At 41.3% G+C, this 144,179-nt stretch overlaps 5 protein-coding genes, 1 long non-coding RNA gene and 1 other non-coding gene across 11 annotated transcripts; 4 read left to right on the forward strand and 3 right to left on the reverse strand.

Annotated features, from left to right (window-relative positions):
* Positions 1-22,242: 22,242 nt before the first annotated feature.
* LOC122010189 (malignant T-cell-amplified sequence 1-like) lies at positions 22,243-31,217 on the forward strand. 2 transcript variants are annotated; one of them, XM_042566629.1, is made up of 8 exons: positions 22,243-22,371; positions 25,261-25,342; positions 25,431-25,498; positions 26,440-26,537; positions 27,397-27,533; positions 29,531-29,598; positions 30,588-30,651; positions 30,931-31,217. In XM_042566629.1, exons 1-8 carry the CDS (start codon positions 22,244-22,246, stop codon positions 30,946-30,948), a joined length of 663 nt encoding a protein of 220 aa, XP_042422563.1. In that variant the 5' UTR covers position 22,243; the 3' UTR covers positions 30,949-31,217. The 2 variants fall into 2 exon arrangements, with proteins under 2 accessions (XP_042422563.1, XP_042422565.1); XM_042566631.1 differs by having other exon boundaries at positions 22,275-22,391.
* Positions 22,400-23,435, forward strand: LOC122010190. The gene is made up of 2 exons (XR_006119805.1): positions 22,400-22,785; positions 22,871-23,435. It is a non-coding gene; the product is annotated as an uncharacterized LOC122010190 (long non-coding RNA).
* A 1,024-nt stretch (positions 31,218-32,241) lies between the features above and the next one.
* Positions 32,242-32,827, forward strand: LOC122012815 (flowering-promoting factor 1-like protein 1). The gene has a single exon (XM_042569462.1). It carries the CDS (start codon positions 32,308-32,310, stop codon positions 32,629-32,631), a length of 324 nt encoding a protein of 107 aa, XP_042425396.1. The 5' UTR covers positions 32,242-32,307; the 3' UTR covers positions 32,632-32,827.
* A 27,318-nt stretch (positions 32,828-60,145) lies between these two features.
* LOC122010191 (ribonuclease III domain-containing protein RNC1, chloroplastic-like) lies at positions 60,146-64,941 on the forward strand. 2 transcript variants are annotated; one of them, XM_042566632.1, is made up of 5 exons: positions 60,146-61,058; positions 62,357-62,561; positions 62,698-62,898; positions 64,056-64,142; positions 64,287-64,941. In XM_042566632.1, the coding sequence occupies exons 1-5, from the start codon at positions 60,268-60,270 to the stop codon at positions 64,602-64,604; spliced, it is 1,602 nt and encodes a 533-aa protein (XP_042422566.1). In that variant the 5' UTR covers positions 60,146-60,267; the 3' UTR covers positions 64,605-64,941. The 2 variants fall into 2 exon arrangements, with proteins under 2 accessions (XP_042422566.1, XP_042422567.1); XM_042566633.1 differs by lacking the exon at positions 60,146-61,058 and having other exon boundaries at positions 62,362-62,571.
* A 2,669-nt stretch (positions 64,942-67,610) lies between these two features.
* On the reverse strand, positions 67,611-68,387 carry LOC122012816 (acyl carrier protein 1, mitochondrial-like). Its single transcript, XM_042569464.1, has 2 exons — positions 68,035-68,387; positions 67,611-67,957 (listed from the first exon to the last, which is right to left on the reverse strand). Exons 1-2 carry the CDS (start codon positions 68,233-68,235, stop codon positions 67,781-67,783), a joined length of 378 nt encoding a protein of 125 aa, XP_042425398.1. The 5' UTR covers positions 68,236-68,387; the 3' UTR covers positions 67,611-67,780.
* Positions 68,388-69,549: 1,162 nt separating this feature from the next.
* On the reverse strand, positions 69,550-100,208 carry LOC122010192. Of its 3 annotated transcripts, none has more exons than XM_042566634.1 (11): positions 100,041-100,208; positions 99,713-99,799; positions 99,047-99,181; positions 76,056-77,039; positions 75,245-75,875; positions 74,900-75,166; positions 74,504-74,799; positions 73,592-73,698; positions 72,548-72,698; positions 71,148-71,300; positions 69,550-69,966 (listed from the first exon to the last, which is right to left on the reverse strand). In XM_042566634.1, the coding sequence occupies exons 1-11, from the start codon at positions 100,077-100,079 to the stop codon at positions 69,841-69,843; spliced, it is 2,976 nt and encodes a 991-aa protein (XP_042422568.1). In that variant the 5' UTR covers positions 100,080-100,208; the 3' UTR covers positions 69,550-69,840. The 3 variants fall into 3 exon arrangements, with proteins under 3 accessions (XP_042422568.1, XP_042422570.1, XP_042422569.1); XM_042566635.1 differs by having other exon boundaries at positions 69,838-69,966; positions 71,125-71,300; XM_042566636.1 differs by lacking the exons at positions 99,047-99,181; positions 99,713-99,799; positions 100,041-100,208 and adding an exon at positions 79,479-79,601.
* On the reverse strand, positions 79,818-79,923 carry LOC122013130. The gene has a single exon (XR_006120470.1). It is a non-coding gene; the product is annotated as a small nucleolar RNA R71 (small nucleolar RNA).
* Positions 100,209-144,179: the final 43,971 nt, after the last annotated feature.

The following is a 144,179-nucleotide window of genomic DNA, read 5'->3' on the forward strand; positions in this document are numbered from 1 at the left end:
ATCAGTATAAATTCTCTTAAATTCAGTATATTAAATTAGAATCTAGTATATTTTATATCAAATTAAGTATACTTCTTTTTTCACCTCAAAATATACTCAATTTTAATTTAATGTGCTGAATTTAATAGAAATTATACTCATTTTTAGACTATTGTATCGAAAAATATGAGGGTTAATTTCGATAGAAAATATACTAGATCCTAGTATAGAATACTAGATTATAGTGTAAAGTGCTGAATTTAATAAGAATTATACTTATTTTTAGACTTTTTTACCTAAAAATAAGAGAGATAATTTTGATAGAAAATATACTCGATTTTTAATATAAAGTACTGACTTTAAGAAGAATTATACTTGTTTTTGGACTTTTTATACTCAATTTTGGACTTTTTGTACCTAAAAAATCTGAGGGGCAATTTAGGTATCAATATTTATATGAGGGAGTTGAAACAAGCAATACTTTACATGCAGGGAATGGAAACAAAATTTTTTGGCCATGAGGATTGCATGCAAAGTTAATATTATGGTTGGGGATTTTTCTCTAATTTATCGTTTTTATTTTTCCCAATAAATTAATATCTACCGCGTTGAATCCTAATCTGCCTTTATTATATACAATAATTTCTTCTATTAGTATTATAATTATACTTTTAACTTAGACAATAAAAAATTGGAGATATTCATTTTATAAGAATTTTCCTATCGCAATTGTTTTTAGGAAGTTCAAATATATTTTAGGTAAAATAATTATCAAAAACAATGCATTTTTTATTATTATACAATAGTGTTAAACATTTTTCTTATTTTTAAAATTATTTTCTGAAAATAAAAATTTAGAAATTTCCACCCTCCAACTACTCACAAGGTCTCTTTGTGCCTGGGCTAAGTTAAAAATGAACCCGATCTAATTAGGAAGGGCAATTTCTTTGAATTAAATGGGAAATCTGATATCCGATCTAAATAGAGGTGTATTGAAAAAAATTTAGGGCCTGGATTGTACTGAATCAAGTTGACTCGTGTGCGAGCGCAACCTGCGCACATGAATGTCGGATCGATCAGGGCAAAATTTGCCCAAGTTGAACCATTGATCCGAGCTCCTATATAAGGAGGTTCCGATCATAGGTAGAGAACACACAGCAAGCAAAGGCTCTCCTTTTTCCTTCCTCCTCCTCTGTCGTGTATCTCCTGCTCAGTAAAGTGCCCGTGGTAGCATTTGGGAACCACTTAGTTCGCCTTGACCACCAGTGCTTGGTTGGATTCACAGTCGATCGTTGTATCTTGGAAAACAGACGACCCTTGTAAACCTTGAAGCACAACCGGAGGTGGGCGAATCTGTTTCAAGGAAACTATGACTCGTAGGCCTCGATCAGCTCGCCCGGTCGGTCTCTTTGTCAGACCGACAGACTTCTCTGCCCGCTCGGGATCTTCGCCCGGTCGGCCAGTCTTTCTGATAGCCCGGGCTGTCTGCTCGACCCGGCCAACCTTTCTGACAGCCCGACCTGTCTGCTTCGACTGATCTATCTACTTGACCTGGGCGACCTCTCTGACAGCCCGACCTGTTTGCTTTGATCGGCCTGTCGACTCGACCTGGTCGACCTGTCTGCTTCGACCGGTTTGTCGGCTCGAACTGGGCGACCTCTCTAACAGCCTGACCTGTATGCTGCCCGGTCTGTCTGCTCGACCCGACTGACCTCTCTTGCTCGACCTGTCTGCCTCGTCCGACCGGCCTCTCCTGTTAGGCCTGTCTGCCTCGTCCAACCGGCCTCTTTGCTCGGACGCTCTGCTCACTCAATCACTCTGAGGTTGACACTTGGATAAAAATCATCCCCTACTGGTAGCCTGAAATCATTTGCTCAGGTCAGCTCAATTGTAAGTTAAATTTAAATTCTGTGTAATTTTTTAAGTTCAGCTAAGTCTCCTAAAAATCTCCGACAACAGATTGTTTGTATTCCAACATTTTTAAGTTCGGGTATAAAGACGGATGTGATAAAATTCTACACGGGTATAAGCCTTATTTTTTTGTTAGGAAAGAAAAAATTTTAGCCCGCTTTTCATCTTGGAAAAAATCTTAGTTTGCTTCTTCACCTGATCATTAACACGTATCTTATCTTTCTTTCTACTAGAAATCCTCACCCGATCAAAGAACACGAAGGATACCTGAATTTAATAAATATTCATAAATTCATTGAAATAATTTATTTATTTTTAAAAAAGAATTGAATGTAGTAATAGGATGATGGGTAGAGTATAAATATTGTTATGACCAAACGAATTAAGATATCTCTATAATAGTATGATATTATCTACCTTGGGCCTAAGCTCTCATAATTTTATTTTTGGACTCTATCCAAAATGTCTCATACCAATAGAAATATTTTTTCCTTATAAGTATATGATCCTTTCCATGTGTTTCCAATGTGGAACTTTGTGTTGGTGCGGTTAGCACTGACGATCTAACTCAGGTTTTGATGAATGATAAAGTAGGTTAAGTTAGTTTCGTTGTGATCTAACACTTTGACGAAGTGTGCAAGAGAAGCCCAGCTTGGTTGACGGGCCAATCGGATCACTGGTACGAAGCCCAACTAAGTCAATGGGCTGACCGAATAGCTGGCACGAAGCCCAGCTAGGTCGACGGGTTGACCTGATAGCTGACACAAAGTCCAGACTGGTCGACGGGCTGACCGGATGAATGACACGAAGTCCAGAGTGGTCGACGGGCTAATCAGATATCTAGCAAAAAGTCCAGCTAGGTCGATGGGCTAACCAGGTAGCTGGCACGAAGTCCAGATGGGTCGACGGGCTAACCGAACGTCTGGCAGGTAAGTTAAGGTAAGTCACTGGAGGAGAGTGACTTGGTGAGGACGCGTTCCCAAGTAGGGAACTTAAGCATCGATCCAACTTAGAACCATTTCAGAAATCTAAGTTGAGATCATAACTAGATTCCGGTCTCGGGGAGATGGAATCTAATTACTACTCTATTTGATATAAATTGTGCTAACTTTTGTTTTGCATGATAGTTTAACTTTTATTTTACCTCAGACTAACATTTTCTTACAGGAAAAGGAGTTTCTGGAAAATGGTGGTTCGGACGCCTGGAAGGGATCCGAGCGCCCAAAAGACAAAACTCATCTCGTCGTAGATATAGAGCGGGCTGATTGGCCGGACTTACGTCACAGTCCGAGCGCCCGGAAGAGATCCGAGCGCCCGGAAGGGATCCGGGCACCCGGAGCATGCCTATAAAAGAAGGCCTCCACGAAGTATCAACACAACAACTGCTTCTTACGACTGCTCTATTGCACTCTGTACCTATGACGCGATGACACTTCTCCGACAACCTGTGACTCAAGTTCTTTTTATTGTTGTTAGTATTTTCCTTTTAATAGTTCCTGTACTTACCATTGTAATCCTATTTGCGAACTATTAGTAATTGTCCAACGCAAGCACTCGACGAGTGTGGGCCTTGGAGTAGGAGTCGACGAAGGCTCCAAACCAAGTAAAACTCATTTGTGTTAGCGTTGTGATTTTTATTTTACGCTGCATACTCGCTTCAAATTTTCGATCGCTATTCACCCCATCCCCCCCCCTCCTCTAGCGACTTCTACGATCCAACACTTTGTTTGCAACCATTACAACCCGACAATCCCTTCCTCAAATGAAGGACCACCCCCTCAAGCCTATTTGCTTGATGTCATCTGATCCTTGACCTACCAAGAACTTTTTTGCCCCTTGGTCCAATTGACCTACTAGGACTTACTTGCCCTTCAGTCCACCCGACGTACTAGGACTTTGTTGCCTAGCCGCAATTAGGATTTCTCTGCCTAGTGTCTGGTCATCTTGATCTAGACATGAGAGTTCTTACTTCCTTCATTTGAGGTTAATATTCCACCCATATAGTTCGATTGGACCATGACTCTTGTGCACAGTCGGTGGTTGGTTCTTCTAGCAGTTCAAGCTCTGATATCAATTATTAGATCGTAAGCATATGAATGGGGTGAAGGTGTGTGTGTGACAACTCCTACTCTAAGACCTAAGTCATTTGAACCTTTCTGATTGGTAATCCACTAATATCAATCAAGTAATTATAATAAGATAGAATTAAAGTACAAAATACAAATATATCAATAGCCAAAAGTATAATCTTGAACGTTAGTTGTCGGAGTAGCCTTTCAGTGTCATAGGAGTCTTCTCGGAGCAACGTGCAAGTACAAAAGTCAGAGTGCATGAATATAATAAAGCTTCTAGTCGAAGTCATTTTTATAGGCCTTTTCCAGGTGCTCAGACTAGCCCCGGGCACCTCCAATGAGGCCTATCCGATCCTGGGGCTTCGTTGCCTTATCCATGTTTGGGCACCTGGACTCGGTCCAGGAGCTCGAATTGCTGATGTGTCCGCGCCTTGTCGAAGCTCTATCTCTGAAACTTCATCCATCTCGGGGCACCTCGATCGGTCCGAGCGCCTGGACCCTAACGTGTGACAACTTATCAGAGTCTACCACTTCAGCTCCGCTAGTCACCTGTTCGGCCTCTTTCCGGGCCCCTAGACCACTTTTGGACGCTTGGACTGTGTTCGGGCGCCTAGAGCCCTTTTTTCAGCCAACTTGTAAAAATTTTGATTTCTTGCAAAGCACGCCCACTTCAGCTCAGCTAGTCACCTATTCGGCCTCTTTTCGGGCCCCTAGACCACTTTTGGACGTCTGGACTATGTTCGGGCGCCTAGAGCCCTTTTTTCAGCTAACTTATAAAAATTTTGATTTCTTGCAAAGCACGTCAGGGTTTGGGTGCCTGGACCCTGACATGTGACAACTTATCAGAGTTTGTCACTTCAGCTCAGCTAGTCACTTGTTCGGCCACTTTTCGAGCCCCTAGACCACTTTCAGACGCCTGGACTGTGTTCGGGCGCCTAGAGCCCTTTTTTTTAGCCAACTTGTAAAAATTTTAATTTCTTGCAAAACACGTTAGTCTAAGTAACAAAAATTACCTTGCAAAACATAGTTAGCACATTAGAAAAATCTATCAATTTATGACTTAGATCCTATCTTTCTAAGACTAAAATCTAGTCATGGTCTCAGCTTAGACATCTAAAATGACTTTAAGCTTGACTGCACCTATTGTCCCACTGAGACTCATCTTCATCGCCCCGCTGACGTGTCCGCACCTCGTCGAAGCTCTATCTCTGAAACTTCATCCATCTCTGGGCTCCCTGACCGGTCTAGGCGCCTGGACCCTAACGTGTGACAACTTATCAGAGTCTGTCACTTCAACTTAGCTAGTCGCCTGTTCGACATCTTTCCAGGCCCTTAGACCACTTTCGGACGCTTGGGCTATGTTTGAGTGCCTAGAACCCTTTTTTCAACTTGCAAAAATTTTGATTTTCTGCAAAAACACGTTAGTCTAAGTAACAAAAATTACCTAGCAAAACATAGTTAGCACATTAGAAAAATATATCATTTTATGACTTAGATCCTGTTTTTCCAAGACTAAAATCTAGTTATGGTCTTAGTTTATACATCTAAAATGACTCTAACCTTGATCGCACCTATAGTCCCACTGAGACTTATCCTCATCGGATCTTTTTTTCTTCAGTGACTTATTTTCACTTACCATTTGCAGTCACTTGACTTGCCTCTTGACCCAACAAGTCTTTCTACCAGTTGTCAGGTCCGCAGACCCAACTAGACTTCGGCTAGCTGTCAGGTCCCACAAACCTAACTAGACTTCCTACCATATATCAGGTTGACAGCTCCCGCATACCCAGTTGTACTTCTTTTCATATATTAGGTCACTCTTTGACCTATTTAGACTTCGTACGAGTTATTAAGTCCTTAAACCTAACTAGACTTAAGTATGATATTAGGTCCTCTAGACCCGTCAATTCTTGCATACTCGGTAAAGAGGTTACACAAACATAATACCTAACTGTAATCCATTTGTTATTTATCAAAATCTGAGTTTGACCATTGGTATTTGTAGGGGATTGGTGACTGGCTTGAAGGGGGGGTTGGATAGCTAGGTCACCCCCAAATCGATTGCTTATCCTACAAAGTTAGTGCATAAGCGGAAATACAACTAACTAATGAAAACAATAAAGAAAGAATACTAAATCGCTAATAAGCTCGATGTAACGTGGTTCGGAGATTGCTTGCTCCTACTCCACGACGTGTCCTTGAGGTGGACGAACCCTTGATCCTTCGGTGAATCAGTCCCTGGCAATCTCTGGCTAGAGATTTCTCCTTCTCGATGGAGCAAACCTCTCACAAAGGATCTCTTCCTCTTTACAATGATGAAATTTAGGTTTGGGAGGAAGAGAGTAGACTTGTAAGCTTTGGGCAAAGACTATGAGTTTTCAATAAGCATGAGTGACCTCCTTCAAGCCCCAAAGCTTCCCTTAAATAACAGGAGAGAGTTGATCATCATATCAACTCATCTCAACACAGTCGACTGGCAAAATCATCAGTTGACTGGTGCTACCGTTGGAGGTAGCCAACAGCTACTTCACAACACCAACGGTTTGCCGACAATCATTTATCAGTCAACTGGTAGCTGTTGGATGAGCGAACTTAATGCTTCTGTTCACTCCCAGTCAACTGCACCAGTCAACTGCACCAGTCGACTGCACCAGCCGATTGCACCAGTCGACTGGTCCATACATACTCACACTCATCCTCTTCAGAGTTGCCCTTGAAGTCCTCTTCCTTTAGCCTTCGTCCCCTCAAATGCACTCGAGACCGCGGCTCCTCTCCGTGCCATCTTTCACGTTGCCTTGAAGTCCGCTTCCCTCGGCTCCACTCCGTTGCTCCTCGTCCGACGGTCCCTCGGATGTCTTCCACATCATCCTTCACCGACTCAAGGATCTGAGCCCTAGGATGAGCTTCCCAAGCTTAGCTGCACCAAGCTCCTCATGTGTGTTTCACCAAGTCCTGCAAGACTCAAACACATATGAAAGCCTAACTTAAATTCTTTGATACACATATCAAAACCATGACCGTACCGATCAAACTTGGGTCGATTACACCTACAATCTCTCCCTTTTTGATGTGTGACAATATGTTTAAATTAGGCACAAATAATAACATTAAAAATTACAAGCAATATGTAAATATGAGGCATAAAACCCAAGCCCCCCCTTAACATATGCTCTCATCCTTAATTTTCAAGTTTTACACATAATAACTTAAACTTTCTCATTTCTCCCCCTTTAACACTATAAAAAATTGTACCAAACAAGTACATATACCAAGGTATCAAAGTGGGCATAAAAATATCCAAAATCAACTCTTGATAATGCTTGAAAATAGCTATCAGTCGACTGTTAACTGTCACAGTCGACTGGCACAAACCCAAATCAATTTTCAGCATTTTGAAGCCAACTTCAGAAATGCATAAAAAATTCTAGAAAATTCAAAAAATTCATGAAATTTTGAACACATATTTCTTATAATGTTCTTTAACAAGAAAAAAAATGTTTTCATGAAAATTCATCATATTTTTAAAGTTTTGATAAAAACTCAAACACCTTGAAAATATGTAATTATGTATCAATTTGAAACTAGTTTTGCAATCATATGTTTCAACATAACTGTACCACAGTAAATAAAATATAAAATTATTTTCAAAAAATTTGAAATGTTCAACTATGATCTATGGATAAGATGCTCATTAATTAAACATTTGCTTTCTCCATAGTTGGCTTATGATCATTAAGAATTGATATATTTCATAATTCATCAAAATGCCATAAGTATAAGTGAATTATTTGTATCATCCTATCATCTCACATCTATGTTTAGAAAATAATGAAAGTCATTGTGAGATGAAATAAGGTAACCTCTACTTAGCCTTCTTTATCATGAATTTCTATCAAGGCTAAGTGCTCCTCCTTAAGGTCTCAAATCAACCATTTTTTAAAGATTTGAATTATGATTTTAATGGTTGACTAACCCAAAAATCCTCTAACTCTTGAGGATTGACTTTGGCACCCAATAGAAATTCTTTCTAATTGGGTTAACCAAATATTCCTTAGGGATCCATTTTCTATCTATAGTTTTAGTTTTTGATTGCCCCTAGCAAGTAGACAATGATAGGTCTCTTCATTGTTGGGCTCATTGTATCCTAATCCATTTTTCTTAAAACTTATCTTTTGGCTCCCAATAATCATATTTAGGGTTTTAGAGTTAATTTCAAATTTTCTAAGGGCATTGGTAAGGTATTCTACCTTTTCCCTTAATTTTCTATTTTTTTCTTCTAAACATGAATCATTCGAATTAGTAGAAGAAGCATGCATATCATTATCCCTAATAGGAATGGATTCTAATTTTTCTTTAAACATGCAAATATCATTTTTCAAAGATTTGTTCTATCTTTTTGCCTTAAACAAATCATCATTTGCACTTGAAATAATTTTAATTAAAACATGGGGAGGAAGATTATGTACCTCACTTACTGAGAAGTTCGAATCCGATGTTTGACCACCCCCTTCACTCGAGCTCTCTTCTTCATCTTCACTTGAGCTCCTTCCATCTTCTTGTTCGGATGAGGTGGAGGCTACATCATTAATTCCCATTAGAGCAAAATGGGACACATGATGCTCTTCTTCCTCTGATGTCGATGGATCATCGCATGTTACTTTTAGATTGTGAGATTTCTTCCCTTTTTCTTTTGTCTTCTTCTCCTCCTTCTTTCCTTCCTTCTTCTTCAAGAGGGGGCAATCATCTTTTATGTGTCCTTCTCTTTGGCAATTGTAGCAAATGATCTTCCTTTTCCTACTTTTGCTTCTTGAACTTTTCCTAGCATGGGATTTGTTAGATGAAATTTTTTTAAATGCTCTTCTCATTTTTCTTACCATGTATGCCTCTTGTTCGCTATCCATTGAGGCGCTTGATTCTTCGGAGTTGGAGGATGGTGGGGATGAAGACTTATTTTTCTTACCCTTCCTCTTGTTTGCCACAAGAGCTACTCCTCTTGATCTATGGGTTTCTCTATCTAGCCCTTCAACTCTAGTTTCATGGAGCTCCATTGTTGAGAAAAATTCATCTAGAAAAGATTTCTCTAGATCCTTTGAAATGTAGAATGAATCTACAATTGAGCTCCATGTTGAGGTTCTTGGGAAAGCATTGATGACTTTCATTATGATGTCTCGATTTGTAAGTGTCTCACATACAATTGTTAGTCCATTTAAAATTTCCTTAATTTTAGAATGTAAAATTGATATTTTTTCTCTTTTTTCAAGTTTGATATTGGTGAGTTGAGTTAGAAGGAGGTCTCTTCTTGCTAATTTTGCTTCTGATGCCCCTTCATAAAGCTCCACTAGCTTTTCCCACAAGTCTTTGGTGCTTATGTAGTTTCCAATCCTAGTCACCTCTTTTGGGGAATAACACTTGGGGGTGATGCATTGCTCTTGAGTTTGCTACATGTTCTTCCCTTTGCTTCTTGCTCCACCTTACTTTCTCAATTAACTTATTGTCTTGGTCCCTAGGCATCTCAAAATCATTTTCTATAATTAGCATTATATCAAAATCGGTTTCGAAGAATAGCTCCATCTTCTTCTTCCACCAAGATAAGTCTCCTTCGAATTTGGATGGATGAATGCTTGAGCCGACCATTTTGATAAGTACTCTTCTCGGTGATTAGTCTATTGAAGGGCACCCTCGCTCTAATACCACTTGTAGGGGATCGGTGGCCGGCTTGAAGGGGGGTTGGATAGCTAGGTCACCCCCAAATTGATTGCTTCTCCTACAAAGTTAGTGCACAAGCGGAAATACAACTAACTAATGAAAACAATAAAGAAAGAATACCAAATCGCTAACAAGCTCGATGTAACGTGGTTCGGAGATTGTTTGCTCCTACTCCATTACGTGTCCTTGAGGTGGATGAACCCTTGATCCTTCAGCGGTTAATCCCCGACAATCTCCGGCTAGAGCTTTCTCCTTCTCGGTGGAGCAAACCTCTCACAAAGGGTCTCTTCCTCTTTACAATGATGAAGTTTAGGTTTGGGAGGAAGAGAGTAGACTTGGAAGATTTGGGCAAAGACTAGGAGTTATTCAATAAGCATGATGACCTCCTTCAAACCCCAAAGCTTCCCTTAAATAAGAGGAGAGAGTTGATCATCATATCAACTCATCTCGGCACCAGTCGACTGGCAAAACCATCAATCGACAGTTGTTAAATAAGAGGAGAGAGTGTATACTAAAAGCCTAGCTTTTGGTATAAACATTTATCTAGAAATAAGAATCACATTGGTCAAATGTCTACATTTATGATAAATGTAGTTGTTCAATTCATTTATATTGTAGATAACATGGTGTGTGGTGTCACACACAGAGGATCATGTTATCAGTATCTTATAAATTATAAACAGTAGCTCACGACCATAATGGAAAGGAACAAACCATTGGAAGGTCGTAGTGTAATTAGGTATCAGTTTATCTTGACTGTATAATTACACTAGTACACTCAGAGTGTATTGAGTAGGACCATTTGAGGTCGTTTCTTTTATACTGACTTTATAAAGAAACAAAGACCTCGGTTATTATGGAAGTGTGTGCTCTTAATCCTAATATAATAACAAGCACATATATTTGATATTTATTTCTTTAATTTATCAATGGGTGAGATTTAGTTCGATAAATCAATAAGCCCGATAAGTTGGGAAATGGTATCACTTATAGTGTGTGTTGTTGATTGTAAAAGGAAACTGTGTCCTAGAGATACTAGGTTGATAATGTCCTCAAGAGGAGCTCATAAGGATTGTCATGTTAAACCCTGCAGGTGGACTTAGTCCGACATGATAATAAGATTGAGTGGTACTACTCTTGGACTAAGATATTAATTAAATGAGTTGTCAGTAACTCACTTAATTAGTGGACATTCTGTAAGACCGTTAGATTCGATAGAGGGGGGGTGAATATCGATTCGAAAATCTCGAGTTAAGACGCAGCGGAAAAGTAAAGAAGTAAAGAGATGAACACTGTTGATTTTTACTTCGTTCGGAGCCTGTGACGACTCCTACTCGAAGGCCCGTACTCCTTGAGTACTTTCGTTGGGCAATTCACTAGCAATTCGGATAATTACAATTTACGTACAAATATTGCTAATGAAAAGAAAGAAAACAAAGTTAACCGACAAACAATGAATTAAAAGGAGAGCCGGAGTGAGTCGTCAGAGCTTTGTGAACGTCGTTGGAGCGCAGAGCAGCAGAGTGATTGGACTCAGAGTTCTCAGAAGACTGATATATTGAAGCTCCTGCCTGGGGCTTCTTTTATATGCTGCTCCGGGCGCATGGATCCCTTCCGGGCGCCTGGAATGTGACGTAACACTCCCAACCAGCATGCTCCAAGTGTCAACGTCGTCCTGGGGATAAAATTTACCTCCGGGCGCCTGGACCCCTCTTCCCGGGCCCTCACTGTTCCCTACCGCAAAACAGTGTTAGTCCGAGGCAAATAAACCTGCAGCACAGTTTGTTGGCACATTTTTACAGATACGCTAAGTAAAAATTAGCATCAAGAGTATGACTTAGATTCCGTCTTTCCGGGGCCGGAATCTAGTCACGATCTCGACTTAGATATCCGAAATGGATCTAAGCGGATCGACGCCTAATGTTCCCTTCCCGGGAACGCGTCCTCATGATCACTCCCCTCCAGTGACTTACCTTACTTGCCAGACGTCCGGTCAGCCCGTCGACCGCTTGGACTTCTAACTATCCGGTCGGCCCGTCGACCTAGTGGACTTCTCGCCAGGTCAGCCCGTCGACCGCTTGGACTTCTCGCCACTATCCGGTCGACCGTCGACCTAGCTCTCCCGCACACTCGATCAAAGTGTCGGACAACACAACTAACTTAACCCATTTGTCATTTATCAAAACACAGGTTCTGTTAGTGCTACCCGCACCAACAATCTCCCTTTTGATGGAATGACAACCCTGGTTAAGTTAGTGAAAGCATATGTACGAAACAACATGCATTTGTGTGGTTTTAAAGTTAGTTTGTGTTTTCAAATTGGTTTAGCTAACTTAACCACCTAACCCTTCTCCCCCTTTGGCATTCATCAAAAAAACAAGGGTAAACAATCATAGTGTAGAGTTACTGAAAATAATAACACCTAATCTTGAAAAATAACTGAGTTTGGTTCAGGATTCAAGGACAAAAGTACAATTTTTAAATTTAAGAAAAGATCAAGTTGACTGGGGGGAGTATAAAGATTTGAAAACTTTTAAGTTTAATTTTCAAACATAAGTGTATAAGGTCAAAATTTTAAGATTAAATTTTCAAAATAAGTTTCAACTTTGAAACGCTTTTCAAACATAAGTTTTCAACACCAAATTTCCAAAACTAAGTTTGAGAAAATATATTTTTCAAAACTGATTTATTTTTCAACACTAAGTTTGTAAAGGATTCAATTTTCAAAATCAAGGAAAATGATTTTGAGAGATTTAGTTTATAAACTAATTTTTTGTAAAATTTAACCTTCAAATCAAATTGTAAAAATTAAGTAAAATCAAATTTTTAGGACTAGATTCAGAATAATTTTTCAAAGTAAAGTTAAATTAAATTTAAGTCTTTACTTTTAGTTTTCAAAGGAGTTTGGTAAAAGTAAGATCATATTTGTAGAATGTTTTTTTTTGTAAAATTTATTTTCCAAAACCAAATTTACAAAGTTTAAAAGTACTAGATTTAAAACCATGGTTTAAAATACTTGAAAAGTTCAGTTTTCAAAAGACTAGGTAAAAAGGATAAAAGTTTGTGAATTTCACAATTTCAAACAAGTTGCTTTTAACCTTTGATTTTCAAAATTAAGTTTGAAATTCAATTTGGAAAACTAAAGTAGTTTTATTTCTCCCCCTGAATTTGATACTTAACTCTAACCAGCTGTCTAACCAATTAGGTACTAACTAACTATCAGAATATAGTAGCTTTCACTTGGTTAGTCAGATAAAATTAATTATAATCAGTCAGTGTTTGACTTGACTGATGAACTTTAATCTGATTAATATCTGAATTGTATTTAAGGTCCAGACTTATGCTGATGCACTGAAATAAGCATCTTAAGTCTAGACAGTTGGCCTATGCATCTCACCCCTTTCTATGTTTGTCAAACACAAGCAAGGTAACCCTAGGGTGTTGGTGAGATGCTCAAAAACTAGTCCTATGGGTACATGCTTTCTAAGGATGTAAAACTAGTCTAAGGCCAAAACTGTTTTTGAAAGTCTAAAAATGGAAAGTTTGAAAAACAACCAAGTTTAGCCTATAAGTTGATAAAATCATTTTTGAAAGTATTTTTGAAAGATCCTAGTCTATTAAGATAGAACATATGCAATGTAAGTTTGAAGTGCCACTAGATAAATCCAAAATATTTTACAAGTAGTGTAGCTACAGAAGTAGGTCATCACTAAAGCTACTGAGATGATGAAGGGGGTGGTCCAGATCCCAAGGATCGAAGAAGTGCTATCAGCTCAGTGTGTCGGGTGTCCCCGGCAGCTCGTAACTCGGCAACCTCTCGCAGTATGTCCCGATGAAAATCGGAGTTCTCCTGCTGGAGACTCGCCATGGCTCTCTCTAGTCCGGTCATACGGTCGGCTAGAGTGCGGGGAGCGTGTCGTGGTGCTCGAGCTGGGGGTGGTGGTGGAGCCGGTGCGGCTTCCTCCGGAAATAGTGCGAGCATGAACTTGTCCATCTGCGCGTCTAGATCGGGCTGGTGCTGTGCCCCCCTCCGCCAAGACATAGTCCCGTCATCTCTATCTATGTGGATGTCGGCTAGGGAAAAGTTCCGAGAGGATATAACATCGAACTCAGTCATATGGGCAACGTCTCCTCTAGTGACATCAATGTGCAACGAGGACATATAGGCTGTCAAAATGTGACCAAATGGTATATGGACTCGACTGTCAGTCACGAATCCGGCTGAGTAAATGATGGTGGAGAAGATATGTAGGCTAATGTCAATCTCTAACCTATGAATCAGGGCATAAAGTAAGAATGAATGGAATTGGCGCATCACAGCGATGTCCCGAGTAGTCAGTGGTAAAATGCAAAGAACTACAACCCTATAAAGAGCGTAGTCCTGGACTCTAAGTTCTACTGATCTAAACTGTGTCACAGTGGGATCTCTCTCTCCCTCAAAAAAATACGAATACATCGTATCGAGAGTAATATGTGAGTAGGGATCGTCGAACGGAAGATCCCTCGGAGGATAGCACAAAAAGGAGCAAGTAGATGGACGCAACTCTAAAAACTCTCGGATAGTCGTAGGGGAAAATACGATATCAGTGCCTGCTGCCCTAGTGGTATAGGTGAAATCGTCTACTTTTACTAGGTTATTGCAAAATTCGGCACATAGACTTATGTTTATTGGACTGGTACATTCGACAAGGTTCCTTAAGTTATAGTGGCATATAACCTCTAAAGCAGAGGGACATGACCTAAGGAAGAACTCTCTATCTATGCAGGTAGTCCTAATGGCCTTATAAATGGTGGACTCAAATTTAATCCTAAGTTCGTCTGTGGGAAACCTAGGGTCTGTACTAGCATTGGAGGGTCCAACACCAGTATTTGTTCGTTTCCTACTGTATATAAAGAATATTAAAAAAAATTTAGAAGACAAAAAAAATTTTAGAGAGGGGAAGAATGTTTTACCGAGGAGCCATCGAAAAAATAATATAGATTTGACGGCCTCGGTTGAATCGCAACAGCGTCTTCACCGCAAGAAAATTTTGATTTAGAGTACTTTCGCACTGAGGTTCAAAGTGAACCTTGGCAAAAGTGAGAATGAGTGGGGCAGAGGTTGGGGGCGCCTGCTGCCCCTTATTTATAGGGGACTCCGGGCGCCCGGGGTTGCTGGGGCGGGGCGCCCGGAACCCCTTCCGGGCGCCCCCGATGAGAATACCAGGGGCGCCCGCCCCTGGTTTTTTTTTTTTTTTTTTTTAATGTTTGAAGTTAAGTTTTAAGTTTAAATTAATTTAAGTTTTAAAATTTTGAAATTAATTTAAGTTTTAAAATTAAAGTTTTGAAATTAAGTTTTAAAATTTTGAAATTAATAAATTTTTTTTTTAAGTTAAAATTTTGAAAATAATTTTTAAGTTTAAAATTTTGAAATTTTGAAATTAATTTTTAAGTTAAAATTTTGAAATTAATTTTTAAGTTAAAATTTTGAAAATAATTTTTAAGTTTAAAATTAAAATTAATTTTTAAGTTAAAATTTTGAAATTTTGAAATTAATTTTTAAGTTAAAATTTTGAAATTTTGAAATTAATTTTTAAGTTAAAATTTTGAAAATAATTTTTAAGTTTAAAATTAAAATTTTGAAATTAATTTTTAAGCCTTATTCATCTCACCCGATCTATATTATCAATCAGGGAATCCTATGATTTTGTGAGATGAAATTAGATTTTTTAATTATGGAGTTTTGGTTTAACGTGTGTTAGATTCAGATTTAGTTTTGGTTTCCACAAATAGGCATTCTTCGGATAAATTTCTAAGCTTGGTGAGTCACATGGACATCATTAGAAGTAACCAACCTTTCGAAGTTTTGCGAATAGTCCTATCCACGGAACTTAGTACTAAATCTTGGTCTAACTGGTTAGGATTCGTTTAAGGGTAGCTTCGGTCAGTTCCACTTGGCCAAATGCACCATATCGAAGCCATATCTTTCTAGACATGCGATGCCCAAGCTTCCCTAACGTACTATAATCCAAAAACTTCACCAGTACCATGAGTCAAGTTAAACTTGGTCTCTCTTTAACTAATCCTAATTACCCTGCCGGGTTAGTTGTTATGGGTTACCCTGTCGGGTAGGTTAGTTTTGGAGGTGCTGGAGCCTCCCCCTGAATTATTGGCCATTAATTTAGATTTTGGGTTTGTGTCGATTCTTTTTATAGTTATAATCAACTTGGTGATAATCTAAATTTTGTTGAGTTTTGAATTTTGATTTTAATTTAGATTTATATTTTAGTTTTTGATCTGATTTATTCAAGTTTATATAATGTATTTTATCTTTAGGTATATAGAATTGATTAAGTCCTACTTGCGTGGTTAAGCACGCTTTCGAGACCCAAGCTTGTTTAGTTGCTTTGTGTTGGGTTAATAATGATTTAAAGGTTTTGTTTGAGTTTGACTTATATCCAAGTCCGGTTTTATTATAGCATGCCTTTTGGTTATTTAGAATTAAATCTAAATTTTTAGATCTTGTTGTGAATTTTTCCAACAATTCTTTTAACTTATTAATTTCATTTTTTAATGATAAATTCTCCTCCTCAAGTGTTCGATCTTGAGTTGGATTCGAATTTTTTAATTGTTCCTTGAGGTTTTGATTTTCCTCAAGAAGCGATTTATTTTTATTTTCCAATTTAACTAATTTTTTATTTAAACACGAGATAATTCTAAAGAATTTACGATTTAAGTTTAGGTATACCTCTTCGGAACCTTCGGAAACGAGTGCGGACTCGTGGCTCGATTCGGGTTCGGACCCGTCTTCCGATTCCTCTGATTCGTCTTCCGTTTCAGCTTCGCGAGCCATCAGCGCGAGGTGACTTTGGTGCTTTTGCCTTTCTCCCTCCGATTCGTCTGAGGAGGAATCATCCCATGTTGCTTTGAGGGCTTTCTTCTTTGTTGACTTTGGTTTGTCAAGTTCCAATCTTGGGCATTCGTTCTTGTAGTGCCCCTTTTTGTTACATCCGAAACATGTGACATTTCTTGAGTCGGCTGGCGAACTGATCTTCTGAAGATCCTGTTTGCTGAAGCTTCTCTTTTTCCTGGTGAACATTTTCCTTACCAGGTTCACCAGGTGTTCTTCGTTCTCAGAGTCTTGATCGGAATCTTCTTCAGATTCGGGCTTGTTCTTCTTTTCTTTAGAGGAACCTGCAAATAAAGCTACACCTTTCTCGACCCCGGCGTTAGTTTGCTCATGAAGTTCTAATTCACAAAAGAGTTCATCCAATTTTAATTTAGATAAATTTTTTGAAATTTTGTAGGCATCTATGATTTATGCCCACAAATTGTTTCGCGGAAAAGCATTTAACGCGTACCTGATTAAGTCTCGGTTCTCCATTTGGTGGCCTATCGCGTGGAGATCGTTGAGGATATCTTTGACCCTCGCGTGGAGCTGACTTGCCGTTTCTCCTTCCTGCATTTTTATATTAAAAATTTTATTTAACAGCAAATCTCTTTTTGTTACCTTCGCGTCGCTTGTTCCTTCGTGCAGCTCGATCAGTTTATCCCAAAGCTCCTTAGCGTTTTGATGCGGTCCGACTCGATTCAGTTCTTCTCGTGTTAGTCCGCAGTGTAGAGTATTGATGGCTTTGTTTTCAATTGATGTCTTTTTCTTTATATCATTTGTCCAGTCTTCAGGGTCTACTATGTTCCCGGAGTTGTCTACTGGAATTTTGTAAGCCCTTGTGACGCTCATCCATTGGTCGTAGTCTGTCTTCATGTAGACCTCCATTCTCCTCTTCCAGTACGAAAAGTCATCCCCGTTGAATAGGGGAGGACGTACTGTGCTGAAGCCTTCTTGTTGAGACATCTTATCCTGCACACACTAAATTAACTGGAAAAAAAATCCCAAGACTTCGTCTTGGATTAGCAGTGCGGGAGAAATAGAAACTCTAAGTTGGTGTTGTACCAATTTAGATTTTAAATGCAACGAGAAAAAAATCTTCCAAAAAGATAATAATATCAGTTTGGAATTGTTAAAAAAAATGATTTCACCCCCTGTCTGATTGGTGGTTGCACCAAATCAGAGCGGTACCTGCTCTGATACCACTTGTAAGACCGTTAGATTCGATAGAGGGGGGGTGAATATCGATTCGAAAATCTCGAGTTAAGACGCAGCGGAAAAGTAAAGAAGTAAAGAGATGAACACTGTTGATTTTTACTTCGTTCGGAGCCTGTGACGACTCCTACTCGAAGGCCCGTACTCCTTGAGTACTTTCGTTGGGCAATTCACTAGCAATTCGGATAATTACAATTTACGTACAAATATTGCTAATGAAAAGAAAGAAAACAAAGCTAACCGACAAACAATGAATTAAAAGGAGAGCCGGAGTGAGTCGTCGGAGCTTTGTGAACGTCGTTGGAGCGCAGAGCCGCAGAGCAACGAGATCGCAGCCCCGACGCCTATACAGTATCTACTAGGCACGGGATCCCTTACGACGGCAAGGCGACGACTTACTCCAAACTCTTAACGAGACTCCAAGCAACGTCGTCACGGGATAAAACCAGTGCTCGGAGAAATCAAGGACCTTCAACAGGCGCCGGAGCAGGGGACGTCGAGCACACTCATTCCTTGACGGATCGGGAGGAGAAACCCTGCAGCACAGTTTGTTGGCACATTTTTACAAATACGCTAAGTAAAAATTAGCATCAAGAGTATGACTTAGATTCCGTCTTTCCGAGACCGGAATCTAGTCACGATCTCGACTTAGATATCCGAAATGGATCTAAGCCGGATCGACGCCTAATGTTCCCTTCCCGGGAACGCGTCCTCGCAGTCACTCCCCTCCAGTGACTTACCTTACTTACCTGCCAGACGTCCGGTCAGCCCGTCGACCCGTCTGGACTTCTTGCCAAGCGTCCGGTCAGCCCGTCGACCCGCTTGGACTTCTCGCCAGCTATCCGGTCAGCCCGTCGACCTAGCTGGACTTCTCGCCAAGCGTCCGGTCAGCCCGTCGACCCGCTTGGACTTCTCGCCAGCTATCCGGTCAGCCCGTCGACCTAGCTGGACTTCTCCTGCACACTCGATCAAAGTGTCAGACAACAACACAACTAACTTAACCCATTTGTCATTCATCAAAACCTGGGTTAGACCGTTAGTGCTACCCGCACCAACACATTCGATATCTTAAACACAGGGAGACTAACACACTCATAATAAGAAGGAGCCCAAAAATGTAATTTGGGATTGGTGCGGTAGTTCAATAATAATTCTCTAGTGGAATGAATTATTATTGATAAAATTAAGTTGTGTGTTCGGGGCGAACACGGGATGCTTAATTTTATCGGGAGACCAAAACCAATTCCTCCTCTCGGTCCCTATCGTAGCCTCTTATTTATAGAGTACTATACCCACCTTCATACCCATGAGAAAGGGACCGGCCAAGCTAGCTTGTGGTTCAAGCTAGGGCCGCCCAAGCCTTGGTTCATGGGTTGAACCCAAGCTTAGGTGGTCGGCCCCCATTAAATTAAAAAGAATTTTAATTTTAATTTTTATTATGTGGAAGATATAATTTATTACAGAGAATTAAAATTAAAATATCTCTCTTTAAAAAGATCTACAAAAAGATTAAAAGAAAGAGATTAGATCTCTTTCCTTATTTGTAGATTGGAAAGATATTTTATTTTTTCTCTCTGAAAAATTATTCACATGTTGAAAATTAAAATTATAGAAATTTCTTTTTATCAACCATGAAGGGATTTTAAAAGGAAATTTTATTTTTTAAAATTTCCAAAGACAAAAAAGGAAGTTTTAATTGTTGATTAAAATTATCCTATTTGCTCTACATGAGGTGGCCGGCCACATACAATTAATTAGGAAAATTTATTTAATTTTTTTTTAATTAATTGTTGTCAAGGAAAGTTAAGGAAATTTTATTATAAATAAATTTCCTTATTTTCCAAAGCCAAGGAATATAAAAGAAGGGGTAGGGGTGCCTTCATGGAGAACAACCTCTATTATTTTTCTCCCTCTTTTCCTTGGTGTGGTGGCCGACCCTTCCCTTTCTCTCTTCTCCTCTTGTTGGCCGAAACCTATCTTCTTGGTGGAGCTTTTGTTTGTGGCCGGATCAAGGAAGGAGAAGAAGGAGAGAAAGCAAGTCTCATCTCTAGCATCCCTTGGAGCATTGGTGGTGGCCGAAATTATTCATCCTTGAAGAAAATTATTGTGGTCGGCCATCCTCTTCCTTTCTTCCTCTTTTGTGGTGGCCGAAACTTATCTCTTGCTTGGAGTTTTTGTGGTGGCCGGATACTACTTGGAGAAGAAGAAGAAGAAGGAGAGAAAGCTTGTATCCCTTGGAGCTTGGTTGATGTTTTGTTCTTCGTCCTTGGTGAAGCTTTTTGTGGCCGAACCTAGCTAGGAGAAGAAGAAGGTGCTTGGTGGTTTCTCATCTCGGAAGATCGTTGCCCACACAACATCCGAGGTTAGAAGAGGAATACGGTAGAAGATCAAGAGGTTTTTCTACAAGGTATAACTAGTAATTTTTCTTTCCGCATCATACTAGTTATTTATGGAAATAATACCAAATACAAGAGGCTTACGATTCTAGAATTTCGAATATGTTTTTCGATGTTGTGTTCTTTTGTTTTTTCTTTTCCTTGTGATTTGATTGTTCTTTTCGGTTAACCTAAAGTTATTTTAGGAAATTAAATATTAGCTTTCTATAAAAGGTTTTGTCTAGTCGGTGGTGGTTGCTCCCATATCCAAGAAGGTCATGTGCCTCGCCACGTCAGTACTGGGAACCAATTATGGAAATTAATATTTAATGGAATTAATAACTTAAGGTGATTTGGGTCGAACGTGTTAAGTTCCGCAGGAGATCCAAGTCAAAACCTAAAAGAACAAATAGATTAAGTTTTGGATCAAACGTGTTAAGTTCCGCAGGCGATCCAAAATTTAATTTAAAAGAACACATGGTAGCTAGGAAAAGGTTCAGACCTTTGTACAAAATTTTTGTACAGTGGAACCTCTAGGTTTTCCGAGTAGCAACCAACAGACTGTTAGCTGTTGGCTGAGCGAACAGAATGCTTCTGTTCGCTCCGAGTCAACTGCACCAGTCGACTGGTCCATACACACTCATCCTCTCCGGAGTCACCCTTGAAGCCCTCTTCCTTTGGCCTTCGTCCCTCATATGCGCCTGAGCCCGCGACTCCTCTCCGTGCCATCCTTCACGTTGCCTTGAAGTCTGCTTCCCTCGGCTCCACTCTGTTGCTCCTCATCCGGCGGTCCCTCAGATGTCTTTCACATCATTCTTCACCGACTCAAGGATTCGAGCCCTAGGATGAGCTTCCCAAGCTTAGCTGCACCAAGCTCCTCATGCGTGTTTCACCAAGTCCTGCAAGACTCAAACACACCTATCAAACACATATGAAAGCCTAACTCTTTGACATACACATCAAAACCATGATCGTACCGATCAAATTTGGGTCGATTGCACCAACAATATTTACTGTACCAACAGATGCCTGATCCTCCGATGGGTATGGGGATGAGGATGAAAGTTAAATATATGATGGTATGAAGATGAATATGAGAATGGATTTAATAAATTGGAATGAGTACGGAGAATATGAAATCCGATCAAAATCCTACTTATTATCATCTCTAGATCTAATGATCCAATCAAGTCGACCAAAAAAATTAGGTTCGGATCAGAAGTTTTTAGATTCAGGTCAAATTTGGATTAGAGGATTTTGAGGTTAGAGATTTTCAGGTCGAATTCAAGTTGATCCAGATTGACCTGAATATAGTGTTAGTAGGTTATTTTAGGATTAAATGAAATTTTATTTTAAAAATTAAAATATTTGTATTTATATCAATATCAATGTTGGTATATAATAAAAATAAAATATTGAAATAAAAATGGAGAATTATAAAAAAAATAGTAAAATAAATCATTTTAATCACATTATTTGAATTATTTGGATAGGTTTAGGTTGATGAAATCCGAATTTAAGGATTTTAGGTTGAATTCAAATTTAAATCGAATTTAGATTAGAATTTTATATAATTTTTTTTAAAATTTAATCTGAATTCGATCTCATTTATCCAAATTGTTCCCAGGGTGTAGTGCGTAAATGGTGGGTGCATAGAATCTCTGGCATAACGGTCAGGGATCGATTCTCAAGAATTAACGATCTGAGGTTTACACTGTCATACGTCTATGACCTGTATGTTTACATGAACCTTTCTCCATATCTATAAAACCGATACTAAGAGGACCGTTACGATAACGAATCTACCTTTCAACAATAACCAACATTTATGATTCGAGCCTAAGTGGAATGAAAAATCTGGAATATCGCTCTCATGTGTATGGTGCAGTAGTTAAGGTTTAGTAGAGCTAAAGGCACGTGCTGACGTTAAATTTTGTAGAAAAACTTGAACTAGACTATCGTGAGCCGAAGTACCCATAGGCAAAAAAAATCCATGAGTTTGCTTGGATGGTCTTACAGGGCGGTGAAGACCGCGGGATCCACCTCGTGACTGATAGTTGATTGAAAACTTTTTATGGGACCGGATTTTCTATAATAAATAAATAAATAATAAAAACATGGTGGCTCGACCCACTTCTTCTCGACGCCATCCGCATCTCGTTCCAGCTTCTGTCTGTCTCCGCTTCTACCTTTTCTATTGCCGGATCGCGCTTGCCCTCGCTCTCTCCTCCAACATGTTCAAGAAGTGAGTTCGCTCTCCATACCGTACGCGTTTCAGTTTAATCTGATCTCGTCTCTCGCTATTTTTTTCTTCTTGTCCGTCGAATCGCGCATCTGAGTTTTGAATCACGCCTCCTTCATTTGTCCGTCGGAAGTGCCGATGACAGTTTTGTGGATTCCTCTTGTTCCATACGTTCCCTTATGCTTTAGGGTTTTCTCACCCACTTTTTGCCTACTGCTTAATTATTGTGCACGATTTCTGCTTACCAAATTAGATTCGTACTTTATGATGTTTATCACCATGGTGAACTTGAAATCAGTGTTTTTAGGTTCAAAGTTCAGATGCTAACTTGTATTTTTCAAGCGTTCGGGGAGCAGTTTGCTTGGCAAAATATGATATACTTCGTGGAAACTCTCTTATACTAAAGTTATGACATATGTCAGTTTTTTTTTCCCCTTTGTTCGGATTTTATCATTTTTTATGTCATTGGGTCATATGTTTTGGTTTATAATTGATTTTGCAGTTATAAAAGTTGAATCAATTAAAGTGGAAGGTCTAAGAGGTAGGGATGGATCAAAGAAAACTTTTGTTAATATAATAAAATGATGTAACTGATTTGACTTACTGGTGATAAGCCTGACATGGAGCTGATTGGATGATAATATCCATATAGATTCTAAATAGTTGGGACAAATTCACGATGCTGATATACTATAGTTCACTCTTTTAATTTAGAGGCAATTTTGATGGGCAAACTAGAGATGGATTTATTGAGATTCATTGTTTTTAGGAGATGGTGTTGGAAGTAATCCATTTTTATCTTACTATATTTGTCGAAGCAGAAGGTTGTTTCTCCTCAATAAAAAGGTGTCACATAAATAGGATTAGGAGAATGAAGTTAAGGTTAACGACCCATCTATTAGTCTCCTTTTACATAGATCAGAAGGTATGGATGAACACGTTGATTCCTTAAAAGCAGGCACTACATTATCTTCCTTCCACCTGTTTTTTTTTTTTTTTAAAAAAAAATTGGATGGAACTAAAAGGAAAATTGTTTGTTAAAGCCTACACTGCACCCCAATTTGGGCCAAAAATAAATCTTGGTTTTGGAAGAAAATTCTTCCTCTCTTATCTTTTCCAATCATTTTTTATTGAGGACCACTGAAGACCATGTGACTTCTCTATCTAGGAAAATAATAGCTCCTATCTGTTTTGGAAACTTGAGAACATAGCATCAGCGAGAAGAAAGGCAAGAAGAAGTACAAAATCACAATGGAAAAGGGAGGCGCAGCAATTCATGGTTTGTCAAGAGTTCCTACGCCCATTAGGCACTTTAGAAAGTTTCTAGAATGAATTGCACCATGGAAAAAAAGCTATCTCTTCATTATCTAATCCTCTCAGTTATGCATAAGAATATAACTTGAGTTTGTTATTCGTGTATGATCTACTAGAATATGAAAGAGAGAATTTGTCAAATTTAGTCCCCAATTCAATGTTTCTAAAAATAAAATTTAGTGTTGAATGATTAGGTTTGCTTCTAGTTTTTGTTAATGAAAAAAGTCACTTCCCCTTGCTTTTCCAACTCTTATCGAAATATTTGAGTAAAAAAATTGTGGAAAAAAGATCAAGGACTTGAATTGAACTATTCCTTAAGGAATATATCTGTAGGGGTGGTTTTTTTGGAGGCAGTGGGTTGAGTTGATCCCAGAACACCATGTTTGAGTCCATTTTTAGTGCTTTTTGAGTTGTTTTTTTAATTGTTGACTGAGTTGGCAATCATTTATTGATTATGTTGTTTTTTTCTTTTGTTAGTTGAAATTCTTGGTTGATGTTGACATCGTGGACATGCAATTTGCAGTTCTGCACCTTGTTTTGGTTGTTTAAGGTCATTAAAAAAATACACTTATAAAATTGTTTATTATTGTTAACTTTGATGGGATGAACATTTAAAGCTTAGCTATTATTCTATAGTAATTTTTCATCACTAGGAAAAGGGTTCAATCTACTCTAAATTGATAAGAATTATCTGGGAAGGAGAAAATGTAGTCAATAATGTATGAAATCGTAATAAATCAAAAACATATAATAAGGATGAATCTTTAAAAATGTCTCAGCTACTTAATCACCTAATGTTTTATCCTCACTTCCCATGGGCATGTTTTGACTTCAATTGTGAAATCTACAATAATCCAACTGCATCATTTTCTGAAGATTCTGTCCTAATTTTGCTCCACTATACTAAAACCTCTTCCCAAAAAAAACATGATTTTGGTGAATGCAAGGAATTTTCCAACAAGTTTGGATAAAAAATGTAGCATTGATGTTATGATCTTAAAAGACTATGCTTCCTTTCATTGTTCTAGCAATTAACCTGGTTACCTTAACGCCATTAACTAAATACATTATGAGTATCATAATCAAAAGAAATAGGAGAGATCTACAAATGAATTGTTTGATTCCAATGAATGGTGCATATATGAGACATGTCTTAAAGAAGAATCCAGAATCAGGTAAAAAAATAGAAGGTGATGCAAGGAATGACATTGATTGTATTTCATCTCTCTGCATGTTTCTCTCACTAAGTCTATAGTTTGATGATCACTGAATGTTTAATCTTCCTGTATCAATTTTGCTTTTTCATATAAACTTGAAAGCTTGACTATGCGAAAAGGGAATTAGATAAAAGCTTTAAAAAAATTATGGTAATTTTGAAAATATACCTTTCACTTAAAGGTTGTATTCAACAAATTCCATGTGTCATATATTTCATATTTCCTTAACTTGAAAAGCTTTATATGTACTAGTATTCCATTAGTTAGAAACATAACTAGTTACAAATTCAATTTACTTTTAAGAATATGAATTGTGAGTCCTATAGGCTTGAAATGCTAATTTTTTTCATATCACTTGAAGATTCTCTTTTGAAGATGTATCTGCACAAAACCAAGTAAAGGCATCTGTACAACGGAAGATTCGCCAAAGCATAGCTGATGAGGTCTTTTTCTTTCTATTGTGGTTAATACTAACCTATCGTTGCATCACGATAGTATGCTTTTATATCTGATATAATAACTTAACTACAGTATCCTGGTCTGGAACCTTTGTTGGACGACATGCTTCCTAAAAAGGTGCCTCTCATTGTTGCAAAATGGTTGGTACATCCTTTCTTTTGTGCATAGCTTTTAAGCTTTCACTTGGATACGATATTTAGATTTTAATCAAGTTAACTTGTAGGCTCTTTTAGATTTTCTTTTTAATGTTTTTAAACGATTCAATTGATTGGATATTCTACCCATATATCAATCATCTTGAGAAGCATGACTGTATTAAGAGAATTACATTGTTATAAGGTTAATTTTTATAATTAGATATTTCTTATAATATTACTTGATTATACTATATAATTAGTTGCATACAGGGCAAAATTTATTTTCTAGGAATCGAAAATTAGTATAATTGAAGAAAAGACTAGAGTTTTCTAGTAGATTTAACCCATGATCTAGTTTGAAGAAGGGGGAAAAGGTGTTGATGCTATGCGATATATTTTGATGTCCTTTTCAATTCCAAAGGGTTACAAGCTTGAGTTGCTAGCTGGTTCTTAAACACGTCTCTTGATGTTTTCTTGTGATGTATTTATATTTTATTACAAATTTATTATAATAATCCTCGTTCTATATTCATGGCGAGTCTCTTTTTGTCAATTTTGGTGCTTCCTCTAATAGGAACAATAACCTTGTTCCTTTTGAATGAGGGGCTATCTTTTTTTTTTTAAATAATCTTGGGCTATACTGTGATGGTTTATTTTTCTGTCATTCTTTATTCAATTTTAGTAGCTTGATAAAAAGAATTTGTTCTAGTGGGGCTTTTAGAATAAATGCATTTGGCCATTTATATTTCTACTTTACTTTTTGTTAGCATTTTGTCACTGCCTTATGCATAGCTCTCTAACTTGAAAAGTTGTATTGGGACTTGAATTTATGGACCATATAGATACTAAGAAATTATAACATGTGCCTACTATTAATGTGTTTAATTTGAGTGATGAAATCACAATAGAATTAGCTCTCTAATTAATATTTCTCCTTTATCTAGTCAAAATCATTTGAATCTTGTGGTGGTGAACAATGTGCCACTATTTTTCAACATTCGTGATGGACCTTACATGCCAACATTGAGGCTTCTTCATCAATGTAATGTATCACATCTATCATTTATTGTTTTACTATTAAGTTCAACTTTTGGATGTATAATTTAAAGATGATCTGTATATCCTATGTATGGTTACCCCTTATTCATTGAGTTAATTTGGTCTACCAAGATTCCTTAGTATCCTTTTCATTATCAAATATAATTGCATTGTCGTTCTTCTTGGTAGTATTCTTTTGTGTAATAGATATTGCTATTATGTACTCAGCTTAGACAATCTTCATAATCTAGATTGGTTTATCATAGTGTAAGATATGTAAGACCTTTAATTTGTAAATGTTTCACATAGTTAAGTCTTTTAGACACCTACTAGTCACAAACACATTTTTATATTGCATCTAGATTTTTAAACTGAAGAGGAGCTTTGACACAATGGTAAAATTGCTGTTGTGCGTCCAATATGGTCTGACCCTTCCCTGGACTTGCATTGGTGGGAGTTTCGTGTACTGGGCTGCCCTTTTATCTAAATTTTTAAACTAAATCTCAATAATTACTCCTATTATTAGTTGTTATTTATAAACAAATGCTTGTTATAACTTAAATATACCTTATATTATAAAAGTCATCTTGATTAAAGTACAATATACTTGCAGCTATTTTTTTGTATCATATCTATGAAAACTCATATGACCTTAGCAACTTAGTGCAATGCATTCTCTTCGAGGAAATGGACTTGACTTTATCAAGTCTGAAAATTCTTTTCATGTTGCATGACATCCTCAACAATATGAAACAATGAAGAATGATGGTTCTTGTGTTTTGTTTACTGAATCTCATATATTGTGGCTGCATATATTTCCCTTAATGTTCTTTATTCTCTTAACTTTACTCTTCCTCTTTCAGATCCAGATATAATGAAGAAATTTCAGGTAGACAGAGGTGCTATTAAATTTGTCCTATCAGGTGCAAACATAATGTGTCCTGGACTCACGTCCCCTGGCGGAGCTCTGGATGAAGAAGTATTGGAGGAAACTCCTGTGGTACATGTTCATTTACATATAAAAATATTTGGAAGCATAATCAAATTCTTTATTCTTGAAACATGGACAAGACACATTGACCGAGCAATAGAACTAAGGCTTAATTGTATGTGCCCCTTGGAGTTGGGGGAATTCATACCGTGCTCACTCTTCAAGCACCATGCTAGTTACTTCATCTCATAGTATCATGTGATAAATTTAAATACATTGATAAAAATTAGTTTTAGAAAAATCGTAATTACTTGCTTATTGATAAGAAAACAAATGTACTTTATTTTTTTAGCCAAGAGAGTTTAAACGTGCACAATAATTTGTTGATTTTCATAGTTTCCCTTTCAAATTTGATTTTTGCATACATAAAATGCTAAAAATTCCAATACTGTCCAAACACGGGCATATACCTAAATAAATTTCCTCTAATATCTCAAATTTTTATTATTTATTTTTTTTGAAAAGTTTAGCCATTTTGAGAATCATTTTGTTATCATCGACTCTTGAATTCATTCAACAATGATTTATATAAAAATCTGAAGATAACAATGCAAGAAAATTCATCTTGGATGAGAAATTATGCAAAAAAATTTGCATGTGAAGAGAATGAGGCATGCCAACATTTATTTTTCTGTTGAACAATGAAAATTTTATGAATAATTATTATAGAAACATAGTCAATGTCTACTTTGTGTTTGCTTTTTTATTTATTGAACATGTACTTCTATATTCTCGTGTTTGAAAGCTTTTTAGGTACTAATTATTTACTTAACTTTGGGATTAGAAACTCCATAATTTGTCCAAGACTTGCGAGCTAGCTAGGGCCATATTAAATATGAAAGCACTAGAATAATATCATGTTAGACCTATTTTTGACAACTTGTTGACACCACCTGCTCAAAAAATTGACAACAGAAAATTGACACAAGTGGTACTCATAGTGATATGTGAGAGTGTATATTTACTTAACTAACTGTTATAAAGGAATAAAAAGTTACTAGACATATGTGAGACGAATGAATAAATTATACAATCATGAATTTCATATCTATAAATTTAAAAATTTTATGAGGTTTGAATGGATGAGTTACCGTCATTTGTGAATGCATCTAACTTAACTTTGACATTGGGCATTTGCCTAAATACTATATTTTGTGGTGATTGCACCAGTCCATGCTAGTGCAAAAGATACAACATCCATCTATTTGCATACATTGATTTTTCCGTATGATCTGCCAGCATATAGATAGTAATTGACTTAATGACCCAGTCATTCCTTCATAACCTGTCACTTTGATTACTCTGGATAGGAGATGTTTAACTCAATTAGTATGAGATTTCTTAGGAAATACTAGCATTTTATCCCATTTTTCTTCAAATCTGGACTATGATTTTCACACATTTTTATATTCTAAAGATAACATTCCCCAAATTGTATTCTCATTGAAGTTACAAACATCATTTGTTATAGCCCTTCGACAGGAGGATTTGAGTCAGACATCCTCAAGCTTTCAAGTTTTAGTTCTACCATGCAACCCCTCCCCGGATTGAAGCTTCATGGACACTGGGGGAATGTGAAATCCTTGAATCTATTTCAGCAATAAATCCCATGTTTACGATACCCAACGAAGTGAAAACTTTGATTTAGTTTGAAGCTTGAAGAATTTTTTGACCTCATACACTATAGTAACTTTTTCTAAGTCTGGATAGAAAAGAAAGTACTCTTCGCCTTATATGTCATAAAATTCTTGTATTCCAGTTAACATATAAACCCATCCTTGGTCCTTGATTATGTGATGGTTACTTTTTTAACAGTTGGTCCTTGATTATGAGATGGTTACTTTTTTAACAGTTGGTTTGTTTAGTCTATTAAACATGCAAGGTTTCCAATTTTTTCATAATGCGCCTGTTATTTGTGGATAAATGTTTGCTTGAGCCTATGAAAGTATGTTGGATTTCAAATCTTTGATGTCGTTAAGTTGAACTGTTTCAAAATTTTCTTGTAGGCCATAATGGCAGAGGGAAAACAACACGCTTTGGCTATTGGATTTACAAAAATTTCAGCAAAAGATATGTGAGTTAGCGTTTTATTAATATAAAGTCCAATTAATGTTAACGTCTACATTTCAATGTGCTTACATATGGTTGGGATAGAAAATATTGATGCATTTTAGTCACCTAGCATTCAAACAATATTTGGTAAGTTCATTATGATATACAGCTAGAGTAGTCAGTACGAGTGGTTATGGTCATTCAAATCTACATCCAAGAACTTGTGTATAAGATTGTATCTGGAGTTCAATTTCCAGTAATGATTAAGAACCTTTCAGAGTACAAAGGTTAAAACCCGCCAATTTTGAAAGTATGATGCATGTTTATTCCAGCTATTTGGGTCGGCTAGATGAATCTAAGCACATATAAACTTTAGGCTAGGCTGTATGACTAGCAAAATTTCTGTTTATTAAACCAATTTTTATTAAATCTACTATAGTTCTCTATGGTCTCCATCCACTCCTTTCTATCTCTAATAAATTTAGCTCAACTATCAAATCTAATGGTTGCCTCTTAAACATTTGGTATCATCTCCATCTTCTCAATTTATCATATAGTCGAATGACACTTGATTACTCTTGGATATATGTATTTTCTTATTTTATTGTTTCTAGTAACTGTCTCCATCCATGTTAATCTCTGATCCAGAAAGTATGACACATTATTTTTTTTTCTGTATAGGTCTCTAATTACTCAAACTCTGATCCAGAAAGTATGGTGGATTGTAGTATTATAATATTCCTTTTAGCCTAAAGAGCACACTGACACTGATCACAAAATTTCAATATCTTAATTAGTTAATTTTATTTCAACCAATCTCTGTTTATTATTAAGATCTTCATCCATACAGTAAATTCATCAATTTACTAAATAGATGCAGGATATTCTCTATGGGTTTTATCATATTGATAGTTGCAGCATATGCACATTTTATCGCACATCTATCTCCATCTATATTATGCTGTATGTTGAATTATCACGCAATGAACATTTGTTTTTTATTCGGTGCAGAAAATCTATCAACAAAGGAATTGCAGTTGACAACATGCACTATCTGAATGATGGCCTTTGGAAGGTAGTTTTTTTTTTAAATGTTTCAACTTAATAGGTCGATGTTTGTTCTGCTTTACACGATATCATTCACTTTCATGAAAATTGTTCCCTATTTATTGCTTAATGGTACAAACTTCATGTACTAAGAAGCTAAACAAACGAATCGACCAAGAAATGGCGCTAATATGGACTAATGATTTTTAGTAGTTGGCGAATTGTATGTGTTTGGCACGAGAAGTTCGTTCTGTATCACAGTTAATTTGATTAAGAATCTTCATGCTTGAATTGCTTTTATTTACAGATGGAACGGTTCGAATGAACTCGCCTGTTCTCCTAGAAGCAGCTGCAGCTGCTGCTGCTGCTGCTGCTGCTGAAGAGGCCGTTGGAACGTTTATCCACCTTCGATTTGGGAGGGAATGCCCAAAGCATTCCAAACCAGTTATGCAAATGCAACATTTGTTAATTCTGTCATTGTTTACTTCAACTGACCTGTTATTACACCTTACTTTTGTACTGTTCTTAGTTGAATGTTCCATATGACAGACTCTAAAAACTGGCCCGTAGGTTAAAAAAAAGGGCCTTCTATCACTCCACCTTCTTCAGCCTGCTTGCCGACACCGTGCTCGGGCAGTGTACCTGTCGGCTAACAGCAGCCTCCGAATTCTTCCCGTTCTCAGTTCTATGCAACTCAAAACACTCCCACGCAAAGTTCGCGTGCATTTTGAGTGGATGCTCCTTTCCGTGCAAAGGAAACTCCCACGTGAAATTCACATGCTCCGGATTGCAACCAGTAGATTCTTAATTTAATGGGATGGAATAAATACTCTACTAAAACAATCGCGATCCACAGTTTTGAAGGAATTCACACTCACCATTCTCCACGCACTTTATATATTCTCTCCTAATTATGTTTTTGACTTGTTTATCAAACAAGATTTGGTTTTGGTTGAACATTATGTCTTAAACAGGTTAATTAACCAAGCTAATACTTTGATTAATTAGTTTAACTATGAATATATGTGTACATCGATAACTATGATCACCATTTAACAGATAAAGAGAGTAAAGAACGTGAATACGAGAATATATACATATGCCCAACTAATGAGATGAGATCTTCCTCAAGAAAAGGACACTGCTAGTTAGAATGGTCCAAAGAAAAAAAAAACTTTAACCAATACCTTTACAAAATGATTATACACTAATTTCATTCGAATTGAATCTCGAGTTCCAAATTATAATTTTTCTACCAAAGTAATTTGATCGAGAACTTACGGTGTGAAACTTGATCGAAACACTGATCGGAGGTCTTCGCGTGGAGTTTAGCCGGATAAATGTCGATGAGAAGGTGAATACACGGACTAAGATCTTTACTTGTGAATGAAGCCTATCACTTGACTGTATGTCGAAGAATATAAATTTTAGTTTAAAGGCTATGAATGGAAAATGTGGTAGTTTGGATGAGGAAAACGACCTTCGTCAAATCCAAAAAGAAAGTCTTTGTTTTTAAAGTTTAGATTCTGCCTTCAAATTTGACTACAAATGCCATGCAATTCCTCATATCATATCTTCATCCAACATATCAAAGCTCTGGCTATAAATACGCTTCCAATGAGCTACAACTTCCTCCATCGCAACCACATCAACAATTAACCTCTCTAGCTAGCTCCCTAATCTCATGGCCGGCGTTTGGGTGTTCAAGAATGGTGTGGTGCGGCTGGTTGAGAACACATCCGGCACCGAGCAGCCATCAACGGCGAGGCGCAAGGTCCTCGTCTTCACCCCCACCAATGAGGTGATAGGCTCTTATGCCTCCCTTGAACATAGGCTGATGGCTTTGGGTTGGGAGCGCTATTACGAGGACCCGGACCTCCTCCAGTTCCACAAGCGCTCCTCGCTCGACCTCATCTCCCTCCCGATTGACTTTGCCCGTTTCAAGTCCATCCATATGTACGACATCGTTGTCAAGAATCGTGACTCTTTCAGAGTCATTGACATGTAGCAATACTTTCGAGTGTTCTACTATCTGAGCAATAAAAGCGACCGCCCGAAGAAATATGAAAGACTGCCTATATGTATGTGTGACAATGTTTTGATGCTGTGAAACCTATCAATGTAACTGTTTTTGCTTATCTATCCAAGTTAATGAAAGATGATGTGCAACCATGGATTAGTTTGAAGTCCTTATCGAAGGCGGGAAAAAGTTCATTCAAATTTGTCATATGATGTAGGTGTAGCTTGATATGTATTATCTTCTTATCGTGCGATGGTCGTGCTTGATCACGAGACGCGCGGATTCCTCAAACAAGTCCAAAGAAAAGGATTTATGCCAAAATGACACTTATGTTTCACATGAATGAGCACAAGATGCTTTTATAAGTAGATAACACAATTTTGCATGCCATCCATTGAGGGTTAGCAAATTTGTTTATATTTGTAGGATAAATATGATTTGAAAGATTAATGATCGGTCAATTGAAAAATATATTTATTCCCTCGTCAATTCGATCCAAACTTTGGATTGTTCAAAATTATTTGGTAAGATAATTGAGTAAAATTTTTTAGCTTGAGCCTTGCTTAAGCTTGGCTTAGATATTATTAAGCCCTTAATTTGAGATTATTTGATTGTTTGAAGTTTTTGTAAAATTTATTTAATTGGTTAACGAATTTGACGTTACAATATTATTTATTTATTTATGAGTTTATTTGCAAGCTTAACAAGCTTTGATGGAGTTCATGAAACCATTCATAATATTTGTCCATAAATATATTAATTTATTCATTCAATTTAATGCACGTTGAAATTCTAACTGAGTCGAACACTTAAACTAAACTTACCAATGAACGTTTGATTCATTTGCCTCTCTTTGGATTTCATAATATTGGAGATAAAAAAAGAGAGATCCATATAATAGCCGTCTTGAACTATAACTCAATCCAATTTAAGAGGTTCAATTATACTTCTTTATACTATTTCCATATAATTTTTTTTATTTAACTCATTAAAATTATCTCTTCCGTAAAAAAAATAATTAATTAGGCTGGATAACATTGAGCATGGAGTGACCGTCCCGGTCCTACGGAAGTTTTCCACCGGCCATCAGGGTAAATCGGAAAGCGCTCGTAGCGGGCAGCCCAGAAGCCTAACAATCTTTAGTTGCGTGTCCCATTTGGAGGAAAAATTCCTATAAATTTACTATAACTGAGATTTGAACCGTAAATATCTGGATAATAATCTGAATATTCTACCACTGTACCATAGCTCCGGAGGCAAAATTATCTCTTTCGTATTCAAAGTACAACTCACTCCTAATTTCCCCTCTCTTATGCGGATGGAAGGTGCCAAAGAGGGAGAATAGCATGTGTGGTGGAGTAGGGAATCGAAATCCCACTCCAAATCTCCTTTTGGATGAAAAAAAGAAAATTAGAAGGATAATGATTCCAACAGAATCGATTCTGGGCCGTAATGACTGTACAGAGAAAAAGACCGATCCAGTCTTGTTCCAACGTGTTTGTGACCGGAACGGAGAATCAATCAACCTTCCATTTCCCATGTTTTTTTTTAATATCGATTAATTTTAGAGTGATCTTTGAAAATAGTCTCTCGGAAATTTCATACACCGAGTTGTCCTTTTAATTTTAGATTTTAGAAAGATCGATTTGATCCAACAAACATTGCTATCCATTAATAAAAATTCATCAGTTAATTTATTAAAATTGAAATTTAATCTTTAAATATCTAACAAATTGAGAAAACGCTGCACAGCTCGGGACTATTCCAACGTGTTTGTAACTGGAAAGGAGAATCAATCAGGCTTCGATTTCCCATGTTTTACACAAACAATTAAATGCATTAATCTTTACGTAAAGAAAATCATCGAACATATTCAGACATTGCTGCTCGTTTCCCTGTGGCTATATTCTGACTTTTCGCTCGGTCCTAGATAAGTCTGTTGTTACACAACACCCTAAGAACGTCCAATAAAATTATATCGTTTCTTTTAAAAAATTATCTTTATTTTCAATTATTTTAAACAATAATTACTATAATGCTCGATAACAATTAATACAATATATTATAGTAGCTCTCAGAATTACATATCAATTAACTAAGTAGATACTACAATTATATATATCTAACAATTAGTAGGTAGCTGTTATAATTAATCAATTTAAAAAATGATGAAATTTAAATAATTTTAAATAAATTGGAGAAAATTCCTAAATATAATTTTAACTTTGTATACCGTCCCCATCTTTAAAAAAAAAATTGATTTCCACTTTTTGCATGTAAAATTTTATTTGCTTCAACTTCCTCGTGTAAATATCGTTATCTAATTGCATTTCATATTTTTTTTAGATAAAAAAGTTCAAAAATGAGTATACTTCCTCTTAAATTCAACACTTTAAATTAGAATTGAGTGTATTTTCTATCAAATTGAGCATGATTTTTTTTCGTTTAATATAATTTCTCTTAAATTCAGTACTATTTAAAAAGAATCTAGTATATTTTCATCTAATTAAATATCATTTAAAGAGAATCTAGTATATTTTTTATCGAGGTGGAAAAAGAGTCATGCTCAATTTGATAGAAAATATACTAGATTCTAATTTAATGTGCTAAATTTAAGAGGAATTATACTCATTTTTGGACTTTTTATACCTAAAAGATATAAGAGACAATTAAGTAAATTAATATCCATTATATTTGGTAGGGAGTGGAAAATTGAACACTTTTTTTTTCCGTTTAATGTAATTCCTCCTAAATTAAGCACCATTTAAAAAGGCTCTAGTATATTTTACATCTAACTAAGCATTATTTAAAGAGAATCTAATATATTTTTCATTCAATTGAGGTGGAAAAAGAGTAGCGCTCAATTTAATAAAAAATATACTAGATTTTAATGATGGATTTAAAAGAAATTATATTTATTTTTGGATTGTTTTATTTATGATTGGGGATTGTATGTAAATTTTTCCTTAATTCATTGTTATAGTAGTTATTGTTATAAATTTTGAAAAATAATTTTATTGAAGTGATTTTATTAAATTGATAAAGAATATTTTGGTACTGACGTGGGGGGAATGGTAGAGTCTCCAAGTGAATTTTTTGTAAGTCAAGATATATATCTATCTACGCGGATAGAAAAGTTAAAGACAGACCGACTAAACCTATCGATTTGGAGGAGGTTTGCCAATCAATCGAGACGAAGATTACTTAGCCAACCGAGCAGATGATCGGACATGCTCAACCAGCTGACCGGGACGAAGATTGCTTAACCGATTGAGAAAGTAATCGGATAGGTTCACCCTACCGACTGGGACAAGGATCACTTAACCGTCTTACTATCTTAGATGTTCATTCATGATTACTAGGGGTGAGCAGTTAACCTGCCAAACCGACCAATCCGTTTATACCGATCCGAACCGAAAAAAAAATTCCCCGGATATAGAGCCGGATGTAGAGTCCTGATATTACATTATCCGATCTAGTAGGGTCGGATAGTTTTTTATCCCAATAACCGAAGCAACCCAATAAGCGAACACCTCTACTTATAGCAACTACTATCGATAAATTGCTACACGTTATAATATCTACTGCGGATAAGCTGCTACACGTTGTACTAGCTACTGCCGATAAGTTGCTATACGTTGTAGCAGCTATTGACAATTATCTACTACAACGTATAATGAGTAATGTCTATTATCATTTTAAAATATTTTATTTTTTTATTATTTTATATTTATATTTTATATTTCATTGGATATGGGTCGGATATCCAAATAACTGACAACCCGTCGGATATCTGATACATAATAACCGCCGGATATAGGGTCGGATGTAGATCCTAATATTGTATTATCTGATCTAGTAGGGCCGGATAATTTTTTATCCTAATAACTGAACCAATCCGATCCGCGATCACCACTAATGATTACTCCCGAGTGGCTCTGTCCAAGACCTCCTCGACCGATGATATCCAGATTCTCTCTAGCCATTATGGTTTTGATGTGAACAATTCCATTAGGCTGAAAATCTATTAGCATGCGATAGCATTCAATAGGTCGAAGATGAAGGGTTAGAAGTATTAATGATTATCCTTAATATGTTCACTAAATGATAATAATTAATGATCATTTATAGCATGCCCATTAATGATCACCCTTAACACGCCGATTAATCATCACCCTTAATTCGTCGTTAAAATCGATAAAAGAAATAAATGTTCACAAATGCAGGGAAGGCGAGAAGTCATGGAAAAAATGTGGAAGTTCCACATCAACGGCTCCTCTAGAGACGGATCCATAGATATAGAGGGAGGTAAATGCAAGTACATAGTTGAAAGTGCATGGCCAAGATACTAATCTCGGTTAATGACACCCCGAGAATCAAATCTTGGACCTTTTGACCACGAAACAATATGCTCCTAACTGTGCTACGCCCTGGGGACAAGTCATGAAAGGAAACATAGAAAGGGGAGCAAGCAGGAAACAACCAGGTTTTTTTTAAGTCAGTCTAAACTATTCATTAGCTCACTTTGCTCCTCATTTCTGAATTGGCCAGTGATGGAGTGACAACGTTGAGGTATCCCAGTGACATTCTAACTCTTGTCTTCATTTGTCATTCTCTAAGTTTTCTGAAGGTGATGGTTCCTCTCTTCATTCTTCCTCTTCTAGTGGTTCTAAGCAGCAACAGTCAATATATTCGTCGTGTTACCGATAGATCTCTTCGGGAGTCTTGGAACATGATCAAGTATAATAATATTTTATTTATAATATGATCCCGTCCGGAAGCTGAGTCGGATGAAGGCGGGCCGCATTGTCGCTGGTGTTGACGGAAAGTCGCTGCGAAGCCAGGTCGATCTGGCACCCTCCGAAAGGGCTTACACAGGCGGATGGGGGGGGGGGGGGTTGATGACGAAGACGATGAAGCAAGGGCTCTGTGCACACTCAGACAAGCCCACGAGTCATTAGAGACCAGAAACCAGGGAAAAGGTCCCCGGGTCAGGCCCTCCGACGCTCAAGTTAGGTACTTTTTCCCTAGAAACATATAAAAAGGACGAAAAGTAAAAGATGAGTCTAAAACGACGAGTGAGCATACCTGCGTAAGGACGAAGCCTCCCTTTTTATACTGCTGTGGACGCTTCTGGAGTCTGGCGAGTGTCAGGGAATGCCGGGTGTCAGGCTTTGTCTGGCGGTGATTTTCACGGGGCATTCTCTGATAGGTCGAAAGAGGAATCTGGAGGTTACGAGCCCTAGACCGTTAGCATATTCCCTAACACGCTGTGATTATACTCTGACGGGTGGTTACGATTCCCTGGCTTGCTTGTCAGGTAGTGTATGCTCGCCTCGACCTGTTAACCCTAGACTGGGCCTTCGCACCTACCAACCCCGACCTATGGGCACCGACTTGTAGCTAACTTGTACTTGCCGTATCGCGAATCCCGATCTGCACATTCAACCATGCCCTATACGCCTTGTCTTGTGAATGACCGACCTGCTTTGTGAATTGCTTACCCGTCTTACTTTGTATAGTGACCGGTACGCCTTAGTCTAGTTCCGATTATCCTGCCTTCAGACCTGTGCGCCTCAATCCGATTCCACTTATCTGGATTCCCGACCTGTATGCCCCAGTCTGTGTTTTCTGACCTGTGATCTTGGCCAGTATTCCTAGATTTGCATATTCCGACCTGTGCGCTTTGATCCATGTGCTCTATGCCACAAGGTTGTAAGTCCTGACCTGTATCCTTGGTTGGTATATCTCGACTTGTACGCTCTAATCCAGGTATCGCAAAGTTATAAATCCTGGCCTGTGATCCTGGCCTATTGCACATCCCGACCTGTACTCTTTGTCTTCCATGTGTCCTGTGCCGCAAGACTATAAGTCCTGACCCGTGTCCTTGGTTAGTATATCCCGATCTGTACGCTCTAATCCAGGTATCACAAAGCTATAAATCCTAGCCTGTGTCCTTGGTTAGCACATCTCGATCTGTACGCTTTGCCTTCCATGTGTCCTGTGCCACAAGGTCATAAGTCCTGACCTATATCCTTGGGTGACACATCCCGACCTGTACGCTTTGCCTTGCATGTGTCATGTGTCGCAAGACTATAAGTCCTGACCTATATCCTTGGGTGGCACATGCCGACCTGTACGCTTTGCCTTCCATGTTTCCTGTGCCGCAAGGCTATAAGTCCTGACATGCATCCTTAGGTGGCACATCCCGACCTGTACGCTTTTCCCTATATTCTGTGTCGCAAGACCATAAGTCCTGACCTATGTCCTCAGTTAGCACCTCCCGATCTGCACGCTTTGCCTTCCATGTGTTCTGTGCCACAAGGTCATAAGTCCTGACCTGTATCCTTGGGTGGCACATCCCGACCTGTATGCTCTAATCCAGGTATCGCAAAGCTATAAATCCTGGTCTGAGATCCTGGCCTCCTAGTTCTTACTAAACACGTAGATCTAGTTCTGAAATGTCATTCGCGCCTAACCCAACCCATCTTGTAACTGGGTCCCTAGAATTACACGTAGACCGGATCCTTGACCTTCGCGTAGGCCAGTCTTTTGACCCCCACGTAGGCCTGACTTCTGATCGCCACGTAAGCTTGACTTCTGACTGCCACGTAAGCTTGACTTCTGACTGCCATGCAAGCTTGACTTCTGACCGCCATGAGAGCTTGACTTTTGACCATACCGCGGTCTCGACTTCCAACCACGTCATCTCTCCGACCCCATGATCACGCACCATATCACAAGCCTCCCCCTCAAGTCTAGTTGAAGGAGGATCTAGTCCGACTGACTAGACCCAAGTCCTGTAGTTTCCTAACTTAGTCTTCACACCTGACCTGGCCTTTACATCTCTCTACTTACAGACCCTTCTCCTGATATCCCATTCGGCATTCATTGCCTTCGCTAAAAGATAGGCGGGATTTTATGGTGTGTATTGATTCTTCTATTCTTGATCATGTTATTTTCTCATAAATGTCGTACGGCTTCCCAAGTGTCATTCCATGTTTCGAGGTAATCCCTTCACCTTCTCGTCCCTTATAAGAGGGTTGTGCATACTTCCACTGTCACGCACACTGCCACCTTTCTTTTTTCCAGCTATTCCTCTCTGGCTCATTGAGCACGACGAGCTATCTTCTTTACGTCACCAGCTTGCTCTTAAAGAAAAAGCCTTGCGTGAGATGACATTAAACAGGGATCTTCAGACTTCTCTCCGTAGGGAGATGGAAGAGCTCTGGCAGGCGACCAAGTACAGAACTCGGGCCGAGGTAGCTCTCAAGATGAAGGCTCATGCGGACTTCCAGGCTCATATCCATCATATCATTTATCTGAAGAGAAACACGAAGACGAGGTGACCTTCCTGAAAGAGAAGAGTCGGCTAAAGGATGAGACCATTGGCTAACTGTAAAACTCCCTCAAACTAGTTGAGGATGAACTGGCTAAAGCAAGGACTCATTTAGAGAGTAGAGGTCAGGCTTCTGGATCTGGTAGCAATGTAAACCCCTGAAAAATGTTCATCTTTTAATGAAATAAAACATGTTTCTTGGATTCCGTTTATTATGGTGTAGATCCATGTCCCTTTGCTCTTGTATCATTGTGTTTCTATAAACACCTGCGTTTCTCTAACATTTCTAGCAAAAATAATAAGGATAGTTTGCTTACCCAGCCTTCTTCTTACCTCTCACCAGAAGATCAAAAGGCTTGATGCTTGAGAATATGCCTGCTAGTTTTCATATTTTGCAGCAGAAATAAAGGAAATATGGCTTACCGACCAGTTGAGCACGAGAATATGTTTTATTATATTTTGCCCAGGCGAATGTAGAGGGTACCGACCGAGAGAGTCATTGAGCGTGAGAGCATAACTCACTTATAACTCGCATTGGGGCGAGAGTCTGGGACCCGACCTGGACAGTTGTTGGGCGTGAGAGCATCCTCACTTATAACTCGCACTGGGGCAAGAGTCTAGAACACCGACCTAGACGGTCGTTGGGCGTGAGAGTATGCTCACTTATAACTCGCACTGGGGTGAGAGTCTGGGACACCGACCTGGACGGTCGTTGGGCGTGAGACCATAGCTCACTTATAACTCGCACTGGGGCGAGAGTCTGGGACACCGACCTAGACGGTCGTTAGGCGTGAGAGCATACCTCACTTATAACTCTCACTGGGGCGAAAGTCTGGGACACCGACCTAGACGGCTGTTGGGCGTGAGAGCATGCTCACTTATAACTCGCACTGGGGCGAGAGTCTGGATCCCGACCTGGACGGTCGTTGGGCCTGAGATCATAGCTCACTTATAACTCACTCTGGGGCAAGAGTCTGGGACACCGACCTGGACGGTTGTTGGGCGTGAGAGCATAGCTCACTTATAACTCGCACTGAGGCGAGAGTCTGGGATACCAACCTGGACGGTCGTTGGGCGTGAGAGCATGCTCACTTATAACTCGCTCTGGGGCGAGAGTCTGGAACACCGACCTGGACGGTCGTTGGGCGTGAGAGCATACCTCACTTATAACTTGCACTAGAGCGAGAGTCTAGGACATCGACTTGGACGGTTGTTGGGCGTGAGAGCATATCTCACTTATAACTCGCACTAGGGCGAGAGTGTGGGACACCGACCTGGACGGTCGTTAGGCGTGAGAGCATACCTCACTTATAACTCGCACTGGGGCGAGAGTCTGGGACACCGACCTAGACGGTCATTGGGCGTGAGAGCATGCTCACTTATAACTCACATTGGGGCGAGAGTCTGGGACCCGACCTGGACGATCGTTGGGCGTGAGAGCATAGCTCACTTATAACTCGCACTGGGGCGAGAGTCTGGGGCACCGACCTGAACGGTCGTTGGGCGTGAGAACATGCTCACTTATAACTCACACTGGGGCGAGAGTCTGGGACACCGACCTGGACGGTCGTTGGGCGTGAGAACATGCTTACTTATAACTCACACTGGGGCGAGAGTCTGGGACACCGACCTGGACGGTCGTTGGGCGTGAGAGCATAACTCACTTATAACTCACACTGGGGTGAGAGTCTGGGACACCGACCTTGATGGTCGTTGGGCGTGAGAGCATAGCTCACTTATAACTTGCATTGGGGCGAGAGTCTAGAACCCGACCTGGACAGTCGTTGGGTGTGAGAGCATAGCTCACTTATAACTTGCACTAGGGAAAGAGTCTGGAACCTGACCTGGACGGTTGTTGGGCGTGAGAGCATAACTCACTTATAACTCGCACTCGGGCGAGAGTCTGGGACACCGACCTGGATGGTCATTGGGCGTGAGAGCATGCTCACTTATAACTCGCACTGGGGTGAGTGTCTGGAATACCGACCTGGACGGTCGTTGGGCGTGAGAGCATAACTCACTTATAACTCGCACTGGGGCGAGAGTCTGGGACACCGACCTGGACGTCGCAAGAACTTCTCTCGTCTAATCCAGGCATCATATTAATAATTGCAGACTGGCCTAGAGATCATTCCTGAAATTCCCGCCCGGGTGAGGTACTGTAGCTGTCTGGCTTGCTGCGTGCAACTTGCGATATTCCCTGCAAATTTCTCAAGAAAATTGTGATTAGAACAACTTTTGTTTATGTTTTATCTCAAGAAGCGTCAACTGTAATTTCTTGTGTCCCTTCATTTTCCTCCCTCTTTCCCGAGGTGATGTTATAATCATGACGCATGGTCTTGTTTTTCCCTAGGTAACCGTAGGGTTACCTTTCTTGCTGACGTATGGTCGTCGCGCGCCGAAATAAAGCCGTACAAAAATCTTATTTCATGATTTCCTTGTCACTTCCATCATTAAGACCTTTTTAATGTATTTCCTCGAGAGGTGACGCGTGTCCCACTACCTTACACCGCCACTGTAGCTGATCAGAGCCTTTTAGCACGCAACCCTAGATCCGACGACTCAAGTTACTGTGCTTTCCTTGCTCCTTTAGATGTTTCCGAGGGGCTTCTCTTTATAAACCCTAAAGGTCGTCCGCCGTCACCTAGAGCGGTCAAACGGGCCAACCCATGGCGGGGCGGGGCGGGCCGACCCGTCAACTTGGCGCGTTGGGAAATTTCCAACCCAACCCAATCTAAGGCGGGTTGTGGATTTGGCGGGCCAACCCGTGGGCCTATCATTTTTTTAAAAAAAATAAAAAATATTTTATATTTTCAATGTTTTACTTCGGAAATATTTCATCAACCAAATGTATCCATAAACATGTATTTTACATATAAATGAACACAAATGAGTAGTTATGTGAGATAAAAAGTATTATTTTTATTTCAAAATTATAAAAAGAAAGATAATAAATTGGCAAAAAAACTTAGCTTACATGTGTTTCTCAACCCGCGGGCCAACCCAAGCCCATCGTGGGCCGACCCGCGCGAGTCGCGGGCCTAGGCGGGTCGGCTCGTGGCGGGCTTGGGTTGATAAAATTCCAACCCAACCTGCTTAAATTGTTTGGCGGGGCGGGCCAACCCGACGGGCCCAACCCAAATTGACGGCTCTACCGTCACCTTCCTATCTTGCTGTCGTTCTTCGGCTCTGTCACTTCTTGCTCTGTCTCTTAAGTTCTTCCCTGATTGTTACTTGGAAGCGCTTCTCCTCTTCGTCTTTGTCCTCCTTCTTATTCTACTTTCCAATGGCGAAAGGTAACATAGCACCCTTTATGGCGAAAGGTAGCATCTCATCGAAATTCCTTACGGGATTTCTGATGAGGTCTCTGAAGAACTCTCCCTCAGTCAGCCCATGAGAGAAGGCGCTCATGAGTATCTCTGATGTGGCCGAGGGAACGTCCTGAGCCACTTGATTGAAGCGCTTGATATAGCTTCTCAATGGCTCGACAGACCCCAGCTTGAGAGTGAACAAGCAGTGGTCGGTCTTCTGATATTTCCTACTGCTAGCAAAGTGGCGTAGGAATGCTATCTTGAAGTCGGAAAAATAGGTGATGGATCCATGCGGCAATCCATCGAACCATTTTTGGGCAAAACCCGACAGAGTGTTCAGGAACACGCGACATTTAACGGCGTCGCTGTACTGGAGTAATAGGGCCGCGTTCCTGAACTTGCAGAGATGGTCTCCAGGATCTTTACTGTCATCGTATTCCCCGATAGTAGGGGGTCGGTACCCTTTCGGTAGCTTTTCTTCCAAGATTTTGGAAAAGAAGGGCACTTTCTCCTCCGGTTCCGACCGGTGTTCGTCGCGCGGAATGATAGTCTTCCCCTTCTTTGAATCTTTGGATAACGAACTTTCAGCCACAGAAACTTGGGGTTGCTCCTTGTGGCTGTAATATCCAGGCTCGGGTTGATAGTAACTGATCCTGTCCGAGTCGCTGAATCGACGGACGCTGGGCACGTGGAGCTCTCCTCTATCTCCGACCAGCTGCACCGACCTCCGGCGAACCTGCACAGAAGTCGGGCCGGGGAGGGGTCCCCGGCGACGACCCTCCGACGCTCAAGTCAGGCAAGCAGACAGCAGATATGAGGCTCTAACATGCGAGAGAGCGTACCTCCGGCGAAGGGTAAGGACCCTTATATAGGGCTGTGAAGAGGCATGTGCACTCATACCGAGGTGCACACGTGTTCTGTGCCATATCTTAGTATGGGCTTGTCAGATGGGCTTGCCTGACCCCTTACTGCTACAGTCGAGCACGTCTCTGATGGGACAGTGAGCCTATGCCCTAAGATCCTGCGTATCACCTGCTGTCAGAAGATGTTTCTGTCCTTGTCTCCATGCCAAGCGTCCGACCGGTCGGCGGTTTCCTCACGTCCGACCGGTCGGATGTGCTGATCCGCTCGGGAGCTTCCTGGTCGCGTGCTCGGGACTGTTCGCAGTGTTGATATTTTATTCCTTCGGCCGAGCGGGCCATCCGCTCGGCACTACTATACTGTTCATCATGAGCGTCGGAACCTCGACTCCCCGCCGGGGTGTATCGCTTCCGCTCGGAAGCTTCAGCCGGTTGTCACCATCACAATCAGCTCGGCCAAGCTTCTGGTTGGCCTTTTACCTTTCGACCTCCACGTGGCGTTGACTCTGCTAAATGGGGTCCCCCATTCTTACTGCTGGATCACTTGCCTCCCCTTCAAGTCTAGTCGAAGGAGGCGATTAAGTCCGACTGACTGGACTGTGTGTCCGAGCGGGTGCTCGTCGCCTTTTGTTTTACAAGTAATCCACAGGCCACTCGGCGTGTGCGCCGAATTCAGCCGTTCGGCGCTCGCTCAGATGTGACTCATGAGGCCTGCCGTCGTTGCCGCCTGTCCGAATCCCCTCGGGAACGGCGACAATCTATCCCATTAAGGCTGCGCGTGCGTGGTATGGTGCACATTGAATGCACCGAATCACTAAGTGCCACGTGTCGACCATTGCATGGCAGCAGCGTTACTTATGATGGGACGCCACCGTTTGAAATGGACGGCCCGATGGCGTCCTTGTTTCTCGCGACCTGGATCGGATGGTGGAGGCCTATCGGCCTCGGCCGTATAAAGCCTCAGTCGCCCTCCTCAGTCGCACGTCTGTTCGTGCTTTGTCCTCCTGACTCTTCTGCTGCTGCGGCCTCCGGCGATCCAGTTCCTGTTTCTCGGCGGCTACCATCTCACCGGTGATCTCTTCCGTCCGTCTCCTTCTCAGTGAGCCTTCTCCCTTCCTTTTGTTCGGCCTTTCCCTTTCGCGGGGAACTCCTTTCGTCCCCTTGCTTGCGAACCTTTATCTGTCCTCCGTTTCCGAGTTTCTTTCGGCTTCCTTCTTTCTTTTTCTGGGTACTTTAGTCATGGCGAGCACTTCCGTACCCGCTGTTGATGTTCATGGTCCCTAGTATATGACCATGGAGAGTAAATTTGACGAGGAGGGCGCTCGGCGTCTTGTTCGGACGTACGGGATCCCGGACGACCATGAAATAGTTGTAGCCGACCCGACCGACCGACCCCATAACCCGCCGATCGGTACCATTTGTTTTTTTCTGGACCAATTCCAGGGCGGCCTTAGATTTCCTACCCATCGTTTTGTTTTGGAAGTTTGTAATTATTTTCGCATCCCGCTCGGCCAACTTGTGCCGAATTCCTTTAGGCTGCTGAGCGGGGTGGTCGTCCTCTTTAAGTTGCACAGTATCCCACTCGACCCCAAAATATTCCACTACTTCTTCTACCCCAAACAATCCGAGTTGGGTACTTTTATTTTCCAAAGTAGAATAGACTTCAAATTTTTTGATAATATGCCGACCTCCAACAAGCACTGGAAGGAGTTTTTCTTCTATATACGACTTCCCGAGCGGCCAGCATTCCGAACCAAATGGCAGACCGCCGTGCCGACCCAGCCGGAGCTCGGCAAGTTCAGAAGCAATCCGGCCTACCTTCATGCGGCGAACTGGTTGTCCGGTCAGCGGTACAAAATCGACCAGTTGCTTCTCAAGGGGGTGTTGTACATTTTTGGATTATCTCCCGTTCGGGCCAATCTCCCCTACCGCATGGGTAAGGACTCTTTACTTTCTTCGCTTTTTTTGTCTAACTGATTTTAATTTCTTCCATTGCAGCTGAAGTCATGTGGCGCTCCAAGGCTACCGATCATCTGAAATTGAAGGCCGTGGAGATTGAGGCGGCGACCAAAAAAGAACTCGCCGCGCGGGGTCTTATCCCCAGCCGCCCGGCAGATGCAGGAGAGGGGGGGACGCAGTCCGCCCCTGAAACAGAAGTTACCCAATCCGCTTCTACGGAGGTTGAGGCGGATCATATTTCCTCTGCTCCAGCCGAGCTGGGAGTCCCCCAGGCCGGGGATTCACCACTGGAAGTTCGGCGAAAACGTCGAAGAGACCCCAGCCTTCCGCCGACCCAACAGGGCGAACCACAGGCGCCGATCGACATCGCTTCGCCAGATCGCACGCCGTCGCAGATCGGGACCCCAGTGGCCTCGCCCACCGCACAGCCCTCTGCCTCTCCTCCACGGACTCGTCGTCGCTTACGACGGTTGGGCGAAACTTCAACCATAGGGGAGTCTTCGGGCCAGGCGACTGCGGCTGAGGAAGTGCCGGTCGGCCACCCGACCATCAAGACTACCCTTCGATTCCCATAGGAGGAATATTTATTGTCTGTCGATCGGCCATCAAGCCCCGTTCATGAAATAACCTTGACGGGTCCGATCGCCAAACTTTTCGAGGACGCCCAGATTCGGGTGGCCCTCATGACACCCAAGCAGCTCGGCGATAACCACATGCAGCAGGCCACTCAGGTAGGTTCATTTTTCTTCCTGTGCCATGCTTCTGTTTGGTTCCTGATTTTATTATTTCCCTTACAGCATTGGGCCGAGCAAATCGCCACTAGCCATCGGCTAGCCGAGCTGGAGGATCTCATGGAAAAACTCCAAGTCTCGGGGGGTCCATCGGCCGAGCGGGGGAAACAAGCCCTCGAGGCCGAACAGAAGAAGGCTGCCGACTTGGCTACAGAGGTGGCCCGACTTGAAGACTTGGTGAAGAAGCGTGACGGAGACGTGAAGCGCGCCAGTAGCCGGAAGAAGCGGGCGATTGCTGATCTGGATAAGATGAAAGTTGAAGTCTGAGCCCTAGATCAGCAATCTAAGAAGCTAGAAGCCCAACTAGCTGCCGAACGGGATGGGCGCTCCGCTGAACGCACTAAAGCGGAGGTGGACCAGAAAGTTCTCCAAGACTCGCTAATTGCCTCCAGGGCGGCGCTCAGAAAATATAAGGAGGGAGAGCCGAGTCGCCTAGCAGCAGCGCGCCAAGAATACCTCCGCTCAGAGCGGTTCGGCTCAAAATTCGGTGTCAACGTCTCCTCAACTTTCGCCGAGGCGGTCAAGGTCACCATGGCGTACTTGAAGAAGGGGGGGGGGCACCTTCCTGCTGACCTGAGCATTCCCTCTTCAGATCTGGCGGCTATGATTGACGATATCCCGGACGCCTTTTTTAATTTTGAGGACCCGGAGTGAGGCGAGTTCTTCCAAGTACTTTCTGTATTTCATCCGCTCTGCTGATGTAAAATTTTTGCATGTGTCGATCGGCATAATTGTGTTCCTTTGCCTCTATTTTTGTTTGCCCTTCATTGTCGTCTCTTGTCTGTTTGGTGCTTATTCGTAGAGTCAGTGAAGCTCCACGTGTTTCCCACTAGACGACCGATCAGGTCAATCAATTGACTCGATTTCCTTGAAATCGTTTAGCGATTGGCTATACTGTTTGCATTCAGTGAATGCGAAGTATTGGCAAACCGATGACCGATCGGACTTAATTAATTTAGTACTTGCGAACGCTTGTTATTTGGCGTCCTTAGTTCCGTCCAGTAAGTTCACAGTCGCGGGTTCGGCGTGGATATTTATAGCCGATCGGCGCGGCTCTCGATCTTTAACGACGGAGCTCGTCGGCGCGGATATTTATAGCCGGTCGGCGCGGCTCTAGATTTTTAACGACGGAGCTCGTCGACGTGGATATTTATAGCCGGTCGGCGCGGCTCTCGATTTTTAACGACGGAGCTCGTCGGCGCGGATATTTATAGCCGGTCGGCGTGGCTCTCGATCTTTAACGACGGAGCTCGTCGGTCGTCGGTCTTCTGCTCGGGGAATTATAGACGCCGACTCGTCTCTACGGTTTAACGTCTGGGCTAGACGGTTTCCGCTCGGAGAGTTTATAGACGCCGGCTCGTCTCTACGGTTTAACGTCTGGGCTAGACGGTCTTCCGCTCGGAGAGTTTATAGACGCCGGCTCGTCTCTACGGTTTAACGTCTGGGCTAGACGGTCTTCCGCTCGGAGAGTTTATAGACGCTGGCTCGTCTCTACGGTTTAACGTCTGGGCTAGACGGTCTTCCGCTCGGAGAGTTTATAGACGCCGGCTCGTCTCTACGGTTTAACGTCTGGGCTAGATGGTCTTCCGCTCGGAGAGTTTATAGACGCCGGCTCGTCTCTACGGTTTAACGTCTGGGCTAGACGGTCTTCCGCTCTAAGAGTTTATAGACGCCGGCTCGTCTCTACGGTTTAACGTCTGGGCTAGACGGTCTTCCGCTCGGAGAGTTTATAGACGCCGACTCGTCTCTACGGTTTAACGTCTGGGCTAGACGGTCTTCCGCTCGGAGAGTTTATAGACGCCGACTCGTCTCTACGGTTTAACGTCTGGGCTAGACGGCGCGGATATTTATAGCCGGTCGGCGCGGCTCTCGATCTTTAACGACGGAGCTCGTCGGCGCGGATATTTATAGCCGGTCGGCGCGGCTCTCGATCTTTAACGACGGAGCTCGTCGGTATTCCGCTCGGTCGCGCGCTCGATCTTTAACGACGGAGCTCGTCGGCGCGGATATTTATAGCCGGTCGGCGCGGCTCTCGATCTTTAACGACGGAGCTCGTCGGCGCGGATATTTATAGCCGGTCGGCGCGGCTCTCGATCTTTAACGACGGAGCTCGTCGGCGTGGATATTTATAGCCGGTCGGCGCGGCTCTCGATCTTTAACGACGGAGCTCGTCGGCCTTCCAAGGCTAACTCCTTACCAGGTCGATCGACCTTGGCCTTCGTATCATACCCTGCGCTCGAACAATATTTATGCCCGGCAGAACAACACGGGTCATTCGCTTACGAGTCTAAATATATACACCTCCTGGCCGATCGGCTCGAGGGCCTTCGCTTTTTTTGTGCCGATGAAGGATATCGCACGCTCGGCCGAACGGCTCGGGCCTTCGTCCTTGAGCATTTTGCATGAATAATTTACTTCCGGCCGAACGGCTCGGGGCCTTCGTTTTTTCGAGCATGCAGCTCGTTCAATATACCTCCGGCCGAATGGCTCGGGGCCTTCGATCCTTGAGCATGCGACTCGATCAATATACCTTCGGCCGAACGGTCCGGGGTCTTCCCATCGAGCTTTTGGCTCGGTTTATACACTCCCGGCCGAGCGGCAAGGGTCTTCCCATCGAGCTCGGGGCTCGGCTAATATACTCCCGGCCGAGCGGCACGGGCTTCCCATCGAGCTCTTGGCTCGGTTTATACACTCCCGGCCGAGCGGCACGGGGTCTTCCCATCGAGCTCTTGGCTCGGTTTATACACTCCCGGCCGAGCGGCACGGGGTTTTCCCATCGAGCTCTTGGCTCGGTTTATACACTCCCGGCCGAGCGGCACGGGGTCTTCCCATCGAGCTCTTGGCTCGGTTTATACACTCCCGGCCGAGCGGCACGGGAGTTCTTACTTAAACTACCAATCTGAGCAACAGGTAATTGAAAGAACTGACCTATTGATCGACACGACTATGACCCAATTTCTCAACTCCCGAATACCCGTGGAGCGAGGAGCATACGTTATACTTGTCGAAACTTATTGGCCAGTTGCCTCGCCTGATGAAGACCCCTTTGTCGGACCGATATCGGGGCAGGAGTTGCTCCCACCTAAGGGCCGATTGGACCCTTATTTTGCTCCCATTTCTAATGTTTCTCCGGTCGGTCCTCCTGGGTCGCTCGGATATCCGCTCAGCTTGAGCCTTTTGTCTCTATTGCTCTACGAGCTTAGCTGCTCTTGCCTCCATTAGAGCGTCGAGTTTCTCCTGGGGGAGCATCACGGTGTGAGGTCATCCAACCTCGTCCATCTATTCCGCTCGGATACAGGCGCGTTCCCACAGACGGCGCCAATTTGATCCTATTCGAGTCGCTGAATCGACGGACGCTGGGCGCGTGGCGCTCTCCTCTATCTCTGACCAACTGCATCGACCTCCGGCGAACCTGCACAGAAGTCGGGCCGGGGAGGGGTCCCCGGTGACGACCCTCCGACGCTCAAGTCAGGCAAGCAGACAGCAGATATGAGGCTCTAACATGCGAGAGAGCGTACCTCCGGCGAAGGGTGAGGACCCTTATATAGGGCTGTGAAGAGGCATGTGCACTCATACCGAGGTGCACACGTGTTCTGTGTCATACCTTAGTATGGGCTTGTCAGATGAGCTTGCCTGACCCCTTACTGCTACAGTCCGAGCACGTCTCTGATGGGACAGTGAGCCCATGCCCTAAGATCCTGCGTATCACCTGCTGTCAGAGGATGTTTCTGTCCTTGTCTCCATGCCAAGCGTCCGACCGGTCGGCGGTTTCCTCACGTCCAACCGGTCGGATGTGCTGATCCGCTCGGGAGCTTCCTGGTCGTGTGCTCGGGACTGTTCGCAGTGTTGATACTTTATTCCTTCGGCCGAGCGGGTCATCCGCTCGGCACTACTATACTGTTCATCATGAGCGTCGGAACCCCGACTCCCCGCCGGGGTGTATCGCTTCCGCTCGGAAGCTTCAGCCGGTTGTCACCATCACAATCAGCTCGACCAAGATTCTGGTTGGCCTTTTACCTTTCGACCTCCACGTGGCGTTGACTCTTCTAAATGGGGTCCCCCATTCTTACTACCGGATGAGTAACCCTGGCCCGACTCCCTGTAGAAAGCAGGGGGAAACTCTAGAGGTTGTTTTCGCTTAGAGCCTTGATCAGAGGCATGAGTAGGTTATTTAGAAACCTCAGGTAGCTTTTTTGGTCGAGAGGCGGTTGTTTGCTGCTTTTTTGAGGCCGCCCGTTTCTTGGCCTCCTTGAAGAGCTCGTACTCTCCCGCAGTCATGGTCACGTTGATTCGTCCCAATCCTCCATCGTCACGTTCCAGAATATGTAGTGTTGTTCCCACAGACGGCGCCAAATTTGAACCCATCCGGAAGCTGAGTCGGATGAAGGCGGGCCGCACTATCGCTGGTGTTGACGGAAAGTCGCTGCGAAGCCGGGTCGATTTGGCACCCTCTAAAAGGGCTCACACAGGCGGATGACGGGGGGGGTGATAACGAAGACGATGAAGTTAGGGCTCTGCGCACACTCAGATAAGCCCACGAGTCGTTAGAGACCAGAAACCAGGGGAAAAGTCCCCGGGTCAGATCCTCCGACGCTCAAGTCAGGTATTTTTTCCCCAAAAACACAGAGAAAGGACAAAAAGTAAAAGATGAGTCTGAAACGATGAGTGAGCGTACCTGCGTAAGTACGAAACCTCCCTTTTTATACTGCTGTGGATGCTTCTGGAGTCTGGCAAGTGTCAGGGAATGTCGGGTGTCAGGCTTTGTCTGGCGGTGATTGACACGGGGCATTCTCTGATAGGTCGAAGGAGGAATCTGGAGGTTACAAGCCCTAGATCGTTAGCATATTCCCTAACACGCTGTGATTATACTCTGACGGATGGTTACGATTCCCTGGCTTGCTTGTCAGGTAGTGTATGCTCGCCTCGACCTGTTAACCCTAGACTGGGCCTTCGCACCTGCCAACCCCGACCTATGGGCACCGACCTGTAGCTAACTTGTACTTGTCGTATCGCGAATCCCGATCTGCACATTCAGCCATGTCTTGTACGCCTTGTCTTGTGAATGACCGACCTGCTTTGTGAACTGCTTACCCGTCTTACTTTGTATAGTGACCGGTACGCCTTAGTCTGGTTCCGATTATCCTGCCTTCAGACCTGTGCGCCTCAGTTCGATTCCACTTATATGGATTCCCGACCTGTATGCCCCAGTCTGTGTTTCCTGACTTATGATCTTGGCTAGTATTCCTAGATTTGCATATTCCGACCTGTGCGCTTTGATCCATGTGATCTATGCCGCAAGGCTGTAAGTCCTGACCTGTATCCTTGGTTGGCATATCTCGACTTGTACGCTCTAATCCAGGTATCGCAAAGCTATAAATCCTGGCCTGTGATCCTGGCCTATTGCACATCCCGACCTGTACACTTTGCCTTCCATGTGTCTTGTGCCGCAAGACTATAAGTCCTGACCCGTGTCCTTAGTTAGTATATCCCGATCTGTACGCTCTAATCCAGGTATCACAAAGCTATAAATCCTAGCATGTGTCCTTGGTTAGCACATCCCGATCTGTACGCTTTGTCTTCCATGTGTCCTGTGCCACAAGGTCATATATCCTGACCTATATCCTTGGGTGGCATATCCTGACATGCACGCTTTGCCTTCCATGTGTCATGTACCGCAAGACTATAAGTCCTGACCTGTATCCTTGGGTGACACATCCCGACATGTACGCTTTGCCTTCCATGTATCCTGTGTCGCAAGACTATAAGTCCTGACCTATATCCTTGGGTGGCACATCCCGACCTGTACGCTTTTCCCTGTATTCTATGCCGCAAGGCTATAAGTCCTGACCTGTGTCCTTGGTTAGCATCTTCCGATCTGTACACTTTGCCTTCCATGTGTCCTATGCCACAAGGCCATAAGTCATGACCTGTATACTTGGATGGCACATCCCGACCTGTACACTCTAATCCAGGTATCGCAAAGCTATAAATCCTGTCATGTGATCCTGACCTCCTAGTTCTTACTAGACACATAGATCCAGTTCTGAAACGTCATTCGTGCCTAATCCAGTCCATCTTGTAATTGGGCCCCTTGAATTACACATAGACCGGATCTTTGACCTTCGCGTAGGTAAGGTTTTTGACCCCCACGTGGGCCTGACTTCTGACTGTCACGTAAGTTTGACTTCTAACTGCCACGTAAACTTGACTCCTGACTGCCACGTAAGCTTGATTTCTGACCGCCATGAGAGTTTGACTTTTGACCATATCGCGGTCTCAACTTCCAACCACGTCATCTCTTCGATCCCACGATCACGCACCGTATCATAATACTTTGATTAAAATAATTAATTTTTTATATTATAACAGTTTTTATTAAAAACAAGAGAGTTAACGTGACAAAAGGTAATTTACTCATTACAATGCTCCCGTCAATCCATTCTCACGTCAATACAAAAAAGATAAATCGAGTGGCTACTAGCCATTAGTGCATCAATCAAGGCATGAGGAAAGACATGTTTAGACGTGTTAAGTTTCGAGCACATAATCTAATATGATAATATCCTGTGTCTCAATTACTATACTGTTTCGAGAGGAGCATTTTAAAATGTAAGTAACTGATTGAATTTTTTTTTCAAATTTATCTAAATTGAATCAATTAGACCAACAAGTGATGCACCACAGCTCTCGTAAATTAAAAAACGATCTCACTTGTATTTATTCAGTAGAGGACACTGCCTATTAAATGTCTTAAAACATTCATTTTAATGATTTAAAAATGTTTAAGAAAATCAAATCGATAATGTTCTTCTTGCACTGCCTGCGTGTTGTTCGTGTACATTCGGGTGGCGCCGCCGCTATGAAGCGTAAGCACAGGCATCTGCCTCTTTTCGTGACGTCTCTGCATGCGCCGCCACTCTGCCGCCCTCTGATATGCAGCACTCCGCAGCAAGGGATCATTGGATCGATTGAGAGAAACGAATTCGGCAATGGCGGCGACGACGCGACCGAGAGGATCACAAGCAACTGCTGCTACCCCTCCTCCGTGGGAAGTCCTCCAACTCGTTTCCCAGTCCATGGACGACGACCCCAAGTCCGTCGCCGTCGCCGTCGCCTGATGCGTCTCCAAATCGTGGCACGACGTCTTCACCTCCGACCGCCTGTGGACGCTCCTCTGCCGCTCCATCTTCCATTCCGCCATCGAATCCGCAATCTCCCCTCGCCATCTCTTCCGGCTCCTGCACACGACCACCGCCTGCCGCCGAGTCCCCTCCCCGCTCCGCCTCTCCCTCTCCCACATGCTTTTCTTCCTCGACATCTTCCAGCGCGGCGCGCCGGTGCTCTCGTTGGCCCGAGCAGCGACCGAGCTCGTCGCGCACCCCCGCATCTTCCGATTCTCGGTGCCGATCGGCGGAGATGAAGCGGTGCTGCTCGACGCATGGACGCCAGCAAGGAGTCGAAGGTAGCATGGACGGTAGCGACGGCGGAGTGGCGAGAGGCTTTAGCGTTGATGGAGTTCGAAGGGCAAGGAAAGTCGGTTGGGAATAGAGAGATGTGGTTAATTCTCGGCGAAGTTGCCGTGTCCATCGGCGTGCTGCTTCTCGGAGGCGGAGGCCTCTGGCATCGAGGGTTAAGTCTTCATTGAGCTTTCCAACGAGGTGCCTGGCGGCGGCGACGGCGACGGCGTCGCTGGCGGTGGAAGGGCTTATAGGAGGGCGGAAAAGGTGAGCTTCGGTTTGACGAACACTAAAACTTGGAGATACACTAATCCCTTCCTACGAAGGTCGGATGAACTGTTACTAGTGTTGACCGAGAGACGACTAGGACATTGTTATCGTATGTGCCCAAGAGAACGGACCTCAACGTGGCGTTGACGGATGGCGGGAACTAAATCGGCTGTACTTAAGCTCTATGCACACTCAAACAAGTACACGGAACGTTAGAGGTCAAAAATCAAGGAAAAAGTCCTCGGAACATGTCATTCGACGCTCAAATCGGGTACTTTTTCTCCAAAGGTGTACAAAGGAAAAAAAAATGGTAGAGGACAAGTGCAAAAGTACGAGAGAGCGTATCTGCTCAAGGGAGAGAACCTCCCTTTTTATATGACCGTGCATACCTTTGGAACCTGACCGATGTCAGAGAATGTCGGGTGTCAGGACTGTCAGGTGATGGAGGACGCGTGACACCCTTCTGTGGACTGAAAGAAGGTTTCATTCACAGATGACAGCAGATCATAGGAATATTTCCTGACATACAACAACTATTCTCTGACAGACAGTTACGATTTTCTGACCTTATTGTCGCCCAACGCCTTCTGTCGCGCCCGGGTTTGACTAAGGACAACTCGAGATAATATTTCAGGTATAACTCCTGGCTCGAGTCTTGATGAGAAAGATGAGCTATGGCGAGAGCCCCCTCTTCCTGTTTGGATTGTTAAAGAGCTGATCGGGAGTTCGCCTATTGAAACTGAAAGTACCAGACTTGTCTATGCAGATCGAGTTGAGGAAATCAAACCAGTCGAGGAAGGTCAGGCCTTATTCCAGGTCGCATCTCCTATCTCAAACCTGGTATCCTGATTTGTTAATATTTGACTGGGAGTTATGCGGTTGATGATGTCAGATCATCTAATTTCTTCTTCCTAACTTTTGATTGTTACGTCCTTTTGATTTTTGATCGTCACGTCCCTGTGACTTCTGATTACCACATCCTTTTGACTTTTGAGTATTACATCCCCTTGACTCCTGATTGTCTGATCTTATCGGATCCTACCTTTATGCACTGTATCATACACAAACTTGGAGGATGACTTACTTTATCTGCGACACATCTTTTTTTGAGGCGAAACAGAAACTCGATCAAAATCTACAATCTGGTTTCCTTTTTTGTTGTGATCTACTTAGTAATTCAGCCATGAATCAAAAGGCTTCTGATCATCGAGTCGTAGCAAAGGATGTCTTTCTGCAGAATTGCAGCAGGCACCTGCACGGAGGATCTATGCATTTGCCCAAGTTCCCTGCCCTAGAGCCCTCAGATCACCACGAATTCTAACACGGTGACGTGGTGATAAAAAAAAGAAGTCAAAGATATCAATACTAATAGAGGGTGCCCAAACTACCCATATGGCCAGTCGGATGTATCCGACCGGTCCTCCCATTCGGCCGCATTTTGCATCTCAACTTGGGTTAGACAGACCAATCTCATTATGGAGCATTGAGTAATTCGACGGATGACCTCAATCCATCGGGGATGTGGATCGATCGGATATATTATTCCTTTATGACTAAGAAAAAGGCCGAGGGAAGATAAAGTCGTTCACAATGTCCCATAAAACCATGCTGGCGATCTCTCTCGTGATGGCTTTGGGTCGAGTATAACGGGGACGTTGGGAGAGAACATTTCGCCTTTTTTTGCCACAATGCTGGCGATCTCCCTGAGTGACAGCCGGTTAGCCAATCACGGCCCTCTTAGACCTATAATTTTATAATTTTTTTTAAGTTAGTACCAGAAAGACAGAGAATATCAGTAAAAGGTATGCAAAACCCTTCATGACCTATCTTTTCTTAATATTACTTGGGGACGTGTGTATAGATATAAAGTGACCCTGGTTCTCTCTACCGGCGAAGATATGGATGCTATATAGCTCCACACGCTCATTGCTACTATTTTCTTCTTCCAACCACCTTCAGACATGATCCGATCACTAGCACGAGCGTAATCTCGTTAGGGCGAAATGAAAAAGGAAACCTGCAATCTTCGGAAGAGAAAGAAAATCTGCATGGCGGAGAGGCAGAGTCAGTATCCCCACCGTCGCCGCGGGAGCGAGCGTACACCGAGAGGATGCAGTTCCACGAGTGCAGGTCGAGGTTCGGTATGCGGGCAAATATCCGTCGGCAAGATGCCACATTTCCGCTGCGGGAGTCGAAGCTGAGCAACGCGGCGGAGACCAAGTAATCCACATTGTAACGAATGACGCGGCCGGCGAGGTAGAGGGAGGGGACAGCTGTTGAGGAGGGTCGGTGGGCGATGTCGGCGAGGGAAGAGACGAGGGTGTTGGGAACTGGGAAGGAACGACAAGGCGGCGGAGCGGAGTAGGGAGGCGGCGAGGCCGGTGGCGATGAACTGGGCGTCGACTTGGTTGATGGCGGAGAGGGTTTGGGGGTAGACCCGACCCCGGGCCGGGTCTGGCCCGGACCCGGCCCGGGCCCGTAACCGGGTCAACGGGCCGGTTGCCCGTTGACCCGGTTCATCGGGCCGAACCGGAACCGGCCCGGCAAGTTGCCGGGTCGGTTTCGGTTCATTAAATGTAAAAACCGGCGAACCGCCGGTTAACCGGCGGGTTGAACCGGCGGTTCAGCTGCAAAATTTTGTTTTTTTTTTAAAACGGCTTGAATCGCCGGTTAACCTGCGGTTCATAGCCGTTGGGAGGGTTTTTTAGGTATTTTTTTTCAACGGTTAGGATCATTTGACCGTTTTTTGATCAATGGCTATGATTTAGTGTCCGTTACCATCAAAACTCTATAAATAGAGAGCTCATTTCATCATTTTTCACACACATCTTCTCTACTCTTAATCTCATTTTCGTATTCTCTAATCTCTACGCGCTTTCGTTTTCAATTACAATGGAAGGAGGCCGCGGAGGTGCATCATCTCGAGCTCGGAAGGGAAAGCAAATAATGATCTGCGGGAGGAGGACCCCAACATTCAATCTACCGATGATGAGATCGAGCATCTTCCGAATCCGACACCCGAAACACAAGGAAGTACCGATGCAATTACTTCTAAGGTTCGGGAACTTCCTCCTCTAAAGCCTTCTATTTTTACTAAACATTTTGAGAAGGTCACTCTTCCGTCGGGAGAAATGCGTGCAAAATGTAAGCACTGCAATGCTTCCTACAAATTCCAAGCCGGCGGCGGCTATGGGTCGTTGAAACGACATGTAGAAACGAAGCACCCGACGGAATATGGACTCGACCGTTCTCAAACACAATTATCAAGATTTTCTTCAACTAGCGGTAGTACCGATTCCGGTTTATTTTTATATTCGGATAATAAATTAAGAGAATCATTAGCTAAATTTGTTTCCGTAGAACATCTTTCTTTTAGTTTTGGATCTAAATGCACATTTGAAGATTTTTGTAAAGAATCTCTTAATCCATGTGCTAAACGTGTTCCTAGGACTACACTTATTCGTATAATTAAAAATTAGTAAAACAAGGAAAAAGAATTTAATTGATGAATTTAGTAAATTAGATAATAAAGTTTCTTTATGTTCCAATATTTGAGTGATCATTGGCAAACACATTCGTATATGGGTGTGACTTGCCATTGGATCGATAACTCTTGGAACCTCCAAAAAGATTATTAGCTTATAGAGGTTTTGATGAATCACATAATGCTCATAATATCGCACAATTATTATGTTTAATTTTAGAAGAATATGGTTTAACTCATAAAATATTTTCAATATCATTAGATAATGCTAGTTCTAATACCGCTTGTATAGATGATCTAAAATTTGTTTGTCAACTTATTATTGGAGGTTTATTTTTTCATATTCGTTGTGTATGCCATGTTTTAAATTTATGTGTTCAAGATGGTTTAAAAATTTTAGAAAGTTATATTAAACCAATTAGAATTGTAATTTCTTATTTATGGTCTCATCCATCTATAATGAAACAATGGGGTATGTTTTGTAAAATTAATGGAATGAGACCTAAAAAATTTCCACGTGATGTACCAACACGTTGGAATTCAACATACCAATTATTACAAGATTCATTTCAATATAAAGAATTATTATGTTCATTTTTTGCACAAAACACTAATACTAATATATATTTATTTTCACAACAATGGAATATTTGTAGTAGTATTTGTGAAATTTTAAAAGTATTTAATGATGCAACCGAACAACTTTCCGGTGTTTATTATCCCACTGCTCAATTAGTTTTAGAAAATTTTTCTAATATAGTATTAGTTTTAAATGAGCATATTAATAATGAATCTTTATCTCCTTGCATCTTAGCTATGAAAATTAAATGGGAAAAATATTTTTATTTAATTCCTGAAATTTATTTAATTGCATTTGCTTTATATCCTAGATTTAAATTAGAAGTTTTACAAGAAATGTTAACTTTATATTATGATGCTTTAATTCCAATTAAAGATTCTTCTTCCCCTGATCCAGCTAATATTATATATAATGTTAGAATTTATTTGTATGATATTTATAATCAATATTATGCAAAATATGGAACACAAATTAATATTTCTGAAATTCAACAAACTACTAGTAGTAATTTAAAACTTACAAAAGCACAACTCTTATTAAAAGAACGGACAAAACATCCACTGGGATCCTCAAGTTCCACACAGGAACTTGAGAATTATTTTACGACTTCTTTTGATTTTAATGAAGCAGATAGCGAAAACTTCGATATCTTAAAGTGGTGGTCACAGAAGGCTCAAAGCTTTCCCGTTCTCTCCGTGATCGCAAAAGAAATTTTAGCTTGTCCAGTGTCAACTGTTGCTGTGGAGCAGACGTTCAGTGCCGGCGGCAACATATTAGATGAACGATGATCAACTTTGTCTCCCGACTCCTTGGAAGCCCAAGCATTACTGGACGATTGGACCAGAGCGGAGAAAAGAATCCAAGGAATGCAACTTTCAGATGACGAAGTTGAAGATTTTGATACTGAAGGAACAAATACGACAGGAACAGGAAATGGAAGTGAATGAAAATGTAAAAGGATAAAAAATGTAAAAGAACTACGTGTGCTTTGATTCCCCTAAAGGGATACGTAGGCAACTTAAATAAGTGCAAGCCCTTTATTTAATAAATTTTAATTTCTAATTTTTAATGTTTAATGTTTAATGTTTAATGTTTAATTTTTAATTTTTAATTTTTTTAACATATTAATCTTGAACCGTGAACCGAACCGTGAACCGGCGGTTCTGAACCGTGAACCGTAACCGTCTTGGGCGGTTAAGGTTAAGGGTCGACCTGCCTGGAACCGTCGAATCGGCGGTTCCGAACCGTCGAACCGTCGGTTCCGAACCGTGGTCAGGTCTAATTGGGGGTAGTACTCTAGGAGGCGGAAGAAGGGATGGCTGCGGCGGTTGTGGGTCCCGACGATTTCATCCACGGCATGGAGATAACAAGAAATGTACAATCGCTCCATCTTTTATTCCTGCAACATTTGTAACATCGTCATAAAATCTAATGGAAGTGCACATGCCAATTTCCAATAGCCCAAGCAGCAAATCCAGCGTCTCCCTTATCGTCGCCGACGCTTTCTCTCGCCCAAAACCCTCGACAAAAATCTCTTTTTTCTCTCCCACCAATCTCAATCGAAGATCGAGAGATGGAGCTCTGTTCTCCCCTCCATAGCCTCTTCTCCGTCGACCTCTCCTTCTCTGCCGCCATTTCTCATCTCCCCCTCCATTCCTACGTCAAATCCTCCCAATCCCGCCGCCCGAATCCCCGTCGTCGGGCTCTCGCCGTCGCCAGCACGCCCCCACCGGAAGCTCCACCAAACAGCCCCCAGCGCCTCCTCCGTGAGCTCGCCGAGCGCAAGAAGGTCGCTTTCCCCAAGAAGAAGGTCCCTCCGCGCCGCTTCATCCTCAAACCGCCCCTCGATGATGCTAAGCTCGCCCAGCGCTTTCTCAATAGCCCTCAGTTGTCCCTCAAGTCCCTGCCACTTCTGAGCTCCTGCCTTCCTTCCGCCCGCCTCAACAACGCCGACCAGACCTGGATAGACGAGTACCTCCTTGAGGCCAAGCAGGCCCTGGGGTACCCCCTCGAGCCGTTCGACCAACTCGACGATGGGAATCCAGCCAAGCAGTTCGACACACTCTTGTACCTAGCGTTTCAGCATCCGGCGCCAGACTGCCAGCGCGCCAATGCCAAGCACGTCAGGAACGGGCACTCCAGACTCAGCTTCCTAGGGCAGTACGTGCTTGAGCTTGCGTTCGCTGAGTATTTCCTGCAGCGTTATCCACGAGAGTCGCCTGCGCCAATGAGGGAGAGGGTTTTCGAGCTGATAGGAAAGAGGAATCTGCCCAAATGGATCAAAGCAGCCAGTTTGCACAACCTGGTGTTTCCTTATGATGAGATGGATAAGATGATTCGCAAGGACAGGGAGCCTCCAGCGAAGTAAGTTTTGATAGATTAGAATTGAACTTAGTTTATGATTCAATTTCTTCTCCATCGAAGTCTTGGAATAGGGTGTTAAGGATTGACTAATTTGCAAGTTAGAGGATAGCTCAATTATGTAGACATGGAGTTGAGTTCTTCAGCACCCCACGTTGGAGTTAAGAAGGCCAATTCAGCGTAGCTGTATGCCTGTGATATGCTATCAGGCATTAGAACAAATACAACTTGATGGATGTTTATGCATATACATATATTAGGAATAGTACAGATGCAAGAGTGACACCAAGCACAAACTTGAAATTGGAGAATATAATTTCGCTAACTAAAAGGCATACGATAATTTGTGTCTAGCAATAAATAATAAAGATGTAAATACAGAATGCACCAAAAGGCTAATCAATGCTTCAAATGGTTGATTTTGCTTATAACAATGACATTCTTTTTCATATGATATTTATCTAGGATTTCAAAGAGAAAGATTGAAAAGGAGATGCTACTCTTCAAATTTCATGACTCCAAGTATCAAATCATCTCAAATAGCTAAGTCTTAAGACCTTTCTCACTCAGAGAAGAGTCATCTTATACACTCTTTAATGACTCATTCTAGACAAGCTTGCTTAGGGCTATGGTAAAAGTTGCTTGGTTCATCCAATGATTATTGACCATTGCTAAGAAGTTTCAGTCCTTAGACAGAACAATTTTAGTCTAGCTTGGATAAGTCTGACAGGAGGAACTAGAATGTCTAAGTTAATTTGAAGCTAATATACTGACTAGAGGAGATAAAGCGGAGATTACTCTCATTTGTATTTTAATTCAGAGAACAATTTTATAGATGGCTTATTGCTAAATCACAATCAATTTAACTTTGATATATCATTGTAACAATTACCTTCTCTGTTTTATATCAGGAAAATACCTCTTTAACAAATGAGAAATGATTTTCATGAGGAAAGCTAAAATAATACTAATACATAGACCATAATTGATCATCTATATGTATAATTAAAATTTGTGTGCCTCTGCTGTTCCTTCCTGCCTGCTTTTCATGAGGAACACGGACATTCTTAGGCCTATTGATAGTACTTTGCTTTCTTAGAGTACAAGCACTCAAGGTTTCAAATGCCACTCTCTTTCAATGACTTTTCAGGTAGTGGTTGAGCTTGGAAAATTTTGTAACATGTGCAATATTTCCATTGTGCTTAATTTTTTTTTCTAAAGCTAAATTATTAATTTGTCAATTTTTGTAGGGTTAATTGACCCACTACTTACAATGTGTCTGTCTCCACCCATTTTTTCAGGTCTGTATTTTGGGCATTGTTTGGAGCCATATATTTGTGCTTTGGTATGCCTGAAGTATATCGTGTACTATTTGAGGCATTCGGAATGGACCCAGAAGATGAAAACTGTCAACCAAAGTTGAGACGGCAATTGGAAGATGTTGATTATGTCTCGGTGGAGTTTGAGAACAGACAAATTACCTGGCAAGATATGGCTGCATACAAGGCATTCAACTGTATTTGTTTCTTCAGATGCATTATTTCACTGACCATTGCTTGTTCCACGTTCATAAATTCTCATTATGTCTTTACTTAAAGATTGTCGAAAATCTTTGAGTTCACATTTTGTCATTTCCGTGCAGCCTCCACAAGATGCTCTTTTTGCTCATCCAAGGCTTTTTAGAGCATGTGTACCACCAGGTATGCATAGATTTCGAGGGAATATCTGGGACTTTGATAGTAGTCGTAAAGTCATGGAAGCGTTGAGGTACCCTTTGCCAATGAATGATCGAATTCCAGAAATCACTGAGGCAAGGAATATTGAACTTGGCCTTGGTCTTCAGGTAACCTCTGAATATTCTGCTTTGATTTTGTGAGAGTTATTTGCACCTAAGCAGTTAGTACATGTTTGATTGTGATGGAGACAAATCAAAGACCAATTTTTAATTTGGCATACTTTGGCTAACTATGTGCCTATTTGAGAAAGAATGTGAAGTGCTCCAAACATCTATAAGCATTGAAACAAGGATCCAAAAGCCCAATTCTTTATTTGGACTACTTTGAATAATAATAGACCTATTTGAGAAGGAAAGTAAAGTCCAATAGTTCAATGTTTAAAAATCAATGTTTGAGAAGTCAAGAGTGTCAAAATCTTCATTATTTGCAAGAAATCCTAAGTCGAGTATGAAATGTAAGCTTCTAGATTGTGTGATATATGCCTACGGTGTGATGCCTAGGTTTCTTTAGGCACAATGCATATGTTCATAAAGCTTATCTTCAGCTTCCTACCAACATATCTTCAAACAATTATACTATCAATCGACTATGACACTTCAGCTATTGATTGTCCTAATGAGTTTGATCAACCGTATAATTTTCTTTTGACCCTCTTTGTACCATTACATGCAATACTGCCATAGATGATGTTTGGATGCCTCGATGGTTCGACTATTTGTCATATCAATTATCATAACCAGTCATTTGAGAGCAGTTAGCATGATATATATGATGTCGCAGAATGATATGTCCTTTAGTTATGCTCCTTGCACTCCAACGACCTTACAGGCTTACGCCCTTGAGTTAAATGATGGAAGATGATGATAAATTACTTTCAGCAATTGATATAGCTACTGCAAGAACAGATTGCAGTATCATTTAAGTCTGTGTCATTAGAAGCCATGCAGAGATATTTTGATTTGAAAAGCTTCATGCTCGAGAATCCAATGCCGACTGGACTTAGCTCACTCATAACTTCTTCAATGAGTCGTATTCCTACCGTTTTAGGATTTAATGTTATCTCAAGCCGCTATCAGCCTCTTCTTCCGCATTTTCCTTGTACAAAATTTATGAGAATTTTTCTTTCTCTGCTTGTTATTGATAGATCCACATACTGCTATTTTGGTATGTGGCCATTCTCGATCTGCTAGAAATATATTTATTCTTGTATGAACCTGAATTGATCATTTGTCTGCTAGTTTTAACACAATTTATTATCCGGCAGTTGGCATTTTTACACCCATCGAAATACAAGTTTGAGCATCCTAGATTTTGTTTCGAACGGTTGGAATATGTTGGGCAAAAGATCCAGGTACAACTTTGTTGTGAAATTGCTTGTAAGGTTATTGTCACCTTAATAATGTTGCTTTAGCTGCACTCACATGAGTTGCAGATTTGTGTCTTAGCAAAAAAGGATTTCGATCAATCATCATTTTACCAATTATTTCACCTTCAGGATCTCGTGATGGCTGAAAGGTTGCTAATGAAGCATCTTGATGCCCCCGGAAGATGGCTACAAGAAAAGCACCGGCGCACCTTGATGAACAAGTTCTGTGGCCGATACTTGAGGGATAAGAACCTTCATCATTTCATCATTTACGGGGAGTCAGTTCAAGACAGGTTTGAGTACAACCGGAGGCTGAGAAACCCCGCCACGACTGCAGTCCAGCAAGCCATACATGGGCTTGCATACACTGTCTACGGCAAACCGGACGTGAGGCGCTTGATGTTTCAAGTGTTTGATTTTGAGCAAATCCAGCCAAAGGCTGTGTGAATACAGGCATACCGGTTTTTTATGATTGCATTGTCGCATCTTCATAATGAGCCTTCAAAATCGTGAGCAAGAATAGTCGATATGATTGCCAAAGGCTTTGAAGGTTAGCATTCGTCAAGTAGACATCGACAAAGGTGTGCCCGCAAGTCTGCATAAGAATTCGGCCGCGTGCTCTGGCTTAGAAACTAATGGCTTTTTCTGTTGCATGGATGTGAATTGGCACATGAAGCTTAGGGAGAATTCTAGAATTAGTTTGTTCCTGTATACTTCTGGGGGCTCGAACAAAAATTCATATCGAAATTTATTTGAGTATTTATTTCAAAACCAATTTCTGCTCCAAGTTTCCAATTTGTTTATTTCAAAAGAATGTGTATGATCATAATGCAGATTGTCAGCAAAAGATAGAAACTAGAAAGCCAATGAGATCTTTTTTTTGATGTAATCATCATTTTACTCATTTGAGATGAATGTCGACTAAAGATCAATATGGCGGTTACTAATTTACTTTGGAGAGCGGAAAGCAAAATTAAAAAAAAAAATCTACAGTGAAAAAGTTTTCGCCGTTTACTTCATTGAAATTTTTAGATGGAAGAGAAACACAATCCATCCACAGATGATTTTGGAACTAAAATCGATCACCTTAAAATCGGATGGAAAACAACAAATGGGAAAAAAATGACGCATGTATCTCTTTTTATTAATAAAATTACACCATATACTAAAAAATAATGACGCATGTACCATTTTCAACTTATAAAATTACACCATGTACCAAAAAAATGACGCATGTACATTTTTTTTTATAAAATTACGATTGCATGTATCCATCTTCCTCAATGAAGATAAACAAGAATACAAAGGAAGAGATTTCTTTACCCTTTCTCTTCTCTTCCTCCAAGGATAATTTTCCACCATAGATTCCTTTCCTTTCTTTATCCGCGCTTGAGAGTAAACATAGCATAAAGGCTTGTTTACACAGAGGGAATAGCTACAGGAGGGAGGAGAGTTCCAATTTTGTCTCCTCTCCCTACTGGCAGGTAAACATAGCATAAGGCGATGCCCTTTAGCATTAGGGATGTAAACGAAACGAATCGAATCGAGCGAAACAGTATTAGGCTCGAGTTCAGCTAGTTTAAGTTATATTCGGGCTCGAGCTCGAATCGAACTTTTATCACAAGGCATGAGCTCGGCTTGTTTTGGAATTACCAAGCTCGCGAATAGTTCGAACTCGATTCGTTATTAGCTCGATTATCATAGTTAATGAGTCTAACTCGTTAAGTGAGCCCGAGCTCATTTTAGAACTCGTTTTTTAGCTCATTTTAAGACTCGTTTTAGAGATCGTTTTGCAGGCTTATTAAGTGAGCTCGAAAACTCATTTGAATAAATATTCAATAAATCTAACAACTAAAATAATATAAACTCAACACATCATTGAATATCCCAAACTACTACATTAAACTTCAAAACTCAACACATCATTGAACATGTTCGTGAGCCCTTTAATCAAGCTGAGCTTGAGCCCGAGTTCATGAACCTATAAACAAACATATTCTCAAGCCCTTTAAACGAGCCGAGCTCAAGCCCTTTAAACGAGCCGAGCTCGAGCCCTTTAAATGAGTCGAATCGAGCCCGAGCTCGCGAGCCTATAAACAAACATGTTCGCGAGCTCACGAGCCAAATGTCCTTAAGCTCGAGCTCAGTTTGATAAAACTGTCAAGGCTCTATAAGATAAACAAACGAACTTGAATGAGTTTTTAACTAAATCGAGTTCCGAAGAGCTCGCGAACCGTTTGGTCCATTTATATCCCTATTTAGCACCAAACTAAGGTTAGTTATTCACATGTAAATGTAAATCAAAAAGATAGTCCTAGAACAAGGTTAAGATGGTTGATCCTCCTTTAAAACTATATTGACAGACAAAAGGCAGTAGGTTTTTTTTTTTTTTTTTATCCACATTGTTGTTTTGTATTGAACAATATGCAGCAATACAATCGTTGTAAGTCGATATTAACATTAACTACAACCAGCTTAAACGAGAAAGGAATACTAAAATGTCTGGAGTGAAACTATTTCTGGTTTCAGAAGTAAGTTTTCACCCAAACAAACTGCTCATTGAAACTTGGTTTTTGTCTGAAAATGTGAGCTACTACTGCATTACTGGATTCTATGAATCCTCAAAATAAACCTAGAAAATTTATCATCTCAAACTGAGCATTGCACATATTAAGAAAGGTGAGTTGGAGAAGACAACAAGATATTGTGCTAGAATTCACCATACCAATGCTACGGAGAGAACAAGACAGTCAATAACTGCATATACTTGTTTTATGAGCACAAGTGAACACCTGAAGATAAAACCCTCCATTCTTGACGAAGGAAGTGATCTACATTTGCAAGAGTTACAGAAGCCATCTATATGCCCATCTTGGTCATGCCCGACTGTCAACCGATATTGTTGTCTTGCATGATGATCAACCATAGGTGGGCAACACAACAAACCAGTTTTGATGCATTGGTTTCTGATAAGCCGCATAAGTTTTTCAATGAGTTAGACTCTATGACATCTTCAGCGGATCACTTATAATACAATCACACGAAGTCCAATTATACAAGTAACAAGCATCAATATGAACATCCTTGCCAATTCCAATCTCATAGGAATTGAAAACCCATAAACCAAACATCACCTGAATTTTTGAGGAAAAAAGGTAGCATTCATCTTTAAGCCCATGTGACACTCGTGACCTAGAAGCACTCTAACCTACTCAGAGTCCTTTGTATTCGAATCAGCAATCGAACCTACGGTTTCTAGGGGATCCAATAAATGGTGCATTACTCTTATGGATTAGAATGCTTTTTAGTGAATACAAACACCTATGGACCAATTAATATAGTAATGGATACTAGCTGACCTCAATCAGTAAGGACAATATATAGGAGCAAATCCTTGTTATCCATCGTCAGAATATTATGCAGAACAAGGTGATAACCAGGAAGATTCTCAAATACAAGTCAAACAGGTAAAGCTTCAAAGTATGAATTCCAAGCAAGTTTTTGGAAAGAGTGGAATTATTCATGATCAGCTTAAAAATCCCATCTTTTGAAGGGAACTCAAAATAAACAAGTAAAAGAGCGCAACAGAAAAGGGTAACACCTAGAGTTGGAAAACGAAGCAATCACTGTGCCATGGGATGTGCAGCAATGTACTCGATCGCAAGGGGGCACGAAACAATCTTGTCGGCCTCCAGGTCCGGTATCTCCAGCTTGAACTCCTCCTCCAGCGCCATGACAATCTCCACGGTGTCCAAACTATCAAGCCCCAGATCATTTTGGAAATGAGCGCCCGGCGTCACCTGTAAGAGATGGGGAAAAAAAAGAAAGGATTTTGAGAGATGGATCTCAACGACGCAGGGAAGCGAGCACGGTTTACCTTGCCCGGATCGACCTTAGGGTAGCTCTTGAGAACGTCGACGACTCGTTCGACGACCTCCTCCCGGGTGAGATGGTCGTCGCCGTGGGACGACATGGGCCGAATGGAGGTGTTGAGGCAGGAGAGGGTCCTCGAGCGGTCAAGGGTTTGGATCGGGACACGGAGGTGACGCAGGACAGCGAATCGCAGCGCGGAAGCCATCGCTCAATCGCTCCCTTCGTCTTCTCTCCTGCTCTCCTCGTCGGTTCCTCCCTCGTCGGATCGGATAACAGCGATTGCGGCGGCGCAGCGAGGAGGGCTTGGGCGATCGCTCAAACTATACCGCTGCTGTTCTTTGATTTCCTCGAGTTAAACTCGAACGCTCCAATTTGTACGGCTGACGTGTAGTCGATATGTGAGATGGACGAACAGCATTAATCGATGATATTTTTTGATATTGCATACGGTACTGTTACTGGACTAAACTCTGTAATTTACTCATTCACCTTTTGTCACAAAAAATTAGGAATAACAAAAGTGCTCATTCACCTTTTGTCACAAAAAATTAGGAATAACAAAAGGATATCTATATCAAGACAAAATATCTCTCATAATTTATCTATCTATATTTTATCATATGATCGATGATACTAACTATTTGGATGATAGATATTACTTTTTTCTCTAATATTAGAGATGATAATGCTCTCCATGAATTAACGTAATTGATATCTACATTATTTATCCTAATAGATCTTGAAATCAATTTTCAATTAGTGTGAAAATATCTCGTTGGATGTCTACTCTCCCTATGCAAAGAGTTGTTGAGATAAAATAAATACCTGAGTGATTATCCCCTTCTAAAATATATGGAACTACCCTTGAGAAGCCGCTAAGATGACAGCTTCATTTTTTTTTTGCCCCAATATTAAAGATGACAATAAGTCAAGCTTAGGTCAAATTCATTATTTTTCATTCCTATACTCATTTATTATATTTATTTCCATCCTCATTCCCATTGGATTTTTAACCTTATTCTCATTTATTATATTCATTTCCATCCTCACTCCCAATGAATTTTTAACTTGCATCCTCACACTTATCAAAGATCGAATGCCCATCCTCATATTCAAACCCATAAAAGAATCGGATATGCTTTGTACTAAAAAATTTTTTTCATTAACATAGTGAGCTTTGGGATTTTTTTTTAATATATAAATATATGAATAGGATTCTAATGAACCTGTCCTCATACTCAATTACCTTCTTTTATTTAATCAGATTAACAAAAAATGATCCTCCTCCATATCCTCTATCAAATTTGAAAGAAATTGTTATCCCTAATCACTATAATTTAAGAACAAAGATGTTCATTAAGATTCAAAAATATGTGTTTAAACCTATAATATTCTAAAATATTTCTTTGAATATATTAATATATTTAAATTAAAAATAAAAATAAATACTTGGTGCATTTGTTTAAAGAAATATGATAGTAAAAAACTCTTCAGTTATTGTTAGCCTTATTAGATGGACTAGGAGTGAACAACTAGTCTCAATTGCCCATTAATTCTACATGAATCTTTGTTAAATCAAAGGCCGTAACATGCAAGATATTTTATTCTGACGGATACAAATTACAATTGAAGAACTAGATCCAATGAGATGTTTTGAAGCTCAACTGAAAAAAAATGGAATACTCAAAACTTTCTTCGCCGTTCAAAGTTCTTCAACCCAGCCGAGGTTTCAAATGCAAATTTGAAAGTCATTCAAATTAAGAACCAATCGTTGGAGAGAAATCAAGATAGTTCAATTGCGAACTGACTTCTATATCTCTTGGCTCATGTCCACGGGGCACTTTGGCACTTTAATTCTTTGGAATGGAGCATGGTGATGCTTCTTGAGAGGAAGCAGCTTACCAGAAAACAAGCAGTTTATGATCCAGCTTACTGGCTGTAGATGAGAAACATAACCGGGCATTAGACTGTGCATGATAAAGTATTTCGATGTGCTTGCATAAATGCAAATAAAAAGGGAAAAAAAAATCATGAATCAGAGGCATACAACATTTAGGAGGATGCAACATACAGAGCTAATCTCGAGTCATGAGATGATGAGCAATCTTTACATGCATAAGGCAAAAAAACAGGTAGCCAAACAGAAGAATTGGAACGACAGCTAAGATAACATGATCCGTATGAACACAAGATAAAAAATTGAAACTGTATGTTTCAAGAATGATACAGTTTGGACATCATCTGTATGAATACAAGATAAAAATTAACAATATCATCTCAATTCATTTTCATTCGTGCTGTTGCTTGCAAAGAGGTGTCGAGTTTTGGCACGAGGCAATACCCATTGACACAATTGACAGAGTGACAAGATCAACAATGGCACAAGAGACAATTCTTGTGTCGATTAGTATCGAGTTTCTATAATTTATCACGATATATTTTGACCGTATTGCCCAACACGGTACAAGATTTCAAATCATGTATGTATCCAAGTGTTAAAGTTCATTCATGACTTAGCTAAGGGAAGTTGAATTGCAGAAATTACTGGATGTCATCTGCATTTTGTAGTTGATTTGAAAGATTGTCAGTTAGGTTCTACTTGGATATATTGAGTGAGGGGTCTGTCTGAATGAATTTAACCATTGCAAGGTTGCACGTCTAGTCTCACATGGAGATGTGCAAAGATCATAGTGTCTAAAGGAGGTGTCCTCGGACATGCCCAGCACAAGCTATTTAGAGTTGAGTCGTCAGGTGAGAACACTGCAGGAGACACCAAAATGAGCCTAGGTCATGCTTGGCAGATGCAAGGTTCATGGCATGCCTATGATCAAAGGTAGAAATTCTGTGAACATACATCAGAATAATCACACACCCCTGAAAAAAAATGAGACACACACAGCTAGCTCTGAATATGAGCAAAAAATTTAAGGAGAAATAAATTATGTATATAGAAGAGCAGGAGTTCAGAGTATTTGTTACACGTGAGGGAAGTAAATCTTTGTAGTGAAGCTTATTAGATAAATATCCTACATATATATAAGTGGAATTGTAACTAAAGCATAGAAATAGGTTTTAACTTTTCAAACATATTCACCTTTGAAGGAAAAGAATACTAACCACTACATTTATTTCATACTCAGACAGACAGTGCTTTAGATGACGGGAAACACCAGCTCCATTCTCGACAAGTACAACTCCTATTGTATTTTCTTTAACCTTTAAACTTTCAGTAAGTTGGCATAAAGTGCTGAATACTCGACCACCACCATGCTGCAAAGTGGATAAAGTACCAAAACAGAAAATGTTTAAGCAAGTTGCACAAAGACCTATATGATGAGGGTATCAACTACATGTAGTAAAGAAAATGAATAAAATGGCTATTATAAAACCGCAAATTGATAATGGCATATTTCCATAATGTTTAATTTTTCACTAGCTCAAATCACATGTTGGCAAAATTATGAACTCATAGGTCTCACCAAAATGTCCATAAGATTAACAACAAAGTTCAAAACCCAAAGTGAAATAAATTTATTAAATGATATTAGAATAGCAAGCATCAAATTAGATGAAAAACTCCCCTAGAAATAAAAGATTTCATTAGAATTACTATCATATTATACGTCAAAGTATATGAGTTAAAAGTGTAAAACAGAGAGCTGTGTACATATGAATCACTACTAAATAATATAAGAGGGTTTGTAATATTTTCTTCATAAATATAGGTCAATAATTTGTAATTTGGCTATCGTTGTCAATTTCCTACACACATCATCACAACCGACTATCTTGTTGAAAAATGCCAAAGCATAGAGATTGCAACCTACACTCCAAGCAAAGCTAGTGTAGTTAGAGGCTTGGTCCGCCTACATGGGATACCTTCAAAAATTATAGTTGAATACTAATGGATTATCCAATATGACTGTCTAGAAGCAGAACATAGGTGGAAGATTAAGGTACAGAAATTTAATAGATTAGACAAACAACCACTGCCAGATCCGTGCAAGGTTTTAAATGTCAATTGGCATCTATCAATATAGCCAAAATGCATCGCTCGGCCCGACAACTGAAAGTGATGTTGTGTCTACATGTTGAAAATGTCCTTATGCCAACACAATTTTCATAGTACCAACTAAGGAGAGCTTGTCTTGAATGGCAAGGCTAAAACTGGCCAAGTCATGAAAATTGTATTCTTGTGACTCATCCTTTGATCATGTTTTCTGGCTTTAAAGAGAGAGAGAGAGAGAAGAGGGGAAGTATCAAATGCAGTAATAGTGGTAGCAGAAAGAGTGATGCCCAAGTAAAAGAAACTGAAATGTATCATCAATCATGTATTAGTGTCTGTTCCAATTGTAGGTGTCAATCCAAGTTCTACCAATCATAGTCAAGATATATTTATACACATGGAGAAACAAGATTTCACAGGAGCATTATTTAACATGGGTTTTAAGAAAATTTTCACTTCTACAACTAATAACTGGACAAACTATAGTAAACTGATGTCCACAGAACTCTACCTTTATGATTCTGGAAAATTTACTGCAGAAATTGAGTTTTCCATCAAGCATTACATGCAGCTGCTTAAAGATGAAGAAGTTGTTTTTGATGCAGAGTAGATCTTTGACCCTCAGTTGTCTTGGAGTGATTTGAATGGGTCGAGTCATATACCTAGAATAAAAAGCACAATAAGCGAAAATAATCCAAACTTGTAAATTTAAACAATGCATACAGTCATTGATTCCTAAATCTATAGGTATTCACATTTATTAACTGATGAATATGGTAAAACACACTCAACAGCCTAAACACTGTATGTCTGATTCTTCAATTTAAGAATTAAGATCTTTTAAGATTTGAAGTAGTAAAGCGGGAAGAAATGCAGAAAATTAAACAAAGATTCATGGAAAAAGAAAACAGAAATTCCAATTAGTTGTATGATGAATTACCATAAATAGCTAGCCTTACTGTAATAGCTAATGAGAAAAATAAAAATAAATAGAAATCGAGACCAAAACCACACTGTCTAAGCAAAGACATTAATGTATACCGGGCTAAGCAAAAAAGGAAAATATATAAGTTTAATAGTGCAACAAAAGATGCATGGGCTTAGTGCAAGGATCCTTGCTGATCCTGCACATGGGGGCTTAGTGCAAGCATCCTCACTGATCTTGCACGTAATAAACAACCAGATAATCATGCAAGCAAATATTAAGGAGAGATGCACAAAAAGCTAAGCAGAAGAGAAACTAGTTTAAAAATCCGCTTCCACCTTAGTACAATAATGCGGCATTAGTTGGATATCAACCACTTGTTCAAACTTTTATTAAACAAAATTGACAATAATACAAAAGATTGAAACGTCAATCAAAAGTTGAAATATTTAAGAGACACCGCATGACAATTTAAGTACCAGGATCACATCATGTAGTTTAAAATAAATGCTTTGTTTCGTTGGGAAGTAAATGGATTGTGACCTGACTAAAAAATAAGAACCATGGTAGAAGAACAAACGGAATGATATATTTTTCAGTACAACGTCAAGAACTGCCAAAAGGACTTACTTCCAAGGTGGCAATATGAAGCCAGAATGAACTGAATCAAAAAGCCATTTAGATTCTAGGGTCCAAGTATTGATAGCGCATCCATACAAAAATTTTGTTGTTTTCACCTGTGAAATAACAACAACAACAATAACAAAATTAATTACTTTAGCCAAGTATAGAACATCAAAATTTTTATGTCAAACCAAATGAACTGAATACATAATTACAACCCATTTATGTGGACAAGATGACTTATCAGAGCTATCACCAAACTAGCTAGAAATAGTTGTATATTGGAATTTTATAAACCTATCAAATTTAGCTCATCATAAACTAAAGAAACAAATTTGGTATCATAAAAAACATGATTCTGCGAAGGGGAGCCTTAGCGCAACGGTAAAGTTGTTGACCAAAAGGTCACGGGTTCGAATCCTGGAAACAGCCTCTTGCAAAAAGCAGGGTAAGGCTGCGTACAATGGATCCTTCCTCGGGACCCCTCATGGCGGGAGCTTCGTGTACCGGGCTGCCCTTTTTTTTTAAAAAAAAAAAAACATGATTCTGCATTATGGTTTTCTCCTTTATGAATGCCATAATACCAGGCTAGGCTGCGTATAATGCCATCATGACAATCAATTGAATTCAATGTAGGTTAGGTTCAAAAAATTGATTACATTACACTTGATAACCTAGATAGTCACCTCTACCTCTACTATGTACACAGTAGACTACCTTATTATAACTGGGCACATACAACCTAGTGTACTTATATTTCAAAGTACGAAACTAATTACAGTAAGTTCCTAACAAATATGAAATGACATATCTATTTTTTTACTACATGTTTTTTATTACTACATAGTTCTCATTCTAGGTTACATAGTAAAATACAAAATAAAATAAAATAAAATATTCATAAACCTTTGGACATACCTTCTTTGGAGAGAGAATAATGGGAGGCATCCTGATTATAAAGTCCTCTTTCAACTTTCTTCTTAAACTTAGTGTTTCCCTTGGTACATTTCCCAGAGTATAACCTCCATGTAGAAAGATCAAAGCCTCAAGTTCTTTTTCCTTTTCAGTAGGAAATCCAGTCAATAAAAATTCTAGCCCATGCAATATTCTTTCTTTCGGAACTCTTATGCAACTTGTGCCACTTTTGTGATTCTTCTTGCTAGCTTCAAACTTGTTAGTCAATTTGGATCTGGTATTGATTTTGTGATCTAAGTCTGAACAAATTGTACTTGTGTGTTTTGAGATAAATTAAGAACAACATTTCAAAAACAAGAAGCTAAAACAAGAATTTAGATTGGTTTTTTCTTAACATACCATGACTCTGGTCCATACATATTGCATCCAGAAAATGAACTCGCTTAGCAGAACTTTGATGTTTGGTCATTTCCAATAATGAACATCTCTTGTCACTTTTATCATCATCATTTGGACAAGCTTGATAGCGACGTTTCTTAATATCAACAAATATTTTCTCATTCTTATCATTGGCTGCCAACTTATCAAATTCAGTCTCTAGTACAGGAGAGAGTCTAAGATCTTGCTGATCCTTACTTCCAATAATATAACTATGCCTTGGACCATCTGCATTCAATTCAGCATGTTTGTTCAGGCAGTTCAAACTAACAGATTGATTGTCAATGTAAATAGATGCTGTTTTACCTCGTTCAGCAAAAGGTAACTCTGATTTTTTTCCAGAAACTGTATGCAATTGAATTTGTTTATTAGGTAATATGTTATTCTTTGGAGAGGTCAAGCACGGCATAAGAATGTTGTGTGGCTTGCAAACTCTTTTGTTGGAAAAACTAAACTTGGGAAGATCACATTCTTCATCCTCTGATAAATGATAAGACAGAAAAGTCTCTTTACAGTGTGATAGTGTGACCCTTCCACTAGAAGATATTTCACCAGTGAACCTTTCTTTAGATGATGTACTATCCCCTCCAACAATTTCTTTATTGCAATCATCAAGTTTTGAAACATCATTTGATACAATACTGCACGGAACAAAGGAACTAAATGGATCCACTAATGATAAGTGGGATGACTGCACTAGATCATGTGAAGAGATAATTCCTTCCCAATCATGCACTTTTCCTTTGCAAACAGAAGTAGATACTTGAAGTGGCGTGCTTGAAGATGAAATTATCTCATTTCTCAGTTGCTCCATCTGTTCCTGTTGGTTCTCATCCATACCATCTTCTGATTCAGAAATGTAGCTGGTCTCCCAATTAAGTGATTTTTTCATGTGTTTTCTTGAAAATGCTTTGACTTTCCTGGAGAAGTTACCATCCTTGAGAAAAAAAAATACGGTTAATCTTAGCAGTAGTCTTGTCCATGAACTAAAAAATGGAAGTCATTCACATATACAATGTTACACATTCAATTATATTCGTTGACTACACAGGAAGACATACAAATACTAAGCTAAGAATAAACAATTTAGCTTGCAAATATAGGAAAAGTATTTTACCAGAAGAATCTCCCCATGCTCTGAACCTTTCCTATTTTTAGCCGTATCATCTAGATTCTTGTCTACTTGTTTTTGAGTTATAGACTGGCCATGCTGATCTGCCAGGCCAGATGATTGGAGGCACCTTGTTTTTTTTGTGGTTGAAACTACTGAAGATGTGTTTGGATCAGCAGCAGAATAATCATATTTTTTTACTGTTATATCATTTTTATCAGGCTCTTGATCCTCAAATTCCTGTTTTTCTGCTTTTCTAATACACTGAAAAAGTGTTTCTGAGACGTATGTATTTGTGTCACTCAAGGAATTGGGTTGCAGATGGTGTCTTTCAATAATTGAATCACTTATATTCAGAGAAGAATCTCTTACACTACACATATTCCTAGGAGATTCAGCTATGTGAGCAATAGAAATGCCTACATCATTATATGCATATTCCATAATTTGTTCATCAATATCAAATAAGTTATCAAGCTCATCAACTTCATCAACTGATGCTGGACAAGTCTCTACAACTAAGTCACAAGCTTTTCGCATTTCTTTCATACGAAGAACTATTTCTAGTACAGTTGTAGCAGTTAAATTTTCAAATGGACCACTGCTAATGGCATCTGAGATTGCCATTGCTTCTGAGGCAGCTACACAAAGTTCGACTGTATCATGTGCATCATCCTTCCCGAGCTTGTGAACCTCCCGAATCCCCTTCCATCCCGGCAAATATTCCTGGTCACTTTTGCTGAATGGTATTCCAATTATATTCTCAGGCATACCAAGTGTGCAGCCAACCCGTGACACATTTTGCCCTGCTTCTCCAGTCTCAGCTTGAGGCTGGCCACTGGATCCACCTTGTATAACTGCAATTTCTGGGTTAGCTTCCCACACTGGCACTAAAATTTTTTCCTTTCCATCTTGATTTGCTTCATTTAATTGAATTGAAGTGGTATCTGGAATGCCAGATGAGGAAAGATACATAGGAAAATGAAGCCGCTACAGGAAAGAGAAATATGGGAGAAAAACATGGAGTTAGCTTGGCTTAATAATAAAAAAGAAATGTAAATTTATTCAATAAACTTCTTTTAAGGGAACAAAAGAAACACATATTCGAGGCTTGAAACTTTTGAAGCCCTTTTCAATCTCTATTCTTTAAGTAGAATGCCATATCACCATTATTATAGTGACATTTTTTTTTTGCTCAAGGCATGTTCTGCATATATTGATTAAAACAAATGTGCAATTAAATTGATCAAACACAAAAACCTCTCAAAAGCATACCCTTACTCTCCACCTATCAAAAAATGCTATAAATAAAATGATTTTAGCTATGGAACATGAAAGCAGTCATCTCTAGAGATATACAAGTAAAATACCCAAGTTCTTATCGTCAAAACAGAACTCTAACTAGGCATGAGCAGCTTGACCTGCAAGCTGCATAGGCTGCAGCAACTACATGCCTTGCTATGCCCCAATACAGACTAACAATAAGCTTACAATATCCATCAAAAAGTACATGTGTTTCTCTTTTACATCAAATGAACTACTGGCTACAATCATATAGAAATTTGACTTGGCCCCTCACTGATCATGATACTAGCACCTGAAAATAGATCTTATCTTAACAATTCCTTTTTAAAAGATACTGATAATAGCACCATGTTAACAATATCCTAAGTAGGTGTTTCCCATAATAAGATTGAAGTGCGTAGATATTATGATCGTTTATGCATGTTTTAACGCACATTCACTTGCTTTATTTGTATATATTCTTCGCACGATCATCTCTCCTATTGTTTATTCAGTATTAATTACTCTTTTGTTGAAGATCTGCTCTTTGTTTGATTTTGTGTTGACAGTGATAACTTTTGGAGCGAAAACGGTGATTATCGACGCATCGGAGCAAAAGCAGAAAACCACTTGACACCGGCCGTGCAACCCTGCACAGCCGTGTGGCTATTCCCGAGAGAGAGCAGCGTGCCTCACGACCAGAGTCGAAGGAAGACATGACCGTGCGGATCTCACATGGCTGTGCCACTCTACCCGAACAAGGAGAGGAGCTGGCCGTGCGGATCTCGCACAGCCGTGGCACGGGTCGTGCGGCGCCCATGCCCTAGCCTATAAAAGAGCTCTTAACCCTTCCCCTTGAAGGGGAGGGGAGCCGAAAAAGAGAGATACACCTTGGTGTCATTCCACGTCGTCCCGGACCTCTGTTCGACGATCCGAGATCACCTCCATCACTGCATCAACTTCAGAAGCAAAGGATTGGATCCGAAAATCACTCGACGTCATTAAATAAGCATCTCTATTCCCTCTCTCTTCTTGTCTGGGGATTGAATGTTTAATTATACTATGTCTTTGATTTTTTCCCTGCGTCTATGAAGTAGATTCTTTGTTCTAGAATTAGGGAGTAGTTGTGGATAGGTTATGATGTAAGATTCATGCTTATGCTTTCACTCATTGAATGATTTCGCTTGTCTTGTTTCAATTTGATATGCATGAGACTTGTTTGCCATGTCGTATTAATTGATTGTGTTGGGATTGCTAATTTCGTAAAGAGAGGATCTTAGATCGTATACCCGAGGGGCCCTAGTGACAGGGGTAACCTGTTCACAGACATCTAGGATACTCCCTCGAAAGGAGAGGTAATTCCTCCACAAGGAAGTAAGAAATCAAACCAAACTCCTATCTCTATCCTTAATGATACCGACCAAGTTTGCATTCTTGTGATCTACCGAGGCGCCCTAGTGACAGGAGTTAACCGTAATAGGATTTCACAGGGATCTTCTCTGTTTAGTGTTTAAGGGTAGTAGCTATAACTTCCGATGAGTACATGTTGATTGACAATGAGGAAAGGATAGAACATGATACATTAGTTACCACCACAACGAAACTGAACTCCTAGAGCTCTTCCCAAACCAAGTAAAACTCTCTCTCTCTCTCGCCAGTTTTCACATCTACTTCCCAAGTTCTTTTCTTCTCAAGAAAAGAGTTCACTTATAACCATCGGTAGTTTAGCTAATTCTACGTGAACAATCGCTAGTGCTTATAACCAGTCCTCGTGGGATCGATAATCTTTTATTACTAACAACGTATCCGTACACTTGCGGAAGCGTAACAAGTTTTTGGCGTCGTTGCCGGGGACTGCGCCTATAACATTAGTGATAATCATATTGGATTAGACTAGACCTTGTTTTTCTTTATTTCACTTTACTTTCTGCATCTTTATTAAAATTAACTCTCTTTTATTCTACACTTGGATGATTCAATATCTTGTTTTTTTTTTACATGCGAAAAGCTAATCTTTCAGGAAAACTTCTGCCGTTCGATCCAGAAATTGATAAAACTTTATGAGGAGAAGAAACTTGCAAAAACTCCAAGCATAACAAGAAACTTCAGAAATGGCTAACAAGTTTTTGAAGGACTACACAGCACCTTATGCACGAGGGCTTCGGTCTAGCATCACCCGACCACCAATTGAAGCTAACAATTTTGAAGTCAAGTCTGCAGTGATCCACATGGTTCAGCAAAATCAATTTGGAGGAAGACCGCACGATGATCCCATTCATCACTTGGAGCTTTTCAATGAGATCTGTAGTACTATGAAAGTGAACGGGGTCCCTCTAGAAACAGTAAGGTTACTTCTTTTTGGATTTTCCCTGAAAGATAGAGTCAAGCAGTGACTTAATTCTTTACCAGCAAACAACATTACATCTTAGGAGAAGTGTGAGCAGAAATTTCTGGACAAATTTTACCCGCCAAGTAAAACTGTACACATGAGGAATTTAATTGCAAGCTTCAAACAGACAAACTCAGAATCATTATTCGAAGCATGGGACAGATTCAAGAGTATGTTGAGACAGTGCCCCCATCATGACCTCGAGAAGTGGTTGGTGCTACACACGTTCTACAATGGAATCAATTATCACACGAAGGTGTCCCTCGATTCTGCAACAGGAGGGGCGTTGATGAACAAGAGTCTTGGTGAAGCTGAAGACATAATAGAGAATGTGGCCCAAAACCATCATCAGTGGGCAACCGAAAGATCTGGAGGTTCCTTTTCTGGGAATCCAATAAAGGCATCAGGAAAATTTGACATAGATGCAGTCACGCTCATGTCCGCAAGGTTGGATGCTCTGACTAAGAAGCTTGAGACCATGGGGAACAACACAGCTAATGCAATAGTGTATGTGCGCGAAACTTGTGAAAGTTTGGATCATGCTCAAGATACTTGCCCCCAGGGCTAATACAAGCACAAATACATCAACTTGAACAATGCGATGCAATAGTCGGTTATAACCAAAGGCAAAACAATCCCTACTCCAACACATACAACCTTGGGTGGAGAAACCACCTAAATTTTTCTTACCGGGGAAATCAAGATCAAGAACCAGCAAAGCCAAGCTACCAACCTAGGCAACAAAACCACCAATCTGACCAGACTTATCAACAACATCAACTTTCACAACTGTCCAGAATTGAAAAGATGCTTGAAGAAGCTCTCTTGGAGCAAAAAGAGATGAAGAATGAAATCAAGCAATTGAATCAAAGAATAGAGAATTCTAAAAAGCATCAAAAGATGCAAGATAGCCAAATCGCTCAGATAGCCCAGTCCTTTTCAAGAGCACCGGGAGCATTTCCAGGAAAGCCCAACATAAACCCGGTGGAACATTGTGACCGCATTGAGTTGAGGAGCGGACGGATTTTGGGAGATCCCCAAATGAGTGCTCAGAAAGGAATTGATTCAGAAGAAGAGCTCTCTCCTCTCATACCTAATTTAATCCAGAACAAGGATAGGGAGGAGATTACCAAGAAGGTTGAAGGGACTCTTCCACTTCCCCCACAAAGTCAGGCGATTTTTTTCCCTCAAAAGCTAATAACATCCTAAAAAGATGAAGAGTTCTACCAATTTCTTAAGAAAATTAAAGAAATCTGCATTGAAGTACCTCTAATAGACGCACTGCACCAAATGCCGAAGTTCGCCAAATTATTAAAAAGTATTCTTTCTAACAGAAGACAGCATAGCGACTTCGAGACTGTAACATTGACAGAAAAGTGCAGCGCTCTTCTCACGGCAAACACTCCCCCGAAGCTCCAGGATCCAGGAAGTTTTTTTATACCGTGTAAGATTGGCTCTGAGCTTATACACAAGGCTTTCTGCGACTTGGGAGCGAGTGTCAGCCTACTTCCATACTCGTTATGCAAGAAACTAGGACTCTAGAACATCAAACTTACTACTATGACACTACAATTGGCTGACCATTCATGTAGATACCCAATGGGTATAGTGGAGGGCGTGCCAGTAGAAATAGGTGGATGCATCGTTCCTGCAGATTTTGTTATCCTGGATATAGAGAAGGATCCCAAGATCTCAATCATCCTAGGAAGACCATTCCTTGCCACCACTGGAGCCCTCATCGATGTGAAACGTCACAAGTTATCCCTGGAGATCGGTAAAGAAAGGTTAGAATTCGATTTATCTGATTTACCTAATTGCATCTCTTCTTTTCAGGGAAATGCCAGCAAGTTGAATATACACAAAGCTGAGAAATGCAGTTTCCATGGAAGGTCGTCGGACATGATGCATGATTCGGCAAAACTTGAGAGGTCGCCCCCAACAAGCAATAAAAAGTATATTTGTCCTGCACAAGTGAAACTGAAGGCGCAAACTGGAGCATTAACCCTAGGAGGAGAGCCGTGCTTCGATGGGTTTAGTCCACATTAACTGATACGAGGTCGAGCTAAAACAAGCGCTTCTTGGGAGGCAACCCAAGGGTTTCGTTTTAATTCGTTATCCACCTGTCGTTCTATTTTAGTTCAATCAAGTATTTTTATTCTTGGATCTTTGTTTTCAGGATGTGCATTAGCCTCCACGAGTTGGCCGTGATCGTTTCATGGGCGTGGCAGCGTCGGAGGGGTCAAAAAGGATGAGAGCGAGACGCTACGCGCGTAAGGGAGTTGACCGTGTGAATCTACACGGCCGTGCGAAGCTGACAGAGGAGGAAATGACACAAGCCGTGTGAACCCACACGGCCGTGTGGCCTTTGCAGAGAAGGAACAATACACGACCGTGCGGATCTGGCACGGCCGTGCAAAGCTACCCGTGTAAAATACCGAAAATAGGCGAATATTAATAAGGGAATTTTCCGGAATTTTTGGAAATTTTTCGGGAATTTTTCGGAGCTCGTATGGACGAGTTAACCGGGATAAAAACGGGGCCCGGAAAAGTCTGTTTTGGATACCCCATTTAAGCGAGGAAATGTTTATAATTACATTTCTTTTTTTCTTTATTTTCCTTATTTATTTCTTTTTCTTACCTCGCCGAAAACTCTGCGTGCCCGAGCCCCCTCACCCGTGCCTCTCTTCTCCCTCACTCCCGAACCCGACGCCGAAGAGCACTAACCGCCGGCTGTAGCGGTTCCTCCTTTCATCTTCTCCTCTTCTCGGTGAAGCCGAGCCTTTCCTTCTTCTCCACCGGATCTGTGCCCTAGCCGCCAGCCACCTGAGCCTAACACCGCCGGGAGCCGCCCCTTCTACAGCCGTCACCTGTGCCCTAGCGTTGGCAGCCGGCCTTTCCTTCTCTTCTTCGAGCGCCGGCTTTGTCTTCCTTTCTCGGAGTCGTCCTTTGCACAGAAGAAGCAAGCCCTAGTTGAGCCTTTGCCGATCGCCACTGTGCGTTGTCTTGTTGACAACCGCCGATTTCCTGATGCTGCCGGTGCCCTTTCCGGCGCCTTCCTTCCTTCCGAGCAGTGATCTTTAAGGTAGGTGGGTTACTTGCTGTGAATTAGGAATCTTGCAATGTTATATTTCCTTGCGGTCTTCTTGTTGTTCTGGACCAGGAGGCGAATCTCAGATCACTACTTATTGTGTTTTCAGATCAGAGCTTGGATATTCTTCTTTGTTATAGATCAATCCTTCTTTGTGGTGGATCAACGAGCGCAGCTACGGGATAGGTAAGGAAATTTAGGTATTTTTGGTGTGAGGCTCAGATTTACAGAATTATGGGTGCTGCCCTAATTGATAGTATAGGGTATTTAATTGTTGTTGTGGATTTTATTTTGATCCTGGTAGTGTGGAGGATTTTTCAGCAGCAAGCAACCTTTCACTGCATTCATTTGGATTGTGAAACTGAGGTAAGGTTTAGGGTTTTACTTTGATCATGTTGTTGATGATTGATTGATAGGATTAGGTAGTTTGGAATTGATCTAACGGTGGATTGGGGATTAGGTAACTAACCCTAATTTATCGTTAGACTTTATTTAGATAAGTTGATGATTATTATTTAGGGTTTTGCCCTAAATGGTTTTAAGGATTTATTTAGCAATTCATTCGAATTTTAGCTAAATAAAAATGTATTTATTGGATACAGGATTTTGACGCGAGACGAGTATCTCGATGTCGGATTTGGACATTCCTATTGGAGGCGGGTACTTTTGACTTATGTCATTTGATATGCTTAGTAATTAAATTAACATGTTGCATTAATTGTGTTTCTTATCTGTTTCGGTTAATCACTACCCAAATCTTACATGCTTGATTGATTGATTGGTTTTGCATCTCGGGTATATTTTACCTGTTTATACATGCTTATAGGGGTAGTGATATGCCATGCTTGACCATGTTCAGGACCTAGGTTTTTATACCTTCTGTGTACCTTGATTTGATATGATTCTTTGACCTAGGGTGCACATTTCTATATATATGGATTAGGTCAGGATGTTTATATGGTTATTACCATGCATCATTTGCATGATTGCATGCTGTGCGATAGTCCGCTCCATTATTCTGTAGACAGTTACGTGGATCTGCACACACCACCACTCATGGGTTGGTGGTCGATTCAGGCAGTGTGTGTGGCATCTGTTAGGCACCGTTGGTCCGCTCGTGGGTAGTGTGACACGACGAGTTATCCGACAGGATTCCTCCCGTCTTTGAGTACCGGAGTTGAGGCATTCGCTCCCCATCTATGATTTGGGGTAGGAGGATAGGTGTACTCGACAACATCCCGTCCACTCGGTCACTCGTGTAGTAGAGAGTGTGCATTGTCACCCTACCCACTCGGCCTCACTTTTGTATGAGATGATCGATTGGCGTCGGGGGTGACGATCATCGCATCATACGCATGATCGTTTATTGCTGTGTTTGTGGTTCTGCGTTTATATCTGCGTATTGTTTGGATACTATGTTTGACATGCTACATGATTCCTATACCACTCGGACTGTTTGACCTTATACTCGGGACCTGGTTTCTTTCCTGTTTACTTCGGATGCATATTTATATCTTTCTTATATCGTGAGACGCATGATTAGTGTTAGGTGTTATTTCTTTACTTTGCATATCGATTCTAGCTGAGTGTTGGACTCACCCGCCTCCATTGTTGATATTTTCGGTTGATCTTTGTCGGAGAGAGTTCGATTCTTGGTCCTGCGGACCTCGAGGATAGGATTTGGTTTCCGTTTTGGTTTTTTTCTGTTCTAGACTATTTAAAACTTGTTATGTTTTAGATTTATTCCACCTATGGACGTTGTATGGATTTTATGATGTCGATGAAATTGGATTTGGTTTTATTCTACTACTTGCGACGGCAGAAGAGGTAAGAAAAATCGGTTTGGGCTTTACGAGTGTAGTTGAGTAGGGTGGATTCGAGTTAGAGTATTATTCTTCTGTTTTCTTGTTTGAATATATATATAAACTGCGTGGTGATTGATTTTATTATTGTTATTATTCCAGCCGCATGTGGTGAGTATTTAATGCTTGTAGAAAATTTTGATTGTCATCGACAGGGAGATCTTTAAAATTTTCTCGGACGAGGACTCTTAAGGGCGTGTGATTTAGTGGTATCGAGCACGCTTATACGATCTTTGTTCGTATTTTGGATTTTGGATTTATCGATACCAATTTATTGGTATCGAGCGTTATGGATACCGCTTTTGGTTTCGGAGATTTATCGGATCTAGGTTGTTGGTATTCGGATATTTGGGTTAGTCGTGTTTGCGAGACAAACTGGGCATTATCGGATTTTCGATATGGTTATGTTTGGATTTCCGTTTGGTTTATTTGGATTTCCGATATATCGTTCGAATTTTGAGGTCAAATGGGGAATGGACATCTCCAGACGGGAAATAGGTATGTTGTTATTTTGTGTTGGTTATATTGGTATTGATATCGTAATTTAATTTAATAGATATGAGGCGATCTACTCATATTGCTGCACGTGGTGCTGGTTGACCACGTGCGAGGACCACGGATCTCTGGATATGCGGAGATGCCCATAGTGAGCTGTCGATCGATGCAGACTCGGGGCGGCGAGGCATCGGGCTCTCAATCCCGATAGCTCAGAGATACCTACTTTGGCCACACCGACGGTATCCACGCCTACCCCGCTTACAGCATCCGTGAGTACCATTGGTGTGCAGGTACTGCTCCAGTAGCCTACGGTGTATTCGGGACCACCGCCACTGGACTCTGATGTGCAGACACGATGGCACTTTGTACCTCCGGTGCCTCTGATGCTTGTTGTTCCACATCCGGTACCTTTTCCTACTGCACTCCATTGCCACCACGTTTGTTCCCAGGCGATGCAAGCGGTTTATGCTCCCAGGTATATCTGAGCACCGGAGTTCCTCCTCGGTCTATTCCGCGGTACCACTGTAGTATCGGCTCCGATGTTCCGGCAGTTCCTGCGGTAGTCCCGACATTCGATATTGTCATTGCGAGCTAGGATTCCAGATGGCCGAGTCGATGAAGACTCGTTTCACTCTTTCCGCGGAGATCTCGATCCGAGTATGGCTCTGTCGTGGATAGAGACTATGGAGCGACTTTCTTCTATATGGCTTGCTCAAGTGGGAGAAAGCAGGTGGTGCTTATCATTTACGGGATGAAGCAAATGCACGGTGGGTTACTCATTCTATCGTTGGTGAGCCTTGACGTCGCATGGACGAGTTCGAGAGGCTTTTGAGCCGTTTCTTTCCATATCTATCGGATGTCTCACGAGTTTTATGAGTCCGAGGCGGAATAACCGCCGATGGCCAGTATGTCTGAATTCCTCCGGTTGGCTCGGTTTTGTCCGAGTTAGTTGCGGAGGACAGAACTCGCATGATGCAGTTTATACTGGGATTGGATGGTTCTGCGTATACAGCTTGCGGATTAGGGATTACATCTTACTCGATCATTGAATCGAGCTTTGATGATAGAGTTAGCTCGGACAGATATCCGGACGGGAAAGAAAGCATCTGAGTCGACATCGTAGTCCAGAGACTCGGCGGCAGGACAGCCTCGAGTAGTCGCGACAGTCGGTCGAGTTCTTACGGGCGTCTCGTAGCCTCGAAATCGGCGGTCTTCTTGGGGCGTTCCGGTTTCTCGTGAGAACCGCAACCACCTTCCGGTGATACTCATTGTTTCAGATGTGGATCCAGAGATCACCTCACCCCAGCTTGCTCTAATATCGATTTTAGCTCTATCAGGCACCAGAGCCGAGATTGTCGGTGAAGGCTCGACACGGCTCGGAGGGTCAGTCGAGGGGCAGTCTAGTCGATCGAGGCGTATCGAGGAGGGCGGCCCAATCTTCACATCGGGAGCGGCTCCCTCCGGCAAGATTTGGCGTGCTTGGGCAGAGTACTCGGTGCTCAGAAGACCCCGAGTTTTGCTCCGGACCTTATTATCCGACTCGAGCGATGTCGGACTCGATCTCGGCCAGTGCGATCGCCACCATCCTCTCGGTCTTATCGCACCTAGTCCAGGCCTCGGTGGCGGGCTACGCCACCGCCATGAGCATGCTGCTCTTCGCCCTGCTGGTCGTGTTCACGCTATTCCAGAGAGGATGCTCGGCGGGCGAGCGGATCATTTTCCGCATGACGATTTCCATTTATGCATTCTCGATATTTTGATTGATCTTGGTAGTTCGCATTCTTTTATATCCGTACCTTTACGCGGAGGTTGGTAAATTACCTCTTGTTAGGTCGGCGATTGATTGTTTCCCACCGTCGGTGATACTTTAGGCGTCACCGAGATCAGAGGTTGCCGTTAGACTTTGGCAACATGATACTTACGGTAGATCTTCTAGTATTGGAGATGGTCGAGTTTGATATCATTCTTGGCATGGATTGGTGTCGATATATCATGCTACCGTTGATTGCCAGACGAGGGTGACCTTCCGGCCTCGAACCAACCCTCGTGGAGTTTCACCGGCATTAGACGGCAGCATCTCGATTATTTCGCGATTCAGGTCTCACTACCGTGGTTTTCGTTGTCGTTGATCGATCGAGATGAGTAGTTCGCGACTCTCAAGCGTTCTTGTTGTCCGGAATACCGGATGTGTTTCGGAGGAGCTGCTTTGCCTCTAGAAGGCGGTGGAGTTCGCTATTGGTGATTCCGAACCGCACCGACATCGAAAGCTCCGTGTCGTATGGCACGAAAAGAGTTGAGCAGTGAAGGTTCAACTCGGGAGCTTTTAGGCGATTTATTCGCCCAGTGTTTTACCGTGGGGTTCTCGATTATTTGTCGAGAAGAAAGACGGCACCACGAGATTATGTATTGACTACGAATTCGGATGGCCGTCGAAATAAATATCCATTACCACGGATTGAGGATTTGTTTGATCATTTCAGAGGTACTCGATGTATTCTAAGATTGATCCGCGATCCGGATATCATCAGTTGAGTCGAGATATCCATAAGACGGCTTTCCGTACGGATACGGTCGTTATGAGTTTTGGTAATGCCGTTTGGGCTTACCAATGCTCAGCGGTGTTTATGGATTGATGAACCGATCTTTCCGGAGTATCGGATCGTCATATCGTTTTCATTGATGACATATTGGTACACTCGTTAGGAGGAGCGTACGACGATCTTCGCCGATCTTAGAGATTCTTGACGACATCACGAAGTTCAGAAGTGTGCATTCGGCTATCCTCGATCGGTTTTCGGGACACGTGATTTCTAGCGGTATTTGATTGATCCTCGGAAGATCGAGGCATCACTGGTTGCAGCCGAAGTCGATTCGGAGATCCGCAGTTTTCTGGGATTGGCGGATATTACCGGCGATTTGTCGAGGATTCTCGCGTATTGCTATGTCGTTGACACGTCTTACCGGAAAGGCGTGAAGTTCATATGGTCCGAGGATTGCGCTTCCAGGCGCTGAAGCGGAGATTAGTGTCGGCTCAGGTTTGGTTTTACCCTGGAGAGGATGGAGTTGTACTTTACACCGACGCGTCTCTACAGGGTTTGTTCTGATGCAGCACGGGAGAGTAGTCTCTTATGCTTCGTCGGTTGAAGGAGCGTAGAAGAACTATCGATTCGTGACTTGGAGTTACCGCCATCGTCTTTGCTCAAGCTTTGGCGTCATCGTTTATATGTCACGTTTGAGATTCTCGATGATCATAAGAGTCTCAAATACATTTTACTCGAAGGCTTAATCTCCGACGGAGGAGATGGATGGAGTTCTGAAGGACTACGATTGTACCATTAGCTACCACCACGGAAAGCTAATGTGGTTGCGATGCCTTAGCAGAAGTCCAGAGGGACTTTGGCTTGCACCGGATTTCACGGACTTGATTCTGAGTTTCGAGTTAGATCTTGAGGAGCAGGGGAGCAGGGTATTATTGTTACCATGGTTGCTCGATCGTCGATCGAGACGAGGATCCAGAGGCACAGTGGTGATCGGCATTCGATTCGTCATGATCGAGATAACCAGGCAGCAGATCGAGTTTACGAGATGAGGAGGGTATTATATTCTTCCGAGGGATTATGCGTACCTCGGTCTCATCCGGTCTTACAGGAGCTACTTCAGGAGGCACACTGTTCTCGATTTGCGATCCATCCAGTAGGGACCCGTATGTATCGAGACTTGAGGCGTTCTTGCTGGAACGGCGTGAAGAAAGACATCGCGGATTTCGTAGCTAGATGTCTTGTCTGTCGGAAGGTGAACACCGAGACCTGCAGGGTTACTTGCTGATTCCTATTCACGAGTGGAAGTGGGATCACATTACCATGGACTTTGTGGTGGGTTTGCCGGGGACACGTCATGACGCGATTGGGTAATCGTTGATCGATTAACCAAATCGGCTTCTTAGCGATTCGGAGGACCGATTCCCTGGATCGATTGGCAGATCTGTATTGAGAGATTATCGGACTACGTGGTGTTCCATTGAGTATCATTTGGATAGAGATCCACGGTTCACGCCTCGTTTACGCAGATCTGCGGCAGCCTTGGCGCGCACTCCGCTTCATCTGACTTTCCATCCACGCAGACGGATGGGCGATCGAGGCGGACCATTCGGACTTTAGAGGACTGCTGAGGTCGTGTGTTATGGATTTCGGAGGCGATTGGGAGGACCATCCGCCGTAGAGTTCGCTTACAACAATGGCTTCCATTCGGCTATCCGGATGGCACCGTTTGAGGCGTTGTATGGTAGACCTTATCGGACACCCGCCCTTTGGGATGAGGTTGGAGAGGCCCGGTTGTTGGGACCTCATGAGTTCAGGGACGCAGAGTTGGTCCGTCATTATCGAGACGGAGGATGTCGAGGCGCAGGATCGCCGGAAGAGTTATCTTATCGGAGACGCAGACCATTAGAGTTCTCTGTTGGCGACCGTGTATTTCCACGAGTTTCACCCACGAAAGGGTGAAGAGATTTAGCCTCGAGGTAAGTTAGCTCCATGATACATTGGTCCCTTCGAGATCTTGAGAGGATCGAGCAGAGCTACCGACCGCACTACCACCGTCCCCGGTGTCGCGATGTATTTCATGATCCGTCTTGAGGAGATATGTACCGATCCGACGACGTGGCAGATATCCCGATTGACTGACATTACCTATGAGGAGGTTCCGATGCAGATTCTCGACGGAAGGAGCGTCATTGGAACAAGACCATCCGACTGGTTAAAGTCGGATGGCAGCATCATTCGGACGAGGAGGCTACTTGGAAGCTCGAGGATACTATCCGAGCTCAATATCCCCATCTTTTCACTTGAGGTATGTGATTTATTTACCGTTCAGCATTTATATTCTATATCTGTTGTTAGTACTTGCTGATGGTAGATAACGAAATTTGGGGACCAAATTTTTATTAGTGGGGGAGAATGTAAAATACCGAAAATAGGCGAATATTAATAAGGGAATTTTCCGGAATTTTTGGAAATTTTTCGGGAATTTTTCGGAGCTCGTATGGACGAGTTAACCGGGATAAAAACGGGGCCCGGAAAAGTCTGTTTTGGATACCCCATTTAAGCGAGGAAATGTTTATAATTACATTTCCTTTTTCTTTATTTTCCTTATTTTTTTCTTTTTCTTACCTCGCCGAAAACTCTGTGTGCCCGAGCCCCTTCACCCGTGTCTCTCTTCTCCCTCACTCCCGACCCCGAAGCTGAAGAGCACTAACCGCCGGCTGTAGCGGTTCCTCCTTTCATCTTCTCCTCTTCTCGGTGAAGCCGAGCCTTTCCTTCTTCTCCACCGGATCTGTGCCCTAGCCGCCAGCCACCTGAGCCTAACATCGCCGGGAGCCGCCCCTTCTACAGCCGTCACCTGCGCCCTAGCGTTGGCAGCCGACCTTTCCTTCTCTTCTTCGAGCGCCGGCTTTGTCTTCCTTTCTCGGAGTCGTCCTTTGCACAGAAGAAGCAAGCCCTAGTTGAGCCTTTGCCGATCGCCACTGTGCGTTGTCTTGTTGACAACCGCCGATTTCCTGATCTGCCGGTGCCCTTTTCGGCGCCTTCCTTCCTTCCGAGCGGTGATCTTTAAGGTAGGTGGGTTACTTGCTGTGAATTAGGAATCTTGCAATGTTATATTTCCTTGCGGTCTTCTTGTTGTTCCGGACCAGGAGGCGAATCTCGGATCACTACTTATTGTGTTTTCAGATCAGAGCTTGGATATTCTTCTTTGTTATAGATCAATCCTTCTTTGTGGTGGATCAACGAGCATAGCTACGGGATAGGTAAGGAAATTTAGGTATTTTTGGTGTGAGGCTCAGATTTACAGAATTATGGGTGCTGCCCTAATTGATAGTATAGGGTATTTAATTGTTGTTGTGGATTTTATTTTGATCCTGGTAGTGTGGAGGATTTTTCAGCAGCAAGCAACCTTTCACCGCATTCATTTGGATTGTGAACCGAGGTAAGGTTTAGGGTTTTACTTTGATCATGTTGTTGATGATTGATTGATAGGATTAGGTAGTTTGGAATTGATCTAACGGTGGATTGGGGATTAGGTAACTAACCCTAATTTATCGTTAGACTTTATTTAGATAAGTTGATGATTATTATTTAGGGTTTTGCCCTAAATGGTTTTAAGGATTTATTTAGCAATTCATTCAAATTTTAGCTAAATAAAAATATATTTATTGGATACAGGATTTTGTCTCGATGTCGGATTTGGACATTCCTATTGGAGGCGGGTACTTTTGACTTATGTCATTTGATATGCTTAGTAATTAAATTAACATGTTGCATTAATTGTGTTTCTTATCTGTTTCGGTTAATCACTACCCAAATCTTACATGCTTGATTGATTGATTGGTTTTGCATCTCGTATATTTTACCTGTTTATACATGCTTATAGGGGTAGTGATATGCCGTGCTTGACCATATTCGGGACCTAGGTTTTATACCTTACATGTACCTTGATTTGATATGATTCTTTGACCTAGGGTGCATTTCTATATATATGGATTAGGTCGGGATGTTTATATGGTTATTACCATGCATCATTTGCATGATTGCATCTGTTCGATAATCTGCTCCATTATTCTTGAGACATCGCCATGACATGGATCTGCACACACCACTCGTGGGTTAGTGGTCGATTCAGGTTGAGTGTGTCGCAGAGGGACTCTGTTAGGCACCGTTGGTCCGTGGGTAGTGTGACACCGAGTTATCCGACAGGATTCCTCCCGTCTTTGAGTCTGGGAGTTGAGGCATTCGCTCCCCATCTATGATTTGGGGTAGGAGGATAGGTGTACTCGAAAAGCATCCGCCCACTCGGTCACTCATCGGGAGTAGTGACGACAGAGTGCACGGTTGTCACAGCCTACCCACTCGGCCTCACTTTTGTATGAGATGATCGATTGGCGTCGGGGTGACGACGCATCGTTAGCATCATCGCGATCGTTTATTGCTGTGTTTGTGGTTCTGCGTTTATATCTGCGTATTGTTTGCTATGTTTGGCGTCATCTGATTCTATACCACTCGGATTGTTTGACCTTATACTCGGGACCTGGTTAGTTTCTTTCCTGTTTACTTGGATCGTATTTATATCTTTCTTATATCGGAGATACGCATGATTAGTGTTAGGTGTTATTTCTTTACTTTGCATATCAATTGTACCTGCTGAGTGTTGGACTCACCCGCCTCCATTGTTGATATTTTCGGGTTGATCTGTCGAGAGAGTTCGATTCTTTGGTCCTGCAGACCTCGAGGATAGGATTTGGTTTCCGTTTTGGTTTCTTTTCTGTTCTAGACTATTTAAAACTTGTTATGTTTTAGATTTATTCCACCTATGGACGTTGTATGGATTTTATGATGTCGATGAAATTGGATTTGGTTTTATTCTACTACATGCCTGCCTGAACGGCAGAAGAGGTAAGAAAAATCGGATTTGGGCTTTACGAGTGTAGTTGAGTAGGGTGGATTTCGAGTTAGAGTATTATTACTGCGTGGTTGTTTCAGCCAGAGGCTGAATATATATATATAAACTGCGTGGTGATTGATTTTTATTACTGCTATTATTCCAGCCGCATGTGGCTGAGTATTTAGTGCTTGTAGAAAATTTTGATTGTCCGCCGTACAGGGGAGATGCTGCCGAAATTTTCTCGGACAGGGACTCTTCTGGGGGCGTGACAACCCGAGGAGAAGAGTGCACAGGTCGTGTCGGTTGACACGGCTGTGCGATCTCGGTCGAGAGGAGGAAAGAAGGGGTCGTGCCAACAGGCACGGTCATGCGTCGACCCCATCAACCAGGCCGTGTCTTTACCTTTTCTTCCCCACTACACCTCATCAACCTTCATTACCTACATCTAAGACTCATCTTTACTAAGATCTAGAACTAGATCTAAGTTTTCTTCAAGCCCCAAATCCAAAAAGAGAGGAACAATTCCCCTATTCTTCTTCTTTCCCCTCCTCTATCTTCAAGATCCACATCCACCCATAAGAAAGTCCTCAAATTCGCCTTGCATATCATGTCTCAAATTCTGAAGAGACTCCGAAAAGGAAGCGGTGGAGCTGGCGAAGGAGATGCACCGGGAGGAGTCAAAGGCAAGGGAAAGACTTCTTCATCCAAAGGCAAAGACAAAAGGGTAGCACGCGACGAAGGTAACGACAACGAATTTAATATTGTTTTTAGAAATCAAGAACATAAAGCTAGATATGATATTCTTGTTGCTAGGAAAATTGTGTGCACTAGATATATGGATCCAACCACCATGGATATGTTAGGAATTAGGAATGATGTAGATTGGATGATTAGCTCCTTTGATTGGCATGACATGATGTACACACGTCTACCGACTTACCCCTGCCTAGTCCTAGAATTTTTAAGATTAATTGATGTTAAATTTTCCTCTGAGGATGACTACATTGGGGTCATAACTTTTAGGTTGATGAACAAAGAAATTCGGTGGAAGTTTAGTGATTTTAATATTTGTTTTGGTTTACCTACTGGAGGTGCCCGTGGATTTGATGGTACTATAGACTGGAATGGATTTTGGGCTTCAATCACGGGATCAAAGAACCCTTATGAACCCTCTAGAGCAAAGGCATCACGCATGCAAAACCCTACTTTTAGATACCTTCACCGTGTGATAAGCAAAACAATCTTTGGTCGAGGTGAGAGTGATGAGGTGGTTAGGAAGGTGGAGCTTTATTCTCTTTGAGCGATGCTAAATAAAGTCGACTTTGATTCTGGGTTTCATTTCTTACAAAACTTGTTGAGAGCAGGTAAAGTATCTTCGGGGATGATAATGTTTGGTGGTTTAATCACCCAAATAGCAATAAATCTGGGTTGTGAGCTTGATGGGCTGGAGATCGTTCATGGTAATGATAAAATCGATATCGACTCTTGTCTTGCAATGAAGATGATCTGTCGGGATGAAAATGGGTTTGCTTTTCCTAGGAACGATGGTTTTCCATTACCCCTTCCTTGTCCCGAGCGCACTTCAGTTTGCAACCCAGCGAACTAGGTGATCATTGATTCAGAACCCGAGTTTGTTCCCTCCCTTGTAGGAGATACCAAGCACCACTAAGAGCCCTCGTCATCAAGACTCCCGCAACCCTCTGGATATCTGGAACCTGTTAGGCACTCTTTTGCCTATGGTACGGGACCTTCAAGATTTGATTTTTCTGATTTCCGTGCCTCCTTAAACTCGCTTCATGAGAAGCACGCTACCCAACAACAATTGTTGGAGGGTCGCTTTAAGTTGTCTGACGACCAGTATAGGGAAGTACAGGACCATTTTCAGTTTACTAGAGACTTTCATAGCCAGATGACAAGATTTGTTCAGGATTATGAGGTTGACCAGGAAAGAATGAGGAATTTCATGGATGATATGGATATTACTAGACAACAAGTAGACGCTCTTTACCAATATCACCAGCACATTGGCTATCTCCCTGATATTCCTAGATTTCCCTCCGACACACGACGGGGACCCCCTTATCCCCCTCCCCCGCCACCGTTTTGATTTCATCGGGACGTTGAAAAGTTTAAGTCTGGGGGTGTTATGTTTGCACAACCTGAGTCAAGTCGAGTCTTTTTCCTTGTCCTTCTGTATATTTATTTATTTTGCTTTATCTACTTGCATTTCATTTTATATTGCACTTTCTTTTCTCTATTTTCAGTTTCATATTGCACTTTCTTTTCCCACTTGTAGTTTTTCATCGTGTTTATTTTGAATAGTTTTGAGGTATATTTGAGAGCATCGAACCTTCTACTTCTTCTACTAACTTGTCCAATAGCAAAATGACTAGCACGTGTATTTTCTTAGTTCATGTGTCGTAGAGATAGTATTAGTATGTTTGGTGTACCTCCTTTCTCTATCTTTAGTAGCATGAAATAAGCTAAGTATTGTACGAAATTTAATATAAGTTTTGGTCTAACCTTTAAGGATCTTACTTTCACTTCACTTAAGTTTGAATAGTAGAAATGTTTTGAAATAGTTATGATTCATCCAATTTGTTTAGTATTTGTGTTCCCATGGAGATTCTTTAGTTACATTTTGGTTACTGGATGACCTCGGATCATGGAAGCTCATTCGGAAAAATCTAAATCCCAACATTTGTATCTTGCATTTGTGATTAGTGCTACACTTCTATAGCACCAAAAAATATATATATAAAAAAAAGTTGAATAAGGGATAAAAAATAGTTGTCGTGAGTGGAAACTAACAATTTACCCCTTTGAGACCGAGTTAGGTTACTGGGGAAATAAATGTTAGGTTTCTCTTGATTTCGAGTAATATCCTTTGAGACCTTGCGTAATTTAAGGGAAACGAACCAAGTGTGTGGCATGTAAGTGTCTATCACCGGGAACATTAAGAACTCAATTGTATGACGACTTGACTAGGATAGAAAATTGAAACTTGAAGAGCTTAAGTCACTTATTACACCGAGCACAAAGAACTTATGCTTAGGTCATACTTAGGTTACTCCACAAACATGCTTATCAATGAAACTAGTTGATAGAGTTAGGCGAATGCACTAGGGATTATGATACACTATAGGAACTCATGAACATAGATTGCAGCGTTTTGCTTGAGGACAAGCAAAAGTTCAAGTCTGGGGGTGTGATGTGCGTAGATATTATGATCGTTTATTCATGTTTTAACGCACATTCACTTGCTTTATTTGTATATATTCTTTGCACGATCATCTCACCTATTGTTTATTCAGTATTAATTACTCTTTTATTGGAGATCTGCTCTTTGTTTGGTTTTGTGTTGACAGGGATAACTTTTGGAGCGAAAACGGCGATTGTCGACACATCGGAGCAAAAGAAGAAAACCACTTGACACCAGCCGTGCAACCCTGCACAGCCGTGTGGCCATTCCCGAGAGAGAGAATCACACGGCCGTGCGACCTTGCATGGTCGTGCCTCACAACCAGAGTCGAAGGAAGACATGGCCTTGCGGATCTCGCACGGCCGTGCCACTCTACCCGAACAAGGAGAGGAGCTGGCCGTGCGGATCTCGCACGGCCGTGGCACGGGCCGTGCGGCGCCCGTGCCCTAGCCTATAAAAGGGCTCTTAACCCTTCCCCTTGGAGGAGAGGGGAGCCGAAAAAGAGAGATACACCTTAGTGTCGTTCCACGCCGTCCTGGACCTCTGTTCGACGATCCGAGATCACCTCCATCAACGCATCAACTCCAGAAGCAAAGGATTGGATTCGAAGATCACTCGACGTCATTGAATAAGCATCTCTATTCCCTCTCTCTTCTTGTCTGGGGATTGAATGTTTAATTATACTATGTCTTTGGTTTTTTCTCATGTGTCTATGGAGTAGATTCTTTGTTCTAGGATCTGGGAGTAGTTGTGGATAGGTTATTATGTAAGATTCATGCTTATGCTTTCACTCATTGAATGATTTCGCTTGTCTTGTTTCAATTTGATATACATGAGACTTGTTTGCCATGTCGTATTAATTGATTGTGTTGGGATTGCTAATTTCGTAAAGAGAGGATCTTAGATCGTATACCCGAGGGGCCCTAGTGACAGGAGTAACCCGTTCACGGACATCTAGGATACTCCCTTGAAAGGAGAGGTAATTCCTCCACAAGGAAGTAAGAAACCAAACCAAACCCCTATCTCTATCCTTAATGATACCGATTAGGTTTGCATTCTTGTGATCTACCGAGACGTCCTAGTGACAGGGGTTAACCGTAACAGGATTTCACAGGAATCTTCTCTGTTTAGTGCTTAAGGGTAGTAGTTATAACTTCCGACAAGTATATGTTGATTGACAATGAGGAAATGATAGAACATGATACATTAGTTACCACCACAACGAAACTGAACTCCTAGAGCTCTTCCCAAACCAAGTAAAACTCTCTCTCTCTCTCTCGCCAGTTCTCACATCTACTTCCCAAGTTCTTTTCTTCTCAAGAAAAGAGTTCACTTACAACCATCGATAGTTTAGCTAATTCTACGTGAACAATCGCTAGTGCTTATAACCAGTCCTCGTGGAATCGATAATCTTTTATTACTAACGACGTATCCGTGCACTTGCGGAAGCGTAACAAAGATCAAGCATAAAAATAAAATTGTGGAGTTCAAAAGATAAAAATAAAATAAAAACATGTATTGTATCGTGTCAATCAGCTCAAACAAAATATATTGCCCTGTCAGTTGATGGGCATGCAGAACACTGTCAAGATATGAAACCACTACAGTCCTTCCTCTTAATGCTGTGTTGTCATCCTCCTAGTTAAGGAGATGCATCCCAGGTTGCATCTCCGATATCTCATGTTGAAGCAAAATGCAACAAGTGAAATGGTCTCTTGCATCGAAGCAACACACAAAAGCACCAAGGTGACTTTGCTAACTGAGAACCAAGGTACTGAGCAATACTACACAATGAGGCAAAGCAGGGAGGTAGAGGAAGAACAGTGAGGCAAAGCAGGGAGGTAGAGGAAGAACAATCTTCTTCTAGGTCAAGGTGAAACGGAGCAAAATCAAAAAGCGACATGTTGATGGAGAAGAAGGTTGATGAGGCTGAACATAAGTTCTTCCCCTTTCTTTCTCCTATTTATCTCTTTACCTTTTCCTTTCTTTCTTTGTTCTTCTTCTTGAATGCTGGCTAAAAGATACCCTAACTCGGAACAAATTTTGATATAAATGGAGCTCCACAAAGATAGATGTTGAAGCAACAAAGAGGTAATGAGTAGATTATAAGCTATCAAACGTCGATTGGCTCGACTACCTTGTTAGACAATCCATACATACCTGTTATATTCTTTGTAGTAATACTCTCATGAAAGAATAAGATACAAAATGTGTTGGCTACGAAAAATCAGAACACCATACAAATTAATGGATTTGACTCATTATGAATCAATTTGGTCTGAAAGTTTTTACTTGTATCTGCAATCAAATTGCACCCATGAGATTGTAACATCAGCATATTATTTCCAGTCTAATATTTTATGAATGCACTAAATACATTAAAATTGACTGACATTTGTGAGGAAAAAGAGGTAATTCCAAGGAAAATTAGTATCAGCTTGAATAACCAGTTGGTAAATCTCCTTGCAAGATGTCCCAGAATTATATTTGTATGTAAGAAGCTTGAATTATTGTAAATCATCAAGAATTCGTAATGTAGTAACAAGTAATACAGATTAGTTCCAAAAATTTGAAAGAACAAAGATTTAAGTGTAAAGAATATCTCTAATATATGGAAGGACTGGACACTTGGGTCATTCAAAACAAATCTATATCAGAGTATCTTCATGGATCTATCACAAATATATGCTAAATATTTGTTTTACATCACAGCATCATGGACTGGAAACTACATTGTCAAATTCAAATATCTAACACAAACAGCATCATGGAGTTCACTTTGAACCTTAATTTTTAATTCTTATTAAGTTTTATCACATATACATGATTCCACCTTGAAGATTCAATCAAAAAGATCCACGAAGAGGGGAAGACTGTAGGAGGGAATTTTAAATGAACTTATGCCTTATGGGGAAGTTCAGTACCAAAAGGTCCTGGTAGGTAAAACCAGGGGTTTTAGTATGATAGGCAGAAAAAGATGTAGCGTATGTTACATCAACATCCAAATATTCCAATATGAATCAATTGAAATCTTCAGGTAAAGAAAGTGTTCTAAAGTACGCTCAATATTGTGTAATCAGATATTGCAGGCACAATTATATAGTGCATACATGATTAACATATAATTATGTGTATCTACCATTTTTATACAGAAGAATGGCCTTCACATATCACCATTACATATGAATTATACGATGGTTGCAAACTTTTTTCTTTTGTTAAAGCAAAGCAACAAAATCATACTGTTTCAGAAGTACATCCTCCAGGAGTCTCATCATCCCCAGACAAATGTAAAAGGCAATCTGCATATCTTGCATGTTCCCCAAATGGTTGGGTGTTCTTTCTAATGATTGTAACATCTTGAGGATATACCAAATCCTGTTCATTTCAAACACAAATTAAAAAAAAAAACATAAGTTGTGGCTACATATAAAATAAATTCATCAATATGTAGTGGGTGTGATTGATCATCAATCTTTACAATATGTCAAAATACAAATTTGTTAAATAGGAAGTAGGAATAGGTAAAGTAGCCACCCATTATACAGATCACAAAATCTTATGCTTAGAATCCAATGGCAGGATAAGATCACTTGTGAGTTATTGCCATCTACTTGCCCTAATAGTAGTTACAGAGCTTAGGTGGGCTATACAGATAATCAAATTTTTGACTGACAACACAGGACATGTATTTTTTCAGTGTTATCCTCAAATTATAAAAGCTTATAAGTTGTGAAACAATAGATTTATGATCACTTCCTTGTCATATGTTAGCAACAGATAGATAATGAAGTAGGAACCTCGAGGAAATAATTTATGCAAAAGCTGGGAAGAGACAACTGGACAATTCCTTTAAGTGAAAAATCATTCAAAACCACTACTAGGCAAGCAAAAGTAAGGCTTTCATACCTCACTGCGCAGCAACGAATTGCTCTTTTCATTATCATGACTGTCGTTTGAATCTGGCTGAAGCCATGCGGGGAGCCAAGCGGCATTCTGAAACAGAATAGGGCTGTTAAGAAAGGCCGCAAGAAGCTTCAAATCATTACTGGATTTCCTATATACCGCTTTCAAAATGATAAAAAGAATCCAAATCAGAAATGGAATGAAGCCATAAGAAACCATGAATCATCACAATCTCGCAAGGCCATGACAGGAAACCCTCTTGAGAAAATTTATCGCCATTGTCTCGCTTTCTACTTCGAGAAAAGAAAAGCGATTGCAAGTCTAGCCTAACCTCAGAGAACTGCGGGGAGTGATATACGCCATCGGCCATGTTGAACGATTAGGAACGCCGCCGTCAGGAAGTCGCCTCCATGTCGCGACTGGCGAGCGCCTTGTTCCCGACCCCCCGACCCGACGCCAGCAACGGTAGAGGCGTGACCAGAAAATAAGGGTTTAGCTCTCCAGTAAAAGGAAAACGGAAGACTTTTATCTATGTTTTTTTGGGAGAAATGATATTCATCTAGAATTTTCATTAGAAAATTCATCTAGATAGACACATAAATAATGGGTCCATAAAAAATGAAATGATGGGTCCCATCATTTATGTGTCTATCTAGATGAATTTTCTAAATGAAATTTCTAGATGAGTATCACAGCTCGTTTTTTGGTCGTCCCACGCATGTGGGAAAATTGCCGTTCGAGTTCGATTATAGATTTACCAAACCAAGTACCTAATTTTCTATATTACCCCACAAAAAATAAACCCTATCCATTTTGAAATTGATGAAATTATGTATCCCTTTTCATTTTCTTTTTAATAATATCCTTATTTTTTTTAAAAAAAAAGGAAAACTTAATCTCCCAATCTTACTATTTCATCTCCCTTTCCTCCCTCGTCGGATGGCGATTAACCATCGTCGTCCGTTCACCTCCACCCAACAATGCAAAGAGACACGACAAGTCAACGACAGTAGCTAATTTCGTCGACTTTAAAAGGGACATCAGGAGTGATCTTTCTTTGTCATTTCATCCCAACTTCATTCACTCTCTTTTCATGATTCTCACGTCGTTGTATTGTATTATATTTTTCTATTTTTATTTTTTAGCATTTAGTCTTTTTTTTTTTAGTTTCTTCTTATTGTTAGATATAAAACACAATAAGTTGGAGAAACCGATCATGAGAGGAAGAAAATGAGTATTTTCGGAGGATGAGGCTGACTTCGTTGATTCTTCGTCGGAGGATGACGTCGATCACAGAAGTGTCAGTGCATCCCAGTGGCGAAGTAATTTTTTTATTTTTGATTAAAGATCTAAATTTTGTGTGTTTTAGGACGATTCTATTTTATTGACCGGTAGTTGTTTGATGAAATACTAAGAAAGAAGATGATGGAAGAAACTCATCGAGATGGAGATGAAGGAGAATAGATGAGAGATTATATTTTTTTAAGAGAAGAAAATATGATTATGTATATATTTGATCAAGTTTACTTAGTACACAATTACACTATAGATCCATGTCATTAGTACTTCTTCATGAGTAATCAAGTATCGATAATTTAACATGGAAAGTAATACACTTCACTTACCTAAAATTGATGTAACTTTTTTAAAAAAATCTATTATGATATTTATAATAAGGAAAATAATAAATTTTAGATATGCAAATTGGCATTCTATTTTGTTTTTTTGTTTTGTTTTTCTTGTATTGACTATAAATTTTTCTAGTAAGTTATTTCTAGGTTATTTATTCTTTCATCGTCTTTCTATATACCTAGGTTTGATCTTTCATTGCAGAATCTGCAAGGGTATATCAAGGAGGACCATTTGAGGTACCTTACTATGGAAAATTATCTAGTATATTTGAAAAGATTGGAGAACTTAATTTTTCATTGAATGATATGAATAACTTTACTTTTCCTAACTAATATAATCACGAACATGCTGGTTTGCTATGAATCTAAGAGGAATATGTTGAATAAGTGAATGAAGAAGAAATGGAAGAGGAAAGAGGCTCCATTGTGAATGAGACTTTAGTCCCACATTAAAAGTTTCAAGGTATTTTTGTTGGTTTATATTGATTCACATACATTGAGGATGTGAACAAATGTATGGGGAGAGACTTTCTCTCATGCGTGGGTGCGCTAGGGGGGTGCAAATCCAAGGCTCGGATTGCACTGAACCAAGTTGACTCGTGTGCGAGCGTGACCTGCGCACACGAATGAACAACCAACGTTTTGCCACGTAAATCTTTTGCTACTGTGATTAATGCAGAATAAAACCTGTCGTTTCACTGCTCGACTAATATATAAGGAGGCTCCGATCATAGGCAGATAAGACACAGTAAGCAAAGGCTCTCCGTTTTTCTTTTTCTTCCTCTGTCGTGCATCTCCTGGTACCACTCAGCTCGCCATGACCACCATTGCTTGGTCGGATTCACGATCGGTCGTTGTATCCTGGGAAACAGACGACCCTTGTAAGCCTCAAAGCACAGCCGGAGGTGGGTGAATCTGTTTCAAAGAAACTGTGTCTGCCGCCCGGTCTGTCTGTTCGACCCGGCCAGCCTCTCTGACAGCCCGACCTATCTGCCGCCCAGTCTGTCTGCTCGACCCGACCGACCTCTCTGACACCCCGACATGTCTGCATCGCTCGGTCAATCCATGCGTGGGTGCGCTAGGGGTGGGTGCAAATCCAAGGCTCGGATTGCACTGAACCAAGTTGACTCGTGTACGAGCATGACTTGCGCACACGAATGAACAACCAACGTTTTGCCACATAGATCTTTTGCTACTGTGATTAATGCAGAATAAAACCTGTCGTTTCACTGCTCTACTAATATATAAGGAGGCTCCGATCATAGGCAGATAAGACACAGTAAGCATAGGCTCTCCGTTTTTCTTTTTCTTCCTCTGTCGTGCATCTCCTGGTACCACTCAGCTCGCCGTGACCACCAGTGCTTGGTCGGATTCACGGTCGGTCGTTGCATCTTGGGAAACAGACGACCCTTGTAAGTCTCAAAGCACAGCCGGAGGTGGGCGAATCTGTTTCAAGGAAACTGTGTCTGCCGCCCAGTCTGTCTGTTCGACCCGGCCAGCCTCTCTGACAGCCCGACCAGGCGGCAACCTGTCTGCCGCCTGGTCTGTCTGCTCGACCCAGCCGACCTCTCTAACACCCCGACATGTCTGCATCGCTTGGTCAGTCTGCTCGACCGCTCGACTTTAAATCCTGATTAGCTGCTCTACCCACTCGGCTGATCTTCCTGCACAAACTGTCTGCTCGGTCGACCTGCCCGCCCGACTGCTCAGGCCGCTCTGTCAACATGGTGCAGCTTGCTTTCATCACTTGGTAGAAACCAACCTCTACTGGCAGCCTGAGATTATCAGCTCAGGTCATTTCAACTGTAAGTTGAATTTAATTCGAGTATTTAAATTTGACTAATACCCTGTATATCTCCGACAATAGATTATTTGTGTCCAACAGAATATTCATAATATTTTAATATTTTATTGTTATGTTGTCTACATAAATATTATTGATGTATACTATAATTGTTACTTTGTCTAAATTATTGTGCTCTTCTGGTATGATTTTGTTGTAATATGTATTGTTGTTACAAACTTAATAAAATTGTTATTATTATTATTATTGTTGTTGTAATTTTACGATATGATAGTTATAAATTAATGCTTGTTATAGTATAATAATTATTTTTTATTAAGTTTACGTAGAGTGATTTGGGCATCTCTAGGTCTATTAGTCACTTTTGTCCCAAAAATAACACATGGACCTAAGACATCATAAAAAATAATAATAATAATAATAATTTTGTCTAATATAGGGCAGTCCTATTTATTTGTGATGCCAGATACTGAGTATCATCATTGATGTGGATATATCATGGGGGCCCAAATGGAATTATGGAGAAGAAGGAGGGCATTTAAGTCTTTTCATGTTTTAAAGGTTTTTGGTGTATTTGAGGGATATTGTTCATAGCAAGGAGGGGGAGGCTGCTTCGGGTTTTCTGCACCGCTGCCATCATCTCACGCCAACGCCAACGCCACCACCTCCTCTTCACGCTGCAATTATCGTCGCCTTCTCCCTCATCGCCGGCAAGCCACCCCTCCCTTTTTCTCCTCTCTCTATCTCTCTTGATGCTTGACGCCGCCTTCCTCTTGGCTTCACATGCCACCACCTCGAGGACCAGCGACGCCAGCCTCTGCACACTCGTCGTTGCTCGTACCGCCGCCGACATCTACTCCGGTGCCATCCTCCCTCCTCGTCTCCCTGTTCAAGTATGTCATCTCATACACTAACGCCGACCACCACCGGGAGCAAACACGTCACCATCGTCGTCATCTTCTCCCTCATCATCAGCGAGCCACTGGTCCCCTCCTCAGTTCTCCCTCTTCTCTTCCTCTCTCCCAGCAGTCCTCAGCCCTCGGTGCCACTGCTGGCATCTCAGAGCCGATGATCTGGCACTCCTGCTCTCGATCCGCATTGTCATATGCCTCCGATGTCGGTTGGGCCTCCGAGCCCTCGCTGTCATTGTGCTCCGATCTGACTTGTTGTGTTCTAGCCTTCGAGCCGCCGTCGTGTTATGGGCTTCATGCCATTATTGTACCCCAACTCGTGTCCTGTTGACATATCTTAGCTTACGTGTCACTGACCTATCTCCGGCCTTCATACCGTTATTATATCCTGGCCTGCGTGTCGATGGCACCTCCTGGCTTGCGTTCTGATGTCGTATCTCGGCCTACGTGTTGTTATCGTATCTTGGCCTGTGTGCTGATGTCACATCCCGATCTACGTGCCGGTGTCGTATCTCGGCCTACGTGCTGATGTCACATCCCGGCCTACGTGTCGATGTCGTATCTCAGCCTACGTGCCGATGTCATATCCCGACCTACATTCCGCTGCTAGGTCCTAACATGTATGCCGCCTTTAGGATCTTTGCCGTGTTTGGCTTCGTGCCGTCAGATCTAGATCCTTATCCGACTTGCATTCATTAACTTTTTTGGGTCACGACAACTCGAGCAGCATCCCTACCAGCTCACTGATCCACCCGAGGGTGCGCCCCCGGGCCAGGATACGTTATCGTACCCACTCTACATTCATTTCATCATTTTTACTATTAGTCTTTTCCTTATATATTCGTTGAATTTGGCTTGAGCATTGCGGTACCAGGGACTGGGGCAACCCGGTCGCTAGTTGCAGGTAGCGTTGACTAAAGAACTTTTGACGACTTGATCAACATAGAAGTCATCTCAGCATACCCTCCTCCAGGCCATAGCGATTCAGTCAACATTCCATCCATCTCACCTCGCGGTCCGTCTGACTTAGATTTCGGATAGGATCAATTTGACGCTGCATGTGAGAATCTTCTCCTCCTATTCTAGAATGTGAAGATGGAAGACGTCGGGAGGTTCTCTGCCATTATCACAGTTCCGGAGGATCCTGACGAACATATTATCTTCTCCCCTCGCTCCATGGGTATTCAGGAGTCTAGGGATTGACTTAGAGTTTCAGCTAGTCAACAGGTTAGTTTTTCTATTATATTTTTTATCCAACTCCATGGGTATTCGGGAGTCAAGGGACTGAGATAGATCCTCAGCCGATTGGCACGGCTCCTCCAGCAGGTACGTTACAGGCTCTGCTCCCTTTTTATGGTTATAGGATTTGCTATATCTCCCTGATAAGAGAGTAAGATCCTAGTCCCTAGATCAAAAATTAGGTCTCTAGATCTTTGATAAGATATTAGGGGCCCAACTCCCCGTTTAGACATTAGGGGAACAACTCTTCGAACAGACACTAGGGACACAACTTCCCGATTAGAGACTCACAGTACAACATCCCGATCAGGATCTAGGGGCCTCGCTCTTTGATTACAAGCTAGGAGCCTTACTCTCCGATCAGGGACTAAGGGCCCAGCTCCCCGATCATGTTTGCTACAGGCTCTGCACCCTCCATCCATGGGGCTCTGCACCCTATTACTACTACAGGCTCTGCACCCTCCACCCACGGCGCTCTACTTCCTCTTATTGCTACGGACTCTGCTCCCTCAAATTGCTATGGGCTTCACTCCCTTTGATGGTCAGAACTCAGATTATTCTCTCCCTGACTCCGCGGACATTTGGGAGTCGAGGGATCAAGTCAAATCCTCAGCCGGTTGACACCACTCCACGATCAGGTATGATAAAGGCTTTGCTCCTTCATATTGCTACAGGCTCCGCTTCTACGGACTTCAGGGCTTAACCTCCCCCATTCGGGGTCGAACTATCGTCACTGGTCTCAGACCAAAGTATCACCACCGGTCTTGGACTGGAGTATCGCTAACAACCTCTTAGTCGGCGTTCTAGAATCTCGCTCCAGTGCGAGTAATAAACGAGCATGCTCTCGCGACCAACGACCTCTCGGTCGACGTTCTAGATTCTCACCCAGTGCGAGTTATAAGCGTGCATTGCCCACGCGCACATCGACTAGCCGGTCATGTTTCCTCCCTGACTGGGTACTCTTCTCACTTGCCACTCTGCTCGACACTCACCACTCAGTCAGCATTCGTCCCATTCACTACTAGGCTCACGGGCTTCGTGCCCACTTGGGTCACGGGTTTCGCCCCTCACTCGGATCTCCGGCTTTACCCACTCTGCATTCGCCTTCGATGGGCTTCACACTCGCTCGGTGCATCGACATTTTGTCTTTCAATCTCTCAGGATCCGTTCCCCCTCAACTCATGAGCTCTGTGCTTGCTTGGATCAAGGGTTCTACTCCTGTTTGCCTTCGATCTCACGGGCTCCACGCCGGCTCTGTACACAGGATTCGCTCCCGCTCAACTCACGAGTTTCGCTCTCATTCGCCATCGACCTCAGGGTTCCACCCATCATCTTTCCACCCGCTCGCCATTCTCTCGATTGCTCAGTTGGCATCTCTTCGATCTCCCACTCGGCACTACTCAGTCTTTCACTTTGTTTCGTTTATATGCCCGCTCGTCACTACTCGGTCTTTCACTTTGTTTCATTTATACGCATGATTGACATTCAACTGATCGCTTGGTTGGCATACGCTCAGCACCATTCCTCGTCGCTCACTCGATATTACTTCAGTCACTTGCTTGGCTTCTCCATAGCTACTCATTCGACGTTATACAACAAGCCCAGCGATCGGACTTTGCATTTAGGTGGGATTTTGCTTTTGATTTGTCTGGGTCTAGTCAGTCGGACTTGTGCCTCCTTCGACTAGAGTTGAAGGGGAGGCTTGTGATGTAGATATATCATGGGGGCCCAAATGGAATTATTGAGAATAGGAAGGACATTTAAGTCTTTTCATGCTTTAAGGGTTTTTGGTGTATTTGAGGGATACTGTTCACAGTGAGGAGGGGGAGGCTACTTTGGGTTTTCTGCACCGCCGCCATCATCTCACGCCAATGCCACCACCTCCTCTTCACGCCGTAGTCGTCGTCGCCTTCTCCCCGATCGCCGGCAAGCCACCCCTCCTCCCTTTTTCTCCTCTCTCTATCTCTCTTGATGCTCGACGCCGCCTACTTCTTGGCTTCGTATGCCACCACCCTGAGGACCAGCGACGCCAGCCTCTGCACACCCGTCTCCACTTGTACCGCCCCCGACATCCACTCCCGTGCCATCCTCCCTCCTCATCTCCCTGTTCAAGTATGCCATCTCATACACCAACACCGATCGCCACCAGGAGCAGACACGCCGCCATCGTCGTCATCTTCTCCCTCGTCGTCGGTGAGCCGTTGGTCCCCTCCTCTGTTCTCCCTCTCCTCTTCCTCTCTCCCCGCAGTCCTAGCCGTCGGCGTCATCGCCAGTGCTACAGTTCACTGCCACAACCGCTCTTCCCCCTTTTTCGCATGCCTCCTCCATCTCTTCTCCGTCGCCGCAACCATTATCGCCGGTCAGGCACGCCATCGGCCATCCCTTCATCTTCCAGCGTCGTCATTCGCTCCACAGCCTATGGCAAGCAGTCCTCAACTGTCGGCGCCGCTGCCAGCATCTTAGAGCCGGCGATCCGGCACTCCTGCTCTCGATCCGCATTGTCATACACCTTCAATGTTGGTTGGGCCTCAGAGCCCTCATTGTCATTATGCTCTGATCTGACTTGTTGTGTTCCGACCTTCAAGATGCCATCGTGTTCCAACCTTCGTGCCATTATTGTACCCCAACTTGTGTGTTGCTGACATATCTCGTCCTACGTGTCACTGACCTATCTCCGACCTTCGTATCGTTATTATATCCCAGCATACGTGTTGATGTCACCTCACAGCTTGCGTGCCGATGTCGTATCTTGGCCTACGTGTTGATGTCGTATCTCGGCCTGTGTATTGATGTCACATCCCGACCTACGTGTCGGTGTCGTATCTCGACCTACATGTTGATGTCGTATCTCGACCTGTGTGTCGATGTCGTATCTCGACCTACGTGCCGATGTCATATCCCGATCTACGCGTCGCTACTAGGTCCTGACATGTATGCCACCTTCAGGATCCCGACCGCATTTGACTCCGTGCCGTTAGATTCGAGCTCCTCATCCGGCTTGCATTCGTTAACTCTTCCGAGTTACGACAATTCGAGCAGCGTCCCCACCAGCTCGCTGATCCACCTGAGGGTGCCCCCTGGGCCAGGGTACATTATCATACCCACTCTACATTCATTTCAACATTTTACTATTAGTCTTTTCCTTATATATTCGTTGAATTTACCTCGAGCATCGAGGTACCAGGGACCGGGGTAACCCGATCGCTGGCTGTAGGTAGCGTTGACCAGAGGACTTCTGACGACTTGGTCAACATAGAAGTCATCTCAGCATACCCCCTCTAGGCTATAGAGATTCAATCAACATGTCATCCACCTCACCTGGCGGTCCATCTGACTCAGATTCCAAATAGGATCAATCATCATATCAATTATAGTGAGCTTCCAACTTCATTTTTAGTGAGCAATAACATGTTGCTAACTTGAACTTTGAGAGACTATAACTTTTGACTTTGATTCAACCATGAGACACACAATAAACCAAATTGAAGATTTCTGAATGAGTTTGATTTAATATATTGTGTGTCTCATGGTTCAATCCCAATAAAAAATTATGGCTTCTCAAAATTTAAGTCAGCAATAATGTTGTTGTTTGTAACGACCCAATTTTCCCTATTTCGAGTTCTAAATGTCCTTAAAAATATTTGAAAATACTTTTAAAATATTCTAGAGATTTTTAGAAATTTTTAGAGTATTTTTATGTAATTTTTGGAGGTCGTTTGATATTTTTATTAAACGAAAGAAGTTTTGACAAAAAAATATCCAAGCCGAGATTCAAACCGTAGACCTCGGACTTGAACCCAACCATGATCAAATCCAGCTAGCCAACTATTCTGCAAACTTTTTGTGAACATATATGGAACAAAATATATATAGGCAGTAGATTGGAACATTTAAAATAAATTGGAGAAAAAGGGGCGCGACTGAGAATCGAAGCCCCAGGTCTGTGGCTTCGAGCAAAACCCAACGGACCAACTGCGCCAGCGGTCGGTGTTAATCAGATATGCAACGATAAATATATAAGCTATAGTTATATTCGAAACCCTAGTTTTAAAAAGGATCAAATTTCTTTTCCCCGAACCCTAAATCTCGTTTCCTCTCCTCTCTCAGCGTCGACGATTTCTGTTCAGGCAAAAATGCAGCCGAGCTTAGGGCTTGGCTCCGGCAGCCGGTTGAGGGGGTTTTCTGAGAGTTTTTCATACCGTTGAGATCCTCTCGTCAAGGAGAAGCCGTAGGCACGAGGAGGAGGCCGAGAACTTCACCTCTCCGAAACCCTAGAAGCTGTAGAGTCCCCTTTCTTCGGTTGTAAGTCCAAGAAAAGCTTAAGGTAAGTTGCTACTCACCTGCAGTAGGATAGCTCCGGATTTCTTTGGTTTCTCACTTTGTTTCCGAAGCACACATGAACCCTAGAATCATTTCTTCACTGCACAGCAAGCTTTTCTTTCACCGTGAACCCTAGTTTTCGGTTGGTATGTACATTAAGGTGCTTTAGTGCTTAAAACTTAGTATTATGAAGTTGTGGTGATGAATGCAATTTTATTGGTTTGCTGCCGTGTATCAAATAAAGAAGATAGAAGGGGGTTTTGGTTGGATTATGTTTCGGATTTATGCTGTAAAGTTTATTTGAGCATAACAATCATTTCTTTGGTTTCTGCCGTGAGTTTTGGTTAGGGCAGTGTTCTTAAGGGCAGTGTTCTTTTAGCACAACATTCATTATATGGTGATTTAGAAATTCTGTTCTTACCACTTAGCAAGCATGAACAACCTCTTAATTACAGAGTCCGGTTTTTATAATAAAGCTTACAGTTTGCCCTGCCATGGAACAAAACTGTCCAGTTACATAAAGCTTGCGGATTGGTGTTTCCCTCTTTGCAATTCCTGAACAGGGGCAGTCCATGTATAATGAGCATAGCAGCTTAGTTTTTGCTTGCTAGTTAGTGAGCATGAATGCATTGACAGATTCTGTTTATTATTCCAGTAGGCATGAAGTTTGGGTTTCCTTAACTGCAGTTTAGTGTTTTTGTGGCTGCCATGAGCAGGATAGCCCTTAGTCTCGTTTTGGATTCTTTGTTCTTGTAAAGTTCCCGTGCCTACATAATCTAGTAGCAGGATTTCCATAAATTGACACCTGCATAGTTAAGGTATCTTGCACATACTTGGCTGTAGAAAGGAATTGATAACTATGCTTACAAATAGCCATCTATACAAATCACCATTGTAGAATTAAGCCATGTTATATGTGTGGTCACTACGATGTATAGAAATGCTTATATACATGTAGTATCTTAGTTCTGGTTTTCTCTTGCATTTTAACAAATCTGAACAGCTTTTATTCTAGCATGCTTAAAGATTTCAGAATTTGTTTTCCTTTGTTTTAAATCTGTTGTAGCATGTTTGAAGAAGTTAGATTTGCTTCCCTTTGATTTGTTTCTGAGGTAGCATGTTTAAAGAAGTCAGATTTTCTTTCTTTTGATTTAATTCTGTTGTAGCATACCTATATCCTTTCAAGGGTTTAAGAGGGATTGTAGGTAAGAAAAGACCAAGGTATTAGCAAGTATAAGCAAGATAAAGAAAAGTAAGAAAAAAAAGGCCAAGGCCTTAAGTAGATTCCAAAGTCAAGACTTAGGGATTTTAGCACACAAGGTGCTTGACAAAATGTCAAGACATTTAAAGAAAAGTAATTAAGATATTTTACTTTGAAAAGACTAGTACCCGACTTCCAAGGTTGTCGTTAAACAAATCCAGGTGACCAATTCCAAGGTCTTGGCCCTGGTAAGACCAAGGTCTTTACCCTCGTAGGACTGATGACTAGCTATCACAGTCCCTATTAGAGAGCGCGCATTGGTACTAAGCCTGGGCCCAAGAAAGAAGTTGATTATTATTTTTAAGTATTAAAGTATAAGTTTTTAACCAAGAAGAACTTTATTATTGTGTTGAAGTAATAAAGTATAAGATTTGGAACAAATGAAATAAGTTTCACATATGCTTAGAATCAGTAAGTTTAGTTCTTTTGAATTCTAGTATGCAGTATTAGTTTTGTTTGTTTCCTGATTTGATATTTAGCATGATTAGTTTTATCCTTTAGCATGTCGTTTTATCCATGTATAGCATGATTGGCTATTAGAATTACATGAGTAGATTTCTTAGCTTTTCTTTGCTATTAGTTTGACATGAGCAGTTATGTTTATGCTTTACTTTCGTTTAGAGCATATAGTTTCTAGATCTTTCTGTATACATGCATATTCGTGTTTTTGTGAGTTAGATAGCGCTTACTAAGCAAATTTTGCTTATAGATTGTACTTCCTCTTACTGCAGATAAAGGAAAGGAAAAGATTTAGCAAGGAAGGCGACAGGGTGGTGCGGATGGTGTGTGATGCGTGGACTATGGTGTGTGTCGCTAGTTTCTTAAAGTCAGCAACACGTTGTTGCTGGTTTCATCAGATCAACAACACGAAGATCAGTAATAACATTATTGCTAACTTAAATTTTGAAAGATCATAATTTTTAACTTAGATTACACTACAAGACACACAATATATCAGAGTTCTTTGATTTGATATATTGTATGTCTCGTGATTTAATCTTAGTCAAAAGTTATGGTCTCTTAAAGTTTAAGTCAGCAACAATGTTATTGTTGGTCTTCGTGTTGCTGATCTTAAGAAACCAACAACATTGTGTTGCTGATTTTAAGAAATCAGCAATCATTTGTTGCTAATTTTAAGGAACCAGCAAACAACATGTTATTGACTCAAACTTTGAGAGACCATAACTTTTGACTCAGATTGAACTACAGGATGCACAATATATCAAATCAAAGATCTCTAAATAAAATTTGATTGATATATTGTGTGTCTTGTAATTCAATTTCAATCAAAAGTTATAGTCTCTTAAAATTTAAGTCAGCAATAACATTGTTGCTGGTCTTCATGTTGTTGATCTTAAAAAACCAGCAAATATGTGTTGCTAATTTTAAAAAATCAGCAACAACATGTTGCTAATTTAAACTTTGATAGATCATAACTTTTGACTTTGATTGAATTATCGGATGCATAATATATCAAATCAAAGATTTTTGAGCGAGCTTTAATTTGATATATTATGTGTCCCTTGGCTCAATCCTAGTCAAAGTTATGATTTCTCAAAGTTTAAGTCAGCAATCATTTTGTTGATGGTCTTCGTGTTGCTAATCTTAAGAAATCAACAACAATGTGTTGCTGATTTTAAGAAACCAGCAATAACATCTTGCTGATTTTAAGAAAATTCCAGCAAGCTGACTTAAATGTTAAGAGACCATAACTTTTTACTCTGATTGAATTACAGGACACATAATGTATCAAATAAAAAATCTCTGAACAAACTTTGATTTGATATGTTATGTGTCTCACGATTCAATCCAAGTCAAATGTTATAGTCTCTTAAAGTATAAATTAGCAACAACATTATTGTTGATATTTGTATTGCTTATCTTAAGAAACCAACAATAACATATTATTGATTTTAAGAAACTAGCAATAATATGTTATTAACTTAAACTTTGAGAGATAATAACTTTTGACTCAAATTGAACAACGGGTCACTCAATATATCAAATTGAAGATATCCGAATGAGTTTCAATTTTATATATATTGTGTATCTCATGATTCAATCTCAGTTACAAGTTATGGTCTCTTAAATTTTAAATTAGCAACAACATTGTTGCGAGTCTTCATGTTGCATATCTTAAGAAACCAACAATAAAGTGTTCCTAATTTTAAGAAACCAGCAACAACGTATCTTGAGAGACCATAACTTTTACTCGTATTGAACAACATGATGCATAATACATCAAATTAAAGATCTCTGAATGAACTTTGATTTGATATATTATGCATCACATAATTTAATCTTAGTTAAAAGTTAAGGCCTCTTAAACTTTAAGTCAGCAACAACATTATTGCTAGTTCTTGTGTTGCTGATCTTAAGAAACCAACGACAACATATTGCTAATTTAAAGAGACCAGCAATAACGTGTTGTTGACTTAAAATTTAAGAGACTATAACTTTTGACTCATATTGAATTATAGGATGTATAATATATTAAATCGAATATCTATAAATGAGTTTTGATTTGATATATTATGCATCCCGTGATTCAATTATAGTCAAAAGTTATGGTCTCTTAAATTTTAAGTCAACAATAAGTTGTTGTTGGTCTTTGTATTGCCGATCTTAGGAAACCATCAACAACGTGTTGCTAATATTATAAAACCAACAATAATGTGTTGTTGATTTTAAGAAATTAGCAATAATATATTACTGACTTAAATTTTGAGAAATTATAACTTTGGACTTGAATTGAACTACTGGATGCATAATATATCAAATTAAAAAACTTTGAACAAGCTTCGATTTGATATATTATGCATCTTATGATTTAATCTCAGTAAAAAGTTATGGTTTATTAATATTTAAGTTAGCAACAATATTATTGTCAGTCTTCGTGTTGCTGATCTTAAGAAACTAACAACAATGTGTTGTTAATTTTAAGAAACCAGGAATAATATGTTGTTGACTTAAACTTTGAGAGATCATAACTTTTGACTCGAATTCAACTACGGGATACATAATACATTAAATCGAAGATCACTTAATGAGATTCAATTTGATATATTGTGTGTCATGTGATTAAATCTCAGTCAAAAGTTACAGTCTCTTAAAATTGGAGTTAACAATAACATTAATGCTAGTCTTCGTGTCAGTAACAATATGTTGTTGATTTTAAGAAACCATCAGCGACATGTTGCTGATTTTAAGAACTAGCAACAACATGTGACTAACTTAAATTTTGAGAGACCATAACTTTTGACTCAGATTGAACTACAAGATGGACAATATATCAAATCAAAAATCTCTAAACAATCTTTTATTTGAGATATTGGGTGTCTCTGTTGGATTGAAAGCGCTAGAAGGGGGGGGGGGGGGGGGGAAATAGCGCTCGTGGCTTTCACTTTCGTTTTCGGAAAACTCAAAGTAAAATGCAGTGGAAATAATAACACAAACACACGAATACCAAGATTTACTTGGTTCAGAGCTGGGGCGACTCCTACTCCAAGGTCCACACTCGTTGAGCGTTTACTTTGGGCAATCACTATAAGCACGAGAATATTACAGTTTAAATTACAGTTAAAGCAATAATAAAGTATATACCGACAATAGAAAATAAGAAGTTTGAAGCTCCTGGTCGTCGGGATCTTGCTATAGCTTTTCTGGATCGACTTTTGAGCAGCACGGAGAAGACAGATTATGATTTCATTGTTGTTTCTCGCTGCTGCTCAAGACCTGCTTATAAAGCTCGTGGAGGGTGCCCTCAATAGCATGGAGGGCGCCCTCATCCGCGCCGAATCCGCAGCATGGATGAGCTCCGACTCGGCCACAACCTATCCGCCTGAGGGCGCCCTCGTGCCAGGTCCAGGGTGTTGGAGTGTATACTAAAAGTCTAGCTTTTTGTAAATAATTATTTTGAAATAAGAATCACATTGGTCAAATGTCTACATTTATGTTAAGTGTAGTTGTCCGTTTAATTTATATTGTAGATAACATGGTGTGAGGAGACACACAGAAGTTCATGTTAAGAAGGAACCCATACTGTAACACAGGGAGACTAACACACTCATAATAAGAAGGAACTCATATTGTAACACAGGGAGACTAACACACTCATAATAAGAAGGAACTCATATTGTAATATGGGATTGGTGCGGTAGTGCAATAATAACTCTTTAGTGGTATGAGTTATTATTGATGAACTTGAGTTGAGTGTTCGAGGCGAACACGGGAAGCTCAAGCTCATCGGGAGACCAAAGTCAATTCCTCCTCTAGGTCCCTATTGTAGCCTCTTATATAAAGCCTTATATCCACCCAAAGCCTAGCTTCTTAAGGCTCAAGTTAGGACCGACCAAGCCTTGCTTGGAGACCAAGCAAGGGGTCGGCTAAGCTAAGCTTGGAGCCCAAGCTAGGGTCGGCCAAACCTTGCTTGGTACCCAAGCAAGGGGCCGGCCACACACAAGAAGAAGGAAGTTTTATTTTTTGTAAAATCTTTCCTTTTATAGAGATCCATAAAAAGGATTTAAAAGGATGATTTTAATATAAAACTTTCCTTTTTTAGATTGGTCATAAAAGGAAATAAAAGAGAGTTTTTATTTTGTTAAAAACATTCCTTTTATGTTGATTTTAAAAGAGAGTTTTAAATTTTAAAATATTTCCTTTTATAGCTTTCTATAAAGGAATAAAAGAGATATTTGAAATCTTTCCTTATTTGTAGTTATCTATAATATGAAAGAAAGTTTTTAATTTTTGTTATAAAACTTTCCTTTTTTGAAACCATGTTTTATTTTAAATCTTATCTTTTATAGAGATCCATAAAAGGATTTAAAAGAGAGAGATTTTAATTTATAAAACATTCCTTTTATAACTATCCACAAAAGGGATTTTAAAAGAGAAATTTTAATTTTTGTTTAAAATCTTTCCTTGCTTAGAGAACAAGCTTGTGACCGGCCATGCTATGATAAGAAAGGAAGTTTTATTTTTTGTTACAAAACTTTCCTTTTTTGCCAAGACCAAGGAATATAAAAAAGAATGAGGGGGTGCCTCAACCAATAACACATCTTCTATTCCTCTCTATTCTTCCTTGGTGGCCGCCTCTTGCTCTTTCTCTTCTCTCCTTTTGTTTTCTCTCTTGGAGGCCGACGACATCAATTGGTGGTGATCTCTTGGTGGCCGGTTGCTTGAAGGAGAAGAAGAAGAGAAGGAAGCTCTCTTGTCTAGCATCCCTTGGAGGATAGTTGGTGGCCGAATCTTGGAAGCTTTGGAAGAAGCTTGGGTGGACTACCTCTTAGAAGATCGTTGCCCACACTACATTCAAGAGAATGAGAGGAATACAATAGAAGATCAAGAGGTCTATAAGCTATGAAAGATATAACTATTTATTAGTTTCCGCATCATGACTAGTTCATCCTTTTGTATAGATCTTATAAAACCAAACACAAGAGGTTATCAGTTTTAAGTTATCGTTTTTGTTATCGATTTTATTTTTCGATTTCATGTTTCGATAATGTGTTTCTATTGAGGCCTCTATAGTTAAACCTAGTTTACTGTAAGAAGTTAAATATCCAATTTCTCTATGAGACTTTGTCTAGGAAGTGGTGAATGATCTCATACATAAGAAGGCCTAGTGCCTCGCTATATTTAACCTAGAAGCCGATCTTAGAAATAGATATTTGATAACTTCTGTAATATGGTTTAACTTAGGAAGATCACATCGGTTGAACTTGGAGTAAGAATGTTAAGTTTCGTTCCCAATCTAAGTTTAACTTCTAAAGGAAAATTTGGATTAATAATGTTAAGTATCGTTTGTAATCCAAATTTAACTTTAGTAGAACACATGGGTAGCTAGGACAGTTCTATACTTGTACAAATTTTTGTATAGGGAAACTAGGACGGTATTCCGAGTAGCAACCAACACAGGGTGCCCTTAAGCTCCATGAGGGCACCCTCGCGCCAGTGTCCAGGGCACCCTCAAGCTCCATGAGAGCACCCTCGTGCCTTGCTGCGAGGTTGCTTCTCCAGGTTACCCGAGGCAAACACGTGCAATTCACTTCCTGCAAAATATGTTAGTCCAACATACCTAGCAAAACAAAATTAGGATAATATAGACATAAAAGATAAAGAATTTAACAGTCATCAGACTATCCGGTTCTGACTTTGGATTCTCAACCGGAAATCCTAGGTCGAACCGACACCTACTGTTCCCTCACCGGGGAACACATCCTCACCTACTACACTCAGAAGAGTTTACCTATTGCCAGTTGATTCTCCAAACCAATTGGACTTTTGCTCAGCGCCCGAAGCTCCAGGACTTTCCGCTGGACGCCCGCTCCACGACTCGCCTAGTCTTTCATCTGGTTCGCGGCACCAGGACTTTCCACCTAGGGTTACCACCCCGTAGGACTTTTGCCCGAAGCCCTCAAACCACCAAGATTTTCCGCTTAGGGTTATCATCCCCTCCGATTTTTCACTTGCCTAACCGCAGTTAGGACTTTTGCCTAAGTACACTTAGGACTTTCCTACAAGCTCATTTAAACACATTAGATAACAAATAACCTTAACTTTGAACCCTTTGCTATTCTCAAAATTTAGGTTCGATCATCGGATGCTTCCCGCACCAATAGTCTTATGCTTCAATCTTAGTTAAAAGTTATGATTTTTTAAAGTTTAAGTCAACAACAATATTATTGCTGGTGAAGGATCAATAGGGAGTGATAGGGGGGGATATTGCTCCTTTAAAACTCTTTCTTTTCTCTTATCGATTCATAAAATGAATATCAAAGCAGCAGCGGAAAAGGCAATATAGATGACATAAGTTGGTTACTTGGTTCGGAGCCTACGTCGACTCCTAGTCCATGACTTATGATCCTTGATTTCACCGTTGGACAATCCATTATGATTCATCTTTTCAAAATCTTTGGAAAGAAGCAATGTGTACAAATGTAAGTAGAAGATAGTAACAAACTACTATCTTCTTTCAAGTTAAATACAATGCAAGCTTAAATAAATATACCGACAAGAATAGAAGATGAAGCTCGGTCGACACTTTCGGATGGAGTAGCTTGCTTAAAGATGAGAAGCAGAGCAGTAGCACAAATAGATACTTTGCACAGAGATGAATAGAAAACTTCGTTACTGCCTTGAACCTCGAGCTTCCTTTTTATAAGCATGGTTCAGTCAACTGATAAACCCTTTGGTTGATTGATATGTTCGATCAACCGAACCTCCTATCGGTTGACTAAACCCTAGGCTTTCCTTCTTCGCTGAGATCCAATCTTCGCACATTAATGAGCTTTAATGGTTCGATCGACTGATCCCCTTGATCGGTCGACCGATCAGTCTAGTTTCTTGGTTTGTCTAGATCCTCCATTAATGAGTTTTAATTGCATTTAATGTTCGGTCAACCGATCCCTGTGTTCGGTCGACCGATCAAGCTGGCTTCCAACTTTGCTTCTGATCGATCTGATTTGTGCCACATTGACTAGGTTCGGTCGATCGATCCACTGGTTCGGTCGATCGATCCACTGGTTCGGTCGACCGATCCACTGGTTCGGTCGACCGATCAGTTGTCTGATCGAACTCTGCTTTAGTCTGAATTCTAATCTGAGTTGATCTGATTCAGTCGACTGATTCCTGAGTTCGGTAGACCAATCAGGCCAGTTCCTGTAAAACAGAGTTAAATAGAATATTCCTACAAAATAAAGTTAGAATAGTATAATATATGAATAGTAAGATACATGAGTAGTATTTGACAATAGAACTATCCTGTATCAACTTGGAAACCTTCTCGATTTCTTTAATTGGATCAGCAACCTAGGGTTTGTTCCTTTCCGAAACACGACCTCACTGTCGCTCTTCTCCAGTTGCTACCTCAACTTACCTGCCAAACATAATCCTCCAGACCTATTTGGACTTTCTTTGCTCAGTGTTTGATCTCTGATCCACTAAGGCTTTTCTCCATCTGGCTTCACTCACCATAACCTAAAGTTACTTCCCTCTAGGGTTTTCTCCACCTGGCTTCACTCACCATGGCCTAAGGTTATCACCCTCTAGGGTTTTCTCCGCCTAGCTTCACTCATCAAGACTCAACATTAGATCAGCCCACCAGCGATTCGATATCGGGTCTTCCAAATCTATTGAATCCACTTAGCTTCCACGATCTACTGAGATTTCCCTTGCCCAACCGTAATTAGGACTTCCCTTGCCTAATCGTAGTCAGAACTAATCACTCAGTTGACTTCTCACCCTTACCTAGCCGTGACTAGGACTTCCCTTGATTAAGCTCATTTAAACATATTTGTTAGACATTAAAACCTTAGAGGTTGATTGCACCACAGCTGGTTCTCGTGTTGTAGATTTTAAGAAACTAGCAAAAATGTGTTGTTGATTTTAAGAAACTAGCAACAATGTATTGCTAACTTAAATTTTGAAAAACTATAACTTTTAAGTCGGATTGGACCATTAGATGTATAATATATCAAATTGAAGATCTATGAACGAGCTTCGATTTGATATCTAATGCATCCTGTGGTTCAATACCAGTTAAAAGTTATGATATCTCAAAATTTAAGTCAGTAACAATATGCTGTTGGTCTTTGTATTAGAAAAATTTATTATACTTGAATCAAGTTGAAAAAATTGTTGCTCTCAATATAATATATCGTGATGGTGTTTAACGACATGAGTTTAATAAGGAGACTGAGTCAAGCACATAAGAGTTTGTTTGGTGTGAATTAGACATCTCTAGTTCCATTAACCACTTTTGGACAAAAATTGGCTGATGGTTGCTAGTCCGCAGAAGACTGTGTTACTGACCTACAAAAGATTCGCAACACATTATAGCTGCTATGAAATCATAGTTGCTACAACTACAAGTTATAACTTCAAAAGGTTCTTTTGATTCGAGTTAAACAATGGGATGCATAATATATAAAATTGAAGCTCATTAAAAGATTTTCAATAAATATATTGTACGTCTCATGGTTTAATATAAATCCAAAGTTATGACCTCTTAAATTTGAACTTATAGTAGCTACAATTTCATAGTTGTAACGTGTATGCTGGGTAAAATTTGAGAGATCATAACTTTTGACTCATATTGAACCCTGGGATGCAAAATATATCAAATCTAAGATCTTTGAACAAGCTTCGATTTGATACATTATGCATCCATGGTTCAATCCAGTCAAAAGTTATGATCTTTAAAACTTTAAGTTAGCAGCAACATTGTTGCTAGTTTTTGTGTTGGAAAAATTTATCATGCTTGAATTGAGTTAAAAAAATTATTTCTCTCAATATAGTGTATCACGATGGTGTTTGCAGCATAGGTGTAATAATGAGACTGAGTTGAGTACATAAGACTTTGTTCGGAGTGAAGTAGATATCTCTAGGTTCATCAACCACTTTTTGGACAAAATCAGCTGATAGTTGATGGTCTACAGAAGACTATGCTACTAGTCTTCAAAAGATCACTGACATGTTATTGTTGGTCTTTTGAAGATCAACAACATGTTGTAGCAACTATGAAATTATAGCTACTACAACTACAAGTTATAACTTTGAGAGGTCATGATATTTTTTGATTTGGGTTGAACTACGGGACACATAATATATCAAATCGAAACTTATTCAAAGGTCTTCATTATGATATATTGTGCATCTCAAGGTTTAATCTGAATCAAATGTTATGATCTCTTAAAGTTGAACTAATAGTTGTAGCATTTATGGTTTTGTAGTTGCTACATGTATGCTAGATAAATTTTGAGATGTCATAACATTTGACTCAGATTGCACTATGGGATATTGTGTGTACCGTGATTCAATCCCAGTTAAAAATTATGATCTCTCAAAATTTAAGTCAGTAACAATGTTGTTGTTGGTCTTCGTGTTAAAAAAATTTATCATACTTGAATTGAGTTAAAAAAAATTGCTACCCTCAATATAGTGTATCATGATAGTGAATTAAACATCTGAGCACATATGACTTTTTCTGGAGTGAATTAGACATCTTTAGAACTATCAGTTACTTTTGGGATGAAATATGGTTGCTGATCTGTAGAAGATTGTGTTGTTGGTCTTCAAAAGATCAGCAATACTTTGTTGTTGGTCTTCAGAAGATCAACAACACATTATAGCAGCTATGAAATTATAGCTACTACAATTATAAGTTATAACTTTGAAATGTCATAACTTTTGATTTAGGTTAAACTACAAGCACTTAATGTATCAAATCTAAGCTTGTTCAAAAATCTTCGATATGATATATTATGCATCCCATGATTTAATCTAAGTTAAAAGTTATGACCTCTTAAATTTTACCCAGCATACACGTTGTAGCAGCTACGAAACTATAGCTGCTACAATTACAAGTTCAACTTTAAGAGGTCGTAACTTTTAATTCATATTGAACCATAGGACATATAATATACCAAATCAAAAAATCTTTAAATGAGCTTTGATTTGATATATTATATGTCCCGTAGTTTAACTTGAATCAAAAGTTCTGATATTTCAAAGTTATAACTTGTAGTCGTAGTAACTATAATTTCATAGATACTACAATGTGTTATTAATCTTCTAAAGACCAATAATAACGTGTTGCTAATCTTCTAAAGACCAGCAACACAACCTTTTGTAGACTAGCAACCATCAGCTGATTTCATCCCAAAAGTGACTAATGGACCTAAAAATGCATGTTCTCTCTAAACAAAGTTCAATGTGCTTGGCTCAGTTTTCTTATTACACCCATGGCGTCAAACACTATCGTGATACACTATATTGAGAGCAACAATATTTTTTTTCAACTCGATTCAAGTATGATAAATTTTTTCAACACGAAGACTAGCAACAATGTTGTTACTAACTTAAACTTTGAGAGATCATAACTTTTGACTTGGGTTGAATCACGGAATGCACAATATATCAAATCAAAGCTTATTCAAAGATCTTCTTTTTGATAGATTATGCATCCATAGTTCAATCTTAGTTAAAAGTTATGACCTCTCAAAATTTACCCAACATACACAATGTAGCAACTACGAAATCATAGCTGCTATAACTATAAGTTCAACTTTAAGAGGTCATAACATTTGATTCAGATTAAACTATGAGACACGCAATATATCAAAATGAAGATCTTTGAAGGAGTTTCGATTTGATATATTATGTGTCTGTAGTTCAATCTGAATCAAAAAGTTATGTCCTGTCAAATTTATAACTTGTAGTTGTAGCAGCTACGATTTTATAGCTGCTGCAATGTGTTGTTGATCTTCAAAAGACTAGCAACAACGTGTTGCTAATCTTCTAATTATAAGTACTCACGGTTAGTTTTGATGTGGTCAAGCAGGTTAAGTTAGTCCTTATTGTGTGTAATCCTTGTGTCTAAGTGTGCAGGAGCTTAGGAACACAAGAAGTCGAGAGAAAAATGTAGCTAGTGAGAAGGATGTCATGAGAAGGGAGTCGATGGGCTAGGTGCATCCAAGGGATGAGATGTTGCGGAAGAGCACGCTGGCAGATGAGAAGGAAGTGCATGACATTTTTGAGGGATTAGAACCTTGAGCGGAAGACTACTCGAGAAGAAGGCCAGAAGATGAGTTCAGGTGAGCCCAATACCAAATGACTGAAATCACCCAAGTGAAAGGAGTAGCAGAAGTGCCACCTATTCAAGCGCCTCGCCGAGGTTAGACAGTGAAGGCGCCTTCAAAGTATTGAAAGTGCCCTAGCACCTTTATGGGAGGCACCCTTAAGATGTTTGAAGCGCCTCCAATAGACATTAGGCTACCATTACGAAGAGGATAAAACTTTATCCTCTTAGAGCTGTTGGAGCAATCCCAATGGTCCGTGCGACCATGTGTTTTGGTGTTTGGGCAAAGGGTTTAAGTTAGGTTCACCCTTGTATTTGATATGCATATTTGAGTTGTGCAGGTTTGCAAGATACACATGTGACTCAGGTTGATGACTTCGGGTCCGGTGAAGGATGGAGCATTCGAGGGACCGTGGACAAGGTAGCGAGGACAAGGGCCGAGGGAAGCAACTTCGAGGCATACGCGAAGGATGACATTGGGGATGAGTCGCGGACTTAAATGCATCCAAGGGATGAGAGCCAAAGGAAGTAGGCTTGAAGGCAAGAGGTCAAGGCTGCAAAGAAGCGTCAAGTGAGTCATACGGGTGAGGGTACGAGTGCACGAGAGATTGTACTGGGAGTAAAATCTTAGTTTTAGGCTTTTACTGCAGTGTTACTGCAGCAGTACTGTAGCAGTACTGTAGTGTTACTGTAGCAGTTGACTGCATGTTTTAGCAGTCAACTGGCGCAGTGATTGTGCAGTCGACTGAGAGCGAACAGAATGCTTCTGTTCGTTCGGTCAGTGTGGAGCAGTCGACCACTAGTTTTAGCAGTCGACTAGTATCGAGCCGTTGGGATATAACGGTCGAATTTCCACAGAGGGCAGTCGACTGCATATTTTGGCAGTCGACTGGTAGGCGGGGTTTCCAACCCGTGGCCTATATAACCAAGCCTTGGGAGCTTGGTTATAGTTGACAAAATTAGTGGTGGTAAACCCTAATTAATAGTCTACTAGTCTCAAGAGTCTTGGTTGGTGTTGTGGTGAGGTTTCTCTATCCACAAGGAGCGACTTGAGATAGCCGGAGTTTGTCGGGGGCTAATCCACCAACGGATCAGGATCGCCCACCTCAAGAACACACCGTAGAGTAGGAGTCCTAATCTCCGAACCACGTTAAACGAACGTGTTAGCGGTTTGCACTTCCTTTCTTAGTTTTAGTCCTTAGCTTGTCTGTTGTTTGTATTTCCGCTGCGCAAGCTAACAAGTGTAGGAAGCAAGGATTTGGGGATGTCGTCTAGCCAACCCCCCTTCAAGCCGACCACCGATGTCTGACAAGAGCCACCCTGGACCTCTTTAGAGGCACCTCTGAGCAATGATTATTTTTTTTCAAGGGCTATAAAAAGACCCCTGAAGCTAGGAATTCTGTAGAACTTGAACAACAACTATTGTATTCATTTTCTTAGTCTTTTCTTAGCTTAAAACTATATAAGAGGTTACTCCGTCTTCAACGAAGAAATACTTTTAGTGAACTTTTTAACCGTCTTGGATTAACAACTATTTAGGTTGTAACCAAGTAATTCTTGTACCTCTTTTTATTTTATGAGTTGTTTATTTTATTTTATGTAGTTTATTTTGATTAATTAAATTGTGCATCCTTGCTAAGCAAAAAGCCAGAGATATTTTTCTAATTTTGATTTCAGGCAATTCACCCCCTCTTGCCGGCTTTCGCTACGCCAATAATTGGTATCAGAGTCCAACAACTTTAAAAAGACTAACCACCGACTAAACCACCAAAACAATGACTGGATCAAGCATCTACTCGCCAAAGTTTAAGATAAAGTCCGCAATGTGGAAAAAGCAAATGGAGTTATTTTTCAAAACCAATTTTAAAATTTTGTTAATAATCAAATATGATTTTATAGCTCCCAAAGATCAACAAGGAGAAGAAAGAAGAATATTTGTGGACCAAGAATGAACAAGCTGACTTTATAGCAAGCGGACGAGCGGAATTCCACCTCCTAAGTGTGTTACCATCACAAGAAGTCAACAGAATCAGCGTGTACAAATCAACAAAAGAACTCTGGGAGAAATTCTTGGAGCTGCATGAAGGGACTTTCGAAGCCAAGCTCGTAAAACGGGACCTGCTCCGGAATCAACTGACAAACCTATGGCTGAAAGAAGGAGAGTTGGTCACTCAACTGCACACCAAACTGAAGGAGTTAATCATTGAACTCACAAATCTCAAAGAAATGATAACAAACTGAGATTCACTAAGGTGTGCACTATACACTTTCCCAAGAACACTAAAGTGGACATCCATAATCAACTCTTATTATATCTCTAAGGATCTAAAGGTAAGTTCATTAGAAAGTTTATTTTCTACTTTAGAACTTACGAATCTAGATATGCTGAACTAAGGAATGAGTCGAATCAGAATATTACCCTAAAGGTTAAAATGGAAGAACCAGACTTTAAAGCTTTTATCGACGAAGACAAAGCAACCCTCATGGTAAGAAACTTTAGTAAATTTCTTAAATTTAACAAATTTCACAAGTCACAGGCAAAAAACACCTTCGAAACAAAAGGTTCAATGTTATAACTGCCAGGAAGAAGGGCACATTAAGGACTGATCCTGTCCGAATCGCCGAACCAAAGGACGCTGGGCACGTGGCGCACTCCTAGTCGATGGTGTAGGCCTCCGTCTGGTCGCACGAATCTCCGGCGGACCTGCACAGAAGTCGGGCCGGGAAGGGGTTCCCGGCGGCGACCCTCCGGCGAAGTCTGCGGCTCTTTATATAGAGCGGTGAAAGAGCCTCTACACGCCCACCGAGGCGCGTACGTGTCCGCAGCCCATACCCCGGTATGTGCTTGTCAGAGTGCTTACCTGATGCCATACTGCTACAGTCCAATCACGTCTTCGATGGGACAGCAGAACACCTCGTTGTCAGACTTGGAGTATGGCCTAGCCATAGGACTTGACGGCTGTCAGAGGATGTTCTTGTTCTTCTTTACCCACCTCCGGCCGGGACGTCCGTCCGGCCGGCTGGACGAAAGGCATCGTCCGGACGGCCCTCATCCCCTGCGCCGGTCGGGCGGCACGCCCATCACGTCCCGCCTGTCATTTGCGTTGATATGCTGGGGAGACTTCCGGGCGGGTGCTACGTAAGGACTGTTAGCAGTGTGTCACCTTCTCTTAGGCCTTCCGCTCGGCTCTTAGCTATTGTTTCATTGAGCGTCGGAACCCCGATCCCTGTCAGAGCGCCTTTTACTATCAGATGTTTATTGGCAGACCGATCGGCTTGCCCTTTTCTCATGAGTCCGGTCGGCTCACCCTTCTTCGACGGACCACCTGGCCTTTTGACCTCCACGTGGCGTTGACTCTATTAAATGTGGTCCCCCATTCTTACTGTCGGATCACTTGCCTCCCCTTCAAGTCTAGTCGAAGGAGGCGAAGTCCGACTGACTGGACTGCCGATCTGATTGAGCAATGATCACTGCATTAGGCCGTTCGGCCAGCATAGGGATACTCATCCGTTCGGCGGTATCTTGCCCGTGCCTTGTATTCCCTTCCAAGTACATTTGATAAATGAGCCACTCGGCCCCACGCTCTCTTTATTCTTGCCTCATCATCACGCTCGATCTGAGGTCGGCCTTTACAACCGAGTAGGACCACGCAGAGAGCTACCCGTCCTGCGGCTTTATAGGCTCCGGTTGCACGCCTTTTAACGTCGATTTTTACCGCCGGGGCTCGACGGACTTCCGCTCGGCGGGTTTATAGACGCCGGCTCATCTCTCGATATTTAACGTCGGAGCTCGACGGTCTTCCGCTCGGGAGTTTATAGACGCCGGCTCGTCTCTCGATATTTAATGTCGGAGCTCGACGATCTTCCGCTCGGGAGTTTATAGACGCCGGCTCGTCTCTCGATATTTAACGTCGGAGCTCGACGGCCTTCCGCTCGGACGTTTATAGATGCCGGCTCGTCTCTCGATATTTAACGTCAGAGCTCGACGGTCTTCCGCTCGGGAGTTTATAGATGCCGGCTCGTCTCTCGATATTTAACGTCGGAGCTCGACGGTCTTCTTCTCGGGCGTTTATAGACGCCGGCTCGTCTCTCGATATTTAATGTCGGAGCTCGACGATCTTCCGCTCGGAAGTTTATAGACGCCGGCTTGTCTCTCGATATTTAACGTCGGAGCTCGACGGTCTTCCGCTCGGGAGTTTATAGACGCCGGCTCGTCTCTCGATATTTAACGTCGGAGCTCGACGGTCTTCCGCTCGGGAGTTTATAGACGCCGGCTCGTCTCTCGATATTTAACGTCGGAGCTCGACGGTCTTCCTCTCGGGAGTTTATAGACGCCGGCTCGTCTCTCGATATTTAACGTCGGAGCTCGACGGTCTTCGGCTCGGGAGTTTATAGACGCCGGCTCGTCTCTCGATATTTAACGTCGGAGCTCGACGATCTTCCGCTCGGGAGTTTATAGACGCCGGCTCGTCTCTCGATATTTAACGCCGGAGCTCGACGGTCTTCCGCTCGGGAGTTTATAGACGTCGGCTCGTCTCTCGATATTTAACGTCGGAGCTCGAAAGCCCTGAGGGCTAATTCAAACCCGGCCGATCGGCTCGGGGGTCTTCACCATCGAGCCCCTGGCTCGTATATAATCCTCCCGGCCGAACGGCTCGGGGCCTTCGTTGTCGAGCGCCGGGCTCGGTTATTATACCTCCGGCCGAACGGCTCGGGGGTCTTCACCATCGAGCCCCTGGCTCGGATATAAACCTCCCGGCCGATCGGCTCGGGGGCCTTCGGCTTCGAGCCCCTGGCTCGGATATAAACCTCCCGGCCGAACGGCTCGGGGGTCTTCGGCTTCGAGCCCCTAGCTCGGATATAAACCTCCCGGCCGATCGGCTCGGGGGCCTTCGGCTTCGAGCCCCTGGCTTGGATATAAACCTCCCGGCCGATCGGCTCGGGGGAGATAGGAAATACGATATGCTGATAAGCTGGCTCGAGGCCAGTGATAATCGTTCGACCCCAAACGGGGGAGATAGAATATCTGAAGCTGGTCCTCGACCCCGAACGGGGGAGATGAAATAACTGATGCGCTCAACCCCGAACGGGGGAGATAGAATATCTGATAAACTAGTCCATGTAGCGGTCTTCAAGCCGGGGTTTTATAGTCGCCGGTTCGACTCTACGGTTTAACGTCTGGGCTAGACGATCTTCAAGCCGGGGTTTTTATAGTCGCCGGTTCGACTCTACGGTTTAACGTCTGGGCTAGACAGCCCTGAGGGCTAATTCAAACCCGGCCGATCGGCTCGGGGGTCTTCGCCATCGAGCCTGCAGCTCGGATATAATCCTCCCGGCCGATCGGCTCGGGGGCCTTCGGCTTCGAGCCTGCAGCTCGGATATAATCCTCCCGGCCGATCGGCTCGGGGCCTTCGTTGTCGAGCGCTGGGCTCGGTTATTATACCTCCGGCCGAACGGCTCGGGGCCTTCATTCGTCGAGCCTTTGGCTCCGATGATATACGCCCGGGCGAACGACACGAGCCTTCTTTCGGAAAATTACGATGAATTCTATGCCCGAAAGAAACTATATCTGAAAGACTAACCTGCCGATCAGCATAAGATCTGACTCAATTTCTCAACTCCCGAATACCCGTGAAGTGAGGTGGATACAATGTACTCGTCGAAATTTATCAAGGCCAGGAGGATGGCGAAACTTCCCGGTCGGTCCTCCATGGCCGCTCGGCCCCCCTGCTGTGTTATCCTTTTACTTGAGCCTTCCGCTCCCGTTGCTCCACGAGCCTTCGTCATCGAGCGCTTGGCTCGGATACTATACCTCCAGCCGAACGGCGCGGGCCCTTCAATCTCGAGCCTGTGGCTCGGCTAATTAACCTCCGGCCGAACGGTCCGGGGCCTTCGATGTCGAGCGCTGGGCTCGGTTATTATACCTCCGGCCGAACGGCTCGGGGGTCTTCACCATCGAGCCCTTGGCTCGGATATAAACCTCCCGGCCGATCGGCTCGGGGGCCTTCTCCATCGAGCCCCTGGCTCGTATATAATCCTCCCGGCCGAACGGCTCGGGGGTCTTCTCCATCGAGCCCCTGGCTCGTATATAATCCTCCCGGCCGAACGGCTCGGGGCCTTCGTTCGTCGAGCGCTTGGCTCGGATATTAAACCTCCGGCTGAATGGCGCGGGGCCTTCAATATCGAGCGCTTGGCTCGGATAATTAACCTCCGGCCGAACGGCGCGGGGCCTTCAATATCGAGCGCTTGGCTCGGATAATTAACCTCCGGCCGAACGGCGCAGGGGCTTCAATATCGAGCATGCGGCTCGTACAATATACCTCCGGCCGAACGGCTCGGGGCCTTCGTTCGTCGAGCGCTTGGCTCGGATATTAAACCTCCGACCGAACGACTCGGGGCCTTCGTTCGTCGAGCGCTTGGCTCGGATATTATACACCATGAAGATAGGCCGCTCGGCCGATAACGCCAATTGCGCACATTATAACATTTTGCCTTCTACATTTCAAATATACAACCAAACGGAAAATATACAGCACATATTCTATTGGTGCACCTTTCACCCTGCCCCGGACAGGCTGGAGATAATTTTGCGCTTTATGGTGGATCCAAGTGTCAATCCATCTTCGTCCGCTTGGCGGCTCGTCCACCCAACTTCCTCGTATGCGGTCGATTCATCGCCTGACATCAAACTCCCGCTCTTGAGGTTCCAGAAGAAGGGGCTTGCTATAAGTTGAATTCGGGAGATGAAGTATCTGCTTTTGAGGGAAATGGGACTGTGGCAGTCGGTGCTTCCGCTCGGGAGAAGCGTCCGCTCGGAGGGCCTTGCCTTTTCTGTTGTCCCGTATTGGTATTTCATCTGACGAAGATCCCCGATTGCGATTCACTGCTACAGCATCAGGAGGCATCCGGAATAGGGCCCGACGGAATAGAATGGTAGCCGGTGGTGTTTCCGCTCGACCACCAGACGCTGATGTTGCTTGTTGCTCCGGCCGCTCGGCTGTGGCTTTCTGTTTTTGCTCCACGAGCTTGGCGGCCCTCATCTCGATCAGAGCATCGAGTTCCTCGTTCGAAAGCGTCACCATGTGTTGTCATCCAGCCTCGTCCATGGTTGCCGATCGGATGTAGGAGCGTTCCCACAGACGGCGCCAAATTGATCCTATCTGAATCACCGAACCAAAGGACGCTGGGCACGTGGCGCACTCCTAGTCGATGGTGTAGGCCTCCGTCTGGTCGCACGAATCTCCGGCGGACCTGCACAGAAGTCGGGCCGGGAAGGGGTTCCCGGCGGTGACCCTCCGGCGAAGTCTGCGGCTCTTTATATAGAGCGGTGAAAGAGCCTCTACACGCCCACCGAGGCGCGTACGTGTCCGCAGCCCATACCCCGGTATGTGCTTGTCAGAGTGCTTACCTGACGCCATACTGCTACAGTCCAATCACGTCTTCGATGGGACAGCAGAACACCTCGTTGTCAGACTTGGAGTATGGCCTAGCCATAGGACTTGACGGTTGTCAGAGGATGTTCTTGTTCTTCTTTACCCACCTCCGGCCGGGACGTCCGTCCGGCCGGCTGGACGAAAGGCGTCGTCCGGACGGCCCTCATCCCCTGCGCCGGCCGGGCGGCACGCCCATCACGTCCCGCCTGTCATTTGCGTTGATATGCTGGGGAGACTTCCGGGCGGGTGCTACGTAAGGACTGTTAGCAGTGTGTCACCTTCTCTTAGGCCTTCCGCTCGGCTCTTAGCTATTGTTTCATTGAGCGTCGGAACCCCGATCCCTGTCAGGGCGCCTTTTACTATCAGATGTTTATTGGCAGACCGATCGGCTTGCCCTTTTCTCATGAGTCCGGTCGGCTCACCCTTCTTCGACGGACCACCTGGCCTTTTGACCTCCACGTGGCGTTGACTCTATTAAATGTGGTCCCCCATTCTTACTGCCGGATCAAGGACAACTGCCCTAAACTAAAGAAGACGGAGAAAGAAAAAGAAAAAGGGTCATGATAAACAAATTAGAGAAACTTAAAAGCTACGTGGGATGAATCATCATCTTCTGAGTCTAAGATCAAAGCCTATGTCGGGCTGACACTAATGGCGAACCATCAGAGAAACAAAGAAAGGACCTTAGAAATGAGATCGACAAAGGTGGAGCGTCAACAGACTGAAGCAGCGATGAAGAAATGTTAGATCATGAGGTAAGTGAGATATGTTCCCTACCTCCTGAACAATCATATGAATTCATTAAAATACTTTCTATAAATATGTACAAATTAGAAAAATAAAATATAAAGTTAAAATTGACTTTAACAAATGCACGTAGACTAAACGATTTTGATAAATTGAAATTTGAAAATGAAAAATTGAAAGAACAAATAGAATCTTTGAGAAATGACTATGCATGTTTAAATACAAACGTTTCTCAAAATTTAAAATTTAAAAAATACGAAGTACTTGGTTGATATATCAAGAACTAAAGGGGCCAAATTAAAAAAATTTCTAGAAATTATGTTCCACTAAAATTTCTGATAAATCCAATAGGTAGGAACCTTTATTGGGTTCTAAAAACATACTTAAACTAAATCTTCATTTTTTTTAAATGATTTATTAGGATAAAATTTCTTAACTTAGCAAAATATTTTTTTATCTAAATATTCTTTTAGAATTTTCTATTCAAATTTTGTATACTAATAGGACAATAAATTCTCTCTTGAAATAAAAAATTTCTAAATTTTTTATTAAATAATAATTTTTTCATTTTTTACTTAAAATATTAATTTTTAATATTAAAAATTATCAGAAATCACATTTTGATAAATTTAATTTTTTTGCCGTTATACATTCTATTTTACATATTTAGAAAAATTAAGGAAATTTTTAGAGATGAAAATCTATGTTTAAAATTTATTTCTCTAAAAATAGGATTACATCATGAAACAATTTATTTCTATTAAAATTAAAAAATTATAAAAAATTTTGTATTGATCTAACTACTTCTAATTGACTTTGACAAAAAAATTTAGAATTTTTTGTAACCGAAGAATAATTTTTAAAATTATTTTTATTAAAATAGAGAATTAATTAGTAAAATTGAGATGTTTTTGAAAATTATTTTTTTTAAAATTATTACTTTATTGTTAATTCTATTCACAAACCCCTAGAAAAATTTTCAAAATTTTTATAACTATTTTTCATATTTTTTTCCCTAGTTTTTAATGTGATCAAACGGGGAGAAATAAAGAGTAATTTAAGGGGAAGGTATTTTTTTACTTAATTGCAAAATTCTTGTTATAATTGTAGTTTTATTTTATTTTATTTTGGTTTAATCTTACCTTAACTTGGGTTGATACAGGTTATGGCAAGTAAATCTGGAGAATGATGTGGCGGTCAAAGTAAAGGTGATGTGACAGTCGGAGCCAGGATGAAAGAACATTCCATACTTGATTTTGATGATCACCTAGTTTCAAAGTCATCAAGTCCTGCTTGCATCACCCCAAAGCAGGGTGCTCGAGTAGAGACGGTCGGTTATGAACCTGGTCAGATGTAAAGACTTTAGTATTTTACTCTCAAGATGGAAAGTAATAGGTTCAGCGATAATTATGGTTGACTGAGTAAAGGCAGAAAGAGCATAAGATTCTCTGCAAATACCCGATCCAGTAAAACCTGGGCAGGTCTAGAGATACTTAATCTCATGATATAGGTTTTAATAAAAGACCGACTAAGCAAAGGTCGATCGAACACAATGTTATCTATATATGCCTAATTGGGTAAAGATCGGACAGACTTAAATATACTTAGGCTTGTAAATCTCTTAACACAAGATCGACTGGGTGAAGACTGATTGAACATAAGGTTATTTATATATGCCCAACAGGGTAAAGGCCAGACGGACTTGAATATACTTAGCCTTGTAAATCTCTTAACACAAGTTCGGTCGGGCAAAGGCCGAACGAACATAAGGATCTCATGAACACCCGGTCAGGCGAAGACTGGATCGACTTGAATATACTTAGCCTTGTAAATCTCTTAACACAAGATCGGTCGGGCTAAGGCTGAATGAACATAAGGTGTAAGTACCCTGGGTAGTTTTAATGTGGTCTACCAAGTTTAATTAGGTCATGTTGTGTTTAATCCTTGTGTCTAAGTATGCAGGAGCTTAGGAATACAAGAAGTCGAGTGGAAGACGCAGCTAGCAAGAATAATGGCACGGGAAAGGAGTCGACGAGCTCGATGCATCTGAGAGACGAGGTGTTGTGATAGAGTACACTGGTAGACGAGAAGGACGCACATGATGTTCGAGGAACGAGAAGCCAGGGGGGAAGCCTGCTCGAGGAGAAGGTCTGAAAATGAGTTTGGATGAGCCCTATTTCGGATGACCGAAATTACCCAAGTGAGCATAGCAGCAAGAGAGCCAAAGGAGAAGTTTGAAGCTCGATAGCAGCTGCTGAAGGCACCTTCAATGGTATTGAAGGCGCCCTCATACCTTTCGGGAGGAAGGCGCTTTGAAGGTGCCTTCGCTCCTCTATGGAGAGCACCTTTAACCCCTTGAAGGCACCTTCAAACAGTGATCGTTTGCGAAGATAAACTTTATCTTCACACGAATAGGATTTGCCACGCTGGAGGCACCTTCCTAGCCTAGAATAAGTTTTTCCAGGGGCTATAAAAAGACACCTAGACCTAGGAAAAATATAACAATTGAACTATAAGTCTTGTATTCACTTCCTAATCATTATGTGAGCTATAAATGTCCATAAGAGACTACTCCATGTTCAACAAAGGAGTTTTCTAGTGGAGTTTTCTTCAAGTACACCTTGGATTAACAACCACCTAGGTTATAACTAAGTAAATAAATTATCCTCTTATTTTTTATTCAACTTAATTATTCTATTTAGTATACTTGTGCTACTAACTAGAGTTGAAAGAACGAGAAATGTTTGTTTTGTTTTTAATAGGAAATTCACCCCCTCTTGTCGGCCCAACCTATTCCAACAAGTGGTATCAGAGCCAGAACGCCTCAAAAGGACTAACCTCTGACTGAAGTATCGAAACAATGGCGGACCGACCATCTATCTGCCGAAGTTTGAGGGAGAATTCACGTTATGGAAGAAATATATGGAGGTATTTTTTAAAACTAATTTTGAAATTATTTTGATAATTAAATATGGTTTTGTAACTGCCAAAGATCCATAAGGAAATGAAAAGGAAGAATACCAATAGACCAAAAAGGAGCAAGCAGACTTTGTAGCAAACGGACGAGCCGAGTTCCACTTACTCAGCGTACTTCCACCCCAGGAAGTAAATCGGATTGGAGATTACGAATCAGCAAACGAACTTTGGGAGAAGTTCTTGGAGCTTCACAAAGAAGCTTTTGAAGCAAAGCTTGCGAGATGGGACCTGCTCCGGAACCAACTGACGAACCTCCAGATGGAAGAAAGTGAAACAGTTGCACATCTGCACTCGAGGATCAAAGAACTCATCACCGAACTCATAAATCTCGGAGAAAAGGTAACGGACCAAGATTTATTAAGGTACATTTTAAATGCATTTCCTAGGATACCTGAGTGGACCTCTATAGCTGACTCATTTTATATATCTAAAGACCTCGAAGTTAGTTCTTTAGAAAATCTTTTTTCCACCATTGAACTTCACGAATATAGATGTGCAGAGATGAAAAGAGAGGCTAGTCAGAATATTGCCCTAAAGAAAAAAAATGGGCAATCCAGAATTTGAAGCGTCAATTGATGAAGATGAAGCAGCTCTAATGGTAAGAAAATTTAGTAAATTCATTAAATCTAATAAATTTAATAAGTTGCAGGTAAAGAAGCACTTTCGGAGAAAAAGAAAGGTTCGATGCTACAACTACCAAGGAGAAGGGCACATCAAAGATGATTGCCCAGAACTAAAGAAAAAGGAGAAGGACAAGGGCAAAAGACCAACGAAATCGAAGTTCAAAACCCTAAAGGCGACGTGGGATGAAACTGTTGGAACCCCAAGGTGTTTTGATGTGATCAAACAAGCTAAGTTAGATCCTGCGTTGTCTAATCCTTGTGTCTAAGTGTGCAGGAGCTTAGGAATACAGGAAGTCGAGCGGAAGACGCGACTAGCGAGAAGGACGACACGGGAGAGAGCCGACAGGCTCGGTGTGTCCGAGGGACGAGGTGACAGCGGAAGAGTACACCGGTGGACGAGAAGAACGTGCGTGGCGTTCTAGGGACGAGAAACCGGGAAGGAAGGCTGCTCGAGGAGAAGGCCGGAACTTGGGTTCGGGTGAGCCCTATTCCGGATGGCCGAGATCACCCAAGCTAGCGGAGCCGGAGCGAACAAGACCCAGACCGAGACGAGCTGAACCGGAGACGAAAAAGTCAACATCTCTTTACTTTGGGCTCCGGGGCGCAGGGCGCCCAGACCTGGATTTTGACCAAGATCGCGTCAAATGCGATCTGATCGTTGGGGGATAAAATTTTATCCCCCCCAGGACACCCGGAACCCCTTCGGGGCGCCCCGACTAGTGCTATAAATATAGCACTGATCTGCATAGTTAAATTATCTCACTAGTAATCAATTTTCTCTGTGCTTTCATTTCTATTTCTTTTATTTGTGCTGTCAACACTGTAAAGAGGCTACTTCGCCCGAAGGAGAGAAACAGATAGTGCGCTTACTTTCCTTGGATTAGCAATCCCCTGATTGCAAACCAAGTAAATCTCTTGTGTCTGCTCTTTTCTTTTAGTCTCTTAGTTTTATTATTACAAGTGTCTTTTAAATTAGTTGAATATCCGAGAAGGGTTTTTGGTTTAATTTTTGTAGGGCAATTCACCCCTCCCCTCTTGCCGGCCTCCAAAGGGACCAACAAGTGGTCAACACTGTAAAGAGACTACTTCGCCTGAAGGAGAGAAACAGATAGTGCGCTTACTTTCCTTGGATTAGCAATCCCCTGATTGCAAACCAAGTAAATCTCTTGTGTCTGCTCTTTTCTTTTAGTCTCTTAGTTTTATTATTACAAGTGTCTTTTAAATTAGTTGAATATCCGAGAAGGGTTTTTGGTTTAATTTTTGTAGGGCAATTCACCCCTCCCCTCTTGCCGGCCTCCAAAGGGACCAACAAGTGGTAACAGAGCAAGGCGCTTCAGGAGGACTAACCGCCGATCGAAGTAGCAAGATGGCCGGACCAAGCATCGTTCCACTAAAATTCGAGGGGGACTTCACAGACTAGAAGCGACGTATGGAGGTATTCCTAAGAACTGATTTCAAAATTTGGTTTATTATGAAGTATGGTTTTGTAGCTCCGATGAATCAAGATGGAGAAGAAAAAGAAGAAAGTCATTGGACAAAGAAGGAGCAGAATGAGTCTGTAGCGAACAGCCGTGCAGAATATCACTTGCTGAGCGTGTTGCCGCCTCAAGAGGTCAACCGCATCAGAAGCTATTCATCTGCCAAAGAACTCTGGGAGAAGTTCCTAAAACTCCACGAAGGCACGTCCGAAGCGAAGCTCGCTAGAAGAGACATCCTCCGGAACAAGCTAATGAACATTCGACTGGAAAAAGGTGAGAAGGTAGCCAGTCTACACGCAAAGGTAAAAGAACTAATTACCAGTCTCGAGAACCTCAGAGAAACGGTAACAAATCGGGAAACAATACGCTATGCACTCAACGCGTTTCCCAGAACTTCAGATTGGACATCAATCGTCGACGCCTACTACATTTCGAAAGACCTGGAGGTAAGTACTTTAGAAGAACTATTCTCCACTCTTGAATTGCATAAAACCAGGTGTGCCAGGACTACAAAGGAAGCAAGCCAGATGATTGCACTAAACGCAACCAAGAAGGATGAACACGAGTTAGATTCAAAAGACAATCAGAAAGCATACATGGTAAGAAACCTTAAAAAGTTTTTTAGATCTAATAAATTCAAAGACATGCAGAATAAAAAGAATCCAAGAAATAGAAGAAGGATGCGTTGCTACCAGTGTCAAAAGGAAGGACACTTAAAAGAAGATTGCCCAGAACTAAAGAAGGACAAAGGCAACATTCCCAAGAAGCACAAGAACCTAAAAACCACTTGGGACGACACTTCTTCATCTGAGTCCGAGATTCAAGAATATGTCGGGATAGCACTGATGGCAAGCTACGAAGGACAAAGTACATCAGAATTCAGCATCGATGAAAGGGGAGCGACCTCAGATAGAAGTAGTGAAACAGGGGGAGATTCAGGCTTCAAGTCTGATATGGTAAGTGAGGTATATCTCTTACCCCCTGATGAACTTTACTTTGGTATTAAGGCAATGGAAAAATCCATGTATAAATTAGAAAATAAAAATACCAAATTAGAAAATGAAATTTTAGAAACAAAAAGAATTTTGGCAAAATCATGTCTTATAGAGGATCTTGAAAAATTGAAAATTGAAAATTGAAAATGAAAAACTAAAAGAAGAAATAGAAAGATTGAAAAAATCTAATGGTTCAAATATTTCTACTTTTAGAAATTATAGAGGTTTAAATTCGTATTATAGATTTCATCAAAGTCAAATTAGAAATATATCAAAAATCTATGTACCTAGGAAATACTTGGTTAATCCTGTAGGTAGGAACCTCTACTAGGTTCCAAAAACCTATTTAATTTAAAATTAAAATTAGACTTAGCAATTTAAGCAAGGAAATTAAACAACTAATTTCTTTATGAGGCTTTGTCTAAGGAAGTGGTTGTTGCTCCAATAACCAAGAAGGCCTAGTGCCTCGCCACGACCTGGAAGCCAAGTATCGAAATGAAAAGTTTAATTGACTAACTGAAAAGACATTAATTTAATTTACTTAATGCTTTAAAAGAGTTATTCAATTTGTGTTAGAAAATATTTAAAATTGATTTAGAAATTTTTACCTTAGAATTTTTTTTATGAAAATTACCTTTGAAAATTTTTAAAATTGACTTAGAATTTTTTTACCTTAGGATTTTTTTTTAAAAAAAATTCCTTAAATTTTTTTTTTGACTAAGAATTTTTTTTATAACTGCCTTCGAAATTTTTTTATGAAAATTGCCATAGAAAATTTTTTACCTTTGACTTGTTTAAAACCCCCTATTTTTTATGTGATCAAAGGGGGAGACAGATGTTAAGTCTAGTGGGAGGTATATAATTTTTAAATTGAAATATCTTTGGACTTAATTGCAAATATATTGTTTTTATTACATATGTTTTCCCTAACTTAACTTGGGTTGCTCACATCAAAATGGGGGAGATTGTTGGAACCCCAAGGTGTTTTGATGTGATCAAACAAGCTAAGTAATTAGGTCCTGTGTTGTCTAACCCTTGTGTCTAAGTGTGCAGGAGCTTAGGAACACAGGAAGTCGGGCGAAAGACGCGGCTAGCGAGAAGGACGGCACGGGAGAGAGCCGACGGGCTCGGTGCGTCCGAGGGACGAGGTGAGCGCGGAAGAGTACACAGGTGGACGAGAAGAACGTGCGCGGCGTTCGAGGGACGAGAAACTGGGAAGGAAGGCGCTCAAGGAGAAGGCCGGAACTTGGGTTCGGGTGAGCCCTATTCCGGATGGCCGAGATCACCCAAGCTAGCGGAGTCGGAGTGAACAAGACCCGAACCGAGATGAGCTAAACCGGAGATAAAAAAGTCAACATTTGTTCAAACAGATAGTGTGCTTACTTTCCTTGGATTAGGAATCCCCTGATTGCAAACCAAGTAAATCTCTTGTGTCTGCTCTTTTCTTTTAGTCTCTTAGTTTTATTATTACAAGTGTCTTTTAAATTAGTTGAATATCCGAGAAGAGTTTTTGGTTTAATTTTTGTAGGGCAATTCACCCCACCCCTCTTGCCAGCCTCCAAAGGGACCAACAGAAACGTCGTCATCAGAATCCGAAGTTGAAGCCTACGCCAGACTAGCCCTAATGGCATACCATCAAAAGGAATATGAAAGTAGCTCAGAGATGAGCATTGATAAAGGGGGAGGATCATCAAAGGAGAGCTGCGATGAAGGGGAGCATCAAAACATGAGATAAGTGAGGTACGTGCACTATCTCCTAAGTAATATTTTGAATTTATCAAAATTCTTTCTAAAAATATGTGAAAAGTAGGAAAAAAAAATTGATTTGAAAAGAAAATTAGTCAATGCATGCCCACTAGAATTGCTTGATAATTTGAAATCAAAAAATTAAAAATTAAAAACACAAATAGAGAGATTGAAAGATAACCCTGCATGTTTTAATTACTATCAAAAACCAAGATTTAGGAATTATAGTAAAATCAACTAGTACATTAGAAATCACCAGGGCCAAATTAGAAAAATATCACAGAAATATATCCTTAAGAAATTTTAATTAACCTAGTAGGTAGAAACTTATATTGGGTTCCAAAAACATGCTTAAATTAAACAAAATAGACCTAGAATGTTCAGGAAGAAAATTGAATATTTAATTTCTTTAAAAGGCTTTGTCTAGAAGTGATTGTTATTCCAATATCCAAGAAGACTAGTGTCTCGCCACAGCCTGGAAGTCAATTATTGAAATAAATGTTTAATTAACTAACTGAAATAGATTTTTTTTGTTTTTTTACTTAAAATAATTTTAATATTGTTTAAATTTTTTTATGATCATTCAACTGGTATAAAAGTTTTTAGATTTTTTTTTAATTCTAAAAACCTCTTAATTTTTTTCCATCCCTTAGACTTCTGATGAAAATTCTTTCTAGTTATTTGCGTAGACTACCCCTAGAAAAATATTTCAAAATTTTCTAAAAGTTTATTTTATTTTTTCCATTTTTTTTTATGTGATCAAAGGGGAGAAACAGGTATAAGCTCAGGGGGAGGCAGGATTTAGAATTTTTAATTATCTATTTGTAAATAATTTGTTATATACTTTTATTGCATTTTTAACCCTAACTTGAACTTGGGTTGATGTACATAAAAAAGGGGAGATTGTAAGTACCCCGGGTAATTTTGATGTGGTCACTAAGTTCAGTTAGGTCTTGTTGTATTTAATCCTTGTGTCTAAGTATGTAGGAGCTTAAGAATACAAAAAGTCGAGCGGAAGATGCAGCTAGCGAGAAGGATGGCACGGGAATGGAACCGACGGTCTTGGTGCATCCGAGGGACAAGGTACTATGGAAGAGTACACCAGTGGACGAGAAGGATGTGTGCGACGTTCGAACAACGAGAAGTCAGGGATGAAGCCTACTCGAGGAGGTCAAAAAATGGGTTCTGGTGAGCCCTATTCTGGATGACCGAAATTACCCAAGCGAGCAGAACAACGGAAGAGCTAAAGGAGAAGTTTGAAGCTCGGTAGCAGCTACTGAAGGTACCTTCAATGGTATTGAAGGCGCCCTCGCGCCTTTTGGGACCAAGGTGCCTTTAACCCTTGAAGGTGCCTTCGCGCCTCTATCGAAGGCGCCTTCAACCCCTTGAAGGCGCCTTCAAATAGTGATCGTTTGCAAAGATAAAATTTATTTTTGCATGGATAGGATTTGCCACACTGAAGGCGCCTTCCACCCTATTGAAGGCGCCTTCCAACCTCGGATAAGTTTTTCCAGGGGCTATAAAAAGACTCCTGGACCTAGGAAAAATACAACAACTAAACTACAAGTCTTGTATTCACTTCCTAGTCATTCTGTGAGCTGTAAACGTCTATAAGAGGCTACTCTACCTTCAACAAAGGAGTTTTTCTAGTGGAGCTTTCTTCAACGCCTTGGATTAATAGCCACCTAGGTTGTAACCAAGTAAATAGATTGTCCTCTTACTTTTTGTTCAATTTAATTATTCTATTTAGTATACTTGTGCTACTAACTAGAGTTGAAAGAACGAGAAAGGTTCACTTTGTTTTTAATAGACAATTCACCCCCTATTGCCGGCCTAACCTGTTCCAACATAAGGTTCTCTATGAACACCGGGTCAGGTGAAGATTGGATGGACTTGAATATACTTAGCCTTGTAAATCTCTTAACACAAGATCGGTCGGGCAAAGGCTGAAAGAACATAAGGTTCTCGATAAATACTCGACCGAACAAGGGTCGTGCGAGCCTAATAATGTTTTATCTCATAAAACTCTTTATACATACACTATCGTTCAGATGAGGATAGATTGAACATATGGCTCTCTGTATATGCCAAGCCTAGTAAAAGTCGGACGAGTTTAAATTACCTGAAGATATAGTACCCCTGAAATATAGTTCTAACATACGGGCTTTATTATATGACTCCTCAAGTGAACTTAGGGCACAATATGGGTATTATATTAGCTTATAAGTAGGTTTTTATAGTATTTAATGTATGATCAAGTAGATTAATACACTAGCAAATAATGCAGTCAGCCTTGTGGAGCGGCTGAGATGCATTCAGCAGGCAAATAGCAAGCAACACTTTGACAACCTGTCATAATTGTTGGGGAATATTCCCTTGAAATCTCCTTTGAAAACTATTTGGTTTCCTATTGATGAGTCAGTTATAACAGCATTCTCCAACAACCTCAGTAATGATACGAAGCATAAACGATAAAAGATGTACATCTATGAGTATAAAAAAGATTCCTCAGACTATATGAAATACCGAGGTTGTACTTTTTTCCATCACCTAACAAACTCTAATAAATTGAGGGTCACCTCATGATCGGGGAGGTTATGTGAGATGGTATAGAAAGGGAGATCCTCTCCACTAGCGAGGTACACAAATATTTGCATCTGAATCTGAGTTTTTGAGCACTTTCTTTACTATTCTTCTTCCACCTTCGAGAGAGGAGACTAACTTGAGTGTCGGAGGGCCTAGCTAGGGATCCCCACCCTAGTCTTAGGTCACTAATGCTTTGTTGGCTCGTTTGATTGTACACAGGATCATTGAGAAGTTCCTTCAGATCTCGAGAAGCTTAATACTCTTCGACCGACCATCCATCGGAGCCAGCGCATTATCTCATAGCCTTCAGACAGGATCAAGTTTGGCACTGTTTATGGAAATCTTCGCCTAAATCTGAAGCTACAAGATGGAGGTACGTAAACATTTGCACCTAATTATGATTTTTTGAGCACTTTCTTTACTGTTCTTTTTCCACCTTCGAGAGAGGAGACTAACTTGAGCATCAAAGGGTTTAGCCAGGGATTCCCACCCCAGTCTTAGGCCACTAACACTTTGTTGGCTCGTCTAATTGTGCATAGGATCGTTGAGGAGTTCTTTCAGATCTTGAGAAGCTTAATACTCTTTAACCGACCATCCATCAGAGCTAGCGCGCTATCTCATAGCCTTCAGATAGGATCATGGGTTGATGCACATAAAAAAGGGAGAGATTGTAAGTACTCCGGGTTAGTTTTGATGTGGCCAACTAGGTTAGTTAGGTCATATTTGTTTAATCCTTATGTCTAAGTGTGTAAGAGATTAGGAATATAAGAAGTCGAGCGAAAAACGCGGCTAGTGAAAAGGATGGCACAGGAAGAAAGTTGATGGGTTCGGTGCATCCGATGGACGAGGTGCTGTGAAATCATATGCTGACGAACGAGAAGGAAGCGCGTGACATTTCCAAGGGAGGAGAAGCAGGCGCGAAAGATTGCTCGAGAAGAAGACTGGAAGATGGGTTTGGATGAGCCCAATTTCAAATGATTGAAATCACCGAAGTGAAAGGAGCATCGAAAGTGCTGCCTGTCCATGCGCTTGGACTAGACAGCCAAGGCGCCTTCAAAGTATTGAAGGCACCCTAGCACCTTTATGGAAGGCCCCACAAGCTGTTTGAGGCACCTCTAATAGCCATTAGGCTGCCGTTGCAAAGAGGATAAAACTTTATCCTCTTGGAGGCGCCTTCTACCTCTTTAGAGGCGCCTCTGAGCAACGACTACTTTTTTCCAGGGGCTATAAAAAGACCCCTGGTGCTAGGAATTTAGCAGAACTTGAACAACAACTCTTGTATTCATTTTTCTAATCTTTTTTGAGCTTAAAAGTATGTAAAAGGCTACTTTGCCTTCAACGAAGAAGTACCTTTAATGAGATTTTCAACCGCCTTGGATTAAACAACCATTTAGGTTGTAATCAAGTAATTCTTGTGCCTCTTTTTATTTTACAAGTTGTTTATTTTATTTTATGCCATTTTTTTGATTAATTAGATTATGCATCCTTGCTAAGTAAAAAAGTAAGAGATATTTTTCTAATTCTAATTTTAGGCAATTCACCCTCTCTTGCTAGTCTCCACTACACCAACGCTAAAGACCAACAACACAGTCTTCTACAAACCAACGACCATCAGTCAGTTTCATCCCAAAAGTAGCTATTAGACCTAGAGATATTTTATTCACTCCAAACAAAGTCCTATGTGCTCGACCCAATCTCCTTATTACACCCATGGTGTCAACTACTATTGTGATACACTATAATGAGAGCAACAATTTTTTTCAACTTGATTCAAGTATTATAAATTTTTTCAACACGAAGACTAGCAACAACACTGTTGCTAACTTAAAATTTGAGAAACTATAACTTTTGACTAGAATTAAACCATGGGACATCCAATATATCAAATTGAAGCTCATTCAGAGATCTTTAATTTGACATATTGTGCATCCCATGATTCAATATGAGTCAAAAGTTATAACCTATAAATGTTTAACCAACATACACTTAGTTGCTACAAAACCATAGCTACAACAACTACAAGTTCAACTTTAAGTGGTCATAACATTTGATTTGAATTGAACCATGGGACATATAATATATTAAAACAAAGAATTATGAATGAGCTTCGATTTGATATATTACATCTAGTAGTTCAAGCTGAATCAAAAGTTAGGACCTCTCAAAGTTATAAATCATAGTTGTAGCAACTACGATTTCGTAGTTGCTACAATGTGTTGCTGATCTTAAAAAGACCAGCAACAATATGTTGTTGATCTTTTGAAGACTAGCAACACAGTCTTTTACAGACCAACCATCAGTCGATTCCATTCCAAATGTGGCTGATGAATCTGCAGATGTTTGATTCACTCTAAACAAAGTCCTATGTGCTCGACTCAGTCTCCTTGTTAGGCTCATGTCGTCAAACACCATCGTGATACACTATATTGAGAGTAGTGCTTTTTTTCAACTCGATTCAAATATGATAAAAAATTTCAACACGAAGATTAGTAACAACATTATTGCTGACTTAAATTTTGAGAGAACATAACTTTTAATTAGAATTGAACCATGGGACGCACAATATATTAAATTAAAGCTTATTTAGAGATTTTTTATTTGATATATTATACATCACATGATTCAATATGAGTTAAAAGTTATGATCCCTCAATATTTACCTACTATACACATTATAGCTGCTACAAAATCATAGCTGCTACAACTATAAGTTCAACTTTAAGAGATTTTAACTTTTGGTTCAGATTAAACCATAGGATGTATAAAATATCAAATTGAAGATCTTTGAAGTAGTTTCAATTTGATATATTATGTATCTTGTAGTTCAACCTAAATTAAAAGTTATAGCATTTCAAAGTTATAACTAGTAGTTGTAGCAGCAATGATTTTATAGATATTACAACATATTGTTGATCTTCTGAAGACCAACAACATAATCTTCTATAGACTAGAAACCATCAGATGGACCTAAAGATGTCTAATTCACACTAAATAAAGTCCTGTATGCTCGGCTCAACCTCCTTATTACATTCATGTCGTTAAACACCATTGCGATACACTATACTGGGAGCAAGGATTTTTTTCACCTTGATTCAAGTATGATAAATTTTTTTAACATAAAGACTAGCGACAATATTGT

Source organism: Zingiber officinale, chromosome 8A (genome assembly GCF_018446385.1).
Source record: "Zingiber officinale cultivar Zhangliang chromosome 8A, Zo_v1.1, whole genome shotgun sequence".
In the NCBI taxonomy this organism is placed as follows: domain Eukaryota; kingdom Viridiplantae; phylum Streptophyta; class Magnoliopsida; order Zingiberales; family Zingiberaceae; genus Zingiber; species Zingiber officinale.

Coding starts and splice junctions, on each gene's coding strand:
- LOC122010192 (XM_042566634.1), bottom strand. CDS start 100,079: ATGGCCGATGGCGTATATCACTCCCCGCAGTTCTCTGAG. Junction 99,800..100,040: donor ACTCCCCGCAGTTCTCTGAG/GTTAGGCTAGAC, acceptor ATTCTGTTTCAG/AATGCCGCTTGGCTCCCCGC. Junction 71,301..72,547: donor AATTTTCCAGAATCATAAAG/GTAGAGTTCTGT, acceptor TCCACTTTGCAG/CATGGTGGTGGTCGAGTATT.
- LOC122012816 (XM_042569464.1), bottom strand. CDS start 68,235: ATGGCTTCCGCGCTGCGATTCGCTGTCCTGCGTCACCTCCGTGTCCCG. Junction 67,958..68,034: donor CTAAGGTCGATCCGGGCAAG/GTAAACCGTGCT, acceptor CATCTCTTACAG/GTGACGCCGGGCGCTCATTT.
- LOC122010191 (XM_042566632.1), top strand. CDS start 60,268: ATGGAGCTCTGTTCTCCCCTCCATAGCCTCTTCTCCGTCGACCTCTCC. Junction 62,562..62,697: donor AAGATATGGCTGCATACAAG/GCATTCAACTGT, acceptor ATTTCCGTGCAG/CCTCCACAAGATGCTCTTTT. Junction 62,899..64,055: donor AACTTGGCCTTGGTCTTCAG/GTAACCTCTGAA, acceptor ATTATCCGGCAG/TTGGCATTTTTACACCCATC.
- LOC122010189 (XM_042566629.1), top strand. CDS start 22,244: ATGGTGGCTCGACCCACTTCTTCTCGACGCCATCCGCATCTCGTTCCA. Junction 22,372..25,260: donor TCCTCCAACATGTTCAAGAA/GTGAGTTCGCTC, acceptor TATCACTTGAAG/ATTCTCTTTTGAAGATGTAT. Junction 27,534..29,530: donor TATTGGAGGAAACTCCTGTG/GTACATGTTCAT, acceptor ATTTTCTTGTAG/GCCATAATGGCAGAGGGAAA.
- LOC122012815 (XM_042569462.1), top strand. CDS start 32,308: ATGGCCGGCGTTTGGGTGTTCAAGAATGGTGTGGTGCGGCTGGTTGAG.